Here is a 129573-nt window from a genome sequence, read left to right on the forward strand (position 1 = left end):
TCATTTTCTGAAAGCTGAGATTTATAGCCTAAACAGCTGGCTTTGAGTCCTGACTCTGCCATTCATTTACCGTATGGATTTAGACAAGTTACTTGATCTCTCTGAGTTTCTTTCTTTATCCATAAAATGACTTCAGTATTGACCGCTGCTTTGTCTACGTCTCAGGGTGAGAGCAAACGTAACAATCATAACCACATAAACAGCAGCAGCAAAACTAATGTTTCTATGCCGCTTAATATGCCACAGGCACTGTCGGAAGTGCTTTTCAGAAATGTGAGCTAATGCATGTGAACCTAACTTTAAAACCAGAAGGAGTTTTTTAATTAACCTGAAGTGTTTCTGGTCAAACTGAAATGTCACGCTGGGCTGCTCTGGGTTTTTTTTTTTGTTGTTGTTTTTTCCCCAGGGGCTGGATTCACAGTAGACAAATCTTCAAGTGAAAACTCAGGCTCTGCTCAGTGATGGCCTCTCTCATTTCACCCGTCCAAACAGCAGCGAGGACTCCAGGGAGAGGATGCGATGAACGGGGTAAGTAGACGCTCAGGCTGTTGATTCCTCTGCTCAACAAGGCATCACAGAGGCCCACCCCCTCCTCTTTGCTCGGGCTTATAGACCTGAGATTTTTGCCTATGATGATACCAGGGCAAAACATGGCAGAATCCACCATCAATCCTCTAGTTGGTTTTGTCTTTCTTTCCAAGAACAGACACAAGGACCCAGGAAGCCTTGCTTCAGTGTCCTGATCCTCCCCAAGGATGCATCTCAAATACCTCCACTCCTGCTCTGCCAGCCACTCCAGCTCCCTTTTCGCCTTCCATCCCCCTGACCCAACTTTTCTATCCTGCCTGACAACATCTGAGAATCACACAGAAGTGTCTCTTCCATTCCCTGGACATGGAAATCTGGCCCTAGTGTGATTCATTACCTTTCTGGAAAAAAATCTATTTGGAAGGTGGGCAAAAACAGTCTTTCCTTATTAGAGACTCCCGAGCTCACACATCCTCACCCCGTGAAGATTCTTTCCCTCCACAGTGTCTCCTTACCTTCAATCATTTATGTCCCCCTTCGTGTTTTTGTCATATTCGTATGCCAGCCATAGTCTTACTTACTCAATAGTTTTCTTTAAATTAAGTCACTTTTTAGGTTAAGTTTGCTTCAAAAGGATGAAAAACATAAATGGAAAACTAACATTGAGAAGATCTTTCCCTGTTCCTGTAATTCTTGCAGCAACTGAGGGCAGCTCAAAATGATGATTACAGAAAACTGAGCGATACCACCAGATTCTAAGTGGGTAGTGTTGCTTGCTGAAGATGCTGTGCTGAGGCCAGCTTTATCTAGGTACAACTGGAAAGGCTGAAAGAAAATTCAAAAGGGAATTGTTGCCTCACTCCGAGATGATGCTGTTTCATGCCTTGCCTATTTGATCTTGAACCATCATGAGCAGAACCAGGAGGGCACACCCTATGCCTTGGAAACACTACTTTAAAGGATGGAAGTCCTTCTACACTTCAAAGAGATTGGCCGCAAGTGCTGGAGGGCCCTCAGGGACCAGCCCCTGACCCTGTCCCTGCCAATTTCCCACTCCTACCCTGTGATCAGAGTGTGAGACATCCTTCCAACAACTCCAGCATCGATGGTTGGCAACTCTGTGGTCTCAGGGGCCACAAGCCTACAGCGGTTATCCACCATCACCAGGTTAAAAGACCCAAGAAAAAGATGATTACTGTCAAATGGCATGACGCCACTTTTGTACACACACATGCTCCCCGTCTTGGGGATTCTCTCCTGCTGCTGTAACAGGAGAGAGGTGTGTTCCCTTCTGGGAGATAACTCTTCTCTGTAGAGGCCTGGGGTGATGAGACTCTGACAACTCTGGCCTGGGTCTTCTGGACGCCCTCTCTGGCTGTCCTTGAACACATTGTCCTGACCATTGAAGTAGTAAGACACCCAGCACTCAGGTGTGGTTGTGACACAGGGAAAGAACCAGCATGTCTCCTCAGCCTACCTCCTCTTGCGTCCACCAATTGTGATTCACATAACCTGGATAAAAGGCAGCCTCCGTGTGCCCAGGCCAGGTCACTAGGGCATCCTAGGACTTGGAGCAACAGTCTCAGTGTAATGAAGGCTTGTGCTGTCTGGCCTCATTCTTTGTGCATATATTTTCTTGCAGTAGCCAGGCGGGAGTTTGGGATCATGGATCTTTGCCAAATATCATCATCCCGTCTGGCAATACCAATATACGTAAAGAGAGAATATACACAAGGCAATACACAACATGTTAACTCGTATGGATTTCTGTGGACGGCAGGTGATTTTAGTCTTCATGTTTATATGTAGTATTTTATAAATATTTCTATTCCTTGAGTGGTTTTAACTTTCCCTGGGAAGCCAGCCTTGATTTCTCCTCCCTGCCACTGTCGAATCTCTGAGCAAGTCCTACTGCATCCTACTCTGACATTTTCCTCACATCCTCCTGCTCAGGTCAGTGCCAGCCTCCGCCATCACAGCTCCACTTCCAGAGAAGAACGGTGCTTCCTTCTCAGAGTTCGAGCTAGGGAAGGACTCTGGCTGCCCTGACTTGAGTCACATGCCCATTTCCCTCGTTATCACTGGGGCGAGGGAGGTGGACACTTACACTCCTACTCAGACTATGATATGCTGGGGGGCAATACCCCCAAAAGAAGGGGGATGCATTGCTAAGGAAGAGCGGAAGAGCTCCAGGCAGATAAAACGATGGATGTCCACCATTAGAAATACAATAGAATACAAAGCAGTGTGTGTCACGGCATAGTGATCATTCCAACTGCTTCTCTAAGCTATTTATGTGTCTTACTCCGTGGTTAAATTCTGGCATCCTGGAAACAGAGGTGATGCCTTCATTATGATTGTTCCCCCTACGCCTGGCACAGTCAGTGTGCACAAGGCAATGAATCAGTGTTGCCAGGATAAATGAATGAGCGGTGTAAAAACCAAAGCTTTCTTTCATCCCCGTCGGTGTTCCTCAGCTGCAACCTGCTTCTGTGACCCTAGTCTGGGGAGACAGTTACATAGTGGCCCTCAGAGCATCCCCAAGAACTCTGGCTCCTCTCTCATTAGTTATTTGCATCTTAGAATGGTCTCGCTGAGACCTGCCCATTCTCTTTTGCCTTGCTTGGCTTCTTCCCTGAATTTCCATGTTCCTATTTATAAATCTCGCTTGAGCCCAGGTCTTTGGGCCCGATTTCTCCCCCCTCCCTGCCTCCTAGGGGCCGAGTGCTTTGGTTACAGGAGGAGGAGGTACAGCTGTTCCTACCAATGTGTGTGGCTCCATCCAGCTCCCTGTCAGAGAGGCAGCAGCCTTTTCTGGTTGCCCTTTGAGTCCCTGCCTCAAGGACAGAAGGATCACTTAGCATTTTCCCCCATTTCATGCATGGAAAAAGCCAAGAGGCTGTGAGAGGAAGTGACTGCGCGAGAGCCCCAGAGTTCCAGATGAACCCAGTTCTGGGCTTTGCAACTTCCAAGTCCCTAGTCATAGCTAAGCCTTGGACACCTGTCCTCAACCCCTAGAGATGAAGCCAGCCACCGTGGGCCAAGTACCCAGGCCTTACACGGGGTGCCAGGACACTGATGGTTCACACCAGTCCCTGCCCTTTCAAGGCTCATGTCCACAGCAGGCAGCAGAGAAGCGTACCCATTACTACAATGGACTGGGAGGCACCAAGGTCTCAGGTCATGAGTTGCACAACATGGGAAGAGGTTAGAATGCTGCAAATGACTTTCGTACCTGGAAAGAGCTTGGTTTGGCTCCAGAAAATGCTCCAGGGCTTACTGACCAAGTACCAGCTCATAGAAACCACTAAAGAAAAATCCTTTAAACTTACTTATCCACAGTCATAGCAGTTTTAAAGCTAAAGGAACATTAATGGTAATCTGATCCATAAAAACCCTTAGTTCACAAGGGAACAAACCAGATCCATAATTTATACAATTAAATCATCGTCGTGGTGTGCAGACTGCTCCCAAGGAGGTCATCTTAATAATGCATATCATTTTCTGCTGGAAAAGGAGAAAAATTAAACATTTTACACATAAGGCCCTGAGCTACACACACCATTGTCACATTTAATTTACTGTGATATTATTCCATCTTCTGAGGAAACTGAAGCACAGAGATGTTAAGTGACATGCCCAAGGTCACACAGCTGGTAAATGATGGGTTAAGAACTTGAACTCAGGTTTTTTTATTTTCAGTCTCTCTTCCTATGAGAATGGATAAGTACAGAATTAATGTTAAAAATCTGAGTCTTCTTCTTAAATCTACCACTAACAAATTATGTGACTGGGAAAGTTCCTTCCACTTCACTGGGACTTAGTTTCCTGTTCCATCAATGGAAAGAACTGAGCTGGATCAGTGATGGTGGGATACGGTCCACAAACAGCCACCCTCCCATCCTATGCCCCAAGACAGATGTGACTATAAGATCAGGGCACTGTTTCCCCAGGGTTCAAATTGGGTTTCTAACTCAGACCATAATGCAACCACTCCCAGTCAGTTGTAATTGGCACAAATAAAATTTATTTACCACTCTTTGGCCCTATGAGCTCTCAGATCTCTTCCAGCTCTATTTAGTTTGTGCAAACTCTGGTCCTGAATTTTGTCATTTCTCTGTAGCCTTAGAAGAAAAATGGAAGCAGCTTATCTGTGATTCTGCAGAACAGAATCCTGCCAGCTGCAGAGGCGTACTGTTCTCCCGGCTGATGGCAGGGTGGTGCCCAGGACTCCAGGGGGGTCTGCCGCAAATGTGAGGGGCCACAGCTCTGCTCCAAGGGATGGAAATCTTTCCTCGTGCCTGAAATTTACTGGGACATCAGATAGTTCTCTTGTGAAATGAATCTCTATTGCTGAAATGGCTTAATGCCAATCATAAGGCAGCCAAAGAGGTACATGGAAAAATACCCGTCTTCATACACTGATTGACATACAGACCAGAGTGATGGCGAGGGGTGGGGGTCATGGGGGACAGTTAGTCAGAGTCATTTCTATGGAAGATACCCAGAAGTGCCAAGCCATGTCAGGTGGTTGAGCCTGGGACAAGAGGCAACAGAGGAATGGAAACTCAGAACAACATTGACATCTGACTCTGAGTTGAAAAGTGCCATCAAATGCCATTCACAGGGGACGCAGGCAGATCCAAGGGGACTGAACACCTGGCAAAATCATCAGGCTGCCTCCAACCAGACCTCATCAGTGTCCCTTTACGCAGCAGGCGTAAGTCATCCTGTTCTGCCAATAGCCACCACGGGAAAAAATGTGGTCATCCATTCTTCAAGGGGTTTATTTGAGTCCAGTGTCCAATTACACCAGAATGTCAGTGATTGCCCATGGTCCTGGCTCCGCCCCTGTGAGGTGAGTCAGCACAACTCTAAAGAAAGCCCTTCCTGGCCCTAGGAAAGTAACATGCAACCGGGGAAGGCAGGCGGACAGGGGCAACCCTGAAGCTGCACAAACAAGGAACCCACTTCCTGAGGGGCCCCAGGTCCCCTGCTCTGCCTGACTCTGGTCAGGGCTCTGTTTCAGAGGCTGTCTCATACCCCACTCTCAACTTAGGGTACCCAGCAGTGATATTTAGAAGCAGAGCCCAGGAAGATTCATTAGGGAGCTCTGAGAAGACACACAAACAAGCAAAAACTCTCCAAGACAGAGAAGTGCATCAGAAGCATCCAGGTCTGTCTGCCCCATTTCTCTAGATCAGCAATTCTCCAACTGTGGTCCTCAAACTAGTAGCATCAATATCTTTTTGCCATCACATCACTTCAATAATGCACACTTAACATGCTTCTAAACTTGTAAGAGTCAACATAGTTCAGTGAGAACTTGTTAGACATGCAAATTCTCTGGATCAGAAATGCTGGTGTGGGGCCCAGCAGTGTGTCCCTGCTAGCCTTCCAGGTGGTTCTGAGGCCTGCTGAAGTCTGAGAACCATGTCTGCAGTTGAACAAGCTGACCCTCCAGAGCAGAGGGAATTCCTCCTTCCCTCCCCTCCACCCAATTCCACGTTGTTATGGAGACCTCCCATCTGGTCCTGGGCCCCTGCTGCAGGTTCAAAAGGGTCTAGTCTTGGGACTTGTCATCCCCACTATTGTGAGGACAGGTCATTCCAGCCTGGGGCACCCTCCTGGGCTGGAAGTGATACATAAAACTGGTATTTGGGCGGAGGGATGGGAAGGACTGAAGGGGAAGGAAGAATAAGTGCTTCAGCTCCTTAATGTTCTGCTTCTAGAATCCCATCGTTACAACTGATGACAACTACCATTTGTCTAGATGTTGTTATGAGCCAGGCGCGGGGGAGGGCACTTTGCATATGTCATCACAGCAAATGTTGAGGGGACGTGGCTTTATCTTACCAGAGAAGAAGCTGAGGCACGGTGAGACTAGACATATTCAGCTCTTCGTAAGTGTCAGAGCTGGGACCTGGCCCCACATCTGACTGTAACATTTGGTCATAAATTGCCTTAATCCGGTGGGGGGAGGGTATAGCTTGGCCGTAGCATGCAGTGCTTAGCATGCACAAGGTCCTGGGTTCAATCTTGGGATGGACTTCCATTAAAAAAATAATAACAAATAAATAAACATAATTACCTACCCTCCACCAAATTTTTTCTAAAAATTGCCATCCATGCAATTAGGAGAAATCAGAATCAAACCTGGGACCGTCAGCAGCATGACACTGAGGGTAGCAGAGCCCAGGCATCCGAGCCCTGGTGAAAAGACCCTCCCACGTGTGTGGCTGGGAGCTGCTCTGGGGCAACCCCTCTCGCTGGATGGAGCAGCAGAGGCGGAGGCAAACCAGAGTGGTGGGGGCAGACTTAAATGAGGCCATCTACTCCCCTTCTGCCACTCTGCTGGTGGAGAGGAGACTGAGGCAAGAGCACGGAGAAGTGGAGGGAAGTCAGCATCAGGCCCTGGTCCCTGTGTCACCACGGCCGAGTCATTTACCCTCCATTCCTCAATTTCCTCAGTGGCCTCGTGGTGGTGGCTCCCCTCCCCACTTCCCTGGATCATGAGGCTCAAGTGACATCAGGAATGTGAGGGCACCTGAAATATCACTGCTATTTTCGCTTGTGTCCAGAGCAAGTCTCTGGGCTTTGAGGGCTGTTTCGTTTTGAGTATCTGTCACCATTCTTAGAAGAATGAACTGTTTGCCAGGCCCGCACTGTGTGATACATGTGAACCCCTGGGAACACCAGACAAGCACTTCCTTCCCGGGATAATCACTGCCAAGTGCCAAAGACCTCGAGGGTGGTGTGCGTGGGGTGTCCCAGGGTGCAGGGAAGGAGCATGTGAGCCAGGCTCAAAGCAGTCTCTGCGCCTCTCCTGCCGCCTCTGTTAGGAATGCCAGGACACAGCTGTCAGCATTATTTAAGGGTGCGATGGCCCTTAAATGGATATAGGATATAGGCCCCCCAAATCCTCAGTGAAATCAAGAAGGCTCATCAGCTTCGGTCCTTTCTGTCGCCACCTCTGGTCTTCACAGATAGTACCTCCAGCATTTTTCAAAGATAATGGTTCTTTCTTCACCAGCATATTACCCAAGGTATTTCTTTTGGGTTCTCTCAGACAATAGGTTTAGTTAGATCGTTTTTATGTGATCACTGAATTTCAACATTTTCCCACACCTGCGATTTTAATTTCTTTCTCTTAATTCCTATCAAGAGATTTCTGGCATCTGAACATCATTTTGTACAGACCACCTCTGAGATAGAGTTCAGTCAACCAACTAACTAACCAGTTAGAATCCATTCAGGATGTGCGAGCCAGCATAGTGCATCAGGGACATTTGCTGGTGCTTCCTTCCTTATGCCCTGGGTCCCAGCAGGGGGGCTCTCACGGCGGCACACTCGTTCTCAAATGGAATGTAAGTAGTGGTTTCCCACAGTTAAGCAGAGGCATTGAGCTCAGAAATTAATTTTTTCTCTGACTATCTAAGCTCCGTATTTCTGAGTCATCCCTGGCCATCTGCCTTCAGAGCTTCCAGGAAACAAGGAACAGCAAAGGGAAGAAGAGCAGAACCCATGGGTCTGGGTAGCAGATTCTGCTCTGCCTCTGAGAGTCTCCAAATCACTTCTCAGTCTCTCTGGGATTCAGGACCCTCTGCTGCACTCTGAGGAGGCAGAATGAGATGGTCTCTAATGTCCCCTGCAGCCCTTGCAAGACGAGCCTCTAATTCTCCTGGGTATAAAGCCCATATACCCAACCTGCTTTCCTTCTAGCCACTGCTTATTTGGAATCTAATGATTCTTTCCTGGGCCCAGTATCTCAGCTCATCGGGCATCACCCACCACGTGGCCCGGGTGTGTGTTGAATACCTAGTGTATTCAGGCACACATACTCACAGCAGAATCTCTTTTTCCCTGGAGAGTCTAAGATACTCCCCAACGTGGTGATTTTTCAACATGGAAATTATAGTAGAGCAATATCCTTACCAAGAACCTGTATTAACATTTCCTATCATCTGTTGAGCACCTACCATGTGCTAGGTCGTTAGTCACTGTATATATTTCATCTCCTCTGCTCCTCCCTAAGACTATGGAGAGAAGTATTACCCTCCATTTCAGGGATGGGCAAACCGAGGCTTGGGAGGTCAAGCTGACTTGCTCAAGGTGAAGACACTGGTGGGTGTTATAAGTAGGATTCCTAACATAGTCTTTTTGGCCCCAAAGTTAATCATTATGTCATACAAACTGCTGGCTTCCTTCTCTGTTTCCGGAGCCCTTGATTTACACCAATCATTCCAGATTTGACCACACCCACCCCTGTATTACATCCATTTCTCCAGATCTATCTCACCCAATGGTCCATCAGTTGAACAACTGACCTCTTCCAGGGCACTAACTACATCTTTCTCATCACTCTATTCCCTCCCCATCTCCCAGACCTAGCTCCCAGCAGGTGTACAATATATGCTGGTTAGCTAGCATACATCAGTATTTCAAAAACATCCTCTGCAATGAATACCATGCTGAGGAATTTTGATGAAAGAAGCCTTTTAAAAACATCATTGTAACACGGCAAGATCGACATTTGTTATACTGTCCATTACAAGCATCATCAGCTAAGCCTCTTTTTTTCCCCTGCCCCAATTTTAAAAGCTAATTCTGATCTGTTGGGATGGGCTACATTTTTGAAGCTGTCGCTATCGCTAGACCTGTAATCATATTTCTCCCTGGGCACAGACTCAAGCACAGGAAGGTAAAATGTAATTGGTACCCAGATTCACCTGCCATCGCCTGCTTGTTAGTGTCCGAATTCATCATGCTAATGAGCACAGTCACCACTAATGCGGTCCCTGGGGTTCACTGTAGAGCTCTGGAGTCATGCTGATTCAAATCTTGATTCCCCAAGGGTCCTAAGGAGTTCTGGAATACTGGCAAAAACAAGGGACCAAACAGCACTGTGAATCTTTGGCTGTCACACCCTTCCTTGTCCAGAGACCTGTCACTTTGTCTTCTGGACACCTTTGCTTGGTTATTACCAGGATAGAACTATGAAGCTCAAACAAGGCATCTTATTGACTCATTGTCAGCCAAGAGGGCAGCCTCTGGGGTGAAGTGCAGGGTTTTATCTTGAACTTAGAACTTGGATACTTTTCTGCCAAGGTGGGCCAATGTTTTCTTCCTCTGACATAAGGATCAGAAAACGCCTGGGGAATCAGATGCCAGTGCCTGTACTCCTGCTAGCACTTAACCAAATTTGCATTGCCTCCCTCATGGAAATTTTTGTAATTGGGGTACTTTCTGCTTGGACCATTTGGTAAATCCCAGGTTCAGAGCTGCAGAGAACTCCGACACTTCTGCAATTAAGCATTGTGATAGCACCTACAGTAGAACTTCCAGACTACCACTGGTTCCTGTCAGCCCAGCTTCTGAAACATTACCCTGAGTCCTTCGTCTTGTCCCCCTTTCCAGCACCACCATTCTGGTCCAGACCACCATCATCCCTCACCCGGACTGTTGCATTCACCTCCTAAATGGTGTTTCAGCACTGCCCCCTGACATACCAACCAGAATGATCCCTGAAAGACATAAACCAGATCGTATCACTCCTTTGCTTAAACCTTCTATAGTGGATTCTCACTGCATTTAAAATAAACTCTCATCTTGCAGTGGCCTACGAAGGCCTAGAGGTCTGACCCCTGCCTCCCTCCCTCCCTGACCTCGTCTCCATCCCCCTCTTCCTTGGTCACTGTGCCCCAGACTCACAGGCTTCTGGCTGTCCCTGGAACACAGCAACTGTGTTCCCACCCAAGAGGCTTTGCCCTTGCTCTTCCCTCTGCCTGGAACACACTTGTCCCTGTTCTTACAACAGCTGGCTACTTCTCACCCTGCAGGCCTACATGTCATCCTCTGTGGCTCCCCTGGACCACTTCATCTTGAGCAGCCTCCCCATGTCCACCACACTTCGCCATGTCACCCTGGCTTAGTTCCTTCATGGTGCTTACCACCTCCTGAAGTGATTGTGTCTATTGCTTGTTTCTTTTTTTTAAAAAAATCTCTTCCCTCTAGAATGTGGGGGGTCTTTGTCCTTTAAGGTGATGGAAATGCCTTCAGAATCTAACATAGCAGAGAAGGACAAATATCATATGATATCACTTATATGTGGAATCTAAAAAAAAGGATACAAATTCTATTTACAAACCAAAAACAGATTCACTGACATAAAAAAACAAACTATGGTTACCAAAGGGGAAAGGGCAGGGGAGGTGGAAAAGAATCTGAAAAAAAGAAAAAATATATATATGTATGTATATGTATAACTGAACTTTGCTGTACACCTGAAACTAACATTGTAAATCAACTACACATCAATAAAAAATAAAATTAAATTAAAAAAAAAAATCTAGCATAGGATCTTGCACATAGTAGGTGCTTGATACATTTTTGTTGAATGAAAGAATGAACTGTATACAATGTATACTAAGAACACGGTGTGTAATAAGAAGTTGTTAAATCAAATTGCGGCGTGGAAAGGTTTCACGGAGGAGATAATCTTTGGTTTGATTTTTGAAGTCTGAGTGGTTTCAGGCAGGTGCACAGTGGGGAGAGGAGGTGGAGTGGTCAGCAGATGTGTAATTAAATACCACCGGCCCTGCCGGTGCAAAGTACTATGAAAGCACAGAACAGGAAATGACTAAAGCACAGTAGAGGGTTGGAGGAAGGAAATGATGTTTGAGCTGAGCTGTAAAGACTGAAAAAAGGGTTCACAGGTAAAGGAAAGGAAGAGGCACTTCAAGCAGAGTAAGCATCCCAGACAAGGCAGAGAGTATGAGAGAGAACCATGACAAGGCTAGAGAGGGGTAATGGGGCTAGACTGTTAAAGGGCTAGCTTACTGCTAAGGATTTTGGATGTTTTCCTGAGAAAAATAGAACACTGTTTTCACCGTACCATGGAAAGTAAACAAACACTCTGAATAACAACATGACTCTAACACATACAACAAGGGTGAGTCAGGAAGACTTGAAAAGATCTAATTTAAGTACATACATTCATATAATTATACATGTACATTGAAAACATATATTTTGGTTAATTTTGGTTGGTCAGAGAACTTTATGCATGATTAAATTTGCAGGTTCAGATGGGTTTCTCTAACTGGTGAAGGACCAAATATTTTAATTTCCAATCTATTATAATCAATACTTTTGGAAAATACAACAAAATTGTCATGAATGTCAAATTGCTATAAATGTTTCCCAGCACTTACAGTTTATGTACTTACTTCCTCATAGTCTGGTAAGAAACATTTGGTGGACCAGCCCTGATCCATGGCCCACACTCTGAACTACATTGCTTTAGAGAGCTGAGTGGGAGGGAGGTTGTGGAGATCACCTAGAAAGGCCCAGGCAGAAGATGGTCCTGGGTCATCCCCATTTAGAAAGGTCCAGGCAGATGATGGTCTGAGGACATCATTTGGTCCAGACCCCTGCCATTGGGCATGTGGGCAACTGAATCATCTATTACTCAGCATCCTCTGTTACATTTCTGTGTCCCCTGTTGACACCTAATTCTCCATGTTGTCAACAAACTCCATAAATATTGTTTGACTGAAGAATAGGCCACTTCCCAAGAAAAATGGGTGCTATTCTGCAGAAATACTTGTTATTCTTCAATGGCCACTGCCAGTTAACCCTTCAGTAGGTTGAAGAACATTACTTCGGAGACATTTTGGCTTAGGATTCAGCACATACCCATTGATGTACCAAAAGGAGGCAAAAAGTTTTAAATTTATATATCTAATTGTATGAATGCATGTTTCATTTTCAAGTGTCCCTGATACATCTTTGTTGCACATGCAAGGGTGACACTGTGGCTCATCATACTGTTCATTTTGCCTGGTGTGGGGACAGTAGCATACACGGTGGAGGCATGTTGGAATTCTAGTTCTGTCATTTTACTAGTTCTATTTGGCAAATCAAGTCACATACATACTATGAGTTTCAGTTTCTTCATCTGAACAAATGTGAGAAATAATGCTTTCATTTTGAGTTGTTTTGAAAGTTAAATTAAATAACCTGTGTGAAACAGCTGGCATACTATAGGTGCTCAGTAAATGTTGGGCCCTTTAGCTCATTAGTTTAGTTCTTTGTGAGTATCCTGAGCCATGGGCTATAGGAAAAGATCAGGCTCTCTCAATAGTCTTGAGTTATAATAAAGCATCATGGCTGGAGTCCTCAGCCTGTTAATGCTGCACAAAAGCAACAAACCCTTCATCCCAAATAACTTTGTGTGAATGCCTAGTTTCCAGCCTAGCCCCTCCCTAGGGAGGCCCCTGTACAATTGGCATGATGATAGCAAAGCTCTGGAATCTCACAAAGCTCATTCCGCCCAGGTTGTCCCTGATCACTAGGAATCGAGCTTGCTGCAGGAGAGATCTCTGCTTGGCTTTTCCCCTTCCTTCGAGCTGCACGTTAATTAGCTCCTTGGGCTGAGTTTATAGACCAGAGCCAGATATGTAAGATCAAAGGGAAACTGGACCTCAGAAAAGGAAATGAAGATTGCCTCACACTGCCTTCTGGTGACATGAATGGCAATGAATTGATGAGCAGGGCCCTCACAGGGGGCTTCGCCAGGATCTGGGTGGACTGACTCTCTTTAGACTTGTCTAAGAGGACAGAGGACTCTCCAGACCAGCATCAGCCAGTAACATTCACCCTGCAGGAAATATGTGCTTTCTGGCTGGCTTGCCAATCAAGGCAGAAGGTATGGAAAGCGAGAGCCAACAGAGCTTTGGCTCTGAATAGTGAACAAGAGAATTTCTGAGCCCCAGCAATCCCTCCAGTCTCCATGCAGAACTGCCAAGCCCTGTCCCTCCCCTGACAGTGTCTGAGGGTGGCTCCTGTGCTCCCTAAGCAGCTGCTGAAGTGGCCCCGGGAATCCTGGCCCTCTCTCTGCCCAGCTGCTTGCACTCCTCTGCTCTCTTTTCCCTGACTCTCCCATCCAGTGAAACGGGCCGTTCCTGCCTGGAGTAATTTTGGAGGTTACTGATGATACCCAACAGGAAGGGTCAGACAGACCCTGCGTCTAATCTCAGCTCCCCCACTTAGTAGCCCTCTAACCCCGTTCCCCAAGTCTCACTTTCCTCACCTGCAAAATTGTGGGTGACAACAATGCCGGTCTAAGGAGGTTGTCATGCAGTTAACTGAGATAATGCCTTACAGTGCTTAGTGTGGTGTTTGGCAAAGAGGGGCTCTGCAATAAATACTAGTTCTTCTTATTGCTGGTGTTGTTTTTATGATTAACAAGCAGCTGGCATGCCTGTACCCAGACCATCAAAGGTATTTTAGCTTCCTAGGGCAGCTGAAAAAAATTACCATAAACTGAATGGCTTAATATTCTAGATATTTATTCTCTCACGGTTCTGGAGGCCAGAAATTTGAAACCAAGATGTCAGCAGGGTTCCACTCCCTCTGAAGGTTCTAGAGAAGAATCTCTTCTAACTTCTGGGGGCTACTGGTATTCCTTGGCTTCAGGCCACATCACTCCAATCTCTATCCTCACATTTCCTTCTCTGTGTATCTCTGTCCTCTCCTCTTCTGCCTGTCGTGTCTCCCTTCGCCTTGTTCTTGTAAAGACATTTATGAAGGCATTTAAGACCCACGTGGATAATCTCATGTAATTTTCTCAACTCAAGATCCTTAACTTAATTAGATCTGTTACCATATAACAGATACCTTGCCATATAAGGTAATAGTCATAGGTTCTGGGGACTAGAAAATGGACATAATTTTTGGAGATCACTATTAAACCCATTACAGAAGACATTTCCTGGAAGAATGGGTTTGGGAAAGAGATTTTGCTTGCTTCTTACTTGGAAGAGTCTTAAATCCTGACAGTATCTGATTATGCTGCAAAATCAGCTGCAAAACCCTCTTTGCTATCTTTTCAGAAACCCATTCATGGCCTACCCAGCTGGACCCTAACAATCAAAGAGCATCTATAATCACTGTGTCCCTGGAACCATGATATCTACACAGCCTGGGGGTGAGCTGGTGGGGTGGTGGGACAGTATGGAATAGGCTACAGTGACTAGAGATGTATAGCTGGGACAAAGGAACTCTTAAGAGAGAAAGAACATCACATTTTGATGCACATTATATGTAACAGTGGGGATGCTGTAGACCCAAGCTGTGGGTCATCCGGTCTTACCTTCTGTACCTGGATGTGAACTAAATCATGGTTAATCTTCACTCTTGACGTTACGTGGCCTTGATGCCCTTGAAACTGTTGAATAGAGTATTACTCTCAATCCCTGATCACTGGAGAGGGAGACACACCATGGTACACAATTCAAGGAGGCATGATGTGTATTGTATTCTATGAATTTGTGGAAGATGATGTCATGAGTGCGGTGGATTTGTGTGTGCAGCAACAGCTCTGTGAGAGTGGTGCAGGTGTTAGGAGAAACGGCCCTGCCTGTGAGGTCAGAGGTCTCAAGCAGTTTCCAAACCATGAGTCGGTAAGAGAAGAGGCAGAGAACCTCACCTTTCCTCACCCTGGACAAGCCCCCTGACCTTCTCTGCAAATAACCTTTTCTCTCATGGGACTCAGTGTTCTCATTGTAAAATGAGAGGGTGCAGGAGGCTAAACAGGGCCTCCAAAGATATCCCAATGTTAACCCAGCTCAATACACAACAACAAAAAAGAATCACACTTGCTAATATCACCATGAATCTCATATGAGAAAAGGGTAGCTGTCGGGAGGCTGTCCGGGCTTACAGTGCTAGATATAAGTTTCAAAATTTTAATTTTCACTTGAATATGTGAATTTTATCACTGCAATAAATTCTGCTGGTATGTTTCCTTGAAGTGACAGATTCATTTCATTCATTTTTGAGAAACTATTTGCCAAATACCCAAGTCTAAATAACCGCAGAATGAGAATCTTTTTTTTAAGCAAAAATGATGTTCCTTGAAAAAAAAAAATCGGCTAGTCCAGCTCATAACTCAAACAACAGCACAATTGCTTTCTCCCCAGACGACCATTGTGCTTTAGTATGAAACAGAAGTGTTTTATGCGCACTGTGATTTCCACTTCGTCACACAGAGTATTAAAAAGAGGTGTACTCAGAGGTCAAGACTTTATAAAATTAATACTTCACACTGATCATCAGGAACATTCTTACATGAAACAGATATTATTCTCATGGCAAGCACATGACAGTGGAGAGTACACTGACTACCAGAGCAGCTGGGCCCACTGCCCGGATTTGCACAAAGGTGCCAGGAGTTCTGTCTACACTGCTTTTGACTCATCAGTGCAAAATGTTGCAAAAATAAATAAATAAAAATGGTGGAGTGCATGTAACATCTTAGTGTAGCTGTGAAAATAGGTTTGACATCACCTGCTTCCTGAAAGGGTTTCAGACTCCCCATAGGTCCATGGACCACATTTCGAGAATCTCTGCTCTCACCCACCTTCTAGTTCTAAGAATTCGTGAGCCTTCCCTAGTATCAGATTTCCTAGATGACTTCATCTAAACCTGTCATCATAACTGGGGGCATAGAAGAGTTAAGAGTAGCTGTTACTCCTCCTTCCATTTCGATTCCAAATCAAGGGAGGTAAGTGATGGCTGGGAGTGGCAGGGGGTTGTTATTCAAAGGTGAGCACCCAGGTGAGTGGACCCAACCCCATCCTGCACTAACACTGGGTGGCAGAATGCAGAGGAAGTGGCCCCTTTCAGGGTTCCTACAAAGTATCTCAGGCCCTTCCAAGTCCTTTCTGAGCAGAGTTTTCAGGAACATCCTCCTTTCTGCAGGGCTGTTTATCTCTTTCTCCAATTAATTTATCGTGACATCCAATACCAGCCACACGAGCTGTGATTTTTGGTCTAGATCAACCACGCCATAACTATTTATAATCCTGCAGAAAGTCTTTACTCTTCTCATTTCAGGATGGCTGATTGAAAAAAAAAAAAAACTATGGCAGTTCATAGAAATGGAATTTCAATGGGTAGTGTGGGGACAGAGTGACCTGGGAAATCATTATTTTCTCTTGCACCTGGCTCTCTACCCACACAGAAGTCTTTATCACTGTCTTTCTGATTCGTGGCTTTTAAGAATTAGCTGGGATTCGGAGAATTGGGAAAGCAGGAAGAGGATGAGATTTGCATCAAGGCACAAGGTTTTTAGAGTATTAATAAATCTAAATGTGTCCTAGGAGGACAGGCAATGCGGCTGCAGAGCACTGGGTGATATTTAGGAATCTGTGAAGAGTCTTTGAAATAAATGTCAGTGTAGAGACCATTCCGGTTTGGTATCAGGTTGAAACTGATAAGATTTCTTCATAGTAAAAATAGGTAAATACACTCAATCTCAGAGCTCCCCCTCTGGAGCCATCAGGGGGCCTTCTCTAAGACCTGGAGGAGTTAGTCAAATGGATACAAAGGAGGCAAAAAGTTCTCCTAAAGAGAGCCATATAGCAAGTCTCATTGCTGGCTGAGAATTTCTATATTCCCACACTTCCTGTCAATTAGTATCTTATCTATTTCACAAATATTATTGTTTCATCATCTACCCTGTGCCTAACTCTGAGACGAGAACTGGGAAGAACATAAAAATTATAAATATAACCTTTTATCTCGAGAAGTTTCCAGTTTTTTGAGGGAGGTAACCGTAGGCACAAACAAGTATTAATGCAACACATGCAGTGAGTAAAAGCCTGGATCTTCCACTTCATAACTGTGTGATGTTAGGCAAGTTTTTCAAATGTTCTGAACTTCAGCTTTCTCGTCTGTAAAATGGGGATAACCCTAGAACATCCCTCACAGGGTTGTTTTGGACACTCAATGAAATAACATCTGGGAGAGCCTTGTACAGGGCCTGTACTTAGCATTCAAAACATCTGAGTCAATTGTAATAACTGTCACGTTTGAGTGCCTAAGTGATGACTTTCCATCCTAAGGATAACCAAGGGAGCATTCTTCCCAATTTATAATTGTGGACCCTGAGTCTCAGAGAAGTGAAATAACTCATTGTCCCATGATGCCCCGCAGATGAGAATTATTGCAGAAGAGCACAGAAAAGGACAAAAATTAAAAAGATCTGGGAACCATTAATAATTATGATAGCCCATCTCCAAGACGGCCCCCTAGTGAAGCGTAGTGTTTGTGCCCTAGTGTAGTCCTCTCTCACAGTGACCGGAGCTGGCCCTGTAATGACACTGCATGATGTCAGAGGGAGGCTAAGGACACCTAGCAGCTTCCACCTGGGTTCCTTGGGATTCTTGCTCTTTAGAGGCTCCATCTTGGAGCCCAGCCACCACGCCATGAGAAGCCCAAGCCCAAGCCACTGCCCCACTTGAGCCCCCGGCCGACAGCCGGCTTCAGACAGCCTTGTGTGTGTGCTCCATGCTGGACTTGTAACCAGGTCAAGCCTCAAGGTGACTGCAGCCTAGCTGACATTTGACTGCAACTGCTTTTGAGAAATCCACGCGAGAACTGCCTAGCTGAAGGGGTCCCAACTCACTTAGGATGCAGAACAATGCAAGGGAAACTTTCTCTCAACCTAACAGTAAGAAGTAACTAGATAACCTAAACAATCCTACCTTTTCTGGAGCCCATCAGAGAGCTGAAGTCAAAGGTAAGTAGGTTAACTTAATTCCAAAGGGCAGCAAGCTCCTCCAAGAAGAGACAGGACGCGTGATCTATCCCCTACAGCAGAGCATGGGAGGCAGAGGGAGCCCCCAGAAAAGCAGGGAGCAGGGAGGGATCCACTCTTCATTAGTTTCATTTCTGTAAGCATAAACTATTTAATAATTTTAAAGGGGACTGGACTGAGAAACAGATGAGTTGTGACCAAGCTCTGTGACTTTGGGAAGCACCCACACTCGGCCCCTGTGTCTTCCATGTGGCTGTGGCTGCCAGCTGCCTGTGGCAGGGATCACAATGATGACCATGAGTGTGCCCTTCAGAGAACCACAGCTGGATGGAGAAGGAAGACCACTGAGATGGGGAGGTGGGGACACTCAAGGACAGGCTGTGGCTTTGAGAGACCCCACATCAGGCAGGCCAGCAAAGGTTCCGAACACCTCCGGCCTCTCCTGCTCATTGAGATTAATGTATACAGCTTTAAACAAATCACAGATCTCCCCACATGCCTCAGTACAGACACACTCACCATGCACACACGCACACCACACACTCACACGCACTCACACTGTGGTGAGGAAGAGCCAGGCAAAGAGACTGAGACCCACTTTACCAGCAAAGTGATCACTGATGCCAAATGACTTGACGAGTTAAATGAGACGGAGATAATAAATCCCCTCAATGAATCTCTAAGAGGCCAAAAGAAATGGAGCTCAAGAGCCCTGAGAAAAGCAGGCATGTTTCTTGCAAAATACCGTCTATCAAGGTTCTGCTAAATGCCAGATCCTTTTAATATTTTTTTAGCGTTCTTTATCTCCAACTCATACAAAACTAAAAGTTAGCTGTTACTGTCCTATCATGCAGGTGGGAAAGCCAAGGCCAAGTACAGAGTAGTGGTTACAACAAAGGCTGAGTCAAGCTACCGGGGTTTGAGTCTCAGCTTCACTCCTTTACTATGTGACCGTGGGCAAGTCTTCTCCGTGCCTTGGTCATCTCTCCTGCAAGATGGTGATAATGATGGTACCTGCTTTTAATAAATGAGAGAGTGTATGTAAGGCACTTGGCAACTTGCCTGGCATACAGTGAGCCCTTAATGAACGTAAGCCATCATTATTAAGCCATTATTACTTACCCAAACCACACAGCGAGGAAGAGGCTGACTCCAACATTGCACTTTCCAAAGAAATATTGTTCGTGGCTGTGAAAACTGTTGTGAAATATTAATAAGCTTAAATAGAATAAGATAAACAGAAGTAGAATGAACTCAGAGAGATCTTGCCCACCTGCCATGATCTCAAGGCAGCAGAACCCTGGATGACCAGATGTTTGATGAATGGTTCTCTTAGGTTCTTAGATTTTATTCTTTTTTTAATTTTATTTTTACTAAAGTGTAGTTGATTTACAATGTTAGTTTCAGGTGCACAGTGAAGTGATTCAGTCATGCATATATATATATATATTTGCATAATATCCATGTATATATATGCATGCATATATATGTATATATACACACACATATCTTCAGATTCTTTTCCATTATAGCTTATTAGAAGAAATTGAATATAGTTCCCTGTGCTATACAGTAGGTCCTTGGTTATCTATTTCATATATAGTAGTGTGTATCTGTTAATTTCAAACTCCTAATTTTCCCCTCCCCCTTTTCCTATTGGTATAGGTTCTCCCTCTCTCTCTTTTTTTTCTTTTAGTGGTAGCCCCAGGTGATTGAGACCCCCCGTCTGATGTAATCTCATTCCATTCTGGTAAATTGAGTAACTAAGGCTCTTCAAAGTACAATATATGCTGTATTTGCTCTGTAAATTTAAGAACATCAAAGCAAAACAAGACTCCTGAATAAGACAGGATTATAAGCCTCTCTTTCAGCCCTCTGTGGAACACAGGTTGTCAAAGAGATAAAAAGACATCAATTGACAGACAAACAGATAAACAAAATGTGGTGTATATATAGTACAAAGGAATATCATTCAGTCGTAAGAAGGAAAGAAATTCTGACACGTGCTACAACATGGCTGAACCAACATGAAGACATTATGTTAAGTGAAATAAGCCAGTCACAAAAAGACAAATACTGTAGGATTTCATGTATTTGAGGTACTTAGAATTATCAAATTCATAGAGACAGAAGGTAGAATGGTGGCTGCCACGGTTTAGGGGGAGGAGGGAATGGAAAATTAGTGTTTTAATAGGTACACGCTTTCCGTTTTGCAAGATGAAAAGAGTTCTGTGGGTGGATGGTGGTGATGGCAGCACAACAATGTGAAGCTACTTAGTGCCACTGACCAGGACATTTAAAGGTAGTTGAGAAGGTAAATTTCCTGTTTTGTGTATTTCACTGCAGTTAAATTTTTTTTTAAGACAGAGAATATGAAATTTAGATGAGACTAAGATATAATCATAATAAAACATCAAATATTTCTGAGTTTCTTGTTCTAAGACAGACTTGGAATGGATTGTTGATGAGTTAGCCTGGTGGATGCTAAGAGATCAATAAATTCTAAGATTCTTCAAGCTTTTTATCTCTCTTCAATGCCAATAGCCATAGCTATTAGGGGATGGGCTTTAGGAATTATTACACCTGTGACTGAGGGCTGGAAAAGAAACCGGATAATCAGTTGCCAAGGATATTGTAAATGGAGTGATTTCCAAGGGAGTATCCATTATGAAAATCTAAACAGAGGGAGCAGGCAGGGAGGGGTCAACTTCCATCAGCTGTTCATTGAAGGCCTCTGAGTGCCTAGCACTGAACTGGGCACTATTAGGAAATAAAAATTATAAGGTCAAGTTCTGTACTGAAGGAGATAGCATCAGGCCAAAAGACATGATGATTTTATATAATCAGGACCCCATTCATTGCTAGGTTGTGTGGACTTATTATAAGTTTCAAAAGAGATAAGGATATGAGGAGGATTTTTATTGTGCCAGCTTGGCTAGACTAGAAATGTGTTTCCCAGAATTCTCCCCCCTGAGTAGTTCCGAGTTAGCATTGGTCACAAGTGAAGGCTGCAATATTTGGAAGCAATTATTATGATCTGGTGGTCCTAGTGGACCAGAACCAGATGCTGGTGCATCTCACACATGTTGTCACTGATCCACTGGCTCTCGTTGCTGGGGGGTAGCAGCTCCTCCTCCAGCATCTCTGAATCTAGGATGGAAGCACATGCAGCTTTGTGACAAAGAGCACCAGCTTCTCCTGGAGTTCACCAACATCATCAGGGTTAGCGGCAACAAGAGAAAGATGCAAGTTCCAGCTTGTCCTTATGCATTCCAGTTTGTCTTCATGGATTCTAGGCTGTCTTTGCAGGTTATTTGTCCTCACTCTGCTCCACTTCACATCCATCTTTTCCTCCCAACTGCTAGCCTTGCTGATCTACAGTAACTTTAAGCCCAGCACCACAAGTAGAAGGAAGTCTTACGAGGCTTCTTCACCACCTCCCCCGGGTGTGTAAGGTCTAATGTCTGTGATATATCCCTATTCCATTTCACTCCTGGCGGCTCTGCTGCCCAAATAGAACCATGACTGAGGGAGCATGGCACAGTACAGTCAGGTCAGTGAAGTTTCCATATGAACTCAGCCTCTAAAGCTTAGATTTTTAAATCATCAACATGCTAACCACTTTCTTTCTTTTTTTGAATACATTTTTATTAAAATTTTATCTATAACCAAGTTCAGTTGAATTTTAGGGAAGTATAACTTAAATATCGAACAACTGAACAACCTTAGTAAAAGGTTCTATGGTTTTGGAAGAACACGTGCAGTTACATAAATAAACATGATCAAAATCAAGTCATAGGGCAATTCAATAACCCAACTCAATTAAATCCATTCTTCTTTTTTTTTTGCTAACCACTTTCCAATGCTGCTTTCCAAACATCACTCATTCGTGCCTGTGGGATGGACTTTGTTCAATTACAAGCCAATGTTATTTCCATCTTAGTTCATACCAACCCCTAAGGTACATTCCTGAGCCGATCCCAGGTAACCTTTTTACAATCTGCTTGATGCCCAGAACTTTATGATTCATAAACACCAGTAAAGGCTATAAAACCCACCAGAATAAGGTGGGGAAAGTTTAAAGCAACTATATTCATATAGTTTAGTATAATCATCAGGGTGATATTTAGGCTTTGGGGTTACAACTGAAAATGAATCCTGACTCTGCACTTGCTAATCACTGGGCATTAGCCAAGTTGCTTAACTTTCCAAGCTTTAGTTTCCCTGTCTGTAAAATGGGATGATAATCTCTTCATTGTTGGATTTCTGTGATGATAAAATAAGAAAATGTGTATAAAGTACATTCTCTAGTGCTTTTTAAGTGCTCAGTAATACACCAGATACGTGCATGTGTGCACATGTACACACAGACACACACACACAGAAACACACCTCTCCATGAGGACTACGCTGGGGGAGTTCCAGTATTTTAGTCACCATGTCTCATCTCCAGTAACTGAGATGCTTATTATGTAATGAATAGTGGATGGATGGATGGTGATTTTTCGCTTCGCTAATCATCTCCAGAATAGAAGTGCCAATGGGGAAGAAATGGACCTGAAAATCACGACTTTTAAATGGAAGCTAAGTACCTACAGAGAAATCACTCAAAACTGCCACAGCATTACGCTCTCCCAGGTTTTTGTCCTTGGTTCCCCAGGGTTTGTTCTTCAAGCACCACACTGTTCTGTCTCCTTCTTAGACTTTTATGGTCTTCAAATCCCTTTTATGAACATAATGCCGTTAGATCTTTGCAAGGTCTCTGTAATAGTCCACTAAGGAAGGACCATGGATATCAGTGCCCCCATCTTACAATCAAGAGAAGAAGCTTTAGAGAAGCTGAGCTGTCTGTTCTGATAACTAAGCAAGGGTTGGTTCCATCATGAGCCATGGCCTGACCAATGTCGCTAAGCAGGGATCAAAACAAAACAAAACAAAAACCATGCTGGCCATAAGGAAAGCTGCTTTTCCATCATAGCAAAATTATGGAGACTATATCTCAGTCTCATGTAACAAATGTGATACTGGGTTAATGAATGGTAACAACTGACTGGCCCATGAAACAAGGCGCAGGGGCATAGAGGAGGCGGGGGTGTGAGCTGAAGTAAGACAGGTCCAGACACTGAAGATGCACAAAAGTGCAGGAGGCAGGGTAACAAAGATGTGACCACTCTTGCCCTGCCCAGGAGGAAACCTCAACCCAAAGGCCCCAGATGTATTTCAGCCTCCAACCCTCTGCTGACTTTGGTACCTGCCTGGAGTTCCCTTTCTGCTCCCACGTCTAGACACACTGTCCAGCTCCAGAGTTCTGTTCTGTTTCCCTGAATATTATGGCCCACAGTCATTATCACCACCATGCCCCCGAACTGCTACATTTGTCTACGAGACTCAGATCCTTCTTCAATCAGCCCATAAGTATTAACTGCCCTTTGCATGCAGAACTTGGTGCTAAGTGCTGGAGGCAGAAGTGTAGGATTCTGTTCAGGGTGCCAGGAGATGCAGGTGGACATTATCTCCTCAACACAAGGTAGATTTGGGTCAGCGCTGAAAGAGATGCAAATAAAAAAAGAACGGGACCATGGGGAAAGAAAAGATTTCATACATAACCATGTGTCCTATTTTCCACACTACACTGCAAAGTCCCTCCTTCATTCATTCATTCACTGAAGAAATGGTTATGGAGTTCACTAATCCAGGTGTTTAAGATGTTTCAGTGAACAAAGCAGACAAAAACCCATCAGTGAGGTGATGTTTTCATGAACACATGAAAGAGGTAAGGAGACAATCACGTGGACTATGACAACACATAGTAAGTGCATGGAAGAGCAATTCAGTGCAAAGGCCCTGAGGTGAGTGTGTCTCTGGGCTCATGGGGACGTCAGAGAGGCTGAAGCTGAGCCAGCATAGGAGAGGAGGAGGAGGAGGGATCGAAAGGTAATAGACGAGCCATGGAGAGGACATGAGCTTTTAGTCTGAGTGCATCAGGGAACCACAGGAGATTTTGCGTTGGAAAGGAAAATGGTGTAGCTTGCATTCAAAGGCTATAGTAAACCACAGGAGACAGATGATGCTGGCTTCCACCAGATGGAAGCAGAGAAATAGCTTTAAATTTCATTTCCCTTCCTAGTACTTAGGCCCATCGCCGACATCTGATGGATGTGGGAATTTTTTTAAAAGGATCGATAGGATTGAACTAAAACAAAAACCTAAAAAGCCCTTTGGAGCTGAGCTCCAGCCAAGTGCCAGGTCCACCACTGAAGGCAAATGCTAAGTGAGGCCATGCACCTGCCTTCATCAGGCAGAACTGGGATGGTGCTAACCAAGCTGCAGCTTTTTAAAAGTTGTGGTAAGCTATATATAACAAAAAATGTATAATTTTAAACATTTTTTAGCAGAAGTATAGTTGACTTACAATATTATATTAGCTTTAGGTATGCAACATAATTATTTGATATTTTTACAGATTATGAACCACACAAGGTTATTATAAAATTATTGATATAATACAATATATCCCTGTGACTCATTTTATAACTGGTAGTTTGTACCCCTCAATCGCCTTCACTTACATCATCTCTCCCACCTCCCCTCTAGCAACCACTAGTTTGTTCTCTGTATCTGTGAATTTGTTTCTGTTTTGATATGTTTGTTCATTTGTTTTGTTTTTTAAATTCCACATATAAGTAAAAACATGCAGTATTTGTCTTTCTCTGTCTGACTGACTTCACTTAGCGTAATGCCCTCCAGATACGCCCATGTTGCTGCAAATGGCAAGATTTCATTCTTTTTTATGGATAAGTTCCATTGTATATTTATACCACATCTTCTTTATCCATTCATCTATCGATGGGCATTTAGGTTGCTTCCACATACTGGCTATTGTAAATAATGAGGCAATGAACACTGGGGTGGATATATCTTTTCAGATTAGTGTCTTCATTTTCTTTAGATAAATATCCAGGAGTAAAAGTGCTGGATCATGTAGTAGTTCTATTGTTTTGATGAACCTCCAGACTGTTTTCCACGGTGGCTGCACCAGTTTACATTCCTACCAATAGGGCACAAGTGTTTCCTTTTCTCCACATCCTCACCAATACTTTTTTCTTACCTTTTTTATGATAGCCATTCTGACAGGTATGAAGTGATATCTCATTATGATTTGATTTGCATTTGTCTGATGATTAATGATGTTGAGCATCTTTTCATGTGCCTGTTGGCCATCTGTATATCTTCTTTGAAAAATGCTTATTGAGGTCCTCTGCCCATTTTTTAATCAGATTGTTTGGTTTTTTGATATTGAGTTGTACGCATTTTTTATCATTGAGAGCTGAGTGGGCAGTCCTGACAGCAGTGAGCATGAGCCTGTGGTCTCCCTGGCTGGCTGAGAGCTGCAAGAAAGAAACCCGTGTGCCAGGTGAAGCACAAAGAATGGAAATACCCTTTATGTCCTAAATTTTTAATGTATCACATGATTTCAAAAATTAAAAGAGCCTTCCAAAGTCCCATCCTCCACCCTCAGTTTGTTGTTCTCAGAAGAGCAGCCCTGGCTTGCAGTCCGAAAGTCTGGTAAGGAGATGCTCACAGAACTCAGAGGGGCAAAAAATGATGATTCAGGGACCAGTTCCAGCTTATCAGATTCAGTGTGCACTGGGATGCAAAAGGAGATGATGGGTGTGCATAGTGAGAGAGAAATCAATTTGCCGTAGACTGAATCACCTCACTTGCCCAGGCTCCATGACTCCACCGCCCCCCATATTTTATGGGGTCATCCAAACAAAGTATTATGTGCCGTCACCAATTGAAGAGCCAAGAAGGAAAAGAAAGGCAATCTTTATGATTATTCCAACTACTCCGTGTGAGATGCCAGACGTGTAAGCAACTCATTCTTCAGAATCTTGCAGGAGTTAGTCCAGATGAGAAATTGCAAGAGAAAAATTCATGACCTTGGCAAGTTTCGTTGCCCTGATCACTCTGGCTAAAGGAGTCATCCCCTGCAGTCACTACAATATCGGCATGTGTCTAAGTCCTTTCTGGCTGTTATAACAAAATACCACAGACTGGATGGCTTATAAAACAACAGAGATGTATTTCTGAGTGAGTGAATAAATATTTCACCAGCCTGAGACAGCCTGTGCATGGGAACAGCGCTGGAACCCCATCCACAGAGTCCGCTACTAGTCAAGGGAAAAAACTTAACAACCTCTATTCATCTAGTTAATACTTTACAGTTTTCATAGCACTAAGTATGCGTTCCCTGACTTGATCCCCACAGCCAATCTGTGAGATAACTATTATCATTTCAGCTTTACAGGTGAGAAAACTGATCCTCAGAAACACTCAGTGAGAGCCTCCAGGTCATACAATGCATCAACAGCAGAACTAGAACTCAAATGGCCAAGCTCAAGTTCAGTGTTCATTCCATGCTTGAGGAATATGTTAAAAGAAAAGTGCTTACTTCTACCTAGATCCTTTTCTAACTTATGTATCCACATCCCCTATGATAGGGTCCAAAGTAATCTCTTTACTCTGGAAAAAAAAAAAATGTGACCCAGTGGAAAGAACTTGGGCCGGAGTCCAGACCGGAGCTGCGGGAACCAGTTATATAAGCGTGGACAAGTCTTGGCACCTCTCGGCGGGCCTGTTTCTTCTTCTCTCAAGTGGATGTAACAATACCTGACTTGTCTGACTCAGCATGTGCCATGCACTCTAATAAAAAAGACTTATGAAAGTGCCACAGAGACATAAGTTCAACATTACAACAGGATGCCAGGGCTCTTGTATCTTGACCTCCCTGCTTGGAGAGCTGATCATGAGGGGGTCGCAACTCCCCCCACCCCCACCTTATTTCCATCTTATCTCAGTGACTTGACTTCTCCCCATATCTGACCCTCCCTTCGGAGCTCAGATCTAGGACTAGATAGTGGTAATGGAAACTGTATGAATATAATAAAACACCTGAATTTTCATCTCTAAATGTAGCATGTGGGTTATATCTCAATTTTTTCTTAATAAGAAGAGGCAATTGCTAGTCCTAGTATGAGGCACAAAGACCTACCTAAGATTGCAGCTGCAGTAATGTGGAGGAGAGAAATTAACTGTAGAAGATTCTGAGGAAGAGGAAGAAGCCAAATATGATTATGGTTTTAGGGCTGGGAATGAAGGAGGATAGTGGTGCCTTAAACATAAAGAAGGGCAAGCAAGTCTGGGAGAGACAATGATCAAATCAGTGTATTGAGTCTGAAATTTTAGTGGGACACACAGGTGCACACAGGTATCAGAAAGCTGGAAAATCAGGCCTGAACTCCTGGGAATGGTGAGGACTTGGAAACTTTCTGCACAAAAGCCATGGTTAAAGACCAGAGATTGGGTGAGCTTCCCCAAGATTTAAAAAAGAAGAAAAAGAAAAAGAGCCAGCATAGATTTTATACCTCCAATATCCCAAGTCTTCTCTAAATTAATGGTCTCCAATCCTTGTCAATCTATGAATTCTTTGTGTATAGTTGTAACTGGTTAGGAATGTGTTCCATCCCATTTTTTATAGGACTTTCATTGTTTGTCCCAATTTATAGATTAAGGACCTTACGAAACATTCATATGAAATATATGGCAGTATACTTCCAAGTAAATTGGAAATATGGGTTTCTTTGTCAAATATTCTACATGAGAAGTGAGTGGATGGACTTCATGTACAGCTATTGACTATAGTTATATTCTGTATATTCTTGGGGAAAATACTTGTTGCTGTGAAATATCCAAAGAAGGATCATGAAAAACACAACATTGTAAACTGACTATACTTCAATTAAAAAAAAGAATACACGGACAGGCAAATGGATGAATAACTTATTGTATATCCTCAAAATGCAGTCATGTCAAATAATGAATGAATAAATGTTACACACAACAGCAAAAAAAAAAAAATTACTTTAAAGCACTGTCTAATCACTCCAATATCTGAATCTCCTGTATGTCTGTTTATAGTTGTCTGTTTTTCCTCTGAGAGTTTAGACGTTTGATCTTGCTTTTTAGCATGCCTTGTAATTTCTTCTGGGTGCCAAATATTGTGGATCAAAGCTTGTGGAAGCTCTAGATAACACAGTCTTTCTCCAAGTAGGGTTAAGGATTTCTTTTCTTCAAGCAGATAAAGGACCAGTAGATCACTTTGAGCTTGTCCAGGTTTGGTTTTAGGTTTTGTTACTGCCAAACTCTTTCAATTTTCCCCTCACTCCTAGGGCATAGTCATTAACCTGAGGGAATTACTTCATGATGTATCATATCAAGACTCAGACCTCCTGGGGGCTTAACTGAAATCCCAGGGTGTATATCAAGGTCCCTCTGCTTTGGTGAGACTTGAACTCCATCCACCATTTTCCCAGCACTACTCAGTTGCTGAAATCTCTTCTCAGTGCTTAAGCATCCCTGCTGCTATATTCTTCTGGGTATCCTGGAATCTCACTCCATGCACATGCAACTTAGGAGTCATCCAATGACTCCAGGGAATTTGTTTATATATTTGGGAGCTCACTTATCTGTGGTTCCCTCCCAGCCCCAAATGCTGAGGAGATCTTTGAGGTGATACTTTCCACTAAGGCTCTACTCCCTTTGCTGGGAATGAGAAGTAGTCTCAGGTAGTAATCTGAGGTGAGCAGGGAGCTCATCTGATTTGCTGCCCTCCTCTCAGGGGTCATAGTGCCTCCACTTCCCTCCCATTGGGTGCTCCCCAAAGCTTTCAAATGTGTTTTAAATATTTTGCCCAGATTTCATAACTGTTTTGGGTGAGCAGGTTAATATAACATGTTGCTCTATCAAAATCAGAAACTGCCATTAAGAAAATAGAAAGATAAATAGGGACTGGCACTTGAAAACCTATTCTGAGGGGCAGATGGGGAGTAAGTAATCAGATAGAAAGAAATGGGAAAGAAAAGCAAAATCAGAATATTCAATCTTGTGAAGAACAAAAGAGAAAAATGCCAGGGAGTTGGCATTATCGAGAAGAAAAACATAGTCACAAAAGGAAAGCTAAGATAAGGACACTATCCCTGATGAGGGGCAGAAGGTCATGCGTGTAGGTAGCTTTTATCAATTTTCCAGGTGTTACCTTCACCAGTCAGCTTTTGGGGGTGGGCAGCAAATTTTACAGCTGTGTGTATCTTCACAGAACAGGTTCTAAGCATTCAGCGTACAGCTGTCCATAAATTATATGGTAAAGTAAAGTTTCAAATATTTGAAAGGTGTATGTTTGGGAGAGGCTGGTATAAAACTGACAGAGTGTCTGGTTTGGAGTGTCCTTAGCCAAGAGGTTGGGAGACACTAACATAACTGAGCCCCACCCCTCATCCCCACTACCAGACTATTTATACCCACCAGCAAATGTGCCAGGTGCATGGCATTCAGTTCATGACTTGGCGAGACAGAAAATGAATTTAATTTAAAGGATCCCAACTCACATGTGGAGAAAAGAAGTCTGGCTTGTACTTTTCCTCTTATCCTCTGGATACCCACTCAAAGAACAGCCTTAAAGTAAAACAGACACCTGCGAGCAGAGAGTCCAAGGGACCAGACTTTGGGGCTAAAAGTTTCCTCTGTTTCATCTGTCAAAACATTTCCCCTTTGCATGTGTTGCAAAGAATACCACTGTGTCCACATTGACCAGTCTGATGACTGGAAATGCCAAGTGTTGCAAGCTCACATCTTCCCAGTTTCTCTACCAGACAGAAGAGAGCCCCCACTCCCTACCTCATCTCACCCCGACTCCAGATAGAAGGATGCCCATTCTCACCATGCCCTCTCCCTCCTTGTAAGTTTCCAGTCAGTTTCCAGTTTGTATAGACAAGTCTGCACAATAGTCTAACCTAACACACCCCAACAGAGTCACAGGCAATGGAGCTGGAAGAGTCCACGTGGGACCACCTGACAACAATGGGTAGTGCAGTTCAGTGGGTAAGCGTGTTGGCTACTGGACTTAGACTGCCTGCGTTCAAGTCCTAGCTCTGCCACTTCCTACCTTTGTGACCTTGGACAAAGTTCCCTCTTAGGTAACACAGGGATGATAAGCACACTTTCCTTGTGGAGCTGACAGTAATACTGTACCTGGCTACCCTCCCAAAGACATGAGAACGCTCATCGTAAACCATAAACACTACATCAACGTGCAGTGTGATTACCTTTATTACTCTCTACTGGCACACCTGGTTTTCAGTCAGTCCTTACTTGTGTGGATTTTAGGAGACAGAGCACTGTTGGACTGTTCAGCACCAAACGAGTCAGCCTTTATACTGTGCTGGGTTAGATGTCCCCCTACACAGCAGAGAGGGTGCTCACGGGCTCTGGGGCGAGATCTCTGCCAAGGAAATGAAGCCTTCAAGTCCCAGAGCTGCTTGGAGGAAGGCTGCCCCAGCAGCAGCCAGGATTAGGGAAGGGCCCTGACTGGGGTGCCAGGCAGTCAGAAACAGGAGGGATGGAGGCAGGCTCTTGGAAACAGTCATCCCACCCCACAGTGCAGGAGAGACGCAATTGTCATCCCCACCCTCCCACTCTGTGTAGAGTGGACGATCGATGACTCATCGCAAAGGGTTTTTTTTTTTTTAATAAGCATATAATGCATCTGCATTAGGCTGATTAAAAACTGTTCCTTGTCAACTTCACACATGTCATATTTGCGAGTCTAGAATGTGAATGCAGAAAGGGCTTTTGGTGTCTCACATTCCAGCTCTGCCACTTACCAGCTCTGTGATCTTGGGAAAGTTGCTTAGCTACTCTGATTCTGGTACCTTGTCATAAAATGGGGGTCATGCTTTTCACTCCAGTTACTGCTGAGTGTCAAAAGAGATGGCATATGTGGAATGCTGTGTGCATACTGTGTCAGGCTCAGAGGAAGCAAAGAAGACAGTGACCATATGTCTCTCTCTTTCCCTCCTAAGTGAATCCTTACAACTAAGTGCACATGGGCAGACCATTCACCAGCTTGTCAACCTGACCACCCCATGGTGTTTCAGCTGTAAGAGAATTCCCAGAAATAAACTATATTGCTTAGAACATAACAAAACTGCATGATATCTTATTCTATAAGGTTCACAGTTCTATTGCTTTCATTGCCTTAATCCCATTGTTTCAAACTTACTGATTTAGCTATAAAAAGGATGTTTATTACTTTAAAAAAATATAGACCTAGGTATGCTGTCACCAGTAGCAATACGCACACTACCTAAACTTATTTCAATAATTTCCTAAGTTTAGAAGCTTGTGCAAACTTCTTTTACCAAAGTTGCCATGTTTCGTGTTTATTTTCATGTCAGTGATCCCTACACAGCTGGGGCTATGGACCACTGATCTGTGTATTGTCACTGCGTAATTTGGTATTTGGCACATAGGCAATGTGCTCAGTACATCTTTTTTTAAGTGAGCTCTAAATTGAGTTGTTTATCCTACTTAAACTATCTAATATTTTTAAAAAATCAGTATCAATACTACTGTCTCCCCAATGGTTTACTTCGACTTGGGATAAATGGTGTTATGCCCTTTACACACCAAAAATAAAGTATCTGTCCCCAAGAACAAGTGATTAATAAAAGATGTGCACCAAAGAGATCAAAAGACCCGATAGTCCCAAAGTATATTTCATCTGTCTTTCTTACATTTTTCAAACACCTTTTCATGAAATCTTACTGTCTAATAATTAAAGCAAAAAATTACAACATAGCTGTAACCATTTATTGAATACTCACCACATGCCTGTGTGAATTTACAATTTATCTGAATCCTTGTTGCAGCTTCATTACAAGGTCAAGGAGAGGGCAAGTTGGATGCTTCCCAAGGTCATCCAACTGGCCAAATTTCAAATTTCAAACCGAGAGGGCTAGACTCCAAATCCAAGACTCTTCACCACTCATCTAAAGGCCTCCCAGACTGGTACTCCCTAGGTTCTAGTCCACAGACTTGACTTCACACTTCAGGTTTTCCCTTCCGCGCACCTTCTGCTTCAGCCAGAGGAGCTACTATTAAACATACACATTTTACTCTTCCCAAACTGTGCCATAGATTAGGAAACACCTGCCTCCTAGGATGCTTTTCCCGCCTTCTCTGCACAGCAGATCCCATCACCCTTCACGACTCAGGTCAAACACCGTCTCTTCTAGAAAAGCTTCCCTGATCCCTTCTGCCCACGATCACGACACACCCCCCCAACCAGGGTCTTCTCCCCCTTCTCTAAACCCTCAGAGCACTTCCTTGGCACTGTTCCTTCACATCCTGTCCCTGGTATTTCAGCTTTGTGTTCAGAGAGCCCATCTCTCTCTCTCTACTGGATGCTGCTCACCTTGGAGGCAGGCTCCACATAGGATCCAGATCTGGATCCATGCAGCATCCAGCACAGGAGATAAGGATGGAAGCCTCTCTCCATGCAGCCCAATGACAGGATCTGAAAAGCTAAGTCACACAGCTTCCCCTCTTCCCTTCCTCCCCCTCCCTTTCTCTCATCACCCCCCACCACCACTTAATTGATTTAATAGGATTCCATGGGACTCACCAAGGAAGCATGAAAGGGACCAACATGCACCAGGAGCCATCCAGTTAACCAAAGCGCCAGAGAAAAACAGAAATGCTGGATCAGATCAAAATAAAAACCTGCCAAATTAGTCACCATCTGTGTCTTGTTGTCAACAAACAGAGCCCAGGCTTCCTTTCACTCTCTGCCTGCTCAGATTGCACAATGAAGTCTCAACCAAAAGGCAGAGTGAGGAACAGAGAGTGTTTTGGAGACAGGATGCACCCCTGAATTTACTCTGGGGAAATCCATTTACTCAACTGGCATTTATGAGGCACCTACTACATACCTGACCCTTTGCTGGGCAGTGGAGAGATAACAGTGACAAAAGCCTTTCTGTCTAAGAGCTGAACAGGTGCATGGGCTCATAAAGAGATTGGGAGAAGAAGAGATGGGCAACTTCGTCTTTGTCATGTGACCTGGGGAAACCCTGCCACTGCTTTCAGCCTCAGTGTCTCGGCCTGTGAGATGGGGCGATAACCAGGTTAGTGAGGGGGAAGTGAGGTAACCTCTACATAAAGGCTTGGCTGAGCTGTGTGCTTCATCCTCATTCACTCCCTTCCACATCTGCCTCAGAGCCCGTGAGTATAATTACTCCATCAACATAGAGGCTAATGGAAAATTGAATATACAGTTCAGGGAAGCAAGTCCATGATGATGATGACCTCACATAACTGCCTTCTGTAAGCAAAAGGGAGCTAAATAAATTTGATTATATTTCCCTGATGAAATGCATCTTTTCCCGTCTTATGAGCCTCAGATGTTGCTCCTCCCACACAAAAAAAATTAAAATATATTCAAAAGTATCTAAGATCCAAATCATAATTTTCCTGTCTCTGAATTGGAAAGAACAGCATCCACCTCCTGGAGCCCTGATGAGAAATGGATAACTCAGCTAGTTATTCAATAAATATTTACTGAATGCCTGTGATGTGCCAGCCGCAGGGTTAGAGCCATGAACAAAACAGATTTTTCTAAAAAATCCCCATCCTTCTAGTGGGCCAGGAAAGGTAACACACATATATATCTGTGTAAAATATATAGCATGTCAGGCAGTGAGATGCGTGCAGAGCATTTAGCACAAGGCATGACTTGCGATAAACGCTCAGTGTTGATGGTAGTAGAGAAAGTGATCAGCACCAAGAGTAATTTAGCAAAAGAGCTTCTTCAAGGTCAGGCTCAAAGGCACGTTGTGGGTTAGAGGTACAGGAGGGTCGCAGGTCCCACAATCATGTAACAGCATGTCATCCATTTGAAGAAATGAAGGAGATCAACCCTGGAAATATCAGAGTTACGGCCAAGTCCACAGTGGTTTTCCCATAACCTTGGTTGAGAACAACAATGGAAACAATTTTCATACTCAGTCACCCTTATCTGTAATTCATTTTCTCATTTGACTCAGTGGTCCAAATATCTCCGGAGACTTTTTCATATGAAAAATGAAATCATGTTGGTAAAATGTATAAATTCTGTGGCCCTTTGCTTCCTGATGTAGAAAGAAATGAATTAACTTAAGTGTTGGTCCCTGCCACGGGGACAGGGTTCAGTGTTGTAAACACTCAAAGGCAGCCAGAACATATACCCTGGAGCAAGGGAACTGACTCTAAATCTGCATCTGAAAAAGCAAAGAGCTGCTTAGAGTTGGTATAAACATTTTCCAGTGGAAATAATAAGGCTGCTTAACCGTGAGCTCCAACAGTAAGATGAAAAGCACAAAGAAGCGGACACGCTTCCCCCCAACTACCCCCAATCATCAGCATCCTAAGAACCACTGGGGGCGGGGCAGGGAAGAGCAGGGAGGTCCCTTTGGATAATTATGCAGTGAATCTCTGAGTTCCCTAGGGCTGAAACCAAGTCTTGTTACTCTTTGGCAACTTAACACCCAGCAGAGGGTCAGGTGTGTTGCAGACATGCTGGTGACCGTTCATTTGCCCTTACTGTTCCATCCTACACCCGGCTCCACCCAGCCTGCGAGGCCAACTTTTCTGTTCTGCATCAAAATGCTCCCTTGCCCTCCAGTGTCTGGTTGAGCTTGATCAGTAGTGATGTCTCCTTGTTGGGTGGCTGTGAGTTGATAGTGTCCCAGTGGAGGCCACCTCTCCTGTCAGGGTAGCTTCTCCACACACCTCTCTCCCTGGGCTCTTGTGGCTGTTCCCTCTCCTTGCACTTCAGACCTGGGAGGAGTGAGACCTCCCTGTAGGTCCTCAGCTGAGCCATTGCACTATCCCTTCATTGTCTTCAGCCCTCCTAACCCTCAACTTCAAAAACAGCTAGTTATTAGATGCTCCTCAAAATATCCAGTAGAAACTTGCCATTCGTTCCCTTCTAGGACCCGGATTTACAGGAAATGTGATTAGTAAGGGTACCACGCTTCACATTCCTACCCTCTTGTGCACAAGGGCATCTCCTTCCAGGCGGTCCCTCTTAAAGGAATAAATTGCCTGGGAAACACATCAATCAGTACTTATCTACAAGATTAGCAATCATACCATCTGTGACTCAGGATTTTATTTTCTGAAGCTGAAATCAGGGCATGTGACAAGCACACATAGAGACAAATAAAAGGTCTATTTGGAATCTGAGCTGCCTTGGAAAATCTGCTTTGTATAGACGCTGTGGTTGTAAAAACTGGTCTCCCTGCCTGGCCTCTCTGCCTCCACTCTAACCCAAATCAATTCCTCTCGATAATAATCAATAGATTATTATTAAATACAAATCAAATCAAGTCACTCCCTCATTTTTTATGTATCTGAAGCTACTTGATCTTCAAGGTCCTCCTTAATCTGTCTCAAATTTAATTTCTTGCCAGTGTTTCCACCACCTCCTGTCTTCATTCTGCTTTTGCTGCACCGGGAAATTTGCTGCTTCCTAAATAAGCCTCGTGCTTTCAGCCTCCCTGCCTTTGCTCAGAGGATCTCTCTGCCTGGACTCATGTCCTCCATTCTCTCTTTCTGCTCATTTCTTTTTTTCGAAAACAGCTTTCTTGAGGAATAACTGATCTACAAAACACTGCACATATTTAATGTACACAATTTGATGAGTTTGGACATATGCATATACTTGTAAAACTATCAGCACAATCAAGGTAAAAGACACAGTCAGCACCTCTGAAAGTTTCCTTGTCCCCTTTGTCTCCTTGTTGCTGTGTTGTTGTTGTGGGAACAATTAACGTGAAATCTGCTCGTCTAACAAACCGTTAAGAACATTATACAGTATTATTCACTCTAGGCACTACGGAGTACAGCAGTTGTCTAGAACTATACTCATCTTGCAAAACTGAAACTTTATACCCACTAACAAACAACTTCCCCTTCCCCCCCCCCCCCCCTGGCAACCACCATTCCACTCTCTGTTTCTATGAGTTTGACTATTTTAGAGACAGTTCGTCCTCTAAGGCCCACCTCCTTAGTCAGCTCCTCCATTCTTACCAGACACACACATGCTGCCAGTCACTCCTCCACGGGTCCCACAACACTTGATTTTTCCCTCTTACGTGGAACTTAATACATTTGCCTTGTGTAATTTTCTTATGTATATGAATCTCTCTCTCCATCCTCCAACTTTATTACAAACAGGACAAGAGTAGGATCCCCTCTACAGAGTGCTAGCTGCGTAGTTTCTCAGTAAGCGTTTCTGTAAAAATTGTGGTTTTCGTTGTCAAAACAGCAGGCTTTCATGAGACTGCATTGGATTATCATTAACAAGTAGGTAATGTAGAAAGCTGTGCTTTTTCAAAGTTCTTCAAGGTTCATACATCTGCTTGATGAATGTAAGCCATAGGACCAAGTGGATCAGAAACGCCTGATGAAATTTGAATTTCTGCTCTCCTCTTAAATGCAAACAGTTGAACCAAATTGCACCAAACTGAAAGGACCTCAGAAATCACCCAGTTTAGTGTCCCCATTTTACAGATAAGATTGTATAGTTTTAGTTTAGTCACCCTTCCAGTTGGGACTGTCACCTAGCTACAAATACAGCCAGTTCTGGGCCCCTCTCTCCTGCGCTTGCCCTGACAAGGCTGAGTCGGTGGATCCCTGAGGACACTCAGGACATGGTGGCCCACAGATCTCATCAAACCCGGGAGGTGCGTGGCAACTGCTCTCTTCGCCTTCACTCCTCCAGGGAGAAGACCGGGCAAGAGCTCTTTCAACTCTTACAGACGTGGATTTTTTTTCTACTTGCTCAAATTAGTTATTTTAAGAAAAGGGGAAAGGAAACCGCTTGACCCTTCTGAGATTAGTCACAAATCAAGTCTCAATCAACACCCAGCTGAAAACGTCCTTCTCTGCGAGATGGATGGGAAAGGGGAGTTCATGAATGTCCACCCTAGATGAACTCAGCAAGCAAGTGGTCAGGGAGGAAGGAGAGCCACCCACCCAGCAGTCACCTTGAAGCACTGACTGTTCTGAAAGGGTAAAACCAACGACAGACACTCTGGGTGGGGATGGACACAGGGGAGACACGAGAACAGGACTGTTACTCACACGTGAAAGCGCAGGCCAGCCTTGGATGCTAAGACACGCTAGGCTCAATTCCAGGGGCAAATATTTTCAAATCTGGCACTGTCCCTGATGAGTGAAAAAAATACAAGCCTCTATTCTGTTTGTTCATAGAATGAAACCCAGGATGTCTAATGAGAAAGCCTTGATTTACAAGTGTCTCGATGTGCACTGTGTCTTTACTCATCCTCCACTGTTTCATTGGATTCTCGTGACAGAGATAGGACAGAGGCCATGGTGCCCATTTAAGTGCTAGGACACTGAAGCCCAGAAGCATCACAAGTTCAGGCAAGTGGTTAGGTCAGATTAGAGACTCAAACCCAGGCTTTCTGCCTCCCTGGTTTAGGAATCTTCCTCGACATCGAGAAACAAAGTATTGCAAAGTTGGTGGGCCCTTCCAAGGACCAGAGGGACTTTCACCCGACAGCACCCCCTAGTACAGCAGCAGAAGCCCTGCAAACACACACACCATCTCGGCTGAGAACAGGTGTGAGGGGGGCTCTCCCCTGGTGGATAAGAGTCTCCCTTTGCTGTGCCCTGGGTCTCCCCTTTCTCCTGCTCAGCCCTTATAGCCACCCCAATATTAGACCCCAGATTTACCCTCCTTTCCCTTCAAACTCTAGCCCACACTGGATCAACATGTCCTTTTCTTCTTCCCCCGAAGAAGGGCTGAGCCAGCCAGACATTTGTACAAAGGACAGATATGAACAGTCGCCAGAGAATTGTGACCCACAGTAAAAATAGTATCACAACTGCCACATTTCCATAGGAGAAGTTTCTGGTGCTGAGAGAATGACAGACTGGGCTCCTCCTCCCAGGCTCCTGGTTTCCCAGGAGCTTGTCTCCAGTTGAGTTACTGGTGCCCAACTACTGATGAGATCGATTTTTTGCACCTTTGATGCGAGAACAGTAACCCCAGCCAACCTGGGATCCCTGTGAAACTAAAGGCAATGGTATCAGGTGAGACACAATTGAAGACACTTTCCAATCTGATTAAATCAGGCTATTTCTTTTTGTTGGGTTGTGTTTGTTTTCACTTTGATTGGTTGCTCTTGGACACAATCCATCATATAAATCAAGGGAAACACGTGTCAGAACCCCTGCAGACACCTTCCAAAAGAGAGAGAACTTAATGATGGTTAAAAGGAGAGGCTGGCACAGGACCAAGACTTTCTTCTAGTGAATGGGGGGTAGCCCTCCAACTGAGGCAAACCATTTCATGCACTCCAAATCTCGATTTAGAAAAGAAGAAGCTCATATCCACCTGTCAGGTTTACCTGCAGGCAACAGATGGCAGCCCCAAACCTCCTTCCACTTGACTTGGGGATGTGGAATGAGTGGCAGAGGGTGGCCTGGCTGAGGAGGCCTTTCAAGGACCTTCAGTGGGTTCACCTAAAAGGATCTTATCCCCTCTCCAGGTACATGTCTGCTGGAGCCACACACCCCCACCCCCACACCTGCCTTCATCAACTCCAGATTCAAGTGTGTGAGACTGTGATTGAGACTCTCCTCCTCTGAACCCTCCTAGCATGTGGATAGAGTAGGAGAGCTCAGGAAACTTTTGCTGGCTCTTTGAATGAATGAATGTGAGTCTAAAATATCAAGGCTCCAGATTTTACTTGGTTTGTATCTGTTATGTATTTAACAGGCACTCAGGAAAGGATTCATCAAGCATTGTTTTCATTCAATCACATTAGTACCACTTAAAAATATCTATTGTGTACCACGTGCTTTACAGACATCACTTCTGGAGGACACCATGAAGAGTACATTTACTTATCCCCATTTCACAGATGATGAAACTGAAACAGTGGGTTGTGTATCTCAGTTGGTTTATTGATGGATGGGGCTGCAACTTTAGCTTGATTCCAAAGACTGGCCCCGTTCCATCTTGCCAGTTGTTTGTCCATTAAGGTAGCTAACAGTTCACCTGCTTCCCTATCACAGCCCACCTACCACCACCGTTCCAAAAAAAAGTAAGGAGACTAGGTGAGTGGTTGGTTCTAGGAATCTTTGTCTAGAATCTTCTGTTTACAGAGATCATCCACGATGAGGATAAAAACCTATGACCACTATTTAACCAACCAACAAGTACCAATTAAACTTCACTATGTGTCAAACTGGGGATGGTGGGAGATACTTCCAAGAAATCTTAGAGACAAAAATAACACATGTAAGAACAAACTGCTATAATTTAAAAAAAAGTAGCATTTCAGTATCTGCCACATCACAAACTCTGTGATGTCTTCAGTGCCTGGGCCACACTCACCTGCACCCCCTCATTGCTGACAAAACATTCACTGACTGTAGATTTGAATAACAGGAATTGCTGGACATTATTCAGAGCCAGGTCAGGGAAATAATGACAACAAAGAGATGGGGTAAAGATACACATGACTGTATATAAAATAGATAAACAAGGACCTACTGTATAGCCCAGGGAACTATAATCAGTTTCTTGTAATGAGCTGTAATGGAAAAGAATCTGAAAATATATATACGTACGTATGTATATGTGTAACTGAATCACTTTCCTGTACACCTGAAACTAACAATGTAAGACTTCACGTCACAATGTAAAACTACACTTCAATAACAAAATAAGAATTAAATATAGCGCAGGGAAATATATACAAGATCTTGCGGTAGCTCACAGCAAAAAAAAAAAAAATGTGACAATGAATATATGTATGTTCATGTATAACTGAAAAATTGTGTTCCCTCCTGGAATTTGACACAAATTGTAAAATGACTATAACTCAATAAAAAAAAGTTTAAAAAAAAAGAAAAGAAGAATTTTTTAAAAAAGGAAAAAAAAGAGATGGAGTAAACTCAATTTTGATCAAAGAGCAAGGCAATGACTAAATAATCCATGCCTTTTTAAAAAATTAGTATAGTTCTGAGGCAATTCTGAAGGAATTCCTGAGTCTTAGCAATGACATCACTGAAATAGGGGACTTCATTCTCAAAAAGAATATAAATATAAACTAGTTTTTTCTAGAATGTCTAACTGTGTGATATTTGGATCATGTGATCATTTGAAAAATTAGTAAATATTTTTCTCCGTGAAAAACAAAAATTCTGCTCACCAGGAACAGCGTTCAAATGACAGGAAGGACAGCTACTCATGACCCCAGCTTCCTCTTTTCTGAGAAGCATGGATTCTGAATCACAGTAAAATCTCTGTGATTCAGATTTGACACTGAGATAAGCCAGGTCACACTAGAACAGTCATCTTTAAGTGGTAACAGAAGTCACTTCCTTTCGAACACATATTTTAACACCAACTACCAGCTAACCAATCAGACTTCACTGAACAGCAGGTTTTATTGGAAGAGGATCAATTCGGCATCCCTGAGGCATGCCAGATGCTTGGTGTGCGTTATCTCATCCTGTTAGACTGGGGCTCACAGAAAGGAAACTCAGCTGCCAAATGCTGGATTCCAGAGACTGGAGGTTCCTGGGGCTCTCAAACCACAGCACATGTCAGCATCACCCAGAAGGCTTGTTAAAAGAATATGGGACCTCAAACCCAGAGTTTCTCATTCAGGAGGCCTGGCACAGGGCCCAAGAGCCTGCATTTCTAGCAAGTCCCCAGGTGATGCTGATGCTGCTGGTCCACGGACCACAGTTTGAGAACACCTGCCTTATGCCCACAGCATCAATTACATAAACCTCAGCCACGAAGAACAAGGGAGGAGAAGCCCTTAAGAATAACTCTGAAAGAGGCTGCTGGGTTTCCCTCCCCACCCACGCACATATGCGACACCATTATTTGTCGAGCAGATATGTTCTTCAGAGATGGCAGAAGGTTTCTGCTTGGTCCAGATCCAGCAGCTGAGGATGGAGAACCAAAGCTTCACTGCCCTCCTCGAGTTGGTGACTTGGTTCCCTGAGGGCCTTTCCTTGGGCCAGGTAAGGAAAAGTCCAGGAAAAGGAGAGTCAACCAGCATCACAGTGCAGCCACGGCAGTCTTAAACAACCTCTTCAGGACACCTTGGCAACCACTGAAGCTTGATTTCACTTTGTACCCATTAACACAAGCTGGGCCTCAGGTGACCTCAGAGAGCCTTTTCTCTGATGTTTGGTCTCTCAGCAACCTAAATATTAAGAAGCAGAGGTGACAACAAAAGGTACTAGGAGATCATCCCCTGCTGGCTGCCCCCAGCAGCTACTGAAAGCTATTTCTGCAGAATTAGAAGAGTTTCGGCTGTCAGCGTGAGTAAGGTCTGTGATCTCAATCCACAGGCTACACAGAAACCGCAAGCTGATGACTGCAGCTCCCCCACACAAGTGAAGCCACACAAAAGCACAACCGCAATGGATGCGGCGTAGCTGTGAGCTGCTAGCAGAAGGATCAGCTTGTGTACCATGAGCTGAAACAAAACCAGTGTTTTAAAGCTTAGGGCTTTGAGAAATATACGTCATGGCATTTTTAAGAAGACAATATTGTGAAGTAATTGCCACCTACCCAATAGCAAGAAATGGACCAAAATGGCAAGAAATGCTGTCCCAGGGAGATTTCCAGTTCATTAGATGAAGTTGGAAGGTACGACATTAGCAGAGAAAGTGACAGTGGGCTTTGAAGTCAGCCCTGCATTCAAGCCCCAGCTCTGCCACTTATCAGCAGAGTGACCTTGGGCATCTCTCCTAATTCCCACATCCAAACCATCAGCAAGCCCCCTTGGCTCCACCACCACAAGACGTCCTAAATCTTTCCACTTCTCTCATCTCCATTGCTACCCATCACTTGCAAGCCACCAACATCTCTAGTCTGGGTTACTGCAATAACCTGCTAACCAGTCTTCCTGCTTCCATAGTTGTCACCCAACAGTTCATCCTCCGCTCAACGGCCAGAGTGATTTTTTTTAATGGTGGTAAAACATGCATAACACACAATTTTCCATCTTAACTACTTTTAAGTAGAGTTAAGTCTATTCACACTGTTGTGCAACCAACCTCTAGAACTTTTTTCATCTGGCAAAACTATAACTCTGCCCATTAAACAACGCTTTCCATTTCCCCATCACCACTCAGCCCCTCGCAACCAGCATTCTACTTTCTGTTTCCATGAGTCTGACTTCTCTAAGTACCTGATATAAGTGGAATCATTGCAGTACTTGTCTTCTTGTGTCTAGTGTATTTCACTGAGCATAATTACTCAAGGTCCATCCACGTTGTAGCATGTGCCAGTATATCCTTCCTGTTTAAGGCTGACTAATAGGCCACAGTAAGCATACCCCACACTTAGTGTATCCATTCATCTGCCAACAGACATCGGGGTTACTTCCACCTCTTAGCTGCTGCGAATAGTGCTGCTATAAATACGGGTGTTAAGAATAGCTCTTCAAGACCCTGCTTTCAATTCTTTTATATATTATATACCCAGACGTGGTGTTGTTGGACTATATGGTAATAATATTTTTAATTTTTCGAGGAACTACCACACTGTTTTCCACGATGGTTGCACCATTTTACATTCCCGACAGTACAGATCTTCCAAAGACCTTGGCACTGGTGACATTTCGGTCTGGATAACTATTTGTTAGTGGGGAGGGGTGAGGTTCTGTCTCATGTGATGTAGGATGTTTAGCAGCATCCCTGGCTCTACCCACTAGATAACAGTAACACCTACTCCTCCCTCCGCCCACAACTGTAATGACAACCAAAAATGTCTCCAGACATTGCTGAATGCTTCCTGAGGGACACAATCACCCCTGGTTGAAAACTACTGATTTAGATCCTGGCTCACTGCAGCTTAAACCCTTCGAAGCCTTTCCATTTTACTTAGGATAAAATCCAACCCCTCCTTAACAAAGCTCCCAAGACCTGCCCTGTCCACTTCTTTGATCTTATCTCCTCCCATCTCCCTGGTGTTCTCTTTGGTCCCTCAGCACAACAGGAGTATTCCTGCCTCAGGGCCTTTGCATTTACTGTACCCATTGCCTGGTGTCCCAGGTCTCTACCATTCACATCTCACTTCATGTCACCTCCTCAGGGAGGCATTTCTTGACCATCTAATCCAAGAATCCAAAAGGCATGCTAAAAATAGTGAAAAACAGGGAACTTTTGGTAGTCCTAATTATCCATCCCCTTGATTAGGACATGAGCTCTATGAGAACAGTGACTTGGTCTATTTTGTTCATCAGTGTCCCCAGCACCTACAACAGTACCTGACACACAGCAGATGCTCAGTAAATGTTGCTGAATGAACGTCAAAACTTTCTGACCTCAGTTACTTCAACTGTGAAAACAGGCATAACCATGAGATTATAATAACCTAGAGATTATTAGAAGGAATAAATATTACAAATATGCTATCAGACCCTCAATACAATGCTTATTCCCTGCTGTGCTATTTCCACAGAAAAGTAAGGTTTTAGAATTAAAGAGCTCTTAGTCTCTGGAAGTGGAATCCCAGAACTGGAGGTGATGGTCTAGCCCAGGGTTTCTCAATCCTGGCTGAACAAGAGAATCACCTGGAGCATGTTTATAACACACCAGTGCCCACGCCCCACCCAAGCCAAGTGAAATGAAAGCTCTGGAGGTAAGGCTCAGGCAGGTGGATGGTTTCTAAAGTTTCTTGGGGGGATTTTGATGCATAGAGAGCTCTGAGGCTCAAAAATCACTAATTTCCCAGATGAGGAATCAGAAACGAAACTTGCCACAAACAACTAATATTTGACAAGGGAGCCAAAAATACTCAATAAAGAAAAGACAGTCGTTTTAATCAAGGGTGCTGGGATAATTGATTATTCACACATGAAAGAATGAAACTGAACCCATATCTTAAACTACTCACAAAAAATTAACTTGAAATGGATTAAAACTTAAATGTATGACCTGAAACCATGAAACTCTGAGAAAACATAGGAATAAAGCTCCTTGACATGGGTCTTGGTCATGATTTTTTGGATAGGACATGGAAGCCTTGGAGTTGCCCAGCCTCAAGACAGGAAAGAGCCCAGGTGAGAGAGAGACATCAGTGGTTTATGGGACAGGGAATCTTACGTGTCTGAAGCAAAAGGTCCCGGAGAGACATCCCACCATATGCGGCAGATAGGATGTGACAGCAGTCTTTGCTACTCGGGGGAGAAGGAGGGTACCATTTATAAGAGGAATTGATGTCAGGTTAGCTCATCAGTTACCACGGAAACCAGAGTTGGAGCATGTCCCTCACAACCCCTCAGGTTAATGACCATCACAAGGGCAGATGTTGCCCTTTAATAAACTAGCAGGTGGAGCCATTCTGGCCTAACAATTAGAACAATCACTAGCCTGGGGCAGGGGGTTCATGTGACTAGGTGTGGGTGAAGCAGGCACTGGTCGAGCAGGGGATGGACAGAGAGCAAGAGAACAGCCATCTTGCGTGGATTGACCACACAGACACCTAAAGCACAAGCAACAAAATCAAAATTAAACAAGTGGGACTTCAGCAAATTAAAAAGCTTCTGCACAGCAAAAGAGACCATCAACAAAGTGAAAAGATACCCTATGAAATGGGAAAAAATATTTGCAAACCATATATCTGATAAGAGATTAATATCCAAAATATATAAAGAACTCATACAACTCAATATCAAAAAAAAAATAACAAAACAAACAAAAATAATCCAATTTTTAAAATGGGCAAAAGGCCTGAGTAGACATTGGTCCAAAGAAAATATACAAAAGGTCAACAGGTATATGATACATGAAAAGACAGTCAACATCACTAGTCATTAGGGAAATACAAACTAAAACCACAATCAGATATCACCTCATGCCTGTTAGAACAGCTGCTATCAAAAAGACAAGCGATAACAAATGCTGGCAAGGATGTGGAGAAAAGGGAACCTTGTGCACTGTTGGTGGGAATGTAAATTGGTGCAGCCTCTAATGGAAAGCAGTGTGGAGGATCCTAAAAAATTAAAAGTAGAACTACCATACGATCCAGCAATCCCACTTCTGGGAATGTATCCAAAAGTAACGAAAACACTAACACTTGAAAAGATATCTGCACCCCAAAAGCAGCATTATTTACAATAGGTAAGACATGGAATTAATGTAAGTGCCCATAAATGGATGAACGGATAAAGTGTTTATATATATACAGTAGAATACTAATCAGCTGTAAAAAACAAGGAAACCACACCACTTGAGACAACATGAATGGATCTTGAAGGCAGTATACCACGTGAAATAAGTCAGAGACAGACAAACGCCATGTGATCTCACTAATATGTAGAATCTAAAAAAACCAACCAATAAACTCATTAGAAAAAGAGATCAGTCTTGTGGTTACCAGCGGCACAGGATGGGGGAGGGGGAATTGGAGGAAGGTGGTCAAAATATGCAAACCTCCAGTTATAAGAGAGTAAGACTAGGGGTGGAATGTCCAATATGATGACCATAGCTAACACTGTTGTATGAGAAATAGGAACGTTAGGAAGAGAATAAATTCTAAGAGTTCTCATCACAAGGATATTTTTCCCTTTTTTCTTTTCTTCTTTCTTTTCTTTTTATTGTATCTATATGAGAAGATGGAGGTTAACTGAACCTATTGTGAGAATCGTTTCACAATAGATGTAAATCAAACCATTATGCTGTATGCCTTAAACTTATGCAGTGATGTATGTCAATTATTTCTCAATAAAACTGGGGCAGGGGTAAAAGAAAAAAATTTTTTAAATAAAAAAATACAAAAAAGGAGACTTGCCCACAGTTACGCACACTACATGGCAGAAACTGCACTGGACCCAGGTCTCCTGGCTACTGGTTGGTTCTCTGTCCAATCTATCAAATGGCTTCTTGCCAGCAGGTGTAGCTTTCCAATCTTGGAAAGATCCTGAAGACATTCCATGAGAGGACCTGGACTTGCTAATGAGCCCAAGTCATGGGCAGGATCAATGAATCAAGTTCAAAGCCAGGTTAAGTTCCTTGTCAGGTCACCCTAATCATCATGCTCACTCTAAGAAGTCAGCATGGGCACTGACTGTGATGTCAACTTTGACCTGCCCCTCTAGGTTCACTCTTCACCCTCCAAACCTCCTCGATGCCCAGGGAGGCTGATCTTTAAGTGTTGAGTCAGCCAGGCTCCTCTGGCTTCTAATTCAGTTCAGCTAATGGGTGGAACCAGCAGGAGATCAGATGACAAGAGAAGCGTCTGAAAATGAAGCTAACCTCACTGGACTGTGTGAAGATGACCAGAATGGACGAAGCCAACAGCTCTAACTGATGATCTCACATAGTACATAATAAACATCCTTCCTTTCTATCACACAACAAGCCATGAGTGAAAATCTACGCAGTGCTTAGGGGAGGAAAGGAAAATTAGCTTATATTTATAGCAAAGGATTGACACAAAAGAATCACTTAATTAGACAGAACAACAAAAAAAAAGAAACTCACAAAAATAAAAAATCAGCTCTGCCCTCAGCTCCTTGTGTTTCTCTCGTTAATTAAACCTTCTCTGGGACAGGGCCAACTTCAATTTTCTTTTCCTAATCTGTTTACTTTGTAAACAACATTCAGAAGTTTTCTCAGTCTGTTGTGGGCTTTCAAAAGGGTTCCTGTACTTAGAATAATGCTTTTCCCACCATCTAGAAAGTGATTTCCTGGGAGGTAATAAATCTGAGGTGGACACCAACTGGTCCAGCTTCCCAACCTTGACTAACAGCCTGGGTTAGCCTTCAAAAGTACGGTGGCCTCTTCTCAGAAGTGCTTGCAACTATCTCAAACAACTCGATTAGGAGTTTCCAGGCTTGCAGTCCTCTACATAACTTGGGGAGCTATGTACTTCCAACTGGACCCAAATGGAAGAATTTAATGGAGCCCTAGCAATTAGTGGAGAAGTAAGTGAACAGGTTGGGCTGCTCTGGGGTCAACTCACCACTACCCTGTGTTCTTGGACACATCACTGAATCTCTTCGTGCCTCAGTTTACTCACGTGTAAAATTGGAATAGTGTTCACATTTCCTGCAAGGACCAGTGGTGGATGGTGAACACTGACTGGGGTTTCTGGCCCTGAGGGGACTGTGAGAAAGGGAGGTCTGTGAGAATTGTTAATAGTAAATGTCAGGTTCTTGGCACACTGTAGGTAATCAATAAATAATAGTTATTATTACTTCATAGGATCTTGTGAGTGTTGAATATCATAATGTGTAAAAATAAACAGGTGATACTAGGCAAGTAGTAGAGGCTCAATAAATGGTACAATATATTCAGAAGCAAGTCTAAAAATAGCTGCAAAGTGTGAAAATCAACTACAGGGAACCTCACTAAAGTGGAGTCCAGAGGTCAGAAGGGGAGCTCTTAAACACATACCACTGCAGGTCAATACAGATCCCAGCAGGAACAGACTTACTTTGTATATCCAGCAAAATGACCCTACTTCACTACCGCCAGCAGGAGGAAGAAAGATTTTCTCCTTGCCTAGCAACAGCTCAGCCAATGAGAGACTACTGTCACAAGTCAGCCAATAAAAAGCCACTTTACTTCAAACTCCCAGTTTCCTCCATTGGACTTTTTGTTTTGTACTATCCCTCCCAACTTCCTCTTCTCCTCTGTAAAAGAATTTCCTCTTTCATTACTGGATTTGCATGTGGTTCTCCATAGTTGCATGTCCAAATTGCAGTATTTTGCTGCTCCCAAATAAACTTGTTTTGCTGGTTAAATAACTGGCTGTTTTATTGTTTTAGGTTAACAGAACAAAGGGCAAAAGTAATCCACTCCACTCTAAGCTTGACTTGGATTATTCTAATGCCTCTGTTTCTCTTGGACAGTATCCTCCAAAGTCAACTTCTCATCATAAAGAACACCTGGGCCCCTGACAGACAGGCCTAGCTTAAGAGTGATGACGATAAGACCTGTCAGGAAAGTTAAATTTTTTATTAGTTATAGAAAATGTGAAACTCCAGACACTTTTCAAACCTTATTTTAAATTCCAAGTTAGTTGGAATGTGACATTGGAAGCAAAATTGTATAGCCTTGATTTGTAGGTCTTTATAGTCTTTGTATTTTTTTTTTTTTTTCTTATAGGAGATGTCACTTTCTGGAGCACTGGGCTAGAAGACGAGCAGTCAAGGGCTTAGTCCTGGCCCTACTGTTAGCTAATTGGGTGACCTGGAGCCCTGGTTTCTTACCTATCAAACAGGGAGGGTTGGGCTAGATTATAAGTGTATGACTTTCCATTTTGCCAAAACTTTGACATGGTTGAGGAGAGGGGTGGTGTTATTAATGCAATGAAGTTTCCCAGTGAGGTGGGATGAGGGTTAAGTACCCCCACAGAGCCAGGGATGGAACCTCATAGACTGCTAAAGGTCTTCCCCACCATAAATCCTGGAAAACTAGAAGGGGATCTGGTAGTGTGTGGGGGAGGTATGGAGTTGTGGTGGCAGTAACTGGTTCCAAGGAAGGAACCAACTGGGGCAAACGCTGAAGACAGAAGTCAAATAAGATGAGCACAAACCATCAACAGATTTAGTGACATGGAGTCACGGGTGATCTGGACAAGATACTTTTTGCTGAAGGGGTGGGGATAAGAGCCTGACCAAAAAGGGTTCAAACGAAACTAGAATGAGAGGAACTAGGCATAGTTAGATACACTTTGGAAGAGTTTTGCTGTAGATCTAGAAAATCATTGTCAGGAAGAAAAAGATGAGAAATGTAAACACTTAGAACTGTGATTGTCACCTTGTAACTGCTGAAACATGTCGGCCAAGATGATGATTCTCTGTTTTCCATCTAACCCTCACCACATGTCTGAGCGGTCTAGAGGTCATGTTACCCAGTTCTGACATGAGAAAACTGAGGCAGATAAATAAAGTGACTTACTTGAGGCATTGCTTTCAGTTCATGTATCTATTCATTCTACACATGCCTAGGGGGTGCAAGCTGTGTACTAGGATAAACAGATCACTAAAGAGTGGAGCTAAGAGTCAGGTCTTCTGGTCAACATATCCGTCTCTTCCCAATATATTAGAAGAAAGTTCTTAGAATGTTTAAAATGATTTTTTGTTACTAAATGTGTGAATTACAAATCATCAAGGCAACTCAACTCCCCGACTCCTCAAACAGTTGTCAGTCTAGTGAATGGGTACATTTATCTGATCTTCTTCACTTCTTTAAATGCATAAAATACTATTATCTTCTAGTAGAGGCCAGAAACTACCCTTCACACTCTTTTCACAAGCTATGGTGACCTGGGAATCGAAGAGTCATAAAGACTGACCTCTCTTCTCACAGATAACCACCATCTCCATACAATGCTTTCTAGGCTCTAGAAGCCTATCAAAAGTTAGCCTCTTGGCGGAGGCACCAGAGAAAGAGGTTAATTAGTGATCAATCTTGAGTTCATTTAGACATAAGAAAAGCCACCCTTTGGAAATGGCGATGAAATTCTTAGTTCCTCAGCCATCCATCACTGTCAAACAGGCAGGATTTAATCAATTACTTAGCATCAAAAATGTTGAATATCCAAGGGAAATCCATCTCTTCGAACTTTATTTCCAATGTTCCTTTCTCAACCTCTTGATTAATCCAATTTCCCTGACCAAGGAAATTGAAAGCAGGATCAGAGAAGAAGTACTAATTCATCCTCCCATCCACCACCACTATCACCATGATGCTGCCTGCAGATAGAGACCTTCAACTGGTTCAGACGCAATCCTTGCTCACAGAGCCTAGGGAGCTTTATAGCTTCCTTGGGCTCCATCTCCAACAGAGTCCCTTCTCTAACATGGAAGGGAGCATGCAGAAACTAGGATGACCTCCCTGGCTACTGGCAAAGCTGAGATCTCAGCCCTCAGGCCCTGCTTTCCAGAACTTTCCACACTAGACCATAGCCCAGTGTGGGCTATGAAGTGGGCCAGGCTAGAGTCCGAATCCCAGAGCTGACATCTACTTTTAGTTTGACTTTGGGTCCTGACTCTCAGTTAAAGTGCACCTCAAAGACTTGTAGAGAAAGATTCAAGGTAATGTGTGGTGTTTAATCCCTTAGTGTCATTCCAGTACTCAATAAATAGTATTAATTATCATTCATGATTATAATTGCTTTTACACGGATGAGAAGGACCATATAGAAGGAGGACTAACACAACAAACAGTGATATAAAGATCTATCACTGATTAAACATGTCACCTCAACTAAACTCTCCACACCACTAGGAATGGTATGTACTTATCTTCAGATATTGCCGTGTGTGTCCCCTGGGAGGGGTGCTGTCTTAGAAAGGCAGCCCTCTGGGGCCAGTGGCCCTCCAAATTCCATATGGGGTCTCTTATTCAGTGAAACAGCCTGTTCCCTTTTCCATTCGTTCACCTTGGTTTGATGGTCTCAAGGTGGAGGTATTCTTCTGCTTTGCTGTGATGTTAACAAATTCCTCAGAATCTTTGTCCAATTACATTCCTCCAGATGGGTTTGACTTAGATTCAAGGACTCAGACTATAGGACTAGGTGTGTATTTCTTGGTGAGCCTCTGATGCATCCCTGATTAGATTTCTGTCTGGTAGGTTGGGGTTTGGGATGGGGATCCAAAGTACGGGAACACCTTGAGGGAGAATGTGGGAGTGGCAGGCCTGCCATGGATGTGGATTCTCAGAGGAGGACACCTTGCTGACCTGAACTGAAGGGGACAATGATTGACTCCCCCAGCTGACGATGAAGCTCTGACCAGATTGAACTCTGAGAAAACCTCTACCACATAGTTGCAGAGATGGTCAAGGACCCAGCAGAAATGCAGTTTGATGTGAAACACGTTCCAAGATGGTGAACATGGCTGGATATATTTGCCTCCTGACCTCAGGAGCAGCGATACGACCTGATTTTCACTACTTTGAGATGGATGAGAGGTTGTAAAAGGAAATAGAACACTTGGCTTTTCCTTTTCGGTGAGAAAGGAGAATCACAGGGAAATTCTCTCAGGGGACATTCTACCCATATGGGCCCAGTGAGGAAGGTGCCTGCCCCATCCTTCATCCTCAGAGCTTCAGATCACTCACCACAGACAGGTGGGGCAGCTGGAGAGACTGGTTGACGCCTCCACTCTGGATACTCCATCTGTAGCGGATAAGCTTGCAAACTGGTCTTCATGGAGGAAGGGATGCCCCTCATCTTAAGAATGAAGACAGAACTGGAGTCCAAGGGCCTTTCCAATGACTAGCTGAGGAAAAACACTACTTCGTGGAGCATCTTTTACATGCTGGGCATGACTCAATTTTTAACTTATTTTTTCAAATGAATCTTTAAAAAAAAACACAGTAAAATAAATATCTAATTATACATTAAAAATATTTGTCTATGTGATACCCCAAATCATCATGCTTATCGGTGAACGAACATACCCCACACTTTAGGCAACAGCGATCTCAAACCAGCACGACACGTTAGCTCTTAAATTGTCAGAAGACAAGGGATAAAGGTGACATCTGTAGGGTTCAAACTCATCTTTGAAGTTCTCAAATTATCATAAATATTCAGCAGTTCAATTCCACCATGTGGCTGCACTCCTGCTGTGAACAGTAATTTGAATCACATCAGCGGTGAAGTTATGTGGAAAAACTGCAAAACGACCAGCAAAGATGGCAGGTGAAACTCAACTTCCTAACAACTTATGTTTGGTGAGTTCTTTATTTTTGGTGGGTGGGGCTGGAAGGTGAGGAGAGTGAAATTTTGAGGGAAATATGTCTTCTTAGCTATATAAAATTATAAATTATACTTTCCTTCTTCAGAGAAGGAAAGCCATCTTAAGTTTCTGGCATTAAAAGCATAAACAAATCTCTAGGCTCTACTATGACTTGATTTTTTTTTCCTTTTCCTGATTTTAAAAAGGCACACGCATCCTACACCAAATCCCAAGAAAAGGCTAAATACAGTCAGCATTTCGAGCCTGCTCCATTTACTCTGCAGACTCAGTCATTTCAATTGTGATTTATGCTCAGGCGGCAATTCAATCAACTTAGTCAGTTAACTTTAGACAAACCAAAGATGTATTTTCCATAAAAATCTCCATGCTTATTCTCAGGCGGTATTGTTGTAACATGACTATTTTAGTTATGTGCTCATGGATCCACTTTGGGATCCCATTTATGTATCCATTGCCATGTGACAAACCCTCACAAAATTTAGTGGCTTAAAACAACCTTTGTATTTGCTCACTATTCTGGAATCCAGACTGGGCTTAGCTGGACAAGGCTTCTGCTGATTTTGATGGTGGTCCCTCATTGGCTGAATTCAGCTGTGGGTTGGTTGGGGGCTGGGCTCGGTTGATATGCTGGGATGACACTATCTCAAGCCACTTCACATACCCTCTAGTCAGACTCCTTATACGGCAGCTCAGGCTCCCAAGAGCATCAAAGCGAAGCAGTACTTCCTGACATGGGGCCACTTCTGCTACATTCCATTAGTTAAAGCGAGTCATAAGCTGAGCCCAGATTCATGGCAAGGGAAGTACACAGGGCTGTGAAAGCCAAGAGGCATTGTTTCCTGGGGCCAGAGATGAAACAGACTGCAATAATTTGCTGTCTGGTCCCTGATGGCTCGCAACCCTCCCACATGCCAAGAACCCTAAGAGCCTCACCCTATTACAGCATCAGTCTCAGGCTCAGGGTCCAAGATCTTTTCATCTATACAGGGTCCAGGTGTAGGTGAGACTTCAGTATATCTCCTTTAGATCTGAAAACCTGTGAACTTAAGAGGCGAATTGTTTTTCCCCACATACTGGTGAGACAGAGGTAGGATAATCACAGTAGAAATTCCTGTTCAACATGGAGGGGAATGAAAGGCTCAGAGTAGTTGCTGGTCCACAGCAATTCTGAAACCCAACTGGGCATATATTACCGATTCCCTCTGCTCCAAGGGACAGTTCTGACTCCTGAGAGGTATATTTTCATTGCTCATTTGTTTTCCAAATGAATATATCTCTAGGCAGTTCTGGGTGGAAAAGGGTATTTGTTAGAGAGCTTGTTTCTTAATTCTAAAGTCTATACCCTATTAATAATTGAACACATGCCAAGACCCAAAAAAAGGTGCAGTGTTATTATCAGAAAAGTCTCTTGCAGAATGGTATTACATTGCAGCATCCATTAAGGCATATTGCTTGGCTGCTTAGGAAAAACAAATAGCAGAAAGAGCAGACATCAATATATACAAAGCATCGGCCCCTCCAGGTGCCCTTCTCTTATCTGCCTCCCCTTTGAAGGCAGATTAGTACTGTGGTCAAGACTGTATATTCTGGAGTCAGACCAAATCCAAACACCAGCATGGCTACTTAGTAGCTGTGTAAAGCTGCACTAATTTTTGAGCTCTTTAAGCTTCCTTAGAGATAAAATAGAATGTTGACAGTACCTACCTCACATGGTTGTTGTAAGAATTAAGGAGGGTAACGCACATGGGGTGCTTAGAACAGTGTCCAGTGGGCACTCAAAAATCACTTGTCATTGTTTTCTCTCCATCTGAGTATTTACTGAGTACACCATACTATACGTCACGTACTCTAGCAGGTACTAAAAACACCCAGGGTACTAAAGTAGATACTAAAAACACCCGACTCTATCCTCACCCAAAGAGTCAGGAAAGGTTTTACTGACTCCTGATGAGACTTAATGGATAAGCAGGAGTTTGTCAGGTGGGCAAGGAAAAGAAGGCTGCTCCAGGCAGTGAGAATCTCAACCTCAGTCTCAAAGAGGGGTCAAGCCATAGCATCTTGTGACAATAGAAGAGGACTCATAAAACTTGAGCAGAAACAGCACAAAATTGAGGGAGTCAGGGGACAAGGGAGGCTTGCAGGCTGGAGGATGTCACACAGGGGACCAGATCACAAAGGACCTAAGCATCATACTCTGGAGTTTAAACATTATCTGGTAAGATCCACCTTCTTAAATTGGCAGATGGTCATGTACTAGCAAAGCTAGCATGAGAAGCTGCAGCGTAAACAGAGTGCATTTTTTAGAGTGTACACTTTACTTCAAGATCCTTGGAAAAGAACCATTTTTAATTAACACATACCAGTTCTAACATTTTTGCCCCCAGGTTCCTGAAAAGAACGCAAAGAGGAGGACAGAGGATGAATTACCAATGCTACTTTCTCCTCCATGTGCTCCCTCAGTGCAGCCACCACAGCAGAAAGGCCTTCTGTTAGAATTCCAACACCGCCCCGAGAAGCATATTAGGATCTCACGAAGCACACTGGAATTCTGCCACCTCCCCATTCTTTCTTCTTGTCCCCTGATACTAGCTGTTCCTCCCAGGAACAAAGGATAGAACCAAAGGGTAGAAACCCTGGTGTGGCCTCATTATGTGCCACATTTGGTTGTAAGCACATGAGAAGATACCAAGTCTTACCCTCTTTGTAGTCCTCACTACAATACCCCTTCATCTTTGTCCTTTGAGGCTCTAAGTTTCTCTCCTAATTTAGCTCCAACCCATTGAATCACTCTCCTTGTTTCGTCCCCCTTCCACAGGTTGGGCATTATCATGGTCATAATCTCTCCTGACGCTGGGAGTGTTAAAAGTGGCCTGACTACCCTGCACACCCAGAACTTTCCCTGGGACCCAGCAATGGGTGTGACAATGTAATTTACCAAAATGCAGAGCCATAGTTTTAAAAGTTGCGTGTGTATTCTTCTCTTTTCTCTAACACCTTTTTTTCCTGATGTTTCCACCTTTCCTTGGCCTTCATCGAGTCTTCCCTTTGGGCTCTGAATACAAAACTTCCATTTTCCCAGATGCATCCCGACCTAATATTCTTTTATCTTTCACCTGCAGTACGACTTCTACAGCATTCGGATGCTAGAAATTTACATATCTGCTGTTTTTTCAGCAGCTTTGGTGTAATTTTGAAAAACCTACAGAAAAATAAGCTTTGGAGAGTGGAGAAAGATGGGCTATTTTTATTGAAAGCAAAATCCATTACTGGAACTGCTATCTGGGGTTTAAAAAAAAAAAAACTTTTGGAAAACAAGGCATTCAACAATTTCCATAGCAACAAGGGAATCAGGCATTTCTACGTGGCCCAATAGAAAGTTTATGGAACCACCAACGCCTAGAAAGGGTTATAAAACAAAGAGCATAAGATTTAGAGGCCAAAGACCTGGATACCAGAGAACCACCTCTGTCATCCACTGTTGGTGACCTTGAAGTTCTCAGAATTCAAGTTCCTTGCCTATGAGATGAGGTAAGGGATACCTGTGCCTTCAAGGTTATTGTGATGGTCTATATGAAATTTTTTTGTCAACTAGAGAGCTCTAGATAAATTATAATCACTCTTTTTGAGCAGGCTTAGAGGTGGCAGCAATCAAAGAAGAATGACCAAACAAGGCACACATACACATCCACCCCAGACCTCTGGAACATGTAAAGGGTGGGGGTAAATGCAGAGACAAAAGTCATAGTAGATGTGTGAGTCCCTGTTTTCCAATGCATTTAAACAGCACACAGGCATCTAGCAAGGCCAAACTTCAGGAAGAGAAAGCTCAGTCTTTGGCCTGTGGGGCTTTTGAGTTGTGTGACTGAATGCATACAAGCCCTTTACATGATGTGACTGAGGGTTAGGGTCTAAAACTTGTGATCCCAGCAATATGATGGGGCAGAACCTTGGTTTCATCCTTACATCATAACCCCAGCACTCATCAGTTAGCAAAATCAAGAGGTTGGAGTCAAATCTAGGGGGTCACAGCTGCATAACATGGCAGAACCTCAGTATGCAGCCCAAGTCTGCCACCTTGGTATTCTCGGTTGCAGGAGCACCAGTCCAACTAAACTGCCACTCAGATTTCTGCTGTCAGTTGGTCTGACTGTCTTAAACTCTCAGCTGTAGCTGGTTTCTCTGGAGTTTTTCAGAGGTCACCCTGTAAGGAATCAGTCTTGGTTAGGTTAGCCCTTACTTTTCAGTGGGGTAATAAAGAATATTCCTTTTTCCTATTTGAGTTCTGAACTTTTCAAGAAACAAAAAGAAGATTAAAAATATCAGCCTTATTGCTGTTAAAGCCTAGGGAGGAAATACGGGTTAGGTGTGCAGAAACAACGGGCTTCATAATTCTGCACTGCAGAATTAGACAGACCAGCTATCAAGTACTAGGTATCTTTTGTAAACCATGGGCCTTTCTCAGCAGCAGAAAAGTGTTTTCTAATAAAATTATTAAGTGGCTAATTTCTCTGCAGAGGTAGATTCCAAAAAGGACCCCCAAAATGACAGGAGAGGAGCCAGGTTAGTGACTGAGAGAGGCTACGACTTACAATAGATGGCCCGTGAAGAAGTTAGTGCTATGAGATTAAGTATTTCCTTAAGAATCCAGTGAACTGTGGTCATCCCATTTCACATGAGAAAGGAGGTATGTCTGAAGTTTTCCATTAAATGGAATCCCCATTTCACCTCCATGGATGTTTAGTATTATTACAATTTAAGATAACAGCCATCCCAATGACAAAGCCATTTCCCATGTAATGTCTCTTTCAATCTTAAAACAAGCCTGTGAGATAATAAGAGTGTATGGAACTCATTTTGCAGATAAGCTAAATGACTTGCTTGGGATCAAACAGCTAGTAAACAAGAGACCTGGGGTTTAGGTTTAAGTATCATTTGAAAGAAACTACAGGAGTTTTATAAGACCTTACTAGCTTTTCACAACACACAAGAAAAAAATTGGTAGGCTCCAAATCATTGCACTTCAGTGCAGTTATTTTAAGGGTAGCAGTGGCAAAGGAATTTCAAAACTATCTGTTTGATCTGGGTTATCATTTGGTTGCTTAACTTTCATCAAGGCATGTCTAATAGACTGAGATTTCAATATTTAAAATCACACTATAAATGTGCAAAGAGAACGAGTGGAATGTTTTCACTTTCCCATTATTCTCAGCTCAAAAATATTCAACAGGTTCCATTTTTTCCCCCAAATATTTAAGCACCAAATTGAAGGCAGGAAGAAGAGCCCTAAAAACTGCTATCTTCACTATGACCATTTTCTGAGCACTTTCTATATGCTGAGAATTTTGCCAGGCATTAAAAATATATAATTCAATCCTCACAACCTTGTAAGAGAGCTGTTACTGTATCAGCTTTATAAACGGGACACTGAGTTGAGAGATTAGTCCTCATGTGTAAGTTCCCACAGTTAGGAATTGATTGGCTTAGAACTGTTGGATTCCAAATGACAAGTGCTATTATTAACATGGCTAAAGAAAAGCAAAGGACTTCAGCGATGAAAGTAGATCTTCCTATCTGACCAACTGCCAGATCTGTCAGCAGCAACCATTCCCCTCAGAGGCTCAGAGGCTGAAGGCTTAAAAAGAGAATTGAAAATGGGTGAGTAGTTTAAATCTATTCATGTATTTTTAATGAATTTGAAGCTCTCTTATCAAGTCTTTAGAAGTTCAAAATTGATATTAATGCTAATAAAAATATATATAGAAATAGGGAAAACCTATAATATGCTATCATGATAAATACCAAGGACACAACAATGAATTAGATATATCGCCTTGGCCTCAGTGTTGACGCATCACACAACAGACATAAAATAATAGTATCCAGAGGGAGCCATGGTAGCATGGAGAATTTAACTCAAAAATTCACACTGAATTTGAGTGATGGGAATGTTAGCTATCTTGATTCTGGTGGTGGTTTCATTGATATATACATCTATCAAAATTCATCAAATTGTACATCTGAAATGTACAGCTTACTGTACAGGAATCATACCACAATAAAGGTGTTAAACAATAATTTAAACTAAATTGACGTCTTGCTCTCTAAGATTGCTGTATTTCATTTATATTTTTCCTGAATTGGAGTAATTCATTATTTTTATTTAAAAGGGTACATTAAGTCTTAGTGCAGAGTAAAGATTAGCTAAGATGAATATGTCAAAATGACTTTATTGCCCAATATGTTGAATTATATAAAAACAAAAAAAACTATAATATAATGCATTATAAGAATGTAAGGTGGGTGGGTATAAGCTCAGTGGTAGAGAGCATTCTTAGCACGCACAAGGTCCTGGGTTCAACCCCCCCTCCATTAAAAAATAATAAAATGACACACAGCAAAAAAAAAAAAAAAAAAAGCCGAAAAAAAAAAAGAGTATTATTCTAAGAAAAATATAGCTAAAAATAAATTACAAAAAAAAAAAAAAAGAACTTAACAGCAACATTGTGAACCATGTGGAACTCTCACTAAGAATCACAGAATTCTGGAGCTTGCAGATACCCAAAGATACTCTCTGATACCAGAAGATCCTCGAGGGAAGGGACTGGATCTCATGATTCTGTTGATCTACTCCCCTCAAAACTTTGCTCCTTACTGGACATCAAACATCAAATAATAGGAGTGAGTACAGAATTTTTTTTTTCTGAATTGCATTTTCAATCTCTAAATTTTACAGAGACAAAGAGGAAGGCTCAATCTTAAATTAGTTAAACTATTTATTAGCTGTCTGAGTGGGAAGAATATTGCAGGAAGATATAATTATAAAACCTAAATGTAGCTGGGATCTGGCCTAGAGTATTCAGTCTGTTTATAAAACATGCCAAATATCAGATGGCATGCAAAGGGTAATGTGTTAATAGCAGATAAGCAAAACATTGGCTGCAATTTCTAGGAAAGACTAAAGAATTTGGACTAAGATTTGGCAGAGCTGCTCCACAACATGCTTTGTCTTTTGAAATCTAACTGCTTAGAAATAAAACGGACTTGAAATAAATGAGGAGAGTTTATTTTAAGCACCTTAAGCATTGTTCTTAAATCTTTCGTTTCCTACACAGGAAAACATAAACACAAAAAGCACCGTACCAACCACCAGAATGTTTTCTCTAGAAATTCAAAGCCCCAAAGCTACCCACCCCTCTCTTCAATTGCCTAACACAGTATAATCCTATAAAATTTGAAGGAAAATAAAAGAGCCTAGAATTTGGAATCAAAAGAGTTGTATTTAAATAAGGGTTAGCTACTTAGCTTTGCAACCCTTCTCATCTATAAAACTGGGGATTGTATTGTCCTTACCTATTTTGCTCCCCAAAAATGCTGTGATTATTAAGATATTCTGATGGCTTATCAATAGTTGCTGTCTGCTTTTGCTTGCTATTGAGATTATTATTTTAAATGAGTTGGGACCTACCTTTTCTACCCTACCACTACAATGACACATTTGCAGCTTTAGTTTTTTCCCACATTCCTTTATTCCTCTCCTCATTTGGGGAAAATTCAACACTTATTACACAGTGTGCAAGGTCTGTGATCATTGCAAAGGGAAATACAAAATTAGTAAGATCCTACTTTCAAGAAACTTACGATAGAAGGGATACAGGGGGCAAAAAAATGCCCATGATAAGGCATAATCTGGAAGGATAGATTATTATAATAATAGCCTCCAATGAATAATGCCTCCCTGTGTCCGTATGCCTTTGCAATATATTGCTGTTCCTCACATCAGAAGGGTGAAGTCAATTTCCCCATCCCTTTAAATTTGGGCTGGTTTTGTAATTTGTCTTGACCAAGAGAAGGTGGCAGGAGTCACATAGTGTAAGGTCCAGAATATAGGCATTATGAGACCTCATGATTTCCACTTTTACTCTCTTGGAACCCAGTTGCCACACAAAGATTTGGTTAGACCACAAAATGACAAGAAACCACATGGTGCGAGAGATCCCAGTCTTCTATCTATGCCAAAAACATCTTAAACCCTCCAGCTTCTGCCAACTCACCAGCTGACTGCAGCCACATGACTGAACCCAGGCAAAACCAGTAGCGTAACTGCACAGCCAACCCACAGAAATGAGACAAGTAATAAAATAATTGGTTTCAGCCATTAAGTTTTAGAATAATAAATGAGACGTCTAATAAATACTATAATGGAAGCAAAAAGTGATTTTGGAATAAAGAAGAGTTAGAAATTATTTCCTGCTCAGAAGATGCGGGGTGGTGATGGTGGTAAAGAAAAATACGCAGTAATAATGGCTTTTATCGCTTTTCCTTTCACTCTTGTTTTTTGGAGGGGGCGTATTTTAACATAGCTTTATTGCAAATATTTAAAGTATAAAATTTGATAAGTCTTGGCATATGTAAAACCATCACCCTAATCAAAACAATGAATGCATTCATCACCCCCAAAGGTTTTATCGTGACCTCTTTATAATCCTTCCTCCTCGCTTTCCATCTTGACAACCAGATGTTTGCCATCCCTATAAGCTAGTTTGCATTTTCTAGATTTTATATAAATGGAATCATATAATGTGTACTTTTTTTGTCTGTCTTCTTTCTGTCAGCATAAGTATTTTGAGACATATCCAACTTGTTGCATGTATCAATAGTTTCTTTCCATTGTTAACGTGTATTACATTTTTCCAAAGAAGATGTACAGATGACAATACAGGCATTTGAAAAGATGCTCAACATCATTAATCATCAGAGAAATGCAAATCAAAACCACAATGAGACATCACCTCACTCCTGTCAGAAAGGCTATCATCCAAAAAGACCACAAATAACAAATGATGGTGAGTATATATAGAAAAGGAAACCCTTGTACACTGTTAGTGAGAATGCAAATTGGTGCAGCCACAGTATGGAAGTCCCTCAAAAAAGTCAAAATAGAACTACCATATGATCCAGCAATTCTACTCTTGGGTATACAGCCAAAGAAAATGAAAGCACTAATTCGAAAAGACACATGCACCCCAATGTTCACAGCAGCATTATTTTCAATAGCCAAGATTATAAAAGCAACCAAAATATCCATCAATAGGTGAACGGATAAAGAATATGTGGTGTATATATACATATATATACACAATGGTGTACTACTTAGCCATAAAAAAATAAAATTTTGCCATTTGCAACAACGTGGATGGACTTGGAGAGTATTTTGCTCAGTGAAATAAGTCAAAGACAAATACTGTATGTTCCACTTATGTGGAATCTAAAAAATAAAACAAACTAATGAATATAACAGAAAAGAAACATACTCAAAGAGAGCAAACTAGTGGTTACCAGTGGGGAGAGGGAAGGGGAAAGGGCACGATAGGGGTAGGAGATTAAGAGGTATAAAGTACTATGTATAAAATAAGCTACAAGGATATATTGTGCAGCACATAATATAGTCAATATTTTATAATAATTATAAACAGGGCATATTCTTTAAAAATTGTGAATCACTATGTTGTATGCCTGAAACATATAATATTGTAAATAAACTATACCTCCATAAAATAAATAAGTAAATAAATAGAAAGACAAGGGGGGAAAACCAATACAATTGACTTCTGTATATTGGCCTTATATTCTGCCACCTTGAGAAACTCATTTATTACTACTAGTAACTTTTCAGTAGACTAATCAGGATTTCCTACATGATTATGTCATCTACAAGTTAAGATGGTTTTATTTCTGTATTTTTAATCTGAATGTCATTCATTAATTCATTTACTCATTCATTCATTTTTTATTTCATGGGCTAGAACATCCAGGACCATCTGAATAGAAGTGGTAACTGTACACATCTTTGCCTTGTTCCTGATCTTAGTGGAGAAGCATTTCAATCTTTTACTTTAAGTATGATGCTAGTTGTAAGTTTTTCATAGATGTTCTTTATTAGGTTGAGAAAGTTCTCTTTTATTTCTCATTTGCTGAGAATTTTGGCCAAGTATGGATGTCTGACTGTTCTATTGGATTTTGTCAATTTATTTATTTGCATCTATTGAGATGGTCACATAGAGGAATTAGGTCCTTAAATACCAATGATTGTTCCCCTCACCCCCACTCCCAATCACACTTAGAATTCAGTTCTTGGACCTCCTCTCCTACACTCTACAAACTGAGAGACATATATATTACAATGGCTTTAACTAACATCTGTGTGTAAGTAACTTCTAAGCATATATGTTTCATCACAAATTCTCAACTAAAATTGAGAACCAATATTCTCAGCTTCTGAATGTACTCTGTCTACCAGGTTATCCTCTATATGTATCTGTAAAGATAAATACAGGTAAGATAAAGAAGCCAATGCCTATTTCTCAATTAACTGACACTGAATTGTAATGGGATCCTCAACTTGAATTTATACCTTTTGTACACTGATTGAGATCCTTTAAAGGTAAAATCAGGAAAAAATCTGAAATCTGAGAACTTCCCCCCCAAAAAACCCAAAAACGAAAACCAAAACACAATGCTGCAGGATTTCTTAATCTTGGTACTATCGACACTTTGTGCCAGACAATTTATCGCGGGGGCTGCCCGATGCATTGTAGATACTTGGCAGCATCCCTGGCATCAAATCCACTAAATGCCGGTAGCACCTCCACCCACCCCTCACTTATGACAGCCAGGAATGTCTCCATATGTTATCAAACATCCCCTAGAAGGGGGCAAAATCATTCCCAGTTTGAGAACTACTGATGTAGTACTTGCAATAGATCAATGCTCACACAGAGATCTAGTCGAAGAGCCATTTAAAAAAATCTGTTTGAAGGCACTGGGGAGCCTCTAAGCAGCTAGGATATGATGGGTTTCCACTGCCTTCAAATAAATAAGCTGAGGGATGGTGGTGGTGGATTTAATAATTTATAGCAACTAATGATAGCTGTGTTGCGCTTTCTTTCCCTTCCTGAAAAGAAACTGTCATTGCATACTGGGTGTTTAAGGGTAGACACTTTTTTTCATTTATAGGTTATCTGACACCACAAAGTTGGTTTAAGACATTATATAGAAAATGGCACATTCCCAGAGTTGAGTGCAGTCATTGCATGGAAACTTGAGCCCAATCTTTTGCAAATGGGTGTCTCCCAAAATGTCCTTCCCTTCTTCCAATTTTTGGCTATACACTTGGCCATACCAAATGGAGAGATTTACAAGTATCTCTTTCAGCTTAGTGAGCGCATGTGATGGAGGCCTGATAGGTAAGTAGATGAGTCACATGGTAACTTAAAAAAAGTTGGATAAAGCCCTTTCTTTTTAGTTCCCTCCTCCTGCGTACAATGTGGATATAATAGCTGGGACTTACGCAGTCATTTTAGACAATGAAGTGACTTTGAGGACAAAAACTACACATGATAAAATGGGAGGATGTGAATCTGGGTCTCTGACTACTTTGGGGAGCATCACCCTTACACTAGCCTTGGAAAACATGCCCCAGTAACTTTACATGAGGGAAATAAATTTCCATCTTATTTCAGCTCCTGTTATTTTTAGGTTTGTCATTTACAGCTAAACCTAATCTAAACTAACTAAAAGTTCAGGACAGCCGTTCTCAAAGTACAGAAGTGTGGTCTACAGCCTCCTGATTTTCTTTAGGGAGCTCGTGAGTAGATGAACCACAAATCAATCTACTTGAAGCAAAATGTGTCAAAGTTCAAAAGTGATATAAATGGGACACAAGAAGATTCTCAGTACTGAAACAGAATGAGTTGGGAGTCAAGCGAGAAGTCAAGTTCCTAGCGAGGACAGCATAGTGATATGGGTAGCACTGACTCACACATTAAACAACCTTCTACTGACAAATACCGTGTGTCAGCGGCTGCACACAGCATTAAGGATAGAGAAGTAAGCAAGACAGAAGAGACTCCATCCTTCGGAGGGGCTAACATTTAAAGCACAATCAATACCTTCTTTTTCCTCTTATGAAATGTGAGCTCTTTACCTGAGTTGGTATGGAAGAAAGAACAGTTAAAATTGTTAACAATTAAAGAGTGAACTAAATTAACTAAGATTTGTTCTCCTCCTCCCACATGGGGGTGGGAAAGAAAGAGACAATGTTTGATTTAATGCTTTTAAAGTAACCATGTAGGACATAAAATATATTCTAAAAATTGCATTTCCATCAGTCTGAAGTTAAGGAAAAGAAGGAATAGAAAAAATACATTTGAGACAAGGGACAGAGATACAGACACACTGCAAAATCAACCCACTGCAAAGTGGGAATGGTAGGGTTACAGGGTGGTGGGGTGACATAACAGAACGAAAAATCTTAATTCTAATTAAGGTACCTAACAGTTTTCTTTGACTCAATTACCTCTCTTAAAGCCCATTTATATCTTGCATCTGCATAAGTATTTTATAAATAGTAAAGCACTATATAAATGCATAGCTTTCATATTAGCAAATACCAAGTCTTCACCAAATTCCAGTTATCACAGAAAATCCTTTTATCATACAGTTTTTGAGGGTTCTCCCCACCTACCCCCCAAAGTAGTTCCTTCAAGTTTAACTCTTTAGTCATCATTCTCACATTTTATTCACTTAAACAGAACATTTGACTTGTAGTTGCAGAGAAATTATATAATCTATCATATGCCTACTCTAACTTTTTAATATTTAAAAGTCAATAAACATTTTGTTGAAATTTCTTTCATTCATAAACTTATCAATAGCTTTAACCTATGTATGATAAGGTTTCATGTAAGTACCAATACAAAACATCATGTGCTTCATACAGCTGTCAGCATAAGATCAACAGATCCTGAAAGTCCTGGGGTTTCAAAATTAGTGTTACAAGTCCCTACTTCAGTCACTACTTCATTTCTGAAAGTTAGAGGAGAAAAACTAACTTCAGTGTTACAACTCATATACCAATAGCATTCACTACTTTGGTTAAAACAAGTCATCTGTTAGGAAGGTTTCACTTATGAGCACACAACAGACACTAAATTATTTGCTGATAGTGATATCCACTGACTATGAATCCCATGGTAGCTTCCCCAGGCTTCTGGGCCATTTCCCTCTACTGATGCCAATAAATATGCAATAGTATTCATTTTAATATTTAAATATTAATATTTGGGCTTAATCCAGAAAACATGAATAATACAAAACAAACAAGAAAATATCTTACAATGCTTTCCAGTGAAATGTATTTCATATGTTGGAGATTTTCTTAACATCAACTTTCTGGAACCTAGCATGGTACCTTCTCTTCCTAGATATGATGTTTATGCTCTCACTTCATTCAGGTCTTCCCTGACTGCCCTATATTAAAATAACCACACCTCCCCACCCCCTTACATTGACCACCAGTACCTTCTAACCCCCTTGTTTCATTGATCTGTATTGTACTTATCACCACCTGTTTAAGTGTATATTGGCTTCCCTGTACTCTCCTCCCCTACTTACGCCTCCCACAGAATAAGCTTCATGAGGATAGGGATGCTCGGGCTGTTTTTTCAGTGCCTTGAACAGTTCCTAGCACATAATACACAACCAAAAACACAGGATTGTTAAATGGGCTTTGAGATTTTAAGTAAAATTCCCTTAAGTTATAAGTGAGAAAAATAATTCCACAAATAGGTTTTAAAAAGGGCCCTAAACAGAGAATATATATATATATATATATATATATTTTTTTTTTTTTTTTTTTTTTTTTTTTTACATATATATATGTCCTGACTGCAATGATAAGTAGTTAAGGACACAGACTTCACACTTGGACAAAGCTAGATTCTATCCACTTATGAGTAGCGACTCTGTGGGCAAACGAACCTCTCCATGTCTCAATTCACCCAACATGAAATAGGAATAATAACAGCACCAACTTAACATTGTTATTAAAAGTGATTAAATATGACAATGTGTGTAAAATACTACAGTACATAGCAACAAATAAATGCTTAATAAAAGGGAGCTAACATTATGCTCATCATCACCATCACCATTTTACTCAGGTTCCATAGCCTAGTTACTAATATTTCCCAAATAATATAAGAAACTATCTAGTTTCTAAGTCTACACAGCAAAGAAGCAGCAAATTAGAGAGAACAACTGCCAGAAGAGAGAGCAGCAAAAAAATGAGAAGAAAATGAAAACTATTAAAAAAAAAAAACAACCAGATTCTGGAGGTACTGCATTACAGCACAATAATAATGTCCATAGAGGCGCTTAGCCACTAAGAAAAAGATTACATTCTATTACCTTTAATACACTCTTTTATGATAGAAAGAAAATATAATCCGAAAATTAGGAAGATTTACTTCAAAATGGTTTACACAAAAATTTGATGTAAAAGATAAATTTTGAAATGTATCTTCTAGAGAAAGGGAGTAAAGTAAATGAGGTGTTATTATATAGAAGACCTGGATATCTCTGCTGTAAATACCGTCACTGTAATTTACACCAATTTTCCCATCTAAAGTTTTTTTGACATCCTATTAAAGGTCAAATTCTCTCAATATGGGATCACTCTTCTCTCATAATCTGTAACGTCATATTATCAAGTGTGGACTTCAGGGAAGTGGTGAGTAGTTCCATTTGACTGTTTCAGTGACATTGCTACAATCCTGTAACAAATCTGCATTTATCAATCCTATCTCCTTAAGCTACAGAATAACCAGGGTTTTCTGAGATTAGGAAGAAAATTAAATTTTAAAATCAAAACCACATTCCAAAATTTCTTAAAAGATATTTTTTTTGTTCAGTTCCTCTGTAAAAACATTGGTCACCATTTAACATACAGTGGCAACAAAATGCACCCAATTTACATGCATCAACAAGTCTGTAAATCATAATACATAGACAATATGAATTTTAAACGAACAGTACTGACACAGCTCATGTTGCATTTAACCATAGCTATAGTGCTCCCAATATAGAAATAGCTAATAGGAGAAATAAGAATTCCAGTTTCAATCTGCAATAAGGTTCTTCGTGACAAGGAATATGAAACAACGATTACAAGAAGTCATTATCTTAAAGGGAACCATTTTTCAGAAGTCACTTTGTGCAAAGCACCATACTAGTGTAGAATAAGATCTTAAAAAAATGCATACCTTAGATTAAGGACAAAAGGGCTCCATTTTTTTAAAACTAATTAACTGAATATTGTAAATTTTTATCATGTCCATAAATTAAAATGCTTTTCAATATAAAGGTTATATACTCCATGTGTTTACACCTTAAATAAGTCTACAGATGCCCAGCTAAACTAAGAGATTCCGTAGGACTGTGTTATTTTCAAGAGCAAAGAAAAAGAAACAATAATCAAAAGCCCTTTCTAAACTCACAGGCAAGTTTTCTGAATATGGGATTTAATTAATAAAAAGAAAATGTAAGCACCACAATAAAAACGTTCTTAGAAAACAGAAAGAATGGCAATACAAGTTAGGGACAAAAGCACTTAAACATTTCCAAAAAAATTTTTTTTTAAAATAACCACTCTAATCCTATCATCTGAAATAATAAAAAATTTTTGATGTGTCTGTGCTATTATGTAGAAGATACAAACCACAATTCAATTTAAGATGTCAAGTTTTATCATTCTAATTTGATCAGAGATGTTATATTATTTGTACATAATAAGAATGTTATATATTTATTTTTATATTGTATGATTTATTTTTCCCTCATAAATCTATGATTAAAGAATAGCATTAAATTATTTTGAAGTGCACAGAAGAGAATTCAGGACAAACTGCTGTGAGAAAAAAATAGCTCCTCTGAAAATAAGAGCTCAAAGTAAATATGTGCAAATAAAACTTTAAAATAAGGTAGCTGTAAATACAGCCATTTTATAAGTTTCCCTTCTTTTACATCTATTTAGCAAAATACATAATTTCAGTGGCCCAAATAGTAATTTTAATTTGTTTTTCTCCTCCATGATGTATTTAATTACTCTTACAATTAAGAGTAATTTTTTAGCACGTGTAACAGATCACATGCTAACAAACTTTAAGGGTTCACAGAATTAAAATTTATGATTCACATCTATACTTAAGTCAGATATATAAGATTAAAAATAAGTAACTTCAATCTAGAATACGATTTAAACACAACAAAAACACAAAAGGACCAAGAAGGGAGAAAGGGTTTCTCTTCATGTAACTTTTGACTACTAGGCTATATATAGCAAATAGCAAAATATAAAATATTTATTTTTCACCTCAAAAGAAGTTATTCAGAAATTAAATTCGCCAAACAACATATAACAACATCAGGATTATGAGTACTCAAACTCATTCAATTCAGATGAGAAGCCATTTTTAGGGGAAAAAATAAATTCTTCCCAAACAATATAGTTTGTATCTGATCAACCTTACAAACACACCTCAACTTCACCACTTATACTATAAAACTTCTTAACAGTTACCATTTTCTACTTCTGTGAAAAAAATTCTTTAGCCTCTTAATTATCCAAACGTCATGTCAAACTACTTAGTTCACCTTAATTCTACAATCCCCATTAAAAATTCCCTAAAATAGTCATTTTCTTTCCCTTAAAAGTCAGAAACCACTGAGTAATTATTCAAGTTTGAGAAATTAAAAGTAAAAAAAAACCTCAAAATAATATACTTGTTAACATACATAGTTTTATGTAATAGGGAGACCAAAAAATCATTCATTCTGATTAATATCTGGCTCTTGAGACAGTAAGGTCAGAAAATTAAAGTGAGTGATAGCCACATAAAATACTTAACGTCTCTGTCCATTTTGAATAGATGTAAAAGCTTTTTTAAAAATGACTAAAATTATATGATTGTAAATGTTTACTGTGAAACAGTACAAAATTGATGTTGCCAAAAAAAGAGTTAAAAAAAAATCTTTAACTGATATTAAACACCCTAAGTAATTTGGAAAAAATCTTAAGGTTGAATCGTAACTACAGGGAACGTCAACAACAACAGGAAAGGCTTCCATGCACGTACACGTGGTGAGCAACAAACAGCCAAACCCCAAGTCAGCACAGTACATCAATGACTTCTACTTAAATGGTATTTTGGTATAGAAAGAAAGAAAAATAAAAGGTAAAATGTTGACTGCCATTGATGAAAAAGCATTTCAACAATTTACACAAAAGTTTTTTAAAAAGATCCTAAGAAAACCAAGCCACAATAAGTTAGTGTTTTCCAGAATACATGCTGAATTATTTGATCCCATATCTATTACACTGTTACTGTCTTAATTCCTAAATGTTGTGACAGCATATTTAATAATTGAGGTACATTAGTTTACATTTTTATAGGTATTCTAAGAGAGTTGATTTTTCTTTTCCAGTTTTTCATCTTCTTCACTTCCTCCAAAGAAAATCAAAGGGAACATTCCTAGAATGCAGCCAATAGTCACCCCAACAGCTTTGCCCTATGGAAACAAAAGCAAACATTTTTTGAAAGTTATTTCATCCCTGTAAGAGGAGTTCTTGCTTAAGTATGTATGATTTACTAGGTATTGTAAAATTCAACTGTGACTATATTTCTTTCGATTATAATAACTTAAATATAAAAATAATCTACAAAAAGTTTCTAAAACCAGTAACATGTAAAGTTCAAAGCAACCAGGATATTTTTTTTTTCAAATTGCCATGAAAATAACATTAAAGAAATATTCAAGTAGAAAAACACTTTTTAAAAACTGTACATATATTTTAGTATCAAAAGGTAGGAAGAAAGAAAAAAACCTCACCAAGTACTCTCAACATATTTGGATTTGCTACCCTTTGTATATATTTCTTTTCAATATTTATCTCCAAGTAAACCTGATTATATGTAGGTCTAATCATTACATAGACGTATCTTTGTTTTTTTCCTCACTCCTCCCCTCAAAGCCACACAGGGTATAATAAGCTCTTTTCCAAACTGTTGCATAAACTTATAAAAACTTCTAAATTCCACTGAATTGATGGGCCTGTAATCTACCTAAACCTCTCCTTACTATTAAAAATCACTGCTACTTTTCCACCATTGTGATAGAACAATAAACGTTTCTGTGTATAGTTCTTCCTTGGTAATGTATTTAAAAATCAAATAATATGAATATTTGTGCATATTCATAGAGTACTGGCATGCTGTCTAGCCTAGACAAAACTGCAAATATAGATATACCAATTGCAATATATTTATATGTATAGATACACACGATTTTTCTGCAACCTTGCCTATATTATGGACATTTTTTTAAAATGTGTTTGTAAGTGATTTTTAAAATTTGCATTCCTATGATGACTTTCAAGGCTAAACACTTTTCAATGTCTTCAAACAAACATTTACTGAGAATCTACAATTTGCCAAACTCTGGTAGGTACCAGGGAAACAGGGACTAATCAGTTGCAGTCTGTCTCTCTCCACCAGGAAATTCCAGTCAGTTATACAGAGAAAGGCAAATACACTAAGTCCTTTCAAACAGTATAGATGCTAAGACAGCTACATAATCTACAGTCTTGAATAAAATGTGCTTTCCTATACTTTGTCCATTTATCTAGGTTATACAGATTTTCTAATAAATTTCAATAGTAGACATTAACATTTTGATAATAGCTTGCATAAAAATGTTCAATTCTGCTATTTTGCAGGTTTTGTTGTTGTTGGTAGCAGTGATACCCATGTTTTATCAGATTTGTCATTTTCAGATGGTCAGATTTGTCATTTTCATCATATCAAATTTTAAAAGGTATCACTCCTGCAGAGTTTTAGTAAGCAGAAATTTTCTGCGTTTCGGATGCTGATAAAGTTAATCCTAGATTCTTATTTTGACCTTAGATACCATTTGTATTCGTTTATATATGCTTAAGAGAGATTGTATTCTATTTTAAATTCCTAATTCCTCATATACATGAAATGACCATTCTAACAGGTTCCACTTCCACTTCCCATCCATTCTTTTTAGAATGCCTGTTACTATGGTGCATGGAAACCCAGGCTTTCCTCCTCCCCCCGTCCCCCCACTTTAGACATTCCAGCCAATAAGTTCCAACCCAGTAATCTCAATGGGACATAAAGTCAACAGGGCAGAGAGGGAGAAAAGAAGAGTGATACCCTTTTCTGGCTCCCTCATCTAGGACCTGAAACACATTTTTCCATTGTAAAAACAGTTACTTATGTATTATTATCAGGTCTTATGATAATCTAGGCCCTATTGTTAACTACACTGGGGTTAACCTGAGGATTTGAGTACATCTATAACATTGTTCGGCAAGAAAATATTGATCGAGTTTCAGACTACCAAGTTACAAATGAGGCTTTAAAATACAACTTTCGTCAACTGGAACCCTGCATGTGTACTGGTATATACTCTTTCATGGGTAAATTTCAGTGTTGGCTTATGTCATGAATAGATCACTAACTTCAACTACTTCAGGTTGTAAGTAACTCAATGTTATATTAAAGAGTGGAAGATGTGATCCTAACATAAAATCAGCAGAGTCAACCACGAAGGAATAGAATCACCCCATATGCTGGTGGGGGTTTATCAAAACACACTCACATACACACACTATATATATGTATACATACATACACATTAGTTTAGTAACTGAGGCGCTTTTGTCATAGAAGACGGGAAATAGACCTGATTAGGCTATAGAAAGAAAACAGAATTATCAATTATGTGAGAAGAGGAAGCCTCAGGAAAATAATCTTCACTCGATCCCAACTGAAGCGCTAAAATGTTAAGTCAAATTGTTAGAATGTTAGAATATCTTTACTTGTCAACAAATAGCTAGTCTCACTTCAATTTACCTGCAAATGGTAGGATATGGAAATATACATACATATATATATATATATATAATTTTTTATATAGGTCTAAGGTAGAGTCTGAAAATTTGCATTTCTAACAAGTTTTCAGGAAATGTTAATTCTGCTGGTCCTGACGACATTTTGAGAACCACTGCCCTATACAATCTCACCTTCTCTCATGCTTTTAACTACCACCTACCTTTTCAGTGAGGCCTGCAGTGACCTTCCTATTTAATACTGCAATCTGTCTCCATCCTAGCATGCCTAACCTCTTTTACCCTGCTTGGCTTTCTTTTTTCCTTTAATCCCTGTAACATTTGTAAAATTTTAACGTACCAAATGTGTGTCAAGATATTTAATTGTCTGTTTCCCCCTACTAGAAAGTAAGGTTTGCCAGGAAAAAAAAAAGATCTTGTTTTGTTAACCAATATTTAAAACTCCTAGACCTACACCCTGCATGTAGTAGTAAACAATAAATATTTGTTGGATGAAAGAATGATAATATTCATCATCACTAATTTATATCTAATTTTTGACCATTAATCCAAATGCCTATTAGGTGTTACCACCTGAATGTACTACTAACATCTCCAATTCAACATGTCCAAAACAGAACTCATTATCTTCCCTTAACACACTTGTTCTTACCCCTTTTCTTCATGACTTAATTGATGGCATCATGATCCATTCAGTTTCTTTCACTATCACTCCATCACCTAGGTATGAGGTTCAATCTCTTTAGCATAGCTTATTCATAGACAGGAAAATGTCTTTCCTCTCTGATCCACTCCTACCTCTCCATTGCTGTTTTCTGCTGCTGCTTCTGTCCACAACAATTACATTTTATAGTCCAGCAACACCTAATTTCTTATATTTCTCTGAACACATCCTGTTTTTATTACGCTTTTCTACTTGCTAGTCGATAACACTTGGAATTCTCTTGTTCACCTAGTGAATGTCTCATCAATAATTTTAAAATAAGTGTAGATCTAATACTGACAAAAATCTCCCCACCAAAAGAAACATCTCTCCACAGTTAATTCTTTTACTGGTGTTACTGCTCTATCTAGTGTATAATTCCATTACTGCATATGTCACACTAAACTGTGATTTGTTCATTATGTCTAGTTCTCTACCTACACAATTCTCAAAAATAACTATAGTTTATTACTCAGTTTGCCTTCAGTCTCAGCACATAACTGATACTCTTCAATATTAACTGAATCACACAAAGAATTTTAAAAAAATCAAGCATACCTACAAAAAATAAAAAGTTGATAAAAATTACTGTTTTTCTGAAAACTGTCAAATCTTGGACAATTTCTGTTAAAAGTTCCCCTCAAATCAATTTTAGTCTCAAATTTCTCAAGGGACTGAACTATACAGTGTTTTGTCCTGGCTACTCAAGCCCATTATCATAAACCATATAAAGTACTCACCAAATGTGTACTAACACGTGTTTGCCACATGTCAACTTGCTTTGGTGTGAGATCAGGAATTGACAGGCCTAACCTGGAAGCCAAAGCTTCAACGTAGCCTGCAAGTCTTTAAAAAACACAAGAGGACAGAATATAAGTTTTTAAAGAGACATTGTCCTCACACAGGAAAAACTAATTTACTACAAAGATAAGATAATTTTACACCTGTAACTGGCACTCTGAAATGATGTAAACATTCTTTTACAATTTTCTTCTTTATTATGTATAAATACATGGTTTAAAATTTTTCATATTGACATATTTAATACATAGGTAAATTAACTGACTTAGAGCAATTAATCTCTACTACTACTTTAAAAAGAACAATTCAAGGTACAGAAAAAATTTTTACAATTACAATTTATGCATTTATTCCAAATTCAAAGCAAAGCCCTTTAACATATAAGTTAATAACTGTTATCATAAAACAAAAAATTTCCAAAATTTATCAGATATACTAAGAAAAACAGCTTACAATTTTCAGAGCAATTTCAAGTATTTGTCAATTCTAAGTTGCCATTGCTTATTAGATACAATCTTACATTACGAATTGTAAGAAAGAAAAAAAGCTGCCAATTAAACTATGCATACCATCAACTATAAGATGGATCCTAATGTCAGATATATTAAGTTCTAAAAACCTGTACAATTAAGATTGGTGTAATGTGGTATTTGTTACTTAATGCTGTTTTTTTTAAGGCAGAGGAGAAATAGTTCTTAAATATAAGACTCCTGACAAAATCTTTCTCTTTAATAACAAACGTTTAATGATGCAATCTAAAACTAAATGGCCTTAAAGGTCTACTAGATCATTTGTTTCTATTAAAATATAAAAAGTTATCACAGTGGCTGTATAAAATTATCCTTATCAACCTTATTGTTGGAAAGTGGGAAATGGAATGTTTAAAGGGTAGTATCACTGAAGATTTATGCCAGGAATTCCAGGAATATAAAATTTCTGCCTCAGCTCAGAAGCATAGAAACTTTGTTTTTAACAGTAGCTTTGGCTCCAAACGCTAGTGCAAAAGTCTAATACACAAGGTTAGATAATGTAGAAGCTGCCTTTGCCTTGATTATAGGGCTAAGTAGACTTCTATTTGACCAAAATCCAAATCTCAAAACCATTCTAATGAACCAAAAAAGGAAGAAACAGAACCAAAGACTGAGCAAAAGAGAGTATGTTTATCACAATAATTAATGCCAGCTTCGTCTAATTTGTACTTCCCAGGCTTCCCGAAGCTCAGGAAGAAGACCAGGCCATCTGTCGCTTGGAAGAGAGAATGTAAAAACAGAAAGAGAGAAAGCTGGCCTTTTGCAAATAGGCATCCTCAGTTTGTTTCATCATTCCCGCCACACGGAATAAAAAGAGCAAAAACTAGCCAAGCCCATGTGTGCTTTGGCCATTATCCCCTTTCAAAATTCCTCTCTCTAGAAAACATGCCCAGTCAGTATCCTCCCATTTGAGCCATATCTCTTATCTTTGGGCTTAGTGAGAGGAGGGTGAGGGTGAAAAAATGATAGGGTTTCTTACTTTTAGTCCTGTATCATCCTTGGAAACATTTACAAAATACATATCAACATTTTAGTATATGAAAATCCAACTCTGCTTACATTATAGTTTTAGGAAAAATTTTGGATATATCAGAATTGCTTGAGAAGATTATTAAACAGAAAATGTCAGGGCCCCATCCCCAGAGACACTAAATCTGCATGACTAATTCTGCAACCTAGGTATCTATATTTGATGCACACCAAAGATTTAGTGCTACTGATGTAGAAATATTAAATTAAAAAATCTAGTTCTAAAACACACACAAAAATAAATGTCCCTCTTTCTTATCCTCTTCAATTAAAGGAAAATGGAGAAGAGAAAGAGAGCAAGTACCTACGTGCACAAATGAACAAATGAATGAACCTACCCAAGACCTGCTAAATCTGACACAAGATTTCCCAAAGCAGCAGCTAAAAAAATGAAAAACAGACAAATGAATTGTTACATAGAAATCAGAAAAATCATTATAATACATTACTATGTAATCAATAAAGCACTGGTCTGAAAGAGTTATCACATTTCTCAAACTACAACAAATATATCCAAAGTAACTCATTTGATAGCTCTGAATCTAAGATTTCAAAATAGAACACCATTTTTCTGAGATTATAGTATTCGACCTCCAACAAGTAGTAGGCTTTTTCTGATGGAGCAGCCAGTTTCCATTTTAGCTTCAATATTAAAACACCTATACAGCATTTTGTAGTTGTAAGTTTCAGATAATTTTTAAGGTAATTTGGATACTTGAAAGTTAAAAACTAAAGCTATATGTACAGCTCTGACTTTCAAGAAAATCAAAGAGAAGTACTGTCTTTTTCATTAACTCAACTACTTCATGTGTTCCATATAATAACACAACACAGAATCATTCCCAAATTTCACCATCATGAAGAATAGAGTGGTAATTAGGGGGACAGAAGGAGACAGAACCAAATTAGATTTTCTATCTCGTATTTCCTTCCTTGATTTTCCTACCCAATTTGAAAACAAATAATTTAATAGAGAAAAGGGTAGGAAGCTTTAGGGTAACACTGAATTAAAAGAAAAACTTTAACATAGTCAATATAGTAGATTATTGTTACCCATTAACTAGCATAAAGTACTTAAACTTTCTCAGAAAAATATGTGCTATATACACAAAACTAAAAGTTAGAGGAATAGTATTAAGGAGATAAACCAGTAGACAACTCAATGAACAAACTCATCTAAAGAAAAGTATCCTCTCCTAAACCTAATCTACTAAAATTCTTCATAAATATACAATGGAATAATAAAGATTACTATTACTAAATACCTGCCATAGTTGAAATTCCCAAAATAATTCCAATAGACAACTCAATATGGGTTCCCTGAAAAATGATTACAAAGAAATTAATCTTAAAAATTAAAACTGGACTATAAAATAGCAAAGTATTAATAAAACAGATAAAATAATCAATATACATCAAAATTATATAATAAAATATGCATAAATATACACATATATTGCAGCAATTCACTTATTAAATATATGCATTCATGCAGAAATGATACATTTTATTCATTAAAATTAGGCTTTCATAAATATTAAAAATAGCAACACATGTAGTAATACAATTCATCATCAGTAACCTAGAATTCATATTTTCCCATCACAGAAAAGCGCTTTAATGCTCTTTGAACACAAAGATGACCTAACTTTACAACTCTGAATGATACAACTATACTATTGATATTTACCCTATAAAAGATTTAAAAGACAGACTAAACCAGTGTCTAAGGATCCAAAGGATCACAGAGTTCAAATCATATCCTTATATCACTTAGTTTTTTCATTATTAAGTAATGAGACTGTATGATTCATTTATAAGCAACAACAGCATTTAATACAATAGAGCTACAGCAAAAAATGAGGCGCCATTGTATTTTCACTGAATTTATTCATTCAGGGATTTTAAGACTTTCTATGCCCATCTCATTTCTCTAGAGAAAACGGGCTCATATTTTTACTTCTACTTTAAAGAAAAGGAACTGAAGTGAAGAAGATTAAACCACTTTAATGGGTTATTATGCAGACTAAGAAGAAATTCTAAAATCTTTTGTGCTAATTCAGTTCCAGTCCTTATGCAATGCTGCCATAAATGGCCTTAATTTTCAAAAGCTCTCTTGAATACTGATACTTGAAAATTTGTAAAAAATTTTTTAAATTTCAATGACATTTGTAGAGGAAAAAAAAGAATGGCCTATTTAGTATGTAGAAATATTGCATTATTCAATTATTTACAAAGCTGAAGAGAAGCTGGTTTCATTTCTTCAATTTTCTTGCCCCTAGGCCTTTTGGTTCCACTCCTTTAAAATATAATTCTTGTAGAGTGTGGACCAAACAGCCTGATGTACAAAAGTTTCCCAGGCACTTAAAATTGCAAGGTTGTAAAGCTACCCAAAGAAACAGATTTCTCAAGAAGAAAAGAAAAGAAAAGGCACAAAGAAGTATCTTTATATAAGGATGCAAAATGACCTGGAGCATCAATATAGAAGAGAGGCATCTGACAGCTACAGTGTATAAAAAATAAATACAGCATCTTTAACAGCAATGAATCATTAGAAATGACCCAAGAAGAATGTTTGCCAATACATGCGTTTAAAAAGCATTTTTTTAAAAAAAGCATTTAAGTGCTTAATCATTTGGTTGAATTAAAAAAACCGGAAAGTCCTTCTAATAGTATGAAAAGCCTCATATAAAGTCTAAGTCAGTTTGAAGGCAATGGACTATCCACTCCTTTCCCTTTTCGCATAGTTACATCAAATTTTATGTTAACAGGTAAGGCAGAAATTAGAACTAAATCTAATACTAGTTATGTTAAAAGTATACTAGGTTTATCACATTAATACAACTAATCTATGCTAGAATTCTAATAAATTCTATCCTAATTAAACTGTAAGAGAAATAATACCCCCAAGCCCCACTAAAATATGTTATAAAAAGCAATCCCAATAATATAAAAATACAATTTAAAAAACTATGAAATCAAAAGCTTGGTATGAACAGCAGCCAACAATAAAGGTCAAATCTACTACCAGACGTTATACAGGAATTTGCTTTTCTGACTACAACTAGGGTAGCAGCCAAGAGAGTATACCTAACAGGAAAAACATCAAATGGTATGACAGGAAAGAAGAATCAAATAATTTCTTGACTTAATATCTTCCAACAGTCACAGCCATCCTATAATGTTAGAAGGCAATCAGCATTTAAAAAAAAAAAAGGTGAAAAACATTCTTAAGATTATAATGTTCTTACTTCTTTTTTCATAGATTCTATAGTTATATAATTTATGAATTTTAGTCTCACCAGTCTATTAAAAAGCCTGCTTGGAAAATTTCACTGTTCCTGAATTATTCTGCAAATTTTTCACAGGATAATGTCTTTACCATACCTATTAATCAGGTTTAAAACCAGTGGTTTAAATATTTAATTCAGTACTATATGAATTAAAAAAAAAAACTAGTGATAAGTCTCAGAAACTTTTCAATATAAACTAGAAAAACAAGTATTACTGAATTAGAGTGAACCATCTCAGGGCCTGGAAAAGTAGTCCACTATCAGTGATACTAATAATGAGACACAGGCCTCAGTAACACAAAACAGGAACGATATTACAATAATTTGACTCTAGAAAGTGGGTGTTCTGTTTGTTCTGTTAGTAGCTGTATTAAACACAGATATCTGTTACTTTAGATATTTATTTCAAAGAAATAGTAAGACCATACTGTGAAGGTTTTATCGTTTTATCCAGGATCAAAGCAGCTACCGTTTCCCTATTCTGATATCTCTTCAAAATTTCTGTGCACCCCTCTTTATGTAAAATATACCATCACAATACTTCCCTGTAGCAAGTCATCATTTGACTATCTGAGATCTGCCCAAGTGAGATGAAAAAAGTAAAGATTATTAAGATGGTAGAATGAGGGATACTAGCTGTCAATAAAGAGAAGCCAAAATACTAAAGAGAATCTAAAATACTAAAATACTGAGTGTAAACTTGAAAGAAATACTTGGCACAGAGAAGCTTTAACTCAATCGATTCAAGAACACACCAAGTCTTATTAAACTACAGATTATAAATTCATCACAATGGAGTTTTCATTACAATTAGATTTTATTTACATTAACTATTTAAGTAATCTAACCAACTCAAGATTTTAGTAATTTCAGAAAAGGTAGTGTGGTATGGTTGAATAAGTTTTTGTATTCACAGATACATAAATTAGCCAACTTGATTCTTATATATATATATTAGGAAAATATCATAATCAGTCAAAAAAAACAGCATTTTGCAATTATATTTTAGAGGCGCTTACCAGACTACTCTGCTAAAGAATTATCCACCCAATGGGTGCTTATCACCTTCAAATTATGTGCATGCTACAGTATCATCTGTGACCGTTTATAAAGTAAGATACCTTCCTGCTGTGTGAACCCTGTTTCCTTAACCAGGTGAATGGCTAGACTTTCTGGATATCTGATCCCCATCAACCTGGACATAAGGTGAGACTATATAGTAAAGAAAACCATTCTTGAGTGAACCAATTTTAGATATTCTTTAAGCAAATTTTATAATCTATACAATGTAAATTATACTTTTATCCCTATTTTGAAACCAAATATTCTATTTAAATCCATCTGTAGTACACGTGACCTCCAAAACACCAAAACAAAAAACAAAAACAAACAACAACAACAGAAAAACCCTGGCATCTCCCAAATATATTCTCTTCACATTCAATAATCCTAAAATCATTCCCTTTTTTTTGAGCAGTCTCCCACCCAATACATAGAATTTACAGAATTTTTTTTTAAAAGTTATAGTCAGTGAAGAGAAGTGGATAGAGCACTGGGAAGTTACAGAAGACCTGCATTTTAATCATGGACTTTTATCCGACTTTTTAACCTGGACCCATATTGGTATCTACTGAGAAAAGGAGTCACAGAACAGTTAGAAAGGTAAAGCAGCCATCCTGAGATGAAACAATACTTTTAAGAAATTTCTTTAAATTAAAATGACTTCAGCAAAAGAGAACTTTTTAACACTAAAATGGAACAAAGACTGAAGGGTTTATTATTCCCAGTATTCTGAATACCTTCAGGTTAAATGGATAGACTGTGTATCAAAACACCCTTTTAAACATTTTGTATGGGAAAACTGGACAAGGAACTAATTAAATAATATACATGTGATGAGAACCGCCGATACAATTTTAAGAACATCAGAAAATTTTACATACTTCTTTCTTTAATAAAAGTGTTGAAACAGAACAGGATAATATAGACCCAATAAATATGTGTTTATTATTGTCAATGCTTTACCAAAAGTCTTAATGATTAATAGATACGATGCCTTAAAAGTGATGTTAATGAAAACTTTATAGCTAAAATATGTAAACTATTAGGAAAATTTAGACCACATTAATTTCTTTATTAACTCAAAATAGAAGGGTTGAAAGAACTTACTGCAACAATCATAATTGCATTATCCAAAAAGCCAAACCCTATGAAAGGTATCGCATTGTGGATGAATACTGAAAAACATCAAAAACAGAAAAATATATTTTAAGATTTCTATAATTTTAAAATGACAAAAAACAGACCATATGATTAAAGTTTCATAAATAGATTTGATTAAGTTTTGAAATTTGCTTTCCATTCTCCATAGCCAAAAGATTCTGCTTCTGCTATGTTTAGATACTTGGTAGAAGCTATACAGGGGGAAAAACAAAATAAAAGACACGTAACACATAAAATTAACTGTGTTAGGCTTTTGTGTTTTCTTACTGGCAATACACACACACATACACACACACACATTACATACAGTTAATGGCAGAACAAATAAATACATATCATGAGTACCATGCGTTACCTGTAAATTACTACTGACACCAATTTCTTTCCTTCTTAGACCTAAAGACTGTTATCATAAAGTTGATCTCCATATTAGAAATAATAGAAAATGTCCGGAATCAATTTCAGGGAAGTTATCTGGTCACTTTTACTCACTAAACAATTTTTTAAACAAATGTTAGAAAAATGTGACTATCTCATCCATATTAGACATCTGTGTTCAAAGTCTTCTTTCCCCCTCAACATATCAGTATCCCTGAATGCTTTCACAAACTAAAATAAACAATATCTGATTTAAATAAAAATGTAACTTGTCTTGTTCCTACCAAAGGCACACCTTATCTCATCTATCTAGAACATAATCTGAATGATCTGAGAAAACCGAAGTGTAACTAGGGAGAACAAATATCTAATATTTATATATTTTATATATTTAGCCTCATTTTTTTTCATATTTGTATCTTCGGCAGTTGCAGAATGCCTAGTGCACTGATGCTTAATAGACATTAGTTAATTAAGTTGAGGACCACTAACCTGGAAAGGAAGAGAATTCCAGATTAAGAGAATTGAAGGAAGACTGTGAAACAGACTGAAATCTGGGGAGAGTTAAGACTTTATTCTAATTAATCTATAAATCTGCCAAGGTATAGTCAACATCTGTTCAACTGAGGACTTTTTTTACATAAACATCAAAGCTCTCAGTTTTATATCACATCCAAAAAATAATCCTTTAAATCAGTTACTTACATATGTATTCAGTGACTTTAAAGTCTTTTTTCTTTTAATGCAGTTAAGTCTCCAGGAAGTATAATTAAAATACAATCAAGAAGTTACAAAAATTTGATATTACTATAGTGAGTTATGCACCTATCAGGGAAGGTTAATAAGCAGTAAAACAAAGAACATTTCTACCTACAAACACTACCAAACACTAAGATCAAGAGAAAATAGTATATATCCTATGTCATTTCAGATTTCTTCTTTTTATCACATAAGAATGTCCCAGGTAAAAGGCAGCATCTTTTTAATTATAAAGTATATTATTTTAAAAGCTATGAAAGATGGTAAAAGTCAAATGGCACATTAATGAAATGGAACTTTGGGGGGGGGTTAAATTAAGGAGTCTAGTCCTAATTATTGACTTTTTGCCTAGATTTAGCTGCTCAATGATCAGACATTCAAAATATTGTAATAATCAACTTCTAAAACACATACACAACTTCAAGAATATAATACAAATTTGATAAGTCAAAAGAGTATAATGAAAATTTAAAAATTCAGTGAATGAAACATTTATAGTGAAGAGAGAGCTACTTAAATATATATCTGGAAAGAAGACTCCCCAGTAATCTTCTCAACTGTCTTTGAAATGAAAATATGGAAAAGTAACTATGAAACCTTTGGGATTATTTAACATTTGGGGGTTAATTTGATGGCATCTCTGAAAGTGGCTAGTTATAAATATCTTAAAATTAGGTCTTAAGTTTATTAAACTAAGTAAGACAGACTAATTGCTATCTTAGTAAAAAGTTGGTTAAGTAAAACTAAGGCACGTTGTTATACTAATTACCTTGAACTATAAAATATATCATGTTTTGATGTTTAGACCTAAATAAACGTATCCTATAAATAAAACTTTATTTTCAACCCAAAGGAAAAATATAATTTTCAAAAAGTTAAATAAACATGTACTGAGCACTCCACTGGGAATCTGAGACTCAAAGATACTTGGTAACCAAGCCCTCAAGAAGTTTGGGTATGATAACACAGCCATATAAACAGTTAATTCCAATAAGACCCCTCACAATGATAACAGCACTATATAGTGCTATGGAAATAAATGAATCTAGGTGAAGGATCAGGAAAGATTACCTGGGAAAGAAAAGTCTTAAAGAATTCTTAAATTGTCTTGGGATCTGGAAAAAGTTACTTATTTCTAACAAACTATATCGTACCTCTGAGAGAAAAAAAGATTAAAAAGAACTGGCTATTAAATTTTAATTATGTAAGTTTGCTCTCCAGTAAGTAATGATATCCTACCAATTTGTGATTTCTTCAGTTTCCTTTGGGAAATAATTATTCTATAATTCAGTAGTTGTAAGCAAATCACATCTAATATTTAACTTTAACTTACAACCTTTTCAAATTCAGTGCACTGTTAAATAATTCTCTTCTTCCATTGTCTCTATAATAAGACCCCAAACTGTTTTACATTTCTTTGGTGTTAGCCCTTGTATATGTATTCCAATCATAACAGAGTAAAGAAAGCACACCCGCAGCACTGTAAGGTTCTTCTTCCTGGTGGTTTAAAATTAACTTTATTTACTTTCTTCATTATTACAAACAGCAAGTCAGTGTATTTTCTTCACCAGAGGAAACAGCCTAGAAATTCTAGTTCTGAAATTACCCAACTGAAATTCAAACTAAAGTAAACATACCCTTATTCCCGGGAATTAAGAAAATCTCTACTATAAGTATAATTCTATTTCTATATGGTAACAATATTTAAACAATAATAGATCTATGGTAAACAATCTTAGAAATTCCATAATATTGTAATATGTCTTAAGCCAAGTATATAAACTTTTTGCTTAGGCATAACAAATAGGATAATCCACTTCATCTGAACAATTTAATTTACTGGCTCTTCTGTACTAATAATGAATGACACAGTTATTTCAAGTCCAAAAGATAGATGTATAAATATTTAGCAATTATAGAACAATTACCATATCTCAGCTGTCCTGGGGTAGGTGGTGCAGCTTCCAATTTTTCTAAAGGGGGAAAAAAAGGGTGTTGGGCAAAAATTAGTCAATACAGCATGTTTTCTTTTTTATTACAATGAATAAAATACCAGCAGATTTACAAAGTGAGAGAATATCTGAGTGTATTTATAAATTATCTTTAGGTTAATGGACTGAAGTTATCCAAACAGAAAATATTACTTGGTATGGATTAAACTGGCTAGAAAACAAGACAGCTTCAGCAGTTACAGGCCTCCCATGGACCCTACAGCCCTAGGTAAATAATTTGCTTTTTGGTTTTTTGTTTTTCAAGTCCTTGCATCTATATAATAAGACTGTTTACATTAATTACAGTAAAAAACAGACAAAAAAACCTTCAAAAATGTAGCTACCCTTCTCTAATATGGCAACCCTAGATAACTTAAGAAATATATACCAAACAGAATGTGAAAATGAATGTATGTATATTCATGTATGACTGAAAAATTGTGCTCTACACCAGAAATTGATACAACATTGTAAACTGACTATAACTCAATAAAAAAGAGAAATATATACCAAAAAAAAATTGATAGCAGAAAAAAAGGATATTCAAACAGACCTCGATGTCCTTTAAAAATAGGAAAATAATATTTTTAAAGCAATGTATTACAACAATGACTTCAACAGGTTGTGTTCTGTTCCTTAAGTAATATCCCTTGATAATATACTAAATGTTCTGAGTTTTGAAACCTATAGTACTGGATTATATAGAATATTCTACACAGTAAAATGCCCCCCAAAAAGTAGCATTAATTCAACAAATGGCAATATATGATTTATAATATATGTAATAATAAACACACAGTTTTCCCAGATATATATATCAAAGTAAGTATCTTCAAGTGCCATCATTAAATCTAAAAATTAACAATTATTACAAAGAAGCAACCTACCTAAATCTCATAACAATAACCATCTCACTCATTTGTACAAGTAAAAGAATAAGCTATGGTAAAATAGCAGAGAACTCTACCTTCTTTTTCCTCATCAATCCAACAGAATTAACTGATAACCTATAGAGATGACCCCAAACCATGGATTAGTCTGATCTAAAAATTCAGTACAAAAAAATTGTCCAAGGAAATACATTACAAACTGGATATACATTTTGTAAAATATTTATTTGTAATGTATGACAGCATAAAAACTGAAGAATTTAGTTTAAAAAAAGTAAGAAGCAAATTAATCTCCATTAATAAGCTATATAAAAAGGAGTATGATTCATATTTGTAAATGGTATTTTACTAAAATAGTAGCATAATGGCTTTACAATAAGAATATACTGACACCTAGAGTTTAGTCAATTATCGTATTATTCAGAAAGTTCTAAGAATGCAAGTTTAAGTTTTGTTTTTTCCTTTTTTTAGAAGAGTTAAGAAATGAAGATATTCTAAAACTTTGTAGAATCGTGTATCTGCTTAGAATATATTCTCCATTCTTTGACTACCACTATTACCTCAAAATCTACTTTGAAGGCATGCAAATGGTTTTCCAAATTTTTAACAAAAAATATGGTACCACTGTACTCCACAGAGTTTTCCAGTGAAGTAAACATGCAAAAGTGGTTACATACCAGAACTATTTGCTAGTTGCATTACTCTCATCATCACTACAGTTCTGACACTGTGAGGAGTCCTTGTCAGTTGACTGGAACATCTTGAAATACCTAAAAATTCAACAAGCAGGACCTTCCCAATATAATGAGAATATACAGAGTCCTTGCTTTTACTTCTTCAAATCCCCTACATATTGAACAAAATATTTAAAATATTGTACAATTCCTAAGACAAAAGGATAACAGCTAGGCAAATGCATAATGTGTAGCAGTAAAGAGGAAAAACTCAAATAATGTAGTCAAATTCCTAATCTTTCTTTCCAACTATGCGTAAGGACTAAAAAATTAAAGGTAATGAAAAAAATAACTTTTTTAAAGAGAGAGAAAAAGAAAGAAATATAAAGTAAAGGAGATAGAGCAAGGAGGAAAACCACTGGCATAGAGATTAAAGTAAAATCAAAGCATAGATTCTGCCTCCTGCTTCATAAAGAAATTCAGGAGTAATAAGAGGAAACATGAAAGTAACATTTCCTAGAAAGTGGAAATTTTATTGGAAAGTATCCATCAAAAATTATGAATCATAAACTGATCATTTTGAGGACTCTGACATTATAAATTATCTTCTTTCCTATATTAACTGAATGAAAACAAAATATATATCAGAAGTAAAAGAAACATTAGATGTATAATACACAACAGTACTCAACCTTGGAAATAAATCCAAGGTTTCAGTAATCCATTCAAGTTTTTAAATGTCATGGTGCTAATATAACCTAATTACCCCCCCACACACACACCAAGTATAAGTAAAAGATAAAAAGACAACATTTTTTTAAAATTTTTTAAAAATTTAAATTATTTTAAATAATAATAAATAAAAAAATTTTAATTAACTGGTTAGGCTTAAAAACAAAATGAAGGTGACAGAAGAAACAGCTAATGAACATGATGATAAATTGGCAAAATTACCCAATCTGAAAACAGAATAAGAGGACTGAAAACTAATAAACCAAATCTCAAGGACCAGTGGCTAAATATCAAAAGGCTAATATATGTATAACTGAAGTTCCAGAAGGTGAGGAGAAAGAGAAGAGCCAAAATTTTTTGAATAAATAATGGCTAAAGCTTTTCCAAACTTGGAGAAAGACAAAAATTTCAAAAGATTCAAGAAATTCAGTGAATCCCTAGTAGGATAAATATGAAGAAAGGCAACGATGAAGAAAAAAACAGTGAAAAGCAGTCAGGAAAAAATGACACACTAAGGAAAGGAAAACAATAATTTGAATATACTGAAAACTACATCCAACTATACAATTACTTTCACTGTTAATGGACTAAACAATCCAATTAAAAGTCAGAGATTGTCAAAAAATGGATAAAAAAAGCAAGACTTGCTGTATGATAGCTGCAAGAATTACATTTAATAGGTTGAAGGTAAAATGAATAGTAAGAGATAAACTACATAAACAGTAAGCTTATAAATGCTGAGGTGACTATATTAACCACAGATAAAGACAAAGTATTACCAGAATCAGGGACATTTCAAAATGATTAAAGAGTTCATCAAAAGGCATGATAACAATCTGTTTATGCCTACTAACTTCAAAATACATGATGCAAAATCTGACAGAATTAAAGGGAAAAGAAGCACTTCCACAATCACAGTTGGAGACATAAAAGTCTCTCTCTCAGCAACTGACAGAAAACTGGGGGAAAATATCGGTAAGAAATCAGATTACCCAAATAACATTACCAACCATCTTGATCCAACTGATATTCAGACATCTATAGCCAACAGCTACAGACAGAATGCATATTCCTTTCAAGTGCAGATGGTACATTCATCCAGATAAACCATTTGCTGATCCATAAAACATGTTAATAAATTAATGATTTAAATTGTAAAGAATATGTTCTCTGAGCAAAATGGAATCAATAACAATAAGATATCTAGGAAAAAATTTGGAAAATAAATAACATCTTCTAAATACATGGGTCAAAGAAGAAATTAAAAAGGAAATCAGAAAATAAGTTTTAAACTGAATAACAATGAAAATACAACATATCAAAATTTGTGGGATACAGATAAATGAACACTTGGAGGGAAACTTCTAGTTTTAAGTACTTATACTAAAAAGAAAGGTCTAAAATAAATGACCTATGGTCTTATCTTAAGAAGCTCAGAAAAAAAAGAGTAAGGTAAGTAAAGTAGTAGAAAGAAGAAAATAGTAACAAGTAAAGCTGAAATCAATGAAATAAAAAAAAAACAATTTAGGATATAGAAAAAGCCAAAAGTTGGTTCTTTGAAAAATCAACAAAATTAATAAACCCTTAGGTATACTGGTCAAGAAAGAGAGAGAAAACACAAATTACTAATATTAGAAATGAAACAGGGAACATCAGTACAGATGCTACAGACACTGTAAGAGACTATTATGAATAATTCTATGCCAACAAATTCCACAACTTAGATGAAATGGACAAATTCCTTGAAAAATATAACTTACCAAAACTGACATATGAAAAAAAATCTGAATAGCTCTATCTAATAGCAAAATCAAATTTGTTACCAGGTAACTTTCCGTAACATTCACATTAAAAAGCCCTCCAGGCCCAGACAGTTTCACTGTGAGTTATACCAAATAGTTAAAGAACAAACAGCAATCTTAGAGAAATTTACAAGCTCTTTCAGAAAAAAAAAAAAAAAAAAGAGGAAATATTTCCCAATTCATTTTATGAGGCCAGAATAGTACTAAAAATAAAAATAAAACCTAACTAAGAACTTACAAAAAAGATAAAACTACAGATCAATGTTCCTCATGAACACAGACAGAGAAATACTTAATTTAATGATAACTGTTCTGCTTTCCCAAAGTGGCAAGACAAACATAATAGTGGCCAAAAAACAACTAACATCCAGACTTCTTACATTTTTCCCCTTCTCAGATATTTCTCATTGTTTTAAGGAGAAGTTGCTCTTAATAGGATTCCATGTTTAGAAATATATAGGTTAGGAAAATTATCTGCAAGTATTTGTGAGATAATATTTACATATAGATCTTTTTTCCTTTTGATTTCACATTTAAAAGTCTTAGCTGGAGGGAGAATAAATAAGACCAGATAGTTGTTGCAAACTGCTAATTTATACTGTATCAAATCAAATGAAAATTATTTGAAATGAAACTATCTCTTCTTCCGATCTGTCCTTGAGAACTTAAACATATTCAATTATAGTAATGAAGAGACAAATCTTCTCCAAATAAAAAAATCCTAGAAATTCATTACAAATCCTAAAAACATAAGAAAACACTTTGCATGTTTAAATAAAAACATTTTTAACAATTTCAACATTTTTTTCTTCTTGCTTCAGTAACTCAGGAAGATTAAAGAAAATAATTGAAAACATTTAACTTCATTTTTATTAAATGAAACTCTAATTTTTTAGAATGTACAAAGAATGAGGTATTCCAGTTAATTTTATAATTAGCTAAAGTAACCAAAAAACTGATGTAGCTTATAAAATACTGTTACTATCTAAGTAATATTGAATGTTTTTTAAAAGAAATATTTATTTAATAAATTGGAATATTATAGTGCATCAGAATCTTCATTTTAATGCTCAGTTATTATCCATTTAGGAAATCTAAAACTGATGGGCACTGTCACATAAAAAAGAAATCAGAAGAGAATCAGAAGGAAACACAAATTAAGACTTTTTTCTCCTATTTCAGGAATAAAAATATATTTAATCCAGCTGTACTTTATAGTTTGTTATTAAATTTAAGTATGTATATTTGTTTTACACTGTATTCACTTAAAAAGGGGGGAGCTGAATTAGGAAGAGAAAGACTAAGGGAGAAATGAGAAACAGAACAAGGTAAGAAGAAGCAGATGAGGAACAAATGTAGTTTTGTTTTTTAAAGGGATAAAGTTTTTTTTTTGAAGAGAGTCTCAGAGAGGGCCACACAAGAAAGAGACTCCCTAGATCTGGGGGATGAGTTGCTGGGAACTGTTTTTTTTCTAGATCCTCTCCTGTGTTTCTTTGCTGATCAGCCATTGGGTGGTTGAAACTTGACACGCTGGGATCAGATTCCCTTGTACACACAGATGCCTCTTAATACATAACACAATGCTAAGCACTATGGGAAAACCAGATGAATGGAAAACATCTACAGCTGTGACAGGGGTTCCCAGGTTTTGCTGTAGGACACAGATCTAAAGGTTTCCATATCCCAGGCCATGTTTTAAAAGTTTATGTTAAAATAAATTCCTGATCAATTATTTAACACTGTCTTAAAAAAACAAAAACCCAAAACCCAAAACCAAAACTTAATATGGCATCTGATGAGAGAGGAAATTGGCTAACTGTAGGCTCTAATAAGCTGACTTCCAGTTAATATTTTTTTTAACTCCTGTACTGAAAAATAAACAATAATAGTTTTTTGATTGGTAAGATTAAGAAGAAGCTTTTCCTAGGACATATATTTGGGACGGTACTCCTACAACCAAGCCTATACTACACTACTTCAATGACCATATGACCTCTAACCATAGAAGAATAAATATTACCATTTTAAAGCTCATATTTGCTTTAATTCTGAAAAATTCCTACTAGGTTTTACCAAAACGATTTAGAATACTTCATAACTAAGTTGTAACTTATATATTCAAATACTTTTATCAGTACTATAAACATACTAAAATTTACCTTTATATTAATGCTTACAATAAAGTAGAAAATTCTTTTAAGTTGTGCTTTTCAGGAATATACAACATGCAAGTTTTAGAATAGAACCTCCGAGAATAGAACAACTGCCTGCAAGCTAACCACACAATGACGTGTGCCTTTGTGCTTCTCAGTCAAAACTGATTGCTACAGTGGAAATTTACTGCAAACATCTTACATTAAACAAGCCACATTTATATATACACATATACATAATTTATACATTTATTTATTCATATTTACATATATCAAAAGGATGAGAATATTGAGATTTTTTAACTTAAGAGGAATCTTTAAGTAAAAATTAGAAAATAACAATTAAAATAACTAAATTCCCTTGGTTTTATCTAAAGGAATAAATTACACTTTTCAACTAAGAAGGTTATACATATTTATTACAGAACGTTAACAAAATTCAGAAAAACAACAAAAAAATTAAAATCACCCATAATTTATCAGAAATAAACATTTGATGTATTATCCTTCTATCTTTTTTTCTATAAAGAGGTATACACAAAATTGTATTCTGCCGTTTTCACAAAGCACTATATGGTGAATATTTCCCCTTTAAATTTTTTAAGATAATTTTTTGGTGATATTTTATTTCATCATATGATACATATTTAGTGTAATACCCTATGACTAGATATTTATTCTTTTTCACATTTACAAATAACACATATATATATAAGCCTGTACCTAAATCTTTTTATGTTTCCCTGAAAGTTCTTTAAGGTAGATCCCTAAATGGCACTATTAAGTTAAAAAAAAAAAAAGGCATAAATTAAAACATTCTAAAAATTTTGCAAAATTTCTCTCAGAAAAAGTATGTCAAATTACTCCCATCTTGTTGCATTTTTTTTTAATGTTACATTTTACTAAAAATGTTTTTGGAACATAGGTAAAATGTCACTAAACAAATTCTTGAAAAATATTTCCAAGCCCCAATCATTTGCCAAGTTATTTCAATTGGCAAAAGATTCCAATACAACAAATAGGTAGGGCAGGTCAGAGGGGTTATTATAAAATTTAATTAACTTGTATATCCCTCCTTAATTATAGTTCCCCTTAAAAATAATTTTTAAAAAAATCTTCAGTCCAATATTAACAAGTGTTTCTAGAATATCTCTAGAATAAGCTATGTCTGGTGTATTTCTTTTTTAAATAAGTTATGCTACCAAGAAATACATCTTAAATTGAAAATCAAAATACTTTGGGAGAAGAAAATAAGTGAACACCTATAGTATCTACATTTTAGTCTCCAATATAAAACAAAATGTGTTTACAATAGTGGTGCTGGAAAATAAAAATTACATCCCTTGACATATAGAGTGAGTTTTATTATATTATTTAATAAAAACTGTAATTTGTCATTTTCCTTGTTAAGCCTTCCATTAAATTCAACCATACTTTACAAAGTATAAATCCAAACTTGAAACAAAAGAAAATCTGAAAAACAAAGAGAAAGGTCTTATATTCTATCACACTTTCATGGCAATCATAATTCTAATGTGGTAACTTATTTCAGTCTATTACCATGGATGTAAACATCAATATAAGATCACAAATCAAGGGGAAAATTCAGAATCATTTATAATAGACAGCAAGAAAAGTACCAAAGCAACATCACCCTGAAATAACACAAAAGGAGCAGTTTATTGCACACCATCCCTTTCATTACAAAAAACTCAATACTCTTTCTGATCTTTTGACCACCTAGTATTTGTTCTAGGCCCCATCCCAGCATCTTCCCTGAGAAACTACAGGAAGTAGCCTTGGCAACACAAATACAATTTGGCCTAAAAAGAGACTTATGAAAAGAATAGAGATGAAACCATTATGTTTAAGCAACAATTATGTGACTACAAGTTTCAGTTACCCATATTTCTAAACATCTGAATAACTGCTTAGACTTTCAATAGAACCAAAAGTTCCAATGGGTAAGGTTAAATTTACAACAAATATGTAACACATTAAAGAACAAACTTAAAATGCAAACCATGCTGTATGCAAAATAATTTAAGCAAATCATATTAAATGTCTAAAAAATCAAACATGCACCAAAGGAGTTTATAAAACTATGCAGCAATAATTTTTAAAAGAAGCAAATTAATATGGCTAATGTACTTATAAAAACTGACATTCCAAATTAAAAAATAAAATACTTTAGAAATTGAAAGCAACTTAACTTTTTAACTTAGTAAATTTCAATAGGTCTTGTTTTTTAAAATAAGACTATTAATTATAAAAGGACCTTTAAACTATTTTTTAAAATACATGCTTTAGCTAAGAGCAAAACAGAAAGCATTTGAGTGTGATTTTGTAATTTTATTCGGCATTTAAAAGTTTACTGCAACATGCATATTATTTAGCACATAAATTTTTACGTAGATCATGTAATACTGTCACCTCATTAACCTTCAGGGGAACATAACATGTGACCTGGGGCTTCACTGCAACCTAGACTGGTATCCAGTTTACTTAAGGGCAACTAATCAATTCCTGGCGTGAGGCAGTCCAGTGTCATAACAGCTGAGGACAGGAGTTGGCCAGTAGTAATGATGAGGAACATGACAGTACCCAATTAATCATCACCTTTATTAACCTCATTACTGTAGTAACCTGTTAATTTTTTAACTGTGGCTTAAGAAACAGTAAATACTAGCTATATAGTAATATATTTCCCTCATTTCAAGGTTTGTTTTTTTTTTAAGGATAATCAAACATACTATTGATTTGTGGTTGCTTTTACACGTCTAACTTGTATACTTGGAACAATTTATACACTACCTAACAGCGACTATATCCCTTCCCTTCCTTCATGCCAAAGGAAAACAGACAAGGAAAATAATTACCATACATAGTAATTTCCCTTTTTTTAAAGGCTAAGATATTAAAACAACAGTACAAGTTTTTTTAAAAAACAGATCTTGTTACTTTTACTTATTAGGTATAGAGACAGTATGATAAAACTTTTAGTTAAAAAACCATGTAACTAAGTATATATAACAGGGATATATCATATTATAGATGGAGAGCTTAAAGTGAGCTAGAAAAAATAATAATTCACCTTGGAACATCATTAGTGTTTGATCTATCTGTGGATATAATGACATAGATCCCCCAGAAAACATTCATTTTAAGATAAAATTGCTTAATACTAGGAAGGAACAGAGATTTTTTTTTTTTTAAGTCAATGAAGACTTTTTCCCTTTCAATCATTCCCCGTATAAGAAGCCCTTCATGGAATGTTAGAAGTGAAAGGATCCTTAGAAACAATCTGCCAATGGTTCTCAATATGGGGTAGTACCTCACCCTAGAAGGCGCTTGGAAATGTAGGGTTGTTTGGGGATGTGATAATGACTGAGAAATGCTACTGGCATTAGGGATTCTAAACATGCTACAATGTAAGAGAGTCCTTCATAAAGAATTATCATCCAGCCAAAAGCCAAGAGTATGCCCACTGAGAAATACTGACTTAATTCTCCATTTTGAATATCCAGCCACTCAGGTCCAGAGTAGTTAAGTGACTGACTTAAGGACACACAACTGGGTCTAGAACCCAGGTTCTCATTTTCTTGTTCTACTTCTCTTTCAATGAGTAAATTCTCAATAGGAAGACATAGAAGAACCAAGAATCAATCATATATAAAAGACACTGTCAAAACATTGGTCATGCATTAATATTTGAAATTGAAGTAAAACCACAATTAACTAAAATATTAATACCTTTTCAAATTGCCTTTTTTCTCTCTTAAGAAATCATTCCCTTTCAGATAAGCCATTTTCAAAACTCCATCAAAGTTAAAAGAAAGAGGAGGAAATCAACTAATTTATTAAGGTTACCAAATACAACATTTCTAAATGGGAAAGTTACATGGTTTCTGGTTTCAGAGCAACTGGATACCCTATAGTCTAGTGCTAATCTCCCCTGCTAATGCTGAAGAAATTCATTACAGTGAAAAGAGCACTGAACTAAAAATCCAAAGACCCTGACACTAATCCCTGCTCTTATATATATATATCAGTTTCATGCTATATAAAATGAGTTTAGGTCTCTGGATCCTTTTTAGCTCTAAGATTCTGATTCTATATTTCTTCTTCATTGTATAACCAGTAGGATTTAAAAAAAAATAGAGAGGTACCACCTAAACATTCAAGTAGAAGCACACTGCAGTGCATTAGGGGGATACAACTAAACACTGAGTCTCAAAAGGTGATCACTGAAAGGTTAAATCCTACTATTAGTTTAGTTATTGTTCAGCAGAACCTTACCTCCTAGTGATGTAATTTGCCATCATATATAGAATAAGTATCATTCCTTTCCCCTTACATTGTCCTAAAAATGAGAGCTATTTAAACAATCCAGAATAATTCACAATTAAAACTTTACTCTTCAAAAGACATTTTCACTAAACGTGTGACTTCTGCATACACAGAGATTAAAAATTTTCAATTTCAGAATTACATTAGAACTGGCAAAGTAGAGCAAACTAGGGGAATGTTGCAATGCACTAATATGTTAATATATACATACATGTGTGCATATGTGTATATACACACACATACACCCTAAACCTCTACATCTCTTGGAGGTTCTCACAATCTTGTTTTTTGCTCTTGACAGTATACATACAGCCTAAGAAAACCGAGTTATATTTACCCTTTATCCTTACAAAATTTCAATTGGTCCATAAAATATTTCTGATTCTTTTCAATACATTGTGTTATACTTCTTAGGCAATGCATCTATTAAATAGTAATCAAAAAATAAAATATGGACAGAGAGACATTTATTTTCATTTCTTCTTCCCTCCTCCACCCCATACACACACGCACACTCAGCACAATTCCTTTACTACCACCACCACCACCACAGCATGCAACATAAGTTAGATACCAAGCTGCATGGAGACTGCATCTAAAAAAACCTTCATGAATGGCCCTAAAATGAACTTATATAAGGCTTTCAAACTATTCAAGGGTATATTTTTTAAATGCATATTCCTAAAGTTCAGTTACTTATATACACTTTCTCTTTGCAATATTCTGAGGGTTTCCCTGTGTGTGGCCCTTTTGTCCTATTCATTCATCCTAAAGAAATTCAATCTTTGTTGCTTCCTATGTCTCACTTGTTATGGTTATTTCAACAACTTTTAAAATACGCTACTTAAATATAATTACATATAAGTGATTTTGTCTTTTGTTAAGGTCATAAATGTAATTCTTCAGTTAATTAAACATGCAATTATTAGTCCATCATATCTACAAGGTCTAGGGTTAGATAATAAAAATAAACATTCTGTAGATAGTCTAAAACACTGATGCAAAATAAAAAAGAAAAAGAAAAAAGACTATCATTATAACCAAAGCACTCTATTTCAAACAAGCAAGAAGTTCTGTCAAATAGATGCTTTTCCACTTGCAATAAACATCTGACAAACAATCAATACTGCAAGATTGTACTATACCTAAACTATCAGGAGTCTCTGCTGATGATACCTCCTTCGCTCGCTTCACAATGGCAATCTCGGGTTTGGGATATCTGCCTGCTAAAAATATTTTCAAATCAATGTACTCAAGCAATAACATAAATAAAATATATGTAAATTTTAAAATGTTTACAAAATTTTAAAGTGAAACATACTAGAATATGGCAGTCCTCACTTTGCACAGTCGTGTGGGGACATAAAACGACAATGCGAGCTGAAATCATTCAAAGCAATCTTAATGACCAATGGGAAAAAAATCACAGTTGTTGTATGACCTTTAAACTTTTTATTTCAAACCATTAAAAATTCTCTTACTAGCAGTTATAAATATAGAGGGAAAATTTTAAAATACTAAAACTATTTCTGTACTATACTGTAATTTAAAATATAAGAAACACTAAGAAGTAATGTGTTTCATTTCTTTGCTAAAAAAAAAACAATCAAAAGTAGCTTCAATAGTGCTAGCACTCATTTTCTCATCATATAACTTACAGTATGGAGCACCTTTTCTACACCTTGGTGACCTGTCACCCTCCTTTCTAAGTCTGAAATAGCTCACATTTTATCTTTCGTATTTTTGATACCATGAAATATCTCTGTGAGTGAATTTTTCAGCAGAGTCATTTCCCCTGGAACATCTTCACCCTTTTCATCACAGCCTCCTCACTTTCCTCATTTATATCTATAAGTTTGCCTTCTCTTAGCTCCTCTGGCTGCCTAGCTAGTCTCTCAAATGGCAGCAGTTCAACAGCAGTGTGAACATTCCCACAGTCAGCTATTTCCTCTACAACCCCATTTACATTTGATTAAAATTTCTCTTCAGCATTATCACTTTTAATTGCTTTGCTGCATTTTCATCTTTTTGGTCACTTCCCTTTTGATTATCCATTTTTTAAAAATGTCTTAAAGGTTTATCACTGGGAGACAAGGAGGCAACACAGCTACATATTTTGCTGTCTATGTGTAAACTGAACAACAGGTAAGTAGTGACTGATCACTGACAGACCATGAAAGAGTGGTATGGTTAGTCATAATCATAATGCACAAAAGTTTTTACAGTGATTTGTGGCCTGAGGGGCTAGTAGCAAAGTTAATACTTCATGCAATTACTCACAGTTAATTATTGTGGTAAATAAAATTTGAACCTTGTTGTTATGGACTGGTGTTATTTAACTAAAACGCAGTTACTAAAATTCATTCGTATGGGAACTGTATAAAGCAGGGACTGACTGCAATAAACAAAGAAAATCATTTAATAAAATGAGATAAATTTGATGGTGGTGATGGGATACAGGTGACATATAGGAGGAATGATCAAAAGAATAATTATATTAAAAAGATAATGGGAGTCAGGTATTTTTCCATCAGAGAATAAAGTTAGGAATATAGAAAGATAAAAGCTAGAATGTACCCTGTGGTGGTGGATCAGAATTTGAAAAATTGTTATGAACTCTTATTTTATAATAGATGTAAACAGATGGAAAAATATAAATCTATATGATATTTATTATGTATATAAATATATATATTCATATTCATATATTTACTAACTCTGTTCACTGTGGGGGCCTGGGACATCAACACACTGATAGCTATGAGCACACTTAATGTCCAGGTCTTGGTTTCTAAATGCCATTCCACACTGACAAAAACAGGGCTCATTACAGAAATGGCTGATTCCAGGGCCAGGGCAGGAAAAGTGTAAGATAAGCCTAGAACATCTTATGGTGCTAGAAAGGAAGGAAACACTCAAAGAGTAATGGAAACACGTCAAAAAGACACAGAAGCCAGCATGAAGGGGTTCCTACTGGTGAAATATGGGACTGTTAGAGGATCAAAAATAATAGTAATGAATTATAACCCATTAAATAGAATAAGAATCCATGTATATATATTGATACAAATTCATAACTTGAATAGTTGATGAGGAATGGGGTATTTCATAGACTCAAAATATCTCTGCACAAAATATTAATTACAGAAAGGAAAACAGTAACTTTATAGTGGTAAGTCAGACAAATGTAACTTAGTCAAGTGTTCAAAAGAAATGGTTAACCTGGAAATGGTTAACATCATCAGAGACAAATCAAAATCATGAGCCAACTGATATTATTAGGATAAAAAAAAAGAATATAAAATTACTTCTGTGATATTCCTGCTTAAGATCCATAACTGGAATCTCTTCATAAGGAAAGACACAAAACCAAACTGAAGTATACATTACAAAATAACTGTCTGTACTCCTCCAAGGGATCAAAATAATGAAAGCCAAGGGAAAGATGAGAAACCGTTTCAAATAAAGGAAATTCTAAATGCAACATGTAATTTTGGACTGGATCGTTCTGCGGTAAAGGAGCATTATTGGGACAACTGGTGAAACTTGAATGACACCAGAGTGTAAGATGGTAGTAATGTATTCACGTTACACTGTGCCTATATAGGAAATTGTTCTTGTTTGTAGGAAATATAAGCCAAAGTACTCTGGCCATAGTGGGCATTGTGGTACAGTCGATCCTTAGCTGCCCAAAGTCCTTCCTGAGAGACAATCCTCCTGGGGAGCTGCCTCAGCTGAAGAATGCTGCCTCACCTGAGGCCCTGCCCCCTGCTCAGGGCAGTTCACATCCAATAGCTCATTTTCTCAGAGGTGGAGGCCCAGACCTCTCACCCAACTCAGGACAACACTGGAGGGTCATTCTTATCTCTAGAACTCTCCTCAGGTTCAGCTAAGGCTTCCACTGAGATCATACCACTTTACTTCTACCTCTGCCCGAACCTGCTTTCTTCCCTTCCCTTTCTAAGGTGAGGATTCCAACAGCACTCCCCAAAAAACTGCCTGCCTTAGAGACTGCTTCTCAAGGAGCCTAGCCTGTGCCAGGGATGACAGGGCATCATGTCAGCTACTTACTCTCAAATGATTCAGGGATAGGGAAAAAAGCTAACTGCTATACTTAATACTTTTCTAAAATTTTAGATTGCTTCAGAATTTTTTAAGTAATACAAAATTAAGTGGGGAAAGCACAGGAAGAGCAGGATGAAGAAAAGCAGAAGAAAAAAGTATGACAGAGGATTCTCTGAAGAAATGAGACTTAACCAATAGACAGCATATTCAAGGTTAAATGAACAAAAAAGAATATATCTATTCCACAGCATTTATTACTCAAAAGTGATCGTTGCATAACTATAAAATCAGTGCTAACAATTCACATTTTTGGAATGTTTTTAAGAAGCCCCCTTGAGTAGAAAAAATGCTATGATAATTTTTTTAACCATAAGGTCTTTCTTACACATAAACATAAAATTCTGCCAGCTTACAAAATATGCCACATCTTACATTATCACTCTCACATCTGCTTGTCTGTTTCCTTTTGCAATTCAAGCATGCCAGAGTTTATCTACATAACTTCAACTCTTTTTCACCTTAAAAACAAAAACACCTGCTATAACCTTGCTATTCAAAATACTGGTCCTGAATCACTGAATCACTAGGAACTTGTTAGAAATGCAGAATCTCAGGCCCCCTCAAATCTACTGAAATAGCTTCTGTATTTCAATAAAAATCCCAGATGATTTTATGTGTACATTAAACTAGTTTTCACTGTGGGATACAGAGAGCTACAGAGTACTGCTCCCACCCTGACAGTGAAACAAAGTAAAACTAAATCCAAGTTTATGGCTTATTTTGAATCGGTAAGAGAACTTATGTCACAGAGCAATCAACTGGCCCTAAATCAAAAGAGAAGCAGGCCCTTGCAAGGACAGAGGGGACGTTAGCACTTGCTTACTTGAGACAGGTGCAACCAGACACCATAAGAAGAGTTCAGCTAGAATAGTAAGGGAACAGGTGAAGGCAGGGTGAGGGCTGGCGGGACAGTGTGAAGGTATTAGGTTAGGAATAAACTTGCGAGTCTGCACTTTCTTGCAGGTCCTTTCACCAGAAATTCCACCAGACACAAAAAAGGTAAAAGAGGGAATCCTAAGAAAATGTCCACTGTGGTATGGACCTAGAAGACAGGAAACGCAGGACTGCAGAAGAGTCATGAAAAACTCTACTCGGATCCCTTTCTCAATCTCTTCTATGAGTCAGAAGCCTTAATCTGTGAGAAGGGCAAAAATATTGTCACTCTTAGGGTAGGTAAGGTGACCAACCATCCAGTTTGCCTGGGACTGTTTCAATTTTAGCACTGAAAGCCCCATATCCCTTCTCCCTAGCTCTTAGGTATTCTAATATGAAAAATGAAATTTCCAATCATCTTCTTGATTTCTATAAGCTTCTTACCAAAGAAAATGAAAAGACATTACTTGATAAATGGCCTGTACATTTTCTACACAATGCTGCTAAAAACAGGTGGCCACCTGGTCTCGACCACCATCATCGCTAGCCTAGACTACTGCAACAGCTTCCCAAGTGGTCTCCCAGTTTATGCATCTGCACCCTCCAATCTGTTCTTCTACGGCAGTCAGGGGGCTCTTTAAATCCAACTATTTCACCCTCACGTTTAAATGCTTGAATGGCCTTCGTATGGTTTACCCAGAAAGGTCTTGATTGATTTCGTTTCTGCCTACCTACCCATCTCATCCCATTCCACTCTACCCTCTGTTCATTATATTCCACTCATATTTGCCTTCTTTTAATTCCTACACTATGCCAAGTCTCTTTCTTAGGATCGTGGTATTTGCTTTTCCTTCTCAGAATGCTCTTCCTTCACCTGTCTGAATGAATAGCTTCTTCAAAATCCTTTATTTTCAGCTTAAATATTACCTAAACAAAGGCCTTCCCAAACCAACTTAAGTAAATGTCCTTCTGTTTATTCTAATAGCACACATTATCCATAATTATTTATTTACTTTATTGCTCATATCTTTCCTCTCAAAAATGTCTCACAAGAGTATTTTGCTGAATTAATTCTCTGACATACCCCCAACATTCAATATTGTGTCTATTATATGGTAGGGAGAGTAACAAATAGTTGTTACATAAATAAATTTTCAAAGTTTAGAAAGCTTTTTTATAAATAGCATGTCAGATGTTTAAAAAAAAAAACTCATTCAAAACTCTAAAAGAAACTTAGAGTAAAGGTTAGAAAGAGCAGAAGTTCCAAATACTAGTTTTCTGACTTTTTCAAAATCCTCTCACAATTTATAAACTTTTTTGCATATTGATTTTATTTTGATTTCCCTTAATTTCAAAGTAACAATGCCATATTTGCTTTTGTATTGAATGTTGTATATTATGCAAACATACAGAAGACAAAAGATATGTTATCAGCACATGTGACTTATATTTAGCATTTGAGTTGTTAACTTTTTTTCCCAGCATGTGTTAAAAATCCCACGTATGAATACCCAGAAAGGTGTAATAACAAGAACAGGGGTTTTAGAGTCAAAGAAAGCTAAATTAAAAACTCTACTCTGCCACACAGGTTTTAGGATGCTGGGCAAGCTCCTCTTAGCCTCAGCATCTCAGTCTATAGAATAGAGATAATTCCTTCTCTCTCCGAGAGAAGTAATTACATGAAAACTCACTTAATTAGCAAATATTCAATTATTTCTAAGTAACAGTAATGAAGATGGTGTTAGCAACAGCAATAGTGGTAGCAGTGAGATGTCTTCCATAAAATGTAACAAACATTATACAAAAGAAATTCAGATGTTGTGCTATAAAATACCAGGCTGTTTTTAAAATTACAAATGTTTTAATAACACAGTGCCCTAAATAATCTATATTAAAACTCAGAAAGAAGACAAAAAATATAAACTAAACCAAGTAAAGGACACCACTCTAATTTAAATTTCCCTGAAACTTAAAGACCAATAAAAATAAATGCCTCAGTTAAGTACCTTTTAGGTGTTTAAAACAACAATCTTCTGAACATCCATAATCCTGATATTAGTAAAAATACTCACAAGATCCTCAAGGTGAGATCTGGAGTCTGAGATCAACAACAGTGTGACAGGTGCAACTAGCTAGATGGAAAGACAGAGAGAGTAGTGGTCCATGACCCTGAAGTGTCTATCCAGGAGCATAAGGGGTTCAGAGAGAGGAAGAGAGAGACAAAAAGTGAAAGAAAAATAAGAAAAACAAAACAAAACACTATGGAAGAGTGGCAAAGAGCAGACATCAGAAACAATAACAGAGATACCAAGAAGCAGACCTCCTTACACAGCAGAAAAGTCTACCACAACCACAGGGATGACAGAACAAAGCAGAATAATCTGAGGGCACGAGGTGGGGGGGGGACAGAAGAGGCTCAACACATTTCCCCAGCACTATGACACAGTCTGAAAAGCATGCCAACTGAAACAGCACAGTGTTCTGGAGGCATTTGGTGTGATGACTACATCTACAAATAGAAGTAAGTAGCCCCAAAGAAAATCATTGTATTAAAACACAGGATATAAGGACTCTGACATCTGGTGGAAGCTAAATTGTGCTCATTATACTTTTACTAAGGCAGAGAAAAAGGCAGTATGTTCAAATATACTGCCATCAAAAACCATCAAAGTAAATATTTCAGAGGGTAAGAGGAATGACATTTTGTTACCTACAAAGTCCTTTGCCTAGAAGAGTCTCTCATTTACCAGATGGTTTGAGGTAACTACATTATTATATTTCAACATGTAACTACTTGCTTTTATGCAGTTGTTTTCATTAACTTAAAGCAGACATAAACCTATGAGTCAAAGACAAGGCTAGAGTCCTATAAATCTACATACTAATTAATTCAGCTGACTTGAGCAAGATGCTAGTGAAATCTGCACTCAGGAATTTAGTCCCTATTTGTTTCAGTTAGCTTTATCCTCTGACATACCAAAAAAAAAAAAGAAAAAAGAAAAAAAACAAACACAAGTATGGTTATACAAACTCACCACTATTTTCAGAAAAATGGAAACAGTTGCCACTAATAATGGTTCAATATCAGATCATCCCCAACATTCAAGATTATCTATTATCTTTAGTCCCACCTGACCCTTTGGATGACCCGAGAAAGTTGCAGACTTTGTATTATCTCAAGGTTCCTATCCACCAATTTGTTTACAAAAATTTGCCTGTCACAATTGCTATAAAAAGTCAGAAAATAGGAATTACTGAAATGAACACCACTAAATTACTGGTGAATTAAACTACAGCAGTGTTTGACTTATCTGGAAGCCATATTTTCTAAGTGTCTAATATTTAGAATTTAGTTAAAACTTAGAAGTAAAGGGACACCACAATCAAGGAAAACTGTTATACAAAGCTCATTTATTTGATAATGAGGTGAAGAACCTGATGGAAAGGTGAGGAATTACTCTTCGTCCTTATCCAGAGACAAATAAATGTAAAATAAAGCAAATGAGCTATAAGCAAAGAAAATACGCTGATAATAGCAAGTATCAGTGGATGACAGGAAGAGAGACAAGGCTGAGGACTGAAAAAAAAACAAAAACAGCAACAGCCTTTTCTGTTTATACATTGATATGAAACAGAGCATTTCATACAAAGCAATGACCCTCAACCAGAGTTATTTTGCTAACTTCCTCCCATTCCTGCAACACAATGTCACCTCCAGGAAACATTTGGCAATGCCTAAAGACATTTTTGGTTGACAAAACTCAGGGTGAGGAGAGTGGGAAGGTACTACTGGCATCTAGTGGATAGAGGACAGGGATGTTGCTAAATATCCTATGTGGAGGACAGCTGCTACAGCAAAGAATTATCCAGCCCAAAATGTCAATACTGCCAAGGCTGAGAAATCCTGATACAGAAGAGTCCTATGCAGATAGATAGATAGATAGATAGATAGATGATAGATAGATAGATAGATAGGGTCCTATATATATATATATATATATACACATATATATATATGGACTTATTACGGTGGCACTCAGTATAAGAACGTATGTTCAAAAGTCTTAAGAAAAGCAAACTATCAGAAACCTACTATGTTACTGGTATGCATTAATACAAAAAGATACAATACAAAATTCCCTACAGAAATGACTAAGTTTTTCAATGTACCAATATAAAGGAACAAGCTACAGTTAATAGTAATGGTCACCTACATGGAATATCTCCTAATTTCTCTTCCCTTGGCTCTAGACTGGCCTGAGTGACTTACTTGACCGATAGCTTGCAACAAAAAATGGTGTCTGGGACTCCCAGGGCTAGGGCATAAATGTGTATGGTAGGCTGAATAATGTCCCTCAAATATGTCTACATCCTAATCCTCCAACCTGTGACTACATTATCTCATATGGCGAAGGCGAGTGTGCAGATATGATTAAATTAAGGATTTTGAGAGAGTGAGATTATCCTGGATTATCCAGGTGGGTCCTAAATGTAATCATGAGCATCCTTAAGAAAGAGGCAAAAAGGACAATGAAGAAGAAGATGATGTGACAATGAAACGGAGATTAGAGTGATGTGGCCAGGAACCAAGGAATGCCAAAAGCTAGAAGAGACAAGGACCAGATTCTCCCTCTGAAGCCTCCACAATGACAGAGCCTTGCTGACACTTTAATTTTAGCTCCTTAAGTCTAATTTTGGACTTCGGACCTCCAGAATGCTAAGAGAATAAATTTGTGTTAAGACACTGTATTTGTAATAATTTGTTACAGCAGCAATAGGAAACTGACACAAAGTCTTATAGCTTCTACCCAGCTCTCCTGTAATATTTTCTCTGGGAGTCCTGACCCACTTTAAGACTGTCATACTAGTGAGATCACATGCATCTACTATGCCCAACAGTTCCAGTAGAGCCCAGCCTTACAGCCATCTCCAACAAAGTGCCAGGCAAGTGAGTGAAGCCATCTTGGACCCTGTGACCAGCTCATCTGCCAGCTGTTTACCGAGTGATCTCCACAGATACCACATGAAACAACAAATTATTCACCCAAGTCCTGCCTATATTCCTGATCCACAAAATCATGAGATATAATGGAATGTTGTTGTCATGTATAACTCTGGATCTCAAGTTATATGTTACATGGTGATTAAAGATTATTAAGTAGAAATATATCCATTTTATAATGGAAGAGAAAAACCCTATTTACATTACCTGTTTTCTAGGCAGTAATCCCTAGCTATGTAAGGCTATTCCAATATGCCCAGTAACTCTAAAGTATTCAGAATTAAGCTTGTTGGAATATATTGCCATAATTAGGTTCTTCCCATATTGGTAAAAATAACTTACTGTAAAAAAGCTTCATTTACTTATCCAGGTCCAAGAAATAGAAGCTCTCAGCTTATTAGGGATCTCTAACTCCTCCTGATTCTATTCATACTTCTCCTCATCCTGGTTCTTCTGCTCTTGCAGGGTCTAGTTGGGGCTACACTTCCCTTTTACTATTTCAGCCAAGGCACTGAAATATCTTTATTCACAAATCTTAATTTAGAGTATGAAATGTTTTCTTGCCTTCTTTCTTACTCTCTTTGAGCAAAAGCCAAGATTATCTCCAATTCATTCCAGAGGCTAATAGTTAATGCTGCCACTTTCTTACATAATCCTATACAAAGGGCTGAGAAAAATGGGGATACTCTTGTTAAGAGTCCCTAGTGGATGGGAATTCCATAAAAAAATCTTACTTGTTTTTAAGTATTCTAAATATGGTATATGGCAAGTTCTTAAAATGAAGCTCCTCATCCTCCCTTAAGTAAATAATCGCAAAATGTGGGGAACTACAAGATTAAAGTTTATAATTATATGGTGTATCTATATGGATGTACATAAATGGTAAAAAAAAAATTAAAACATACAATTACCATTTACACAGAGAAACAAAAAAATGCAAGCTGATTAAGATCTAACACTGATAGAAAAACTGCTCTGTTCACCTCAATATGACATCCCTTATCGCTATATGTAAAAACAATCTCATTTTAAAAACACCTTAAGTACACATTCAACAAAAACTAATCCTTAAGAAGGTCCTTTTTCCACCTCCTGGTTTTCACACCCTGTACAGTACCCTCTCACAATGGAAGAGGGCAAAAGAGGATGGACTATCTCTTCTAAGATTGGGTCATAAAAGACTGTGGCTTCTAGCTTAGGTTTCCCTCTCTCATCACTTGTTCTGAAGGAAGCCAGCTCCATGTCTTGAAACACTTAGGCAGCCCTGTGGAGAGGCCCACATGGCAAGGAATTGAGACTTCTAGCCAACCCCCATGTGAGTAAGCCTTCTTAGAACTGGTTCCTCCAGCCCCAGTCAAGACTTCAGATGATGCAGCCCCAGGTAGAAGCTTGATTACAACTGCATGAGAGATCTTGAGCCAGAAATATCTCCCTAGGCTGCTCCAGAACTCCTGGTCCTCAGAAACTGTGACACAAAACATATTTATGTTAAGCCACTATGTTTTGGGGTAATCTTGTACAGCAATGTATAACTAATACAATGAGCACTGCCTAGCCTTTAAAAACCAAATTGATGTTTTTTAAGTCTTTTCAAATAAGTATAAATAGAAATAGTAATTACAAAAATTGGAAAACAAATTTGTTTTAAAAATTGTGACTAAAATTGGAAGGCAACAGTAATAATATCAGCTTGCCAGTCCTACTTGTAAAAACAATGAACCAACAACACACCATCAGAAGAATATGGACTGTTTCTAGAAGAACTGAGAGCAGGTTGAGCAGATAATTTGAGAACACAACATCAACTTTTTTAAAACTGGGGAGGAAATCGGTTTGTAATTTAAAAATCATGGTATCTTACTTAACTATAACAAAACATCCCACAAGGTCTGCCTTATCTATTACAAATTGTTTCTAAAGCTTTATCTTGTCACAGACTGTATCAAATGTCTACTGATAAACACATATGAAAGATAAGGGCAAATATACCAAATTTCAGCAGTAGATTCCACTTCCATTTCAAAACATGGATGATTTATTTTCCAGATCCAAAACACTTCATTAGATTATACAAAGTACACTTTTCAAGAACACGAAGATTTCCTATTATAAAAAACAGCTTTTTTAACATAATTTATTTCATCAGAAAAGTGCACTGAGTACACATGTTTAGTGCATGGGTCAAATATTAAAAAGCAACAATAAAAGAAAAACATGGGAGGTTTTCATTTGTCTAGGGCAAAAAATTGATTTCAGAAATGGAATAAGCTGCATGCTTTCTCAACATAATAAATCCTCTTTACCTTAAATGGTTAAAGAATGAGGTAATTTACTAGTGATGATTCCAGTTACCTCCACAGAAACTATATGTATTGATACTGAAAACAATGAGGAACACTAAGACTGTACTAAAAATTAAAGCATCATCATCAGTAAGTGTCATTTGAGTCGAAGGGCAATAATTTAGTCATCAACACTGGCAAAATTTAGTTGACTTAAACTCTGAAGATTTTTAGCTTATAAACAGGATAAGCATTTGACTACCACAGTTTCCCATATCTTTGCCTATTTATTTTGAACAAAGACAACTTAAATTACCAACTTCTCTCATACAACTTATGTATTATTAAGCTTAATTGATCCTGACTGATCTCCATTGACTGAAGTTTATATGTCCTTTCCAAACTATTTAAAACCATGTTAAATTTTAAAACATTGTCTTCTTTTGAAAATGTACCATCCCTACCACAAAAATACTAGCATGTGCTAAAATAAAAACATATGACATAAAATTTATCCGTTTGTATCACATGACAAGCTTTTCAAGAACTGTCATAAAATCATATTAACAAGGCCCTCCAGTATTGTAACAATGTTAATGCAGAATTTCCAAGAAATTACTTAGAAAAGGCCAAATGTATATTCAAGTAGTCATGCCCATGGAGAAAGATTCCTAAAATTAATGCTTCTTGCATGACTGTCTTTACACTGTTTTCCAAGAAGTACATTTTCAGAATTGAACATTTTAAAACCACACACTGACTGCACGCAAAGCTTACAAATATGCTAGTATTTGATTATGACTTCATATAATATCATGATTACATATTTAGTAACTGAATTGATCACGATGTTACACTTTTCCTGTAAAAGCATTGTGGGTAGAGGATGTGTGGAATCACCCAATTCTATAAATTGGTCCACAATTCCCTGAATTGGGGGGGGGGGGGAAGCAGTTAAGAGGCACAACTAATAAAAAGTTTCTGAAGAAGTAGTTTAGAAAAACCATACTTATATGAGATAGATAATTCTTTCCTCCATTCCTGTACATAGACCAAAGAAGCACTTTCAAGTGCCTCCGGCAAATAAAATGTCTTGTTCCAAATATATGTGCTCTTAACTTAAGGAATTTATGGAATGTTTATGAACCTACCAACCTTGAGGGAGAGGACGAGGAGGAAACTTGGGGGGGAAAACAAACTTTCAAAGACATCAGAATGTAATATAAAATAGTAGCAATTTATTTCGTCTGTATCGCCGTATTTAACTGGCAAAAAATATTTTAAGACTGAATGATTTGATCATTTGCTCCTTTCATCCTTTTAATTTTCTGACTTTTTAGCTTTTTCACTTGGACTCATATTCTGGCCTACCAACATTCTGCACTAGTTTTAAAAATATCCTCTTTTAACGTGTTAGCTTAAAAATAGCTTTGCTTTCACCACTGCAAATTATTTTTGCGCAGAAGTCTGCTTTTTATTGTAGAGCCACAGATTTCCAGAAAAAAAAATACCTTCTTATCTACTGCATTCTTTCATTCTCTGGGGAAATCACAAAAACTGGAGTTTAACTTGGGCACCACCAAACCTGTGACGGGCTTGCAATAATGTTATCTGCAGTTGCTGGTTTGATCCACTCTTCCCATTTCCCAGGAAAATGTTTCATTTGGCTGCTTAAATGAATACAATTTAGAGGTGTGTACAAACAAGCAGCTGAGAGCATCTCTGCCTTATGAAGCAACATCCCATGGACCCCCTTTCATCTTCGTTTGATAACCAGTCAAGAAAAGTTTCCGCCTGTCTCTTGGGTATGTAACACTTTGAACTTGCATGGCTGCAAGTTCACAAGAAAGCAGCAAGGGCTTGGGGACAGGAAGGCTGGCCCGGTGGGGGTGGGGGGGGTAGGGAGTGGAAGGGACAAGCATCAAATCTAAACAAAATCAAATCAGCATTGGCTCTGAATTGAGGCTAAGCTCCAGCTGCTGAGGCTGGGGAGCAACCAACCAAACGGTGGCCCCGGCTGCCTGGCACGATCCGCGCGCGTCCTACCTGCTCCGGGGACACTCAGGAGGCGAAAAGTTCCCCCCCCCCTTGCACTTCCCAGGCGCAGGGCCAGGCGGCGAGTGGGGCCACGGCGAGGGTCCCTGGCCGAGGGGCGGGAGGGTTCCCGGGGCGCAGGCGGGGGAGGGGAGGGCGCCGCCCACACCCCCGGCTCGCCCCCTCTCGCCCCTTACCTTGAGCGATGGCAATGGACTCGAAGCGGTGTAGCTCCTTGAGCAGGCAGCTCCTCTCGGTGGAGTGCAGGCTGTAGATGAAGTCGCGAGCGCCCTGTGCCGTGTTCAGCGCCTCCATGGGCTCCTTCTTGGGGTGGGTGCCCAGCGCCCGGGGGCCGCCCGGGGCCGCGAGCGCCAGCAGCCCCCGCCCGCAGCAGCACCAGGACGGCGGCCGAGGCGCGGCGGCGGTCGGGCCCGGCCTCAGGCTGCGCGCGGTCCGGCTCCTCAGCAGCGGCAGCAGCCGGGACATGGCGGGCTGAGGAGCGGGGACCCCCGCGGCAGCCCGGGAGGGAGATTTCTGGCGAGGCTGCGGGAAGAAGAAGCCGGGCTCAGCCCGACCCCGCCCCGATGTCCTCTTGACAGGCAGCCGAGACGCCGGGCACCATGCACTCCTCGGGCCCGCGCGACTGTAGCCTCTTCTTCCGTCTCTCTTCCCTTCCCAAAGGCCCACAGCGCCTCCGGTCCCTCCCGACGACAAAAACTTTCTCAGAGGCGGCCGGGCCGGGAGAGCGCTCACGGAGAAGGCAGGCGGGTGGTGCGGGCGGGCGCCTCCCGGCCGAGGAGGAGCAGAGCGGGCGGGCGGTTTCGGCAAGGGTTTGTGTCTGTCAGTCTGATCTTCCAGAGGGATGAGTCAGCCACGCGCCGCCCTTCTCCGGCACCGCCCTCCTCTCTCGCCGGTTTTCCCACCCTCTTGCCTGCCCTCGTCCCCACTCCGTACCGCTCCCGCGCCCTCAAAGCAGCCGCGCTGTCAAGCCGCAGCCGTAGCCGCTACCCCTAGCGGCGGTATAAGGGGTAACAGGGCGGAGCGAAGGAAAGGGGCGGGGCGGGGTGGGGCGGGGTCGCGCAGGCGCAGCGAGCAGTTCGCGGGCCGCGCTCCCTCCCGGGTAAGAAGCGTGCACGCGCGTCTCCACCGTCTCCGGTCTGTGAAGGTGGAGGGAGAGAGGGCGCGCCTCGCTTGCGCTAGCCTCCGCCACGTTTTAGTCCAGCGGAGGGAAAAAAGGAAGAGAGCTTTGAGCCCCTCGCTCGGCGAGGTAGTGCAGCTGCCATCCGGTCCACCCTAGCTCCATGCGTAACTCCTAGGCTGCTTCTGAACGATGCCCCAGAGTGCGGCCCATCTTCCCCGGCACGGGCAAGGCCACAGCGCCCTGCTCAGGCTTTGGGGGATGGAAGCGCACAAGCCGCGCCCTTTGCCAGGTCAGCGCGCATCTAGTTTTCGGCCACTCTTGTCTCTGAGGCACCCACTCTGGGAGCTCCAAAGGGAGGGCGACTCCAATTCTACCCCTTCCCAAGGAGAGCTTGAAACTGAGACCTTGGCACTGAGAACAACCTTTTTTGTTTTGATGTAATCAGCTTGCAGATTGTTTATGCTGGAACCTGAGGCAAGAATGTCACAGACCGTTTCCAGGTGTTTATCAAGGTTTGTTGATTTGGTTTTTTTTTTTTCCCTCTATGCCAAGTTGGAAAGAATTCTGCGATTCTCCACTGTTTCCACGTGTCCATTCAAGGCCTAGGTCTTAGGATCTCCTATTGCAAGCTTTCATTTATCTCTTCCTAAGGGAGATGATCTCCACTTTATCTGAACCTGTGTAATGACACTTAGGCTTCCTGTCTTCTTAGAGAACGGATCTACTTAGAGAATAAATCTGCTCAAGTGTAATCAAGATCTAAATCCTGTTCTTATCATATCTGCTGCTACACCAAGCCCTAGACCTTGTATGCAATAGATATGCTATAAAAAATGTAAATGCAATATTACAAATGTGAGTCAAGGGGGTATGTTATCACTAAATACTCCTACTGCTCCAACTCAGTGATTCTCAAAAGTGTAGTCCCTGGACAGCAGAGCTTATTAGACATGCAAATTAGTGTGCTCCACCAGAGACTTCCCTGAATTAGAAACTGGGAGTTGGCCCAGTCCTCTGCGTGCAAGCACTCCAGTTAATACTGATGCGCACAAAAGTTTGAGAATCACTGCTCTAACTTAAACTTGGAAAGCATTTACATTTTTTTTTAATTTCAGGGCAATGCCTCTGGTAAAATAATGCCCATTAAGAGTGTTCTCTGTGGAAATGCAAGTTCTGTAAGTGTAGAGACTTTGTCTTTGAAACCCCCAACACCTCCGGTGGGTGTTAGAATCTTCTGCAGAGTTATTTAAAGTCTCAAATTCTTAAGATTTCCACCACTTCTCCCCTCTATATCCCTTACCCTCGGGAGATTCTGACTTGGGCTTGGGGTGGGGCCTGGGAAGAGAGGCTTGAAAAAGCCCTTCAGTAAGAATTTCCAACAGCCCCCAGGACACCAGTTTTGTGTGTGGGCTCCAGAAACATTGCTGAAAATTTGATAACTGGATCAACCACTTCCTAGCTATGTTTTAGTATTAGACTGAGTAGTGATCCCAATGATCACTTATGGTATCTACTCCCTTGTCCCACATGACTGTGGGCTTGGCCATGTGACTTGCTCTAGCCGGTAAGTGGGCCATCACAACCATGCTTTGATAAGTGCTTGCTCCTTGGGGCTTGCTATAATGTGTTTGCTGTATGCTTTATGAATATTCAGTTCTGCTATAGCAAATAAGAGAAATTAAAATGTAGACACAATTTGCCTCAGTAAGTTAATTCTAGAGTTGGGGCCATAAAAGTTAGTGAAGAAGGAAGAAGATAACATTGCCATACCAGTATAGTTGAAGGTGTAATTATTTGCCTTTTGAAGCCAGTTGGAGCTCTAGGAATAGGTGGAAAGTAAAATCAGGTGAACTAAAAATAATAATAATAATAATAATAAAATAAAATGTAGACACAATTTGCTTATGAGACATGTTATACAGAATAAACGAATATGTGTTGAACATAGATAAAAAGGATGGAACAAATGAAAGTGCTACTTTAGAAAGGAGATAGACCAAGTGAACTTTAAATATTAGTAAGGCATGGATCATACTACCTCTAGACTGACAACTAGATCATCCCTAAATTGGCCACCTACTAGTGACACCCATTATAGCTCCATTATGGCCTCATATAGTCTCTGCACAAGAAAGGTAGATAAATCCCTTGCTACTCAGTCAGTTAATGGCCATCTACAGTTATAACCCAACACACATGCCTCTTATCACTCAGATGTGTGACAGAACAGATATATGTCGGTTCCAGGCCCCTTCACTCTGCCTAAACCCCTCACTCTCCACTCTGGTCCTTAAAACCATGCCATCTGTGGGACTGGTACAGCAGAGAGGGTTAGGACATAAAAATACTGCATGAAACAAAATTTAGGTACCATGGTCCGCACCCTGCTTATACCCTATCCTAACCTTGTTTATCTATCTCTTTTCCCCATGCTGCTCACTGTGTTCTAAATTAGTTGATAAACTGGGTTACTATTGCTGCTCTTGGAGTGAACACGTTATACCAAACTTGGAGTAGCTAGTTTATTTTGCTCCTGATTTTGTGCCAGAAATTCAGAAAGGACTTGCTTGGGCAGTTATTTGAGTCTCTCATCAGGTATCATTTGCACCTGCTGTTGTTTGAAGCCTCATCTAGGCTGGACATCCACAGTGGTACACTCATGTGCCTGACAATTGATGCTGGCTGTTGCCCAGGTGGGAGCTCAGCTAGGGCTATGAACCAGAGTGCCTTACACACCCCTCTAGCATGGCAGACTTCTCACATGGCAGCTGGCTTCCCTGAGAGCAAATGTTTATAAAGAACCAGGTTCATGGCCTTTTCTGACTTATCCTAAGAAGTCATGCAGCATCAATTCCACTGCATTCTACTAGCTACCAGCAAGCCACTAAGGCCGGCCCAGATTAAAGAGAAGGGGATGTGGACCCCCACCTCTCAAGGGGAGCAATGTCAAAGAATTTGGGAACATGTTTTAAAGCTGCCACATAGTATGTTTCAAGCATCTTAATTTGTTCTGTAAGCCTATCTGTTCCATGACCTATGGTACAACCTGTCTGGTGGTATACTTGGAGGCTGCCATTGCATCAAAATAATTTTCCACATAGCATTTGCTGTCTTGGAATTTGGCTGCTGTATAAAAAAATCTAGAGCATCATGCTGGAAAGGCCACATGGAGGAGGAGGTGACACCCAATAGCCCCGGCTAACTACCAGGCACGTGCATGAGGCCATCTTGGACCGTCCAGTCCCAACGAAGCCCCAGATGACAGCATTGCAAAGTGGTTGAGAACATTTGCTCTGGAGCCAGACTGCCTAGGTTTGAGTCCCCACTCTTCCATTTCCTAGCTATATAGCCTTGAGCTAATGACTCAGCCTTTGCATGACTGCTCATCTCTTTGATGGGGATAAGGGCGTGTTGCTAGGTTTGCTCATCTGTTAAATGGAGGTAAGGGCATCTGTTTTAGAGGGTTATAGTGAAACTAAATACAGGTAAAGCATTTTAAGCAGCACCTGGAACATGTAAGTGATCAAGAAATATTAGCTATTATTATCCAAATTCCCATAGACCTCTCAAATCCATAGGATTATTTCTTTGGACCCAAATTTGAGAAATATCTATGTAGCCATCTGTCATTTAATGCACATGTAATGTGCACTAACTGGATCCCCTATCCACTCTTTCTCTGAACCCTTTAATACCCTAAATATGAATAAATGGAGGAGATGGGGAGGGGGAGCACTTGGGGGGTCAGATATGGAGCCATGGAGAAATATAAGGATAAGGCAGGTCTAGCTGTGAGTGGCAAGGGGAAGGTTCTGAGGAAATGTGAGGGTGCTGAAGAGGCAGTGCCAACAGGTTGGAGAAGGTTACAGAAATGGAAGAGGGAGAGAAGGAGGGCCTGGAAGGCAATCTTGGCCTGGGTTCAGCCTCGCCTGCCCTTCACTTTTAAAGATGACAAATGTCATGCCTCAGTTAACATTCACAGTCTCCTCCTTACGAAAAATTACTGCTGAATCAACAGTCCACAGTAGGTTGCACCATGCAAGTACTCCCCAGAGATCCTGGCATCCCTGTTGCTGGCAGGGCCCAGGGCAGTTTGCTGTCTACATATTATGATACATTATCCACCCAGCCACTGCCATCCACTTTCAAATTCTTGAAATTGTCGCTTTACTTGGTGGGTCCTTTAATCATTTCTTCTGCCCACATTTTTACCATTCTTTTATTGTACTTCTCATCCATCGAGTCTTAGAATTCTGACCCCTGAAATTCCCCTGCCCCATCAGGGTTGTGGTGATCAATTGCTGCTTCACAACGAAAAGTCTTATTAGAAAAATTAAAGAAGACTTAAATAGATGGAGGAAAATACCAATTCACATTTGGAAAATTCAATAGTAGATGTCAGTTCTCCCCCAAATTAATCTATAAATTCAGGGCAGTCCCAAGCAGAATCCCAGCTGAGTCTGTGTCTCTGTGTGTGTGTGTATGAATTTGTCAATTTGATACTAAAATTTATTTTGAAATGCAAATGTAGGCAGTATAGCAGACCAGAAAGCGCATGAATCCCCCTGAGTTCAAATCCTAACTCTAACACCTACTCTCTGTGTCAATTTGGACAAGTTGTCTATTATGCAAAGTCGTGGTTTGGGGGTTTCTTATTATTTCTTAAAATACTACCCTACATAAGCATAAGATGAGTTAATGTATGTAAAACACATGACACAATGCCTAACATGTAGAGGGGCTCAAAAAATGATAAGGTAGTATTGACAGGCATTTAGATTAAAAAATGTGTTAGCAGTAAACATGTATCTCGAAGTATCAGAGGTTCATGTAACTTCAGAACTGAAAGAAAGAATCCAACTAGATCTCTGTTTTCTCAACGTTTCTTCACTCTCCAGTGCCTGGCAATGGAGCTGTTTTATTTCCAAAGGACAAGGCAGGAGTTACAAATTTGAGAGCCATCAGCATCCAGGTATGATTTAAAGCTATAGAACTGGCCAGGTTTCTGGTGGGTAAAGTAAAGATGGAGATTAGGGGAGAGCCTGGGATCGACTCTGGGACCCTTCACCACTGAGAACTGGAAGAGGCAGAGGAGTCAGTAAAGTAGGGGGAAAACCAGAGGACAATGGTGTTTATTGTCCTTCCTTCTGTTCCTATCATTAGAACGATGTTCACCTGATATAATACTGGTCATCATTATTCTTGGAATATTGGATGATTTTTTTTAACTTTCCCCTTTGCACTTGTCTCTGTTGCTTGTTTATAATAAGTGTATATAATTTATATGTAAAGAAAGCTTTACTCTAAAGAGAGGAACTACGGAACACTTTTGGTATGAAGAACACTTGGAAAATCCAAAATTAATCCCAAAGAGACAATCTGTCTTTTGAATCCTTTGCATTCCTCTCCACCAGTCAATCATTACTGCCGCTCATCACCACCTCATTTTGATACTTCATTTTAAACAATTTGATCTGCATGTTGGAAAGTGCCCATCACAGGGCAAGAAATAGTATCTCATGGGAGCAGTCTGGAAAATATGAGAGGGGCTATCAATTGGAGCTCAGAAGTCCTGTGTCAATTTCATACTCCAAGAGGTTCATATTTATCTGCCCACAGTGTACCTGTAAGCAACAAGAGTGTGCCTGTCCCACACCTCACATGAAAAGTTCATGTGCACACATAATACCCACTCATATAAACACACACATACACACATGCACACACCCTTACTGACTCCTTCTGGGCAATATGTTGTAACTCTTCCCCCTTCCAAGTTGCCCATTTTGTTTGATTTTGGGCCAGAATGTTGACCAAGGTAAATATAAACAATAGGGCTATGAAATGACTTCTCTTCAAACTTCAGTGAGGCTTCCAAATATTTAGATGCCACAAGAACTGTTTTTGAAAAATTACTCCAACTTTGAGCCCAGTAGGAGGGTCAGTGGAAGGATTTTTGAATGTTTCTATTTGTCTTTGAAGGAAAATAAGGCATCGATTCAGACTCTTCTGAACCTCTTTTTAAATAGGCTTATTAAATCATCTTCTACCACATATTTGAATTCAAATAATATTGCCCCCCCATACTAGCTACTGACCTAGGACTGGAAATTAAAAATTCTTTTTTTTGCTTAAGGCCAGATTTTCTGTTTTAAATGGAATATTTTCACTATTGTCAGTTACTAGTTTTCAACAGAATCAGTTCTCAGGGGCTGAGAGGATTGCTCTTCTTTGTGCCCTTGAAGTTAGGTGAGGCCATGTGACTTCTTTGGCCAATGAATGGGAAACCTGACATTTTCACCTCCAAATGTGGGCACTTGATTGCCTGCAGTCAGCTGTGCTGCTCTCTCCTCTCAGCATGGTGAGATCCACAATATGTGCTGAAATGGAAGTTTCATGAAATTGAGGAGGTGGGGAGTAGTGAGCCAACATAAGACGACCACTGTCCTGGAGAGTTGCTCCAATTCATGGCAGATTTTGCATGATGAGTGCAGCTCCTACTTGACTCTGTTTCTTACTTTTATAAAGTTAAGTGCCTTCCTTCACTCCTATTTTCTTTATCTAAAAGGAAGCCTGTTTTGGCCCTAGAGTGTTCGTTTTCCCTTGGGGTTAAAATATAGGGAAACAGGATCCTCTTATTCTTTGTCTCGTTTCTGAGCTTTATGTGGGTCTGGAGCCACAGGCAAAGATTTGGTTGTCAAGAGCCTTAAGGAAGTCATTAAACCCATGCATTGGATGACATTGTCTATAAAAAATGTGTAAATGTAAAAGGACAGAGATTTGGGAAACAATAGCAGCAGTTAAGGGATAAGCAGTGGAAGAAGAAAGAAGAGGGGGAGAGGTAATATGGCAGAAAGAAAGCAAAAAGCAACTTGGTGGCCACAAAAGCCAAAGGATAATAAAGTTTCTAGAATGAGTAGTCTGGGGTTTCAAAAGCAGCGGCAAAATTGAGCATCTGAAGGACAAGATAATACTCACTAGAAATGGTGGGTTGAATGTCAGTGGGTGAAAAAAGACAATTCCTCAAGCACAGAGTTAGTAGGAGAGTAGATGACATCAACACTGTAATAATACAAGGTGAGAAGCAGATAGAGGAGTGGTAACTAACCCAGTGGATCAGAGGGAGGTGAAAACCACGCTGGAATGGAACGACCTAGAAGGTTCATTCGAGTAACAACCTCAAAAAAGTACAAGAATTGGAGGCATCACGTACCTCTAAAAGTAGACATATGATTGAGCCAAAAATAGAAGAATTATAGAACCAGGTCAGGAGGTGCAAGAGAGTTAAAGAAGATAAAACGGTTTTGAAAATGTAAGGGAGAAAATTGTCAAAGAAATGTCTGAAGGAATGCTCCCCCAAATGAAGGTCATTTGTTCCCAGATCGAGAGAGTTCATTGAGGGCTCAGAATGCTAGATGAAAAAAGACCCATTCCAAAGCCTGTCATCATGACATTTCAGATCACTAGGAACCAAAAAAAGAGTCTAAAAAGTTCCCAGCAGCAAAGTTAGTGGTTGTCAAGGGAAGTTCAATAAAAAGAATCCCATTTCAGAATGGCTTCAGACTCAACAGCAGTGCTGGCCCTCTTTCCTCTGAGATTCCTCTCTCTACCAAAGAAGAATTCAGGCAATTAATACCACTAAAGTGAATGGATTGGAGCTTGCAATTATATCACTTAAAAGTAATGGTATTCACAGGATATCCAATATAGCAAACTTTATCAATAAATAATAAAAGGCTTAGCTCAGTGCAATCAATTCATACTGAATTGCTGAAATTATTCTCCAGTAAATATTCTCTTTTTTTGCAATCTATAATTTATCAATGGCTGAAATTCTAAGAATTAGCTAGGTAAATTATTTGTTTGCAGCCTGGGGTGTGTTTGTCCAAGAAAATTACTCTTCTCAGTGGTGACATGTCAATCAAGGCAGGAAAAAAAAACCCTGAATTTAGTACCATACTGATACTAGGCCCCCATGATTCACACTGCCTGCCTCTGTTAAAAAAAAAAAAAAAAAATCGACTATAGACTTCCAGAAAATTGTTTCTGGGCAGCAATCCTTCCTTCACCCTACCCTATCCTCCCGGGCTCCAGTGCTTTTGGATTTCGTTTTTGAAAATTGTTTGGTTGTTGCCTTTTCTTCTTGCCACAACATTAAATAGGCCAACATAAAGTGGAGAAAGTTTCTGTAAATTCAGCAGCAGGTTAAGAGGATGACTCAGTTGGGCGGCTTTACACTTTCTCATCTGTATTCAACTTCAGTGGAGGAGTGGATGAAATTTTTGCCAAATGTTCCAGGGAACCCCATCAACTTCACAGTAGTCTAAATCTCAGGCCAAAGAGCAGAATTGTCTTCATAAATTGCAATCAGAACTTCCAAGAAACATTAAAATGAACAGTGTTTTCTATTAAATACTATGTACATGAATGGATTGTTAAAGCTGGGTAGGAAGATGAAGATCACCTAGTCCTATCCATTCATGCCTCCCAAGAGAAGATTGGTATATGGAGATTAAATAACCTACCCAAGGTCATGCAGTGGTAGAGCCAAGTTTCCACATGACTGCTCTATCCCACAGAGAACAGAAGAACCTATGTTGATGTTCCTGTCACAGTGGAGCCAAGAGACTGCTTTATGGTTCTCAGTAAAGATTTGGAGCCAAGAGACTGCTTTATGGTTCTCAGTAAAGATTTGTTGAATAAATGGGACTCCCTTACCTTGAAGTTCTAGCCTTGTTTTGATTCATAAAAAGTATTCGTGTCCTTGAACTTAAGCTAGACACAAATTCTAATGACTCAAACTGACCCTTGATGAATTTTGCCTATTGGTTCAGGGCAAAGGTTCTCCTGCCTCCTGGAAGTCCATGGATAAAATCCAGAAAGTCCATAAACTTGAATGGGAAAAAGTTACATCTTTACTGTCACTAGCCTCTAGCTGAAATTTAGCAATGTCTTCAATGATGGATGCAGGCAACAAACCACAGTATCATTAGTACTGACCACCCAGTAGTAATCGCAGATGCTTTATATCACATTAAAATGTTTGCAGATACCTGAAAATATTTTTTATACTCTACATTACTTCAACATTATGGGAGTTATTGGCCCCAACATGGATCGTGTTATTTAACACAGTCATAAAGAGTCACATATATCACTATATCACAAATTGGTTGTTATAGCTTTTTAGTAGACATAGTAATGATTCCCCGAAGATGTCCACATCCTAATCCTCAGTATGTGAATATGTTACCGTACATGACAAAAGTAACTTTTCCAGCGTGATTAAATTCAGGGTCCTGGCATGATTAGATTATCCTAGGTTAGCCACATGGGCCCAGTCTGGTCACAGAGGTCCCTAACACGGGAAAAGGGAGAGAGGAGAATCAGAGCCAGGGAGATATGAACATGGAACAGAGTGATGCAATTGCTGGCTGGGTGTCATGAGCCAAAGAACGTGGGCAGCGTCTAAAAGCTGAGAAAGGCAAGGAAACAGATTCTCTCCTAGAACCTCCAGAAGGAGCGCAGCAATGTCGACACCTTGATTTTAGTGTCACAAGGCTTGTTCTAGATTTCTGACCTCTGGACCTGTCAGATAATAAATTTATGTTGCTTTAAGTCATTACGTTTGTTGTCATTTTTCATAGCAATAGGAAACTAACACAACATTTTACTATCGTTCATTGTAACTGGCTTCCTTTGTGATTTTCTCTGCAGTTTATTTTATGCATTTTTAAAAGTTTGAGTTCTGCCACTGATTAGTTGCTATGACCTAGAGCAAATTACTACCCCTTGTTTCTTCATTTATAAAATGGGAATTTAAAAATCCACCTTGCAGGGTTGTTGGGAGAATTAAATGTGACAATTTCTGTAAAGACTGTCCAGCACCAGGCTCATAGTAGGAATCCAAGAAAATGTTCTTTCCATTGCCTGTCTCCCAAAACCCTTATGATTATAAATTTCTTAATGAATTTCAAGATAATAATCAGCATATCACGTTACCACATTTTCCAGACCTGACCAGTGTTGTTAAATCTTAATTGTAGCTACTGCTAAAAATACCTATGCCAGTTGCTTAATCTGACTTTGACCTTGAAATATTTAAATACTGACAGTGCGTTTGGGAGCCTAGTTCCAATTTTGATTAGTGTTTTCTGAATAGCTTTGGGTACATAATTTGTTGTTTCTATTTATAACTTTGCTTCCTTCCTTTTGAGTAACCTTTGGCACATAAGTTCAAATATAATTTATAATTGAGATGGTGATTAAGACAAGAATGAAGTGATTAAGTATTTTTCCAGAAAGTATTCATGAGAGACATTATTGTCTTAATGATTAAATTGTACTTGATGAACCCCATATTTTGTTGGTGTTTGAAGTAGTCCCTTGTTAATTAGGCTCCTTTGAAATCATTACCCTTTGGGCGTCTATTTGATATCAGCAATGTGTGACATAATAAGTAGCCAGGCTATCCAGTGTTCAAAGGTCAGTGCCTGATAAATCAGGAAGTACCTACCGAATTCCTACTTCTCTATCAATTCCTTGAAGGTGAAGATTGTGTAATTTTTATTCCTCCCATTTTTGGATAATTTGGAGAAATTATCTAGGACATATGCAATTCAGTGACATGTCTTCAAAATTTTTAAAGCAGGATAAGAAAACCCCAAATTACAAACAGGTTATTTTACAAAGGTTTCCCTTATCTTAACATAGTTTTCTATAGAAATGTAGGTGTATGTTTCTTTAGAAATTATAATATGAATAGAAACTATAATATAAATATATTAATAATCATGGCATTACAAACTTATAACTATTGTAAGTATGTAATATTTATAAGAAAATGTCATATTAAATATATAATATATTGTTTCCAAGCTTGCCTATAAACTCCAATTGAGCCCATAATAAATAAAGCTACCAGATTGCTGCTTTATTTTGAGCATCATTACATATATTTTAATATATGACAAGATTCTTAAGGATTATCACTAGGCTAGGTTTCCCTTCAAAACAAATCTTTGATTCATAGCCACTGTTTAAATCCCCAAGCAGGATGCTGAGACTGGACTGGGAGATAAGAGAAGAGAGATGAAGGCAGAGGGGATGCCTATGAGCGGACTCTGATGGCAGGAAAGGAGACTAAGAGACTTTAGTTTGCACTTACCTGGCTCCCAGGAAATAATGTTAATAACAGCCTCTGCCAAAGTTAGTCGTTTTCATTTATAATGTGTTTTCATGAACATCAGGCATGTATAACCTGGGGCCCATGGGGAGTCTGTTGGATCTATGAAAGAAGTCCTAGAGTCTGACTCCTCTGAAATTGTAGGCAAAGTCTAGATATATGCACATTTCTCTGGAGAGGGCAATTCTCAAAGGGCTCTGTGACTCGAACAAGTTAGGAGCCCAAGAGCCCAGTCACAGTTGCCCCCCCCAAAGCCACATGGCAAGGGGGATAGTATGAGCATTAGCACCTCAGGATCCTCCCTCAGTCCAAGGCCCTGGGTAACAGGTAGTGGCCGCACAAAGTTCACCAACCAGCTGCCCAAGCAATCAGGAGTCAAAGTACGTAGGAGCAGTGAGCAGGACAGCTGGCTGGTGAGAAGAGGACTAGGAGAAGGAGGAATGAGGTGGAGAGAATTCCCATGGGGTAATCTGTGTGTGTGTGTGTGTGTGTGTGTGTGTGTGTGTGTGTGTGTGTGTGTGTGTGTGTGTGTGTGTGTGTGTTTGTGTGTGTGTGTAAGAGAGAGAGAGAAAGCAAGAGAAGAAAAAGAGGAAATCAAGTGGGATTGAAGGAATGAGAGAAACCTGAAAAAATGGCAAGGCTACAAAGAAATGCCTATAAAAGGCACAGGCACTCCCTCCAGGAGCCCTTACTCTTGCTGGGGCGTGGGGATGGAGAAGTAAGGATAAACTCATAGTTGGACTGGTGGTAAGTGTTATTTTGTGGATGTGTCCATATCTCGCAGTCATTGTCTCAGTGTGCAGAGTAGGGGCTCCATAAACATGTTGTTCTGACATCATGTAGACCGCAGACACCATGAGGATAAAAATGGAATAAGTGATCAGCATGTGGTCCTGCTCACTGCACAGGTGCTTAAAGAGGAGAAAATAACTTGCAAAGGGCCAGAGGAGAGAGCTTTCCTGCACCACAAAAGAGAAGCAATACTTTTACAAAGCAAAGATGCAGTAGAGTCAATGTTTAGACAAATATTGGGGACAAGAGTGATATCTGTCTGATTAAAACTCAGGGAATAAGGTGGGGAGGGTATAGCTTAGTGGTAGAGTGCGTGCTTAGCATGCTTGAGGTCCTGGGTTCAATCCCCAGTACTTCCATTAACAAATAAATAAATACCTAATTACCTCCCCCTGCAAAAAAAAAAAAAAAAAGTTTATTAAAAGACCAACTAACCAATAAGCCCCATTTAAAAAACAAAATCAGGGAATAAAAACTGGAAGGGAGCCCTTTGAGTCCAAACCCCTGCTGTGACGGTGGAGATGCTATGTCCAACCACACTGGAAGTTAGGGGCTGGACTCAGCTCTCTTGACCTCTAGACTTTAGGATTTTTCCACTACTCCACACTGCTTTGCTGGAAAGTAGTTGGGAGTCAGGCTGAATAAGGTGGGCCTGTGTAGCCAGGCATTATATCCAGGAATGAGTTTGGGGCATTGCAAATCTAAGATATGGTCCCCAACAGAGGAGAATCATAGAAGAGGCAGCAGCCAACAACAGAAGGAAGCTAATCACAGGTTTCCACAGTGAAGAAAGAATTAGTTCCATTCTGCAGTCAGTAAACATCTAATGGTTTGACAAGTACCCAGCATTAGAATGAAAACTTTGGCACCTGGGGATTTAAAGTAAACACTCAAGTTAACCAGGGCATGCGGCGGTGAGGCTCAGACCTCTTTGATAGCAGCCACCCACACCTAATGGATGGTGGGTGTCTGCCAAACATTCATGAGTATTAAAAACACATTCCAGCCACAGCACAGAAAGCACTGATAGACAGGGTGTCCTGGAGTGCACAGGGCAATGTCTCGTGCTGGGTGTGTAAGTAGAGAAATGATGACCCAGTAAAGAAAGTCTTATCACTCATTATCTTACAGCTCGGTGACCCAGGACTTTTCACCAAGCCTTACAAGATGACGTTGCCTGAAATACAAGCTTCATGACACGGCCTTCCACCATTGCAGACAACCTGTGTTCCCATTTCTAAGATTCGCTTGATGGCAAATCCATCACTTTAACCATTTTTAGCCATTGCTAGATAATGTTTAGAATGGCTGCCAGCTTTTCCTTGATAATGGTCACGGCGACTGAATCATAGGCTTCTATGACAGCTCAGTTGACAGAAAAGGCAGATCATCAGGCCATCAACATAGTTTTCTGTCTTAAAGGCAGAGCCCTTAGGGTTCAGGGTGTTTTTTAGGTATAATTTACATACAGTGAAAAGCACTGTGCGTCAGTCTAAGTTGGATGAGATTTCATGAAGACATATCACCCCAAGTTACCCATGTTCCTATGAAGTACACATTTCTATCACCCCGGGAAGTTCCCTCACGCTCCCTAATAGTCAAGCTCTGCCCCTACCCCAGTCAATCAGCGTTCTGGGTTCTAGCACCATAAATCAGATCTGCCTGTTCCAGAACTTCATATAAGTGGAATCATGAATATATACTATTTTCCTGCCTGGCTGTTTCACTTGACACACCATTCTTTGATATGTGTCCATGTTGTTGTGTGTCAGTAGTTCATTCTATTGTTGAGCAGTATGCCATTGTACAAATATAGCACAACTTATTTATCTATTCTCCCGTTGATGGACATTTGGATTGTTTTCCAAATTTTGAAAATTATAAATAAGGCAGTTATGAACACGCTTGTACTAGGTTATTTGTGGACATATATTTTCATTTCTTTTAAGTAAACACATAAAAATGGCTTTATGGGACATAGGGCAGAAGTTCGTTTAACTTGATAAGAAAATGTTAAACAGTTTTCCAGAGGGGTGGTACTATTCTACATTTGCACCAGCCATGTATGAAGGTTTCGTTTGCTCCATATTCTTGCCAACATTGGGTGGTGTCCATAGTTTTCATTTTCACCATTCTAGGAGATGTGTATTGGTGTCTCATTATGGTTTCAATTTGTTTTTGCATGATGAAAATCATATTGAGCACTTTTATGTATGTTTATTGACTCTTTGTGTGTGTGATATGTCTTGTTGGGTCTTTGATTTTTTTGCTAAATTTCAGCTAAACTTTTTGCTAAAAATTAGCAAAATCTTTGCCAATTTTGGGGGCGTTAGGATGTTTTGTCTTTTTGTTACTGATTTGCTGGAGAACTTTATATAGCATTGTGAATATTTTCTCCCCATCTGTGACTTGTCTCTTCATTATTTTTTGATAAGCAGAAGTTTTTAATTATCATCAAGTCCAGTTTATTGGATTTGTTTTTTTCCTTTATGGTTAGTGCTTTTTGTGTTCTTGCAAAGAAATTTTTGTCTACACCAATTTGCACAGATTGTATGTTTTCTTCTAGAAACTGTATAGTTTTAGCTTTTATGTTTAAATGGATGATCCATATTGAATTATTTTTTTCTGTATCATGTGTGGTAAGGATCAGGTTTTATTTTTTTTTCCGAATGAATATCCAGTTGTTGAAGCATTATTTATTGAAAAGGTTCTCCTTTGCCCACTGAATATCCTTGGTGCCTTTATCCAAAAAAATCAATAGCTACATGTCTGCCTGTTTGTTTCTGGACCCATCATTCACTTTCATAGTTCCTTTTTCTACCCTTATGCCAATTTCAAGCTATCTTTGTTACTGTAGCTTTTTAGTAAGTTCTCTATGTCCAAGATTGCTTTGCCTATTCTAAGTTCCTTGCATTTACATATAAATTTTAGAATCAATCTGTCCATTTCTACCAAAAAGCCCACTGGGATTTTGACTGGGATTGCATAGAACCTAAAGAAAATTTGAGAGCTGACAACAATATTGTGCCTTCTAATTCATAAATGTCTCTCTACCTATCTAGGTTTTCCTTACTTTCCCTCATCAGTGTTTTGTAGTTTTAGGTGTAGAGATCCTATTCATTTTCCATTAGATTTATCCCTAATTATTTTATGTTTCTGATGCAATTATCAATTATTTTTTAAGTTCATAGTCCATGTAGGTCTCTTTATCTTCCTTTTTTTTTTTTTAAATATAATTGTCCTAAGCATTTGCTCTACATACATTGAGTACTACATCAGATGATGTGTAAGTTTTGGTTAAACCAGCAGATGTGATTTCTCACGAAGAGAAAGAGAATCCATGAGAAATAAGTGGCATTCAGTGGTGGCACTTCTAAGGGAGCATATCAGACGTGGCAGACTCAGTGCTGTGGGCCTTTGGACTTCCTCCAGGCCTTTTCCTTTTCCTCCTTCCTGCAGGGCAGCTCAGGGTTTACAGATGGAGCAGTCATGAGGATAGATGAGAGAGCCAGAATGATCTCTGGTCTCTGCAGGCATCATGAAGCTGCCATACCTACCACCCCGGTGTACCTACCTGTAGGCTTCTTGCTATGAGAAAAGTAAAAACCCATTTGGTTAAAACAGTATTGGAGGGGATGGGGAATACCTGCCCTGCCAGGGTTTTGGATTCAGTGGGTTTGTGGTAGCGCCCAGGAACCTGCATCTTTAATTCCAAGTGACTCCCAGGCCAGTAATCCAGAGATCCTCCTGAGGAAACTGCTTTGGCAGATGCAAATAGGAAATTCAGTCACACCTGGGGAGAAGGGACGAGGAGCATCACAAACCTGAGGAGTGACAGCAAGTCAAGCCACACATCGCCAGGGGCGCATAAAGGCTCACAAATGATTGTTCAGGCTTCGTATTTTGATCCACCAACATGACCCCTGAGTTTTCTAACTTATGAGACATCACAGAGAAAAGAGAACTGATGGTAAAACTAGATATTGCTTTTAGCAAATTCAGTCACCTCAGTCCTCATTTGGCTTTATTATGAAGTCCTACTGAGTAGCTGAAATGAGAGCGTTTTCTTCCTGAGAATTGTTGCTCTATAAAATATTGACCGGGGTGCCCCACACCAAGAACTATCAGACCTAGTGCATTCTCCTAAGTGCAGTTCACCATTTCTCTGTCTAAGAAGCACCCTAAAGGTAATAAATGGATGCCTTCTTTGTTTAAATAAATAAATGATTTTAATTGTCAATATCAGTGCAAAAAAAAAAAATTCTCATTTGTTTCTTTCTGAGAGTATCTTGTTTACAGACAGCCCCAATTCTAATTTTTAACGATGACAAATCTCTTGCTAAAACAAATCCAACGTATAATAGTCTGTTCTTCCAGGAAAGATACTTATGTTATTGTTCCTTTCCTTTGTAAAACAGCAAGCTCCCTAGTGAATTTAAAATTGGGCTTTACTGAGACATAGTATTAGAATTCTCAAAAGGAAAAGTATTTTATCTAAAGTGTGTGTAGCAAATATAAAATAATTGCAGTGGAGTTCTATCTTATGCAGGAGTCAGGCACGTAACACTCATAACACTCAGATGTAGACATAAATTAACTTTGGAAATCTCTTAAACCATCTATGCAGTATAGCACCAACAGCAGTGGTTTCTGGTTTTCAGTGACAGGAATGTTTAAATACAGAACCCATTCTTTCATACTTTCAGGACTAAAAAGGAGGAGTTGACAGGAGCTGACTGAGCCGTAGGCTGAGATTCCCCATGTCTGCCAGGAGCAGAGGATTCAGAGGAAAAGAACAAAATCATGGCGTCCCAGGGGTTCAGCCTGGTGGGGAAGACAGAGCAGAAAACAAGTGATTACAATGAGGTAGGTGCTGTGGGGGAGTTACAGACAAGCTGTATCATGGACCATAAAGGAGCGAGCTCTGAACTTGGCTCGAGCTGAGCTGAGCCGAGCCAGGGCTAAGCCAGGGCGAAGGGGACTCAGCCAGGGCAGACACCTGAGAGCAGGTGCTGGCGTTGCAGCCACATTTGGGAGGGTGGTGTAAACATGGCTGTGTGTGTTGCCAGTGGAAGCAAGAAGCGAGATGAGGACGTTTCCCACGGCTGGAGCGCACTGTGCCTCAGGAAAGTGGCCAGATATCCCGTAAGAGACAGTTACGGCCCATTGCATAAAAAGCCTCAAACACAATGCCGAGGAATTTTAACTTTATTTTAAAAACAATGAGTAGTCATTAAAGGACACCAAGCAGAAAAATTGACTAGACATGCATTTAAGAAAATGTACTCTGATTGATCAGATTTGGTATTTATGATCATTTCTGTAAAGCACTCAGTAATAGAACCTTGGTCAGTAACTTTGAAGGAGAAATAATAAAATGGCCTTGCTTAGGCTAACTAATTCTTGGCCTTATGCCTACTGCTTGCTTTTAGAGCGGTCAGCAAATCTGACTGACCGGACACTGCTCCCAGCCCCAGGCCCACTGTTAGAGTTAGAGCTATTGATTTCCCTGTTTGTTTTGCCTTACTCCAGTAATTGAAATTTACAGTCATGTTTGGATTTTGAGTCATTAACCCAGTAAGGGAGTCATGGGAGAATGACCAGACCCTCCAAAGTTCCTCCTGGCGCCTGATGAATCTGATCAGATAGAGATCATGGGCTGATAACCCTCCAAACCACCAGACGGCCCCATGACCCTGGACAGACACGCCAAGATTCTGAAGGAAGCTTTATCAGAGACTTTTGTTAATTAATACCCCCCTTTTCGCACCAGTTTGTTCACTATATAATCACTGAGCCCCAACCCTAAGGCGGGTGCACAGTTTTGAAGGCATTAGCCTGCTGTGAGTCCTCTTTGCCCAGCAAAGAAATAAAGCTGCCTCTTTTCTTCTAAGCTCCAAGACCTCGTCTCTGAGTTATTTGGCTCGTCAGGGACAGGGGCCGATCTTTCAGCAACAACTTCACACCCTAATATGACCACTCTGAGTTCTTTATATTTCCTCTGAAATTGGCATCCCAAAACAAAGATGACTTCCTATGCAACCCATGCATTTTTCTGACTCTCCTTCCTTGGGTCATTATGATGCCTTGGAGTCTGCTCTTTGAATCCAAGACATCAGTGTAAAAATAATTTAATAAAAACTATCCACTTTTTTTTTCATTTATTTATTTCCCAAGGCCAGTTTTTAGCTGAATCTTATACAGAAAAAATGTTATCAGGGACCACCACAGAGTACTTTAAATGCAAATGATAACTAATGTTGAAGACAATGAAAAGATAAGCCCAAATATCTAGTCACTAAAGCAATATTTCCGTTATGACATTGATTGTATTAGTCCATGCAGGGGAAATTTAGAACCAAAACCAGTTATAAAGGAACCAGTTTGAAGGACAGGAATCCTGAATAATTATTCCATCTGCCCAGAGGCCATGCAGGACAGCCAGCTTATCTATATTTGTTTACCCCATAAATTTGTATTTACTGAAGGTAAGGCCACAAATGGACAAATCATCTCTAAATTGAACATACTTTAAAGTAGAACCCGAAATTCAAACTTCAGACTGTAGCTTACATCTTCCTTGGCTCCTCTGTTAATTGGCTGTGCAGCGTACTGCAGTGGTTGAGAGTTAATAGCTACAGAACTGGACTAACAGGGTGCAAATTCCAGCTGTCTCCTCCAGCCGTGTGATCTTGGGTACCTCCTCTAACTTTCCTGAGTCTTCATTTCCTCATCTATAAAACTGGGAGAAATGGTAGTGCAGCTTACCACTCCCAGTTACTTTTATGGGGTTGCTCTAAGGTTTAAGTGAGTCAATAGATGCACAGTAATTAAAACCATGCTTTCTTATACTAAACATTATTTATGTATTTATTCCTGTTATTGGTATTATCTTTTACTTCTGATCTGGACAACTAACGGTCTACTCTACTTTTGGTAAAAGCCAAAAAACTATTTTTAAAGTTACAGAAAAATTTCTAAACAAATGACTATTTGCATAATTATTCTCCTGAAAATCAAACAAGGCAATGTGCTTGGATGAAAATATAACAGATTTTTCTAGGATACATTCCCCCAAAACTAATGCTTGACCCTATTTAATGATCTCTTATGAAGTGAGTTTGGATTTTTTTTTTTTTAGCTTTTTTTGGGGGGGGGGTGTAATTAGGTTCATTTATTTAATTATTTATTTGATGGATGTCCTGGGGATTGAACCCTGGACCTTGTGCATGCTAAGCATGCACTCTACCACTTGAGCTATACCCTCCCCATTTAAAAAAGTTTTCCTGTTGTTGTTGGGGGGATGTAATTAATTTTACTTACTTATTTCTTTTTAGAGGAGGTACTGGGGGTTGAACCCATGACCTCATGCATACTAAGCATACACTCTACCCCTTGAGCTATATCCTCCTCCCTTGAAATGAGTTTGGTATCAACAATATTTCAAAACAACTGGAACATCCTTGGGTGAATCAAAACTGTTTTTTTTTAAATTGAAGTATATTTTATTTACAATGTTGTGCTAGTTTTAGGTGTACAGCAAATTGATTCAGTTAGTCCATATGTATTCTTTTTCAGATTCTTTTCCATTATAGGTTACTATAAAATACCCCTGTGCTAAGGTCCTTGTTGCTTATCTGTTTTATATGTAATAGTTTGTATCTGCTAATCCCAAACTACTAATTTATCCTTTCCCTCCTTTCCCCTTTGGTAACCGTAAGTTTGTTTTCTATGTCTGTGAGTCTGTTTCTGTTTTGTAAATAAGTTCATTTCTATCATTTTCTTAGATTCCACATATAAGTGATATCATATGGTATTTGTCTTTCTCTGTCTGACTTAATTCACTTAGTATGATAATCTCTCGGTCCATCCATGTTGCTCCGTATGCCATTATTTCATTCTTTTTTTATAGCTGAGTAATACTTCTGTATATACCACATCTTCTTTATCCATCATCTGCCAATTAATGGATAAAGGTTGCTTCCATGTCTTCACTATTGTAAATTCTGCTGCTGTGAACAATGCGGTGCATGTATCCTTTTGAGTTAGAGTTTTCGTCTTTTTTGGTTTTATGCCCAGGAATGGGATTGCTGGATTATATGTTCTTTTAAGGAACCTCCATACTGTTCTCCACAGTGGCTATACCAATTTACATTCCAACCAACAGTGTAGGAGTGTTCCCTTTTCTCCGCTCTGTCTCCAGCATTTATTATTTGTAGACTTTGATGATGACTGGTGTGAGGTGACACCTCATTGTAA

The 129573-nt window shown here is 39.2% G+C and overlaps 1 protein-coding gene across 6 annotated transcripts; it reads right to left on the reverse strand.

Moving 5' to 3' along the window:
- Window positions 1-63892: 63892 nt before the first annotated feature.
- TMEM65 (transmembrane protein 65) lies at window positions 63893-109178 on the reverse strand. Of its 6 annotated transcripts, none has more exons than XM_074353025.1 (9): window positions 108394-109178; window positions 95026-95103; window positions 84847-84939; window positions 83217-83261; window positions 80098-80165; window positions 75901-75955; window positions 74974-75016; window positions 73016-73121; window positions 63893-69204 (listed from the first exon to the last, which is right to left on the reverse strand). In XM_074353025.1, exons 1-9 carry the CDS (start codon window positions 108680-108682, stop codon window positions 69094-69096), a joined length of 888 nt encoding a protein of 295 aa, XP_074209126.1. In that variant the 5' UTR covers window positions 108683-109178; the 3' UTR covers window positions 63893-69093. The 6 variants fall into 6 exon arrangements, with proteins under 6 accessions (XP_074209126.1, XP_074209125.1, XP_074209127.1 ...); XM_074353024.1 differs by having other exon boundaries at window positions 95026-95106; XM_074353026.1 differs by lacking the exon at window positions 95026-95103 and having other exon boundaries at window positions 108394-109175.
- Window positions 109179-129573: the final 20395 nt, after the last annotated feature.

Source organism: Camelus bactrianus, chromosome 25 (genome assembly GCF_048773025.1).
Source record: "Camelus bactrianus isolate YW-2024 breed Bactrian camel chromosome 25, ASM4877302v1, whole genome shotgun sequence".
Classification (NCBI taxonomy): domain Eukaryota; kingdom Metazoa; phylum Chordata; class Mammalia; order Artiodactyla; family Camelidae; genus Camelus; species Camelus bactrianus.

Coding starts and splice junctions, on each gene's coding strand:
- TMEM65 (XM_074353024.1), bottom strand. CDS start 108,682: ATGTCCCGGCTGCTGCCGCTGCTGAGGAGCCGGACCGCGCGCAGCCTG. Junction 95,107..108,393: donor GTCCATTGCCATCGCTCAAG/GTAAGGGGCGAG, acceptor AAATATTTTTAG/CAGGCAGATATCCCAAACCC. Junction 75,956..80,097: donor ATGCAATTATGATTGTTGCA/GTAAGTTCTTTC, acceptor ATCATTTTTCAG/GGAACCCATATTGAGTTGTC.